Source organism: Pelobates fuscus, chromosome 5 (assembly GCF_036172605.1).
Source record: "Pelobates fuscus isolate aPelFus1 chromosome 5, aPelFus1.pri, whole genome shotgun sequence".
Classification (NCBI taxonomy): domain Eukaryota; kingdom Metazoa; phylum Chordata; class Amphibia; order Anura; family Pelobatidae; genus Pelobates; species Pelobates fuscus.
This window is the reverse complement of record NC_086321.1, coordinates 99,668,478-99,796,660: the sequence shown is the minus strand read 5'-3', so window position 1 is coordinate 99,796,660 and position 128,183 is coordinate 99,668,478. Positions and strand designations below refer to the sequence as shown.

Genomic DNA, 128,183 nt, shown 5'->3' with positions numbered 1-128,183 from the left:
GGGAGGCAATGAAAGGTACAGGAGGGGAGAGGAAGGAGACAATAAAAGGTACAGGAAGGGGGGCAATAAAAGAGACATGAGAGGAGGGGGGACAATAAAAGGTACAGGAGGGTAAGGGGACAATAAAAGGTACAGGAAGGGGGGACTATAAAAGGTTCAAAGGGGAAGACAATAAAAGGTACATGAGGGGTAACAATAATAAAAGGTAGAATAGTGGAGTGGGGGACAATAAAATATACAGGGGACAACAATAAAAGGTACAAGAGGGGCAATAAAATATACAGGACAGGAGGGGGGAAAGGGAATAGGAGGGTAGGGGTACAATAAAAGGTACAGGATGGGGGGACAAGAAAAGGGACAGGTAGGGAGGGGGGACTATGAAAGGTTCAGGAGGGGAGACAGTAAAAGGAACATTAGGGGGATTATGAAAGATACAGGAGGGGGACAATGAAAGGTACAGAAGAGGAAGGGGGGACAATAAATGGGACGGGAGGGGGACATTAAAAGGTACAGGGGGGCATTGAAAGACACAGGAGGAAAAGGTCAACTATGAAAGGTTACGGAGGGGAGGAGGTGAGACAATAAAAGGTACAGGAGGGACAATAAAATGTACAGGAGGGGAGGGGGCAATAAAAGGTATGGGAGAATATTAAAAGACACAGGAGGGCTGGGAGGCACAAAGAAACATACAGGAGGGTTGAGGGGGGACAAATACAAAGGGGCTGGGGGAGAAAGCATTGCACAGAAGGGTGAGGGGCTGGGGGAAAGATGCACAGTGGGGTTGTGGGGGAGAACGAAGCACAAAGGGGCTACGGGGAGAAAGAGATGCACAAAGGTACTGGGGTAAAAAGACGCACAAATATTTTGGGGAGAAATACCCACACAAAAGGGCAGGGGGGCGAAAGACACACAAAAGGGCTGGGGGGAAGAAAGAGGCAAAGGGGCTGGGGGAAGTAAAAAATACACAAGGAGGGTTGTAAGAGACACAGGAGAGATAAAATACAGCAAAGGGGACACACAACAGATAAAAGGGGGGCAAGTCATACAAAAATGGGATATAAATCACTAAAGGGGGGAAGTTAGTCAAAGGGGGGGGGGGTAAAAGACACACAGATGAAGATTCATTTTTTTTTTTTAACAGGGAGGGGGGTGGCAAAATGCATCTTCGCCTGTGTAGTCAAAAATCCTTGCACCGGCCCTGATCAAGAGGCAATGCAATAATGGTAATACATAATTAGATTTTAAGCTCACGGGCTATATACAGTTGTAATGAAAATTATTCAACCCCCATTGAAAATCAAGTTTATGGCCAAAATTTCAGCTGTTTACGATGAACAAATTAAACAAAAGCAATTGGAACAGCTCAACATAGTGGATTCCTCAATTGGTTTCCCCACATTCTACTGATAATACATCTTATAATGACTTCTCCAGTCTCAAAATTATTCAACCCACTGAATAACACACCTCACAACAGCACAAATATGCAAAACAGGACTTGTCTCAAGCACACCTGACGTAATCAAGGGCCTCATGGGAGAAAAATGTAATATTTATTTAAAAGTACATATATCTGTTTACCTACTCCCTTTGGTTACTTTTGGCCAAGAGAGGGGGGCATCATTCACTCTCCAGCGGTTGTTCCTGTGAGCATTGGCATTATTGAGTGAGAGCGTTGTCATGGTAACCCACTGCAATACTCTGTGACAGTAGTTCGTGAGAGCAAAGCAATTGGTCTGCACCAGGCAGATTTGTAGACCAGAGCGCCAGCCTGTATGGACAAGTCGGGGATATCCTCCACAGTCGATCTTGGCTGGCCCATAGCCATTGTAGTCCACCAGCATTAGGCTGATGGCCAGTCATGGCACGCTGTTGGAACTAAGCTGGAGGGGCCCATGCAGTTATGGCCAACCAATGGTCATGTCTGAACCTGTCTGACCGACAATGCTGGGAGCAAGTGAGTTCAAGTCCTTCCTCACAGCTTACAGAGCACACATGTGGAAGAAGAGAAGAAGTTAGTGAAAGGAGTATGGAGAGAGAAATAAGAGAGTGTGGACCAGACTCCTATCAGCCTCAGCCAGCAGACAGATTTCAGTGGACCCCAGAGAAGCCACCCTTTTGCAGCCAAAAAATATTGAAATTGGAGGGTGGCTATATATATATAAATTATGACTTGTATGTGTTAGTCACTGATGTATTTACCACGAGGCTAACAAGGCACTTGCCTTGGAAGGCACTCTCCAGGTGGCAGCAAAAAACGCTGCCCCCAAATGCCCAGGCAAATGCCTTGTTAGCCTCGTTGTTTTGCAGGTGGGCATCGAGGGAGCTGGCCAGGATGAGCTCACAGATCAACGGTGAGGGAGCTGAGCAAGAAGATCACTGCTCCCTCGCTGTTTACTTTGCACACCCACCTGCCTTCCTACCTGCCCACAAGCCTGCCAGCCCACCCAGCAGCCCCACTGGACCCCAGGTAAATAATTCACCCAGGTCTCCAAAAAGTAGGGAGCCTGGATTTGAATAATACAAAAAAGAATTTGTGAGTGTTGGGGAAAATGTGCGTGTGTGTGTGTCAGTGAATGTGTGTATATATCTTTCAGTGTGTCTGTGGGTGAGTATGGGTGTCTGTCAGTGAATGTATGTCTGTCTGTGTGTGTGTGTGTGTGTCGGTGAGTTTGTGTCTATCAGTAAATGTGTGTGTGTGTATATCTGTCAGTGTGTCTGAGTAGGTGTGTGTCTGTCAGTGAATGTGTTTGTATGCCTGTCAGTGAATGTCTGTGACTGTGTGTGTCTGTCAGTGAGTGTCTGTCAGTGCATATGTGCGTCTGTCAGTGTGTGTCTGAATGATTGTGTGTCTGTCAGATTATGTCAAATAGTGAGTGTGTGAATATCAATACATCAGAGAGTGTGTGCTTGTCTGTGAGTGTGTGTTGCAGTGTGTGTCTGTCAGTCAAAATGTGTAAGTATTTAACAGGAAGAGGTGTGGCCTTGGCAGGAAGGAGTGGGGGGCAAATTTAAATTAGGGGGTGCCCGAGTTCCATCATCTCTAGGGCAGCACAGATCTAAAAAACCACTGGTGTCAATGTGTATATGTGTGTTTGTCAGTGTAGGTATGTGTCAGTGTGTGCATTTCTGTGTGTCTATGTACACTGCGTGCAGAATTATTAGGCAAATTAGTATTTTGACCACATCATCCTCTTTATGCATGTTGTCTTACTCCAAGCTGTATAGGCTCGAAAGCCTACTACCAATTAAGCATATTAGGTGATGTGCATCTCTGTAATGAGAAGGGGTGTGGTCTAATGACATCAACACCCTATATCAGGTGTGCATAATTATTAGGCAACCTCCTTTCCTTTGGCAAAATGGGTCAAAAGAAGGACTTGACAGGCTCAGAAAAGTTAAAAATAGTGAGATATCTTGCAGAGGGATGCAGCACTCTTAAAATTGCAAAGCTTCTGAAGCGTGATCATCGAACAATCAAGCGTTTCATTCAAAATAGTCAACAGGGTCGCAAGAAGCGTGTGGAGAAACCAAGGCGCAAAATAACTGCCCATGAACTGAGAAAAGTCAAGCGTGCAGCTGCCAAGATGCCACTTGCCACCAGTCTGGCCATATTTCAGAGCTGTAACATCACTAGAGTGCCCGAAAGCACAAGGTGTGCAATACTCAGAGACATGGTCAAGGTAAGAAAGGCTGAAAGACGACCACCACTGAACAAGACACACAAGCTGAAACGTCAAGACTGGGCCAAGAAATATCTCAAGACTGATTTTTCTAAGGTTTTATGGACTGATGAAATGAGAGTGAGTCTTGATGGGCCAGATGGATGGATTGGTAAAGGGCAGAGAGCTCCAGTCTGACTCAGACGCCAGCAAGGTGGAGGTGGAGTACTGGTTTGGGCTGGTATCATCAAAGATGAGCTTGTGGGGCCTTTTCGGGTTGAGGATGGAGTCAAGCTCAACTCCCAGTTTCTGGAAGACACCTTCTTCAAGCAGTGGTACAGGAAGAAGTCTGCATCCTTCAAGAAAAACATGATTTTCATGCAGGACAATGCTCCATCACACGCGTCCAAGTACTCCACAGCGTGGCTGGCAAGAAAGGGTATAAAATAAGAAAATCTAATGACATGGCATCCTTGTTCACCTGATCTGAACCCCATTGAGAACCTGTGGTCCATCATCAAATGTGAGATTTACAAGGAGGGAAAACAGTACACCTCTCTGAACAGTGTCTGGGAGGCTGTGGTTGCTGCTGCACGCAATGTTGATGGTGAACAGATCAAAACACTGACAGAATCCATGGATGGCAGGCTTTTGAGTGTCCTTGCAAAGAAAGGTGGCTATATTGGTCACTGATTTGTTTTTGTTATGTTTTTGAATGTCAGAAATGTATATTTGTGAATGTTGAGATGTTATATTGGTTTCACTGGTAAAAATAAATAATTGAAATGGGTATATATTTGTTTTTTGTTAAGTTGCCTAATAATTATGCACAGTAATAGTCACCTGCACACACAGATATCCCCCTAAAATAGCTATAACTAAAAACAAACTAAAAACTACTTCCAAAAATATTCAGCTTTGATATTAATGAGTTTTTTGGGTTCATTGAGAACATGGTTGTTGTTCAATAATAAAATTAATCCTCAAAAATACAACTTGCCTAATAATTCTGCACTCCCTGTATGTGTGTCAGTGTTAATGTATATTCGTGTCAGTATGTATGCATACATCTCAACATTGAAACCCCAACACTACATACAAAAACACCTCTGCAATCAAATGCAAACATTACACACAAGTACACCACTGCTTTTAAATGGCAACAGTACATACAAATACAATCTCTACATTCACACACATACTTAATACAAAACATGCTTACATTAAAACACACAAACACTGCTCACAAACCTGCATACATGGGCAAATGGCAGATTTCCAGCTGGCAAAGCATTGTGGGAGTTGCATGATAGACGAGGATCTACATTTTGGCCACCTTTGCCCTTGACATATATATATGTGTGTATATATATTAATATCCCTGAAAGGGTTAATTCTGTGACATAATACAACAATCTATATGAGATTTTATGTTTGAGAGACGCTTAAATATTTCTCTGTTTTTAAAATGACTAGCTGATTCTATCTGTCTGTCTAGCTAATGATCAAGTGTTGGATTATAAACTGCATTTGATGTTCTGGCAAAAGCTTCTTGCCTGCAGTTATTGATTATGCTCGGAAACAAATGCCTTTCACAAACAATGACATTGAGCACTGAATACTCTTAAAGGCTCTGAAATGGCTCTCATGCTTCTAAGTTTAGAATTTCATTACAGTCCTGAGTGATAGGATGTCTGTGGCATCGACTTCCCGAGCAACAAGCGTTAGTAACCAAAAAGCAAACATAACGTAGACATATTGCATGGGGGTAAGCCTTATCCTTTGTGGTTTTAATTAAATGACAGTACATGACTTCTTAAGCTTTGGTCACAGCTGATATGTCAACTCAACATGTTCTGTGGGTTTAACTTACAGATGACAGTTTTCTTTTTTAAACTCGTCGCACCCTGAAAAAGTTAACTCTTTAGATTCATAAAATAATAATAGAATAATGACTTGTTTTGCAGAATAATAGTAATAATGACATGTTTTGCAGAATACAGACAGGCTATATATATATATATATCAATAAATAATTTGCCATAACATGTAAAGTCATTCTATGGTAGATGTGATATTGCACTTTAAATCACATTCATGTGTCAAGAATATCCCTGTTTCAAGTTGGATAATGTAAGCTATGTGTGTTTATTTTCATGCCGCACAGCTATTAGCAATGATAGCAGTAGTTCTAGGAAATCCTCTGCAGAGTTATGTATATACTGCTAGACACCAGGGCCTAAAATAACACACAGGGTTTTATTCCTTAAAGGAACACTATAAGGATACAAACGTGTATTCCTGACGTTTCAGTTGTAAAAACACAGTTTAGGCCTACTTGCCACCCTTTAAAAAGGGTATTAAACTTACCTTTTTTCCAGTGTCGCACAGGACTTGTCGTAGCTGGTCATGCCTTGCTTCGCCTCCATGGCTGAGATCAGCTAATGTGATTATCTCAGCCAATCCAGAGGCTATTGTGCATGCGTAGCAAAACGAGAATCAGCATCTCCTCGTAGAGCTGCATTGATTCAATGAATTTCTATGGGGAGGGTTCAGCAGCTCCATGCTGAACGTGAAGATGCTGAACGTCAGTGTGCAGCATTGAACCAAGAAGCACCTCTACTGTCCGACTGATTGACTGCCACAAGAGGTTACTAGGCATTAATGTAAACACTGCCTTTTCCCTACATTATTCCTAATGTCATTGGCGGTGTCTTTTGGGATACATTGGAATGGGTAATCACACAGCTTCTGAGAAAACTCCTTTTTGGGAGGTGATTGTAATACAGTAGTAGAGTAGTAGAGAGTTGGGCACACTTAGCCACCCTAAAGGTTTTATTTATTGGGGGTATTTATTACAAGGATGGACTACTGGCATTCCACCCTATTATTATAATGCCCATAGGTGGGAGAGTAGGGAGGGCAATTGGCATGTTCCTCCACCAAACCATATTATAAAAGCTATCACCCCTTCCATGGGTGTGGATGGTGAAACACCTGGCATGTACCCCCTCTTATTATTTTGCCCCTGCCTCTATCTATGGATGGGAAATGGAGAAGGACAAAGGCATGTCCACCTCCAGTTATTAGATTAGTACCCCATCCCACCTGAGGCTCATGGCGGTGGAGTACAGTAGGTCCAACCCCATTTTATCATTAAGAACCCCCACCGCCCTTTAATAGGAAAGTTAGAACAGGCGTGGTCTACAAACAGTAAATCACAAATGGGGGGACTAACTCATGTCCTCATCAGTGCCTTTGAAGGCACCCCACTACTCCTCCCCCCCCCCCCCCCCCACACCCATCACATCAATCTAGCCGAGGCTAAATGGGATAAGAACGAAATCAAAAACAATTCAAAAGAGAAAAATAAAAGTAAGGAAAACAAACAAACAAATTGTGTAAGATACATCAAAAGTGAATGCAAAAAGAAAAAACAAAGGAAAAGTAATAACTCATCAAATCTTCCCTTATGTCTGTTCCCTTATGTCTGTTATTCTAAGTATTTTATGTAGTAAATCGCACTTATATTCATAGATTTTGCCTTTTTCACTAGTGTTTTTTTATCGTTTAGTTTTGATATAGTGGATTTTAAGATGGTATAATAAAAAGTATATTTTGGCCTGGGGCTTCTTTATCTGTCTTTGATAAATGAATTCATTATGTTTACAGTAGTTTCATATTCAGTCTTCAAGTATTGTGGATTTTCCTAATAAAAGTCTGACACAGATGAAAATAACACCCTTTGACCTCCTCGCTGCATTAATACAAGCCTTCTCAAAATCCACTGAAACCTTTTGAGGTACTCGATTTGGAATTGATAGCTTCATTATTTCAAACATTCCATTATAGGTGTCCATGTTCTTTTGTTGTAGTAAAATGTAAATACAATGGTGGATATAAATTACCCACCTTGACATGTTACGTGTACAGTTGGTAAAATGTATCTAGCACTTTATCGAAGGTCACATCTCCATAGATGGTACCTTTGTTCAATTTGAGGATAAGATCTCTATCACCTAAAACCAGAATTCTGTTTGGACTGCCCACACCTGAATAATGAAATATCGGTTGATTTTACATTTCATGAATGTCCAAATGTATGGTTTTTGGGTTAGGCAAATTATCGGCAATTCTGTGATAGAGAAGACTTCTCATAAGGGATGATTGTCTGGGCATATGTGCCAATATGTCATCATTTAACCCTGACAACTTTTTTCCTAGCACATTGTGAAAGTCGCACTTACTGCTCTCATGTTTTTGACACATTTTGCTTCTGGCAACATGTGCTGCTGCTTTTTGAGGACATGAGTCCTAACAATGTTTTGTTGGTTCTTGAACTATGTTGCCATCTTTTGTTTTTATAATTGAATGACACTTTATGGAACGAGTCTGTCTGTATCTCCAAGTCACCACACCATTGAGTGCGAAAAGCGAGATAATTCAAACCCCAAGTCAATTATAACTTTGCTGTTTTCCTGGCTTCTTAAAAACTCAAATGTTTGCACTACAAAAAAAAAACTATAATATTTAATCCAAAAAAATTACATTTAATACAAAAAGCAATACAAATTGTTGCAATTAAAAAAAAAAAAGGTACTCATCGAAATAATTTTAACTGGTTGTAGCTAACCTCCTGTTTGCACCTTGGCCGTCTTTAATGGTTATGGGACCCAGTACAATCATCTACTTGTGGACCCCCATGGTAACATTCAATAGTACATTACGCACACAGAGTTTATTTTTTAAAATGTTTCGTAAGCCTTTAAAGTAATTCAGACCTTGAAATATGTCACAAAAACTCCAGTCTTATTCAAACCCCATTCTCTCTCACACAGAAGGTGACACCAATGGATACTGTCTACAATAAAGTAAAACTGAAATTCACATAACCCAACTGTGTCACGCAGACATTGCTCCTAACCCCATGCTCCCTAGTTCAATGTTCTGTGTAAACATTTGATCTGACCGTAAAGTATCACAATCTCATCTACTGCATGGTAATCTACCAAGGACCAGGTAACTTACAAATCCTTTACCTCAAACGCCAGCTACACCGCTCATTAGCCTGAAGTGTCACCACTTCCATCTTATGCATTGAACTCTGCCTATGCCATGCCCCGTAGCTCAAAACCAAATGCGCAGAAGAAAAATATCCCTGACCATGTGCAGGACTTTTTCATGAAAAGGGGAATTGCAGGGAATTTCAAACTAAATGCAAAAGCAGCTGAGTTTTACAAATTTTCCAATTAAACTAGTTTAAATTTTGCTATTTTGGCTTTAATTTTGCAATTCACTTCTCAATTCTGTTTTTCATGAATAAATCCTTAAGTTGGAATTTAAATTCTGTGTTTAAATTTAAACACAAAAATACACTCAATAATGGCTAAGAGTTAATGGTCAATAGGGTGAAGGAGAAATCATGGTAAGGGTACCTGGGCTTTATCATGATGCACAAGTGAGAATGTGAATTAAAATTGTGTTTTCGAAAAAAATAAAATAAAAATAAAATTCACTTTTACTTCCTCTATTTTCCCTTACAAACATTTAAGCTCAAGCTCATTAAAGCCCTCTTCTTACACAGCCCACTTTTGTTTAGGAAAGAATTAGTAAACCTATAACAAGCGTATTATTTGATTATACTTGATAAAAATAACAACTCAAATTGTTGCATATTAATATGAAATATTTTTATGATAAGACATCGATAATATAAAATATAGATATATTCATACTCAGAAATGGGCTCTTGTGCCACTTTACCCCAATCTCTTTAGAATGTAAGCTTGTTTGAGATGGGCCCTCAACACCCTCTGTTCCTGTGTGTTCAACTCATCTTGTTGCAATTCCATGTCTGTTAGTCCACCTATTGTACAGTGCTATGGAATTTTATGGTGCTTTAATAGCTATATATTACTTTAAACTGTGCATACATTTTCACCTTTATTTGAAAATTACTATATTTGCATATTATTCTGTGTGGGCATTTTTCATAGATTCGCATGTTCCTTACTAGAAGACAACTGTATTCTCTTGGAGCTCACTTGTGGGTTTTGCATCAACGTAGCTGATATCTGAACTATTAAATGGTTAATGCTTATACATCAGTGCTGCTATGTCTTGATCAGACAATAGTTGTACACTTACCAAAACGTTGTTTTTTTTTAATTTTGTCACATTTGGTAATAATGTGTTTTGTTGAGGGTTTCTTACACAAAAAAATAAATGGTCTAGCAACTAATTTTTCACATACATTAAATACATCCTACCCTTACCACTTGTTCCACTTCACCATACTCCCTCTAGAACGAAACCTTGTTTGAGCAGGGCCCTCAATATTCTCTGTTCCTGTGCATCCAGCTCATCTTGTTTCAAATGCATGTCTGCTAGTCTACCTATTGTACAGCGCTATGGAATTTGTTGGTGCTTTTAAAAGTATAATAATTCTACACGCAATTAAATAATTTTCAAGAGCTCAGGGTATCCTTTAACCCCTTAAGGACCAAACTTCTGGAATAAAAGGGAATCATGACATGTCAGACATCTATTATTTTAAAGTCTAGAAAGGTTAGTTGTTCTCTTCTAACAGTTTAACCATTTTAGATAAAAATATATTTTTATATCACAAATTGTGGTTGCTCTCCTGCAACTTGTGTAGAAGGGAATAAGAAATACATTCATTTTCCATTTTTCTTTTTACTTTTTTGTGCATGTCAAAAGCACCTTCCAGCACCCAAAATGCATCTTTAAAATGCACAAATCCCACCATGTTTTATTGCTAAAACAAGTAAAAAAAAAAAAAAAATGTTCATAGAAACCAACTTTTAGATCTGTTTATTTATTGGGCAATAAATTGCATGTAAAAAAAATAGTATAAATCACTACTATAGACCAATGTTTTATTTGGTTAAACAATATGTCTTTGTAATAAACTGCAGCTAACAGCACACATTCTGTAGTCAGTACTTGGCAATGAGGTGTAAGAAAAGCATGTGTGATGCAGGGTTTCATAAAAAATATTGCAACATGCAGATCCTGTGGAAGGGATTCAGCCACCAACCTACAGCTCTCCAACGGTTAAATTCTTGATCTCGTTTAGCGTTTAAATTCAACAGCTGAAGAACTACAGGTTGGCTAGCCTAGCTGTGAAGGTTTAAGTCTCATTAATAAATAATAAGAGCCAAAATGCAGACGTACAGGGCCAGACAAAAAAATCTAGTTTAACAATCTGAAAGAACAGGAGTGTTGCACTGGTTTCCATGACAACTTCAACACCTAGAACCTAATGCCAGAATGTCTCTTTACACATGCGCCTTAACTACCAGATTGCAATCATGGAATTAAAATACGATAGCAGAGAGCTCTCAGTAAACCATATTTAAGACAAAAACATTAAAAACACAAGTTGGATCTACACATCACATAAACTTTAAGAGTATCCTGTTACACTGAATCATACTTTATTCACAGCACAAATTTTGTTCACATTAATATTGGCACACCTTTTTATGTTGTTTTAATACAGTTTTCCATCTTACAAAGCTGCTCTACAGTTGCATCTCTTTGCTTCAGTGTAATGTTACCAATGTTTTAGTAAGTAATAAAATAAACAGATTGAATCTTTTATATTCCCATTTTGCACTGGGATGTCAATTCTCATCAATCAAGAATTTTACATTTTCTGCCTTTCATTAGATTAAGATTAAAAAAATAGATCACGGGTTATTTTCAATAACTCTTAAAGGGACACTACCACCAAAGGGTTTATATATATATATATATATATATATATATATATATATATTTTTTTTTTTAAACCGTGTTGACATTTTTTTATTTTATCAATTTTGTCCCTATTTTAGGATAACTCTACCACTCCACATAACAGCACTTCATTTTCACTGTCAGAGTTAGTCACTGAAATAAAAATTGAAAAAAGTCAGCTATGTTTTCATTACGGCTACTGTGGCTTTAAAACTGACCGTTATGACAATTCACGCTTCAATTAATAACCCTGTGTGTTTGCAGGATGGATAGCAGCAACTAATGAACTTGAGATGACTGGGTTGACAAGAGGGGGAAGGGTAAATAGAAACTCCAACAAGTGTTGGGAAGAAAAAGCAAGCAGAATGGAGAAGCAGCCGTAGCCCAACCCCCAGGATTACTTTGGTGGTTGGAGGGGAGTAATTCACTATAGATTGGCAGATTAGGTTAGCTGGGGGCTTCCACTTATGTACGAATTGATGCCGCTTATTTAGACTATAAAGTGGAAAATACAACAAAATTGCCAAGCATGTTCAAATAAGGATGGTTTAAAAATAAAATTTAAAAAAATACACAAACAATTGGCCATAGGGGAAGATGATGTAACTAATTAGTTTGTGATATTCTGTGTGATTATGCTAAAGGAAACCTCTATTTGTATGTTCGGTGCTTGTGTTCTGCAAACTAAATTGCACTATATCTTGATAAAGGCATTGAAGGTTATAGAAACTGTCATACTTCAACAACTCTGAACTCATCAGTGTACTGAGGATTATTTACTGAGCTTGCCAGTTGGAGTTTGGAAACAGAAATGTAATCTACCTGCACTTAATCAAATAAATTTGAACAGCGATTGCAATAGAGCGGATCAGCTGGCGATATGGACTCCATTTTATACCTCGCCTGACTAACCTCGTATGAGACATCTCCCAGTGTGGGAAAGCGTGTTTGTGAGTCACGGGTACATATACCGTTGCACTCACCACCATATCTAGTAAGCAGTTATCTGTTTACCAATCTTGTTTTATTTAATTATTGTGCACCTTATAACTTTTAATGATTTATGTGTAGATGTATTTGTTCTATGATTAAAATGATTAAGTGTATAAATGTGTTGAGTAGCACTGAATGAAAGGTGCCATTTATACATCATATATACAGATCTGCACTATTACTATCTTAATTCTCTTTTTTATACATGCAAACATATGAATTTGAACGTGTGGCTACTATCCATTGAAGAGTATAAGTATACCCATTCCTTCATTTTCTAAATCTTTGTTGCATGTGGGAAGGGGTTGATCACCTAAATGTCGCTCCACTTCTTGTAATATTTTTTGAATTATTTATATTGTGTGGTGAAGGGAACACATTGAAGTGTTGTAGCTGGAATATATAATAATTCTGTACATAGTACATCATCAATTTGTAATTAAGTACAGGCTATATTTAATTTTTGCCCTTATATATAAATTGTAAATTTTAGCGCTCCGAGAGTACTTAATTTTTTATATATATGCTGGTAGTGTCCCTTCTATTCTAGAAATCTCAGGTAGATAATGAATAGCTATCCACAAAGAACTAATGGGTTATAAGTAATGTCAACATACAAAACATTTTATTGAGGTACAAGGAGAAATGGCTGAAGGCTGCTGTACAGGGAAGTGACAAAAACACTTTGATCGAATGACTCCAGTACGAAAAAGCACACTTGGTTAATACATGGCTTTAAAAGTGAGGCTACAATTCTGCATCTCAATGCAATACTGCGGGAAGTCAGTCAAGTACAGACGTGCCGGTCATCTGAATTTTTTACATAGTCCTTTAATTTCCATGAGTTGTGGAGCTTCCGAAGATGTTTATATGTAGGAAGGCTTACATTCAGAGCTGGATGGACTTCTTTAATACCTGCTTCCCCCATCAAAGATAAGCCACAGATCCCAAAGTAGGCATGCAATGCATCTGAAAACATGTAGTTAAGGAAGATGACATTACAAATAAATTAAGGCTGGTATAGTTACAGTATATCTAGCATGCAAACAAATTACATTTAAAATTAAATTATATGTACATGCTGTGCTAGAAAATGGGTGTATGTATCAAATTTCAATATTAACATTTCACACTACAGCTAACCTGCGTTCTAGGCATGCCGGGATAAAAACAGCAGAACTAACTGTGAAAGAAATCTCATTGAACAGGTTCAGAAGCAATCTTCTGGTAACATAATGAAGCCGTATATTTCCAAACGACACATATGTAGATAAAAAGTTCTAACTAATTTAATCTATGAAAATACAAATAAAATTGTTTACATTTACCTAATGTAGACATGTTGCCTTAAATAAACTAACTCTTCATAATGTAAAGAGCATGATGTAATTTTAAAAAAAAGTTTATAATAATGCATTTCAGTCTACCCCCATTAGAGAACATTTTGAATTATGAGAACAATGTTAACCCATTAAGGACCAAACGTCTGGAAAAGAAGGGAATCATGACATGTCACACATGTCATGTGTCCTTAAGGAGTTAAGCAACTTGCAAAACCCAACTGGAATGTAAAGGGATACTATAGTCACCAAAACAACTTTAGCTTAAAGAGGCAATTTTGGTTTAAAGATCATGCCTCTGAAGTATCACTGTCCAATTCACTGCCATTTAAGAATTAGATCAGTTTTCTTCCTGTTTATGCAGCGCTAGCCACACATCCCCTGGCTGTGACTGACAGCCTACATGAAAACAAAATGGTTTCATTTTCAATTAGATGTAACTTATCTCCTGCTATGTAAATTGAACTTTAATAAAACACAGGAGGCTCAGAATTTGCAATAAAGGAAGTGGACTATTAGAGGACTATTTACAGGAAGTTTTTAGGAAGACTGTAAGTCACATGCAGGGAGGTGTGACTATGGCTGCATAAACAAAGTGATTTAACTCCTAAATAACAGAGAATTGAGCAGTGAGACTGCAAGGGCATGATCTACACACCAAAATGACTTAATTAAGCTAAAGTTGTTTTGGTGACTATAGTGTGCCTTAAAAAAAAAAAAAAAAAAAAAAAAAAAAAAAATCCATTTACCTGGGTGACTATCTGGCCATTTTGCAAAGCCTCCAACAAGACGATCTTGTGTAGACAAGATAAAATTTCTGTTTTTCTCTAGATGAGTATACTTGAAGATGTCTAGAAGCTGTAAATGAGAGAAGGAAACACAAACAGAAAAACTTTAAAGCAACTGTGTTTAATAATGAGAATCTCACCACATAATGTACGCAATGAGCAGAAGTAGCCAAGACCTCAAGCCAGTCAGTATAACCTAATCTTAATCCTCCCCACCCCCAATTACATGGTTTTATATATTTAAGTAATGTGGTTTTACCTCCACTCCTGCAGGTAAAATCACGGACCCTGAGGTCGGTCTAGCTGAACGCTGTAGCTTCAGTGGGTCTCCCTCAAGTGTTCCCAAGTGGGTGCTGCGGAGGAGCAGGCGCAGGAGACTGTGGCGGCGGCAGTCTGTTCCACACCTCCTTGGTCCCCACACCTGCTTCACTTCGACCCGACACCAGACAGGCAGGCAGGCGTGTGTGCTCCCGGCACAGCCTCTGGGTCTCAGAGGCCTATCACTCAGGTTTGGTGGGGATGTTCCTGAGTGGCTTGTGTGTTTAGGCACTACCGAGGGACTCCATCGAGAGGGCAGACAATGGCAGAGACATGGACTCTCAATCATTAGGAATCGGCTGACCAACTCATACCTCTTTGCCAGCAGATAGGTTGTATGTTCACGGCCACACTCTGAACCTAACTTGCAATGCTCTTGATATTTTGTTTTTAGTGATATCTCTACCATAGTTTAAATCTTTGGACCCAGTGGTTTATTTCTATCTTAATGTTTGCTCAAAGTTCTATGCCTCAGCGTGTTTTAATCACTCTCTTTACATAGAACTAAGTTCTTGATGCCTTTTCTATTACAAAAGTGCGTATCATCGACAATTCATATTACTAATTATTGTAATTTGTCATATTGTATTCTTGTTTTCTTGGTTTGTCATGGCAACGTACTACAAAAATAAAGTTTGACACACAAAAAAAATGTTCAATAGCTTGCTTGTAGGTATTGGTAAGGGTCCTGAAGGCATTAATAGCAGTACAGCTTACTTAAAATGTTGGCATTAAATGCACTTTAATCTTATATTTCTAAAATAAAGGTATTTAAAATGTGTTATTGTAATTTTTATCATTCTCTGGAATACTAACAGTAAAATGGTAGAGGTGTTTCACTCCTCGTTGACTGTAGAAATGGTATCACCCAATTAACCTCATTCATTGTTTGGAAGAAGAGGGTTAGTGGACATTTTCAACTCATTTGCAGGGTATAAAATGAGTGACTAGTGGCTTCTGCCCGAGAAATTTGTCCCTTTAGAGTTTTTCTGTTTTAAAACTACATATTCCACTATGCTTTGTCATGCTAAAGGCATGCAAAGCATCAAGGGAGTTGTAGCTCTACAACAACTCGGGATTCTACCCACTGGGCACCCTTGCTCCAGAGGCTGGTAATCATTCCTGGAGTATAAATGAGGATGAGTGAGGCTTAAAGAATGCATGCATGCGTACCAAATGTATCAGTAGAAGCATCAAGAAGAAGTGCTGTCACCCTTAATATGGAAACACAATGAAGGTAAGTGCTTTGGTTTCCTGTTAATTGCCTGCAGCTCCTTCTGTGAGTGACTTGAGTTTAATTAACCGAACAGGAAATAAAACTTCTAAAGCACAAACTTCACAATCTAAACCAGTTAGCAGGGTCATGCAAGGCCCAGGATAGCTCTGTAGAGTTAACTGGATTTTACTGCAGAAGCAAACTGGAATCAGGAAATGCAGCCATGAGTGCCTGGTCGGACCCAGGTAAATTGTCAAACTATACAATTTTTTTTGACTATTTACTGTGGGACGATGAAGGGGGGGGGAAAGTATATATTATACACTAGCAGACATAATTACCAATGGCCTTTAAATATTTTTTATTTATTTTTACATTTACATTCTGTGATTTACCGTTAAAGTTGCTCCAACCCAAAATGAGTAACACGTGTCAACAGGTTTGTTTGGTCTGCCTTGGAATCCATCTTGTTGCCTCATTATGCACCATCTTCTAATTCTGTTCAGCTCCTTCTCGGAGAACACTTCCTCCAGCTTTCCCATTAGACAAAGCGAAGCAATACCACAAAACGTAGAACCACCTGTTCCCCAGAAATAAAATTTAAAAAAAATAGCATTTTTAAAATAAGAATCCTGTTAAATGCATAGAATAAATAAAAAATTGCATGCACATCAGTAAATGTATTTTCCACTGTGCTGTAGGATAAGTCAAGTAAGTCGGAGCTTCATCACCGGCAGCAGCAATCATGCACTAGCAAAACTCAGGGTGGCTACTATGTAACGCCATGTATCTGTCTGTGGCGAGAATGTAGTCAAAGTAGTTTGATTCTATAAATAAAGTTGATTTATGCGGGGAGCTCATCCTCTATGCGGCCATTCAGCTTGGCGGTCAAGCCATATACAATACATGGATAAGATGTTATCTTGAGCATGAATCCTCAGAAACACAAAATAACCTCACAAAAAGCATAATTAAAATAAAAAAATAAAAATAAAACACATAAAAACAAACAAACCCAAAACCTGATTCATTCAATATCAATATTCAGAGCGCTAAAGGCTGGTTAACCCTGATTAGCCACGGTGTCTGAAGCATGTAAGGAGATCTTTTAATTGCTCTCCCCCCCTGTGTTCATTGCTGGTACCTTCAATATACACCTTTTTCCTTATCGTGGTGATCGCTTGTTTTTGCCGTTTTGAACAGAACTGCCTCATTTGACTATTTAGGATCGGAGCCACCTAACCTGGCGTCTTCCATGGATGGAGGTAAGTGGAGCATTGTCTCTCTTAATTTATGTGTTCTCTATTATTTATTATTTGCCCCCGTTTTGGACATATCCTTTAGCATTTGGTATGTTACACTCCCTGGCTGCCAGTTACATAACGGATCCTGATACTTCCTGGTTGGTTAGCTCAGTGAAACTAAACTCAAGAGCCAGACATTGCCTAGAGTACCTGCCTTATAAAGACTGCTCATTGGGCTGCATTGGGAAGTGTGTGATTGGACAGCCACAGAAACTGTGTTAGAAGAGAGTTGGCAAAGCTTCAGACAAGAAGTCTGCAGCTTTAAAAAAAACAACAACAAAAAAAAAACAGAATTAAATATATGCATGTTTTCATCTGGGATATATCTACTAAACTGTATCTTTTTACATGCATTTGGGCACTGGAGTGTCCCTTTAAATGACATTCAGGAGAAGGTAGGGAAAAAAAATACGAATCACACGGTCTGCCTATCCAGACCCTCTTTTCTTATATCACTTTCCAAACACAGGCTCAAAAAATGGAATCAGCTGTAACTTGAACTAATCTCAGGAAGTCTGTAACATTAATGTCCTGGGTGCTATCCTGATATTAGAGGCACCTAAGTTCATACAAACATGCATACTCATACTAAAAGTGTTAAAGGGTTACTCATGGCCACTTTAGTGTCAAAGTGGTAGTGATGCCTGGAGTCTGCGTGTGCAGTGTTTTGCACTGCACATACTGAGTTTAAACCACTCCCATGTCTGCATCAGGGGGCATCATTAGCCATAATGTCAATTCTGTGCATTTTTCTATCACAGAATTTAATTCATTAGTAGAAAGCGATCAGCTGATGCTCTCGACCAATGAATGAGCCTCAAGATTGGCATCTGCAGTTCTGCAAAAGCCAGATGTTGTAAACCTGAATTGAGAGGAGAGTCTGTGCATGGTGGGAGCTCAGGTAAGAGGACAAACCATTGCAAAATAGTTTGTTGCATTACTAGAGAATGACACAAGGGTATTTCTACTCTTACTGTGCTATAGTTCTTACAATGGTTGGAGTAAACCTTTAAGGTCTTGTTGGGTTCTTTTACAATTAAAAAAATAAATAATTCAAGAACAAAACAATTCACACCAAAAATAATGTACTATACAGTGAAACCCTAAAATATGCATCCTCTGCCCAAGTACAGTCAGTGAGAAAAATGAAAACAGGCATTTACAAAAAATAAAATAAAAAAAATTATATTCTACGAATAATTCTCACAAGACGATATTATTTTTAGTATAAAAGTTTGCCCTTTTGTACATTTTCAAGTGTGACAAACAACAAAGTTATGCTAAAATTAGGTAGATCCTTTGAAATAGTGGTACAGAGAAAGCCTGCCACTTCCAACTTTAGGCAGATTAAATTACTGGGGCTATTTGGCAGACAAAAAGATCACATTCCAGATTTCATCTACTTCACTGGGAAATTCATGGCCACAGACCAATAAAAACATTCCCAAAATTAAAATCATGAAAGCTAAACATGCAAAAAACAGGTCCAATACCATGGAAATCAGTACTAAAGGAATTAGAACACAACTTTCAAAGTATCCATCCTGAACTGAAAAGTCATCCTATTTGAGAACATTTAAGCCAGTTCCTAATTATTAAGGCTAAATGATGTGCTCTGTCTTTTGAAAATGCGTTCTACAATTAGTTTCCATATTGATACTAACCCAAGATGGTGAGATACATACATGCTACCTGGTTCCCGGTATATTTTACCTGGTTAGTCACTCCCACCCCATCACTGCCGCCTGAAATTGGATTGGCTAATGCAGGTTTTCACTTCAGCATTAGGCAAGTGGCAGGCAAAGTGGCTGGGCTGTAAGCTTAGTAAGGTTGTTTTGGTGTATAGATCATGCCCCTGCACAGTGGCATACACATGACCAATGGGGCCCCTGGTGCGAAAATTGATCCGTGCCCCCCCCACCCCAGCGCGCTTACTCTGCACGTGGACCGCAACACATGGCGGCGGGCACCTGGTCTCAGGAGTTGCAGGGCTGCGATCCCTGCGACCGCGGTATGTACGCCAGTGCATGCAGATGCACACACACTTAAAGGACCACTACAGACACCCAGATCACATCAGCTCAGTGAAGTGGTCTGGGTGCCAGGTCCCTATAGTTTTAACACTGCAGCTGAAAACATGTTTCACTGAGGGTTAATCCAGCCTCTAGTGGCGGTCTCATTGACAGCCGCTAAAGGAGCTTCCGCGATTCTAAGACACTGAACGTCCATAGGAAAGCATTGAGTATTACTTTCCTATGGGCGGTTTTAAAGCGCGCGTGGCTCTTGCCACGCATGCGCATTCGGAGCTGAGAGGCGGAGGGATCCCCAATGCCAAGGGAGTCCTGCGCTGGAGAAAGGTAATTGCTTAAGACACACACACACTCTCACGAACAGACGCATACACACTAGCTAACAGACACACATACATACACATTCACTTACAAAACATACACTCACTGACAAACACACACTCAGTAACAGACACACACAGTAACACACTCACTGACACTCACTAGCAGACACACACTCAATAACAGACACACACTAACACATTTTTTTTTTCTATTTAATCCCCCAGCCTCCTTACCTTTTGGGTCCAGGGAGCTGCTGGGCCCCTGGTCACTGGGCGGGCGCGAGGGTGCACTCTCCCCTGTGTGCTCCCTCTTCAGCTCCCTCACGCGCCGAACTGATACCGGAGCCGGAAGATGGCGTCCGCCAGCCAGCCCGGTGATACCAGGGCCAGTCTCAGGGGGCCCTGAAGTGGTCAACTCCTGGGCCCCCCAGGAGAAGAGGCTGGCCACAGTGGGTAGATACCGGGTCGCAGGGCGGCCGGGCACCCTGGTGGGCCGGGCCCAGTCACAGCCGCGACCCCTGCGACCCCGGTAGGTACGCCACTGCCCCTGCAGACTCACTATTCAATAATCTCCCTACATACTTCTGTAAAGAGAAATCTAATGATTGAATGTCCTTTATTGTGCGCGGGCGCACACACGCACGCGAGCTATGCACAATAAAGGACATTTAATTATTAAATTTCTCTTTACAGAAGTATGTAGGGAGATTATTGAATAGTGAACGGGGTCGCGGCTGTGACTGGGCCCGGCCCACCAGCCCTGCGACCCGGTATGTACGCCACTGCCCCTGCAGACTCACTATTCAATAATCTCCCTACATACTTCTGTAAAGAGAACTCTAATGATTAAACGTCCTTTATTGTGCGCGGGCGCACACACGCACGCGAGCTATGCATCAAAAAAGCTAAAACAAGTTAGCTGTGAGAATAGTGGCTATTTAGTGCAATTCTAAAAAATGCTTTAAAACTAAATTAACAAACAAAATTGTAATCTTACCGTGAGCTTCTAATCCAGCGCCCTGTCCCAGTGCATTCTCATAAGACTAAGAAATAAACCAAAAATATATAATTAGCCAATTATAATTATTTAAATCTTCAATTACTTCAAGTAATAAGAGTTATATTTGGTTTTGGGAAGAAAAAAAAAAAAAATCATATGACATTTGAAGGCACAATATTTCTTTCATTGTGTTTTAGACCCATTCATCGTCTTGAATAATATAATTTATGACTTTAACAGAATAAGCCCCACAAGTAAGTCTGTCTAGTGCTCTAAATGGTTAAAATAAATACAGTTAAATTACTTTTAGATTTTGGAATGCCACTTCATGAATTTGGGGGGGGGTGGGGAGGGAAAATCTGTTCCATTTGACACCGATAAAGATATCTTTAATGGGTTACTCCAAGTACAATAACCACTTCACTGATTTGAGTAACAAGTGATCGTGTTACTTGGAGTCTGTACATATTCAGTACAGTTTAAAATGCTCCACATACAGAGAAAATGCAATTTGTTGTCAGAGATATAACTCCAACTCCAGTAGCATCATTAACCCCTTAAAGGACTACTTCAGCTTAATGAAGTGGTCTGGGTGCCAGGTCCCTCTAGGATTAACCCTTTTTTGTTTTATAAACGAAACTGCTATGTTTATAATAGGGTTAATCCAGCCTCCAAATCCTCTAGTGGCTGTCTATTCGGGTTGCTCTGATCATGTTTATCAGTATTTATGTATTTACCATCCTCTTGGTTTAACCCCTTAAGGACACATGACATGTGTGACATGTCATGATTCCCTTTTATTCCAGAAGTTTGGTCCTTAAGGGGTTAAAGGGAAATTCTAAGCACCATAATCACTACAGTTTAATGCTTTTCTGCTGAGCTGACACCTGCTCCCACTTTAAAACATTTTGACAAAACTGGAGGGATTCGTATGACTAATATATCCAGCTTCAATGTGCTTATGCTGATGTGAGTGTCCCTTTAATGTCCAACATGTGATCCTTAACTTGCTTTTATTATTCACGCGAGTTCTTCATCTTCTACTTTGCATGTTTGTTGGCCAAATAAAGATGTAAATATCTTATTTAAAATATGTGCAATGTTACATTGTTTGATATTCAGCTATGGCAGCAGGACAATGTGCTTTTGTTGACAATTTTCATAAATGCGGCAAAATTTGCAAACCACCAAGCCCTTGGTATAAAGCAGAGAGGCTGTCATAATTTGCAACATTTCTTTTTATATGTCGATTTTTACATATATAAACAGGAAGTTAGTGTGACAGAGAATCTGTCACTTGGGGTGGGAGTCTCTGTATTTGTTTGTGAAGTCTCAACATGTCTCCTGGGTGCTGATACGTCGTGGAGAACATAAAAGGGAGATCTCCTTAACCCTTCTTTTTCACTTTTCTTCTATCACTTTTTTTTTTTAAATCTTTTCTCAAAAACCCTAATGATCAATATGGTAATTAGCTTGTATGAAATATCATGTTTAATTTGCATATGTATATTTTTATTTGATGCAAGGTATTTTAAAGAAGGGATGTGGCATTTAGTTCTGGGAGCTGGGCAGGCAATTTACTCTTGGTCTTTACTATGTGGGTGCCTTGGGGAGAGATGCTGGGCACGTGCTCGTGCATGGAGGGTGCGATCTGCATATGCAGACCACAGTAATTGGTCACTAATAACGTGCAGCTATCTGACTATGGGGGGAATGATTACTGTGGTCTGCACCCACAGGAAGAGCAGATCTTGTGCTCCTCCGCTGGATCACCAGGGAACCAGGACCTCCACTGGACCACTAGGGATCATAACAACCCTGCAGCCATTCATGCCTGCCGATCAGAGTCATTTTATTCTAAGTGTATTTTGATTTTTTTATATATATATATTCATTCTTTGTGTATATTTATGTATTTTTTGCATAATTATGTGATATTGGTGACCTGAATGACAACCCAGGCAGAAAGTCTAGGTCATTTCATTTCCAAGCCTTATATTTGACCCTGTAACTTTCCAAAACTCCATAAAACCTGTACTGTTGTACTCGTGTTGCATCTCTGAACACAAATATAAATGTTTTCGAACAGTAAACCATACGACAATGGTGTTATTGCTGATAATACAGGTTTTGTGTGAAAAATATGAACAGGAAGTTTGTCCAAGATTTGTGACAAAGTGGCTGCTAAAAAAGACTAGACATATCCCATTTTGAATACCCTGGGTTGTCTACTTTTGCAAATAGTATGTTTTATGAGGGTCAATTTCATTCCTGGGCTGCAATGCAGTCTCATAGGCAACATAGGCCCAGCAAACCAATCTGGCAAATTTCAATGTGTAAACAAACTGAAAGGGGAAAGCTCTTTATTTACTCCTGTAACTTTCCAAAACCCCCATAAAACCTGTACATGATGGGTACTGCTGTACTCGCGAGACATCGCTGAACACAAATATGTGTGTTTTATTGCAGTTACATGTCATGCAGAACTTGTAAAATAAAATTTCTCACTTTTTTAAAATGTTAGTCATATTAAATTAGGTTTCATATATAAACATGTTGACGTGAAATGAAAGCCCTATTTCTCCTGAACAAAATGATATATAATAAGTGTGGGTGCACTTAATATGAAAGAGGTGAATTATAGTTGAACAGACATATAGTTCAAATTCCAGGTTTTTGTTTTGGTCCTTAAAGGACCACTATAGTGCCAGGAAAACATTCTCGTTTTCCTGGCACTATAGTGCCCTGAGGGTGCCCCCACCCTCAGGGACCCCCTCCTGCCGGGCTTTGGGGAGAGGAAAGGGTTAAAACTTACCTTTATTCCAGCGCCGGGCGGGGAGCTCTCCTCCTCATCTCCGCCTCCGATCCTCCCTTTCGGCTGAATGCGCATGCGCGGCAAGAGCTGCGCGCGCATTCAGCCGGTCTCATAGGAAAGCATTTACAATGTTTTCCTATGGACGCTTGCGTGTTCTCACTGTGATTTTCACAGTGAGAATCACGCAAGCGCCTCTAGCTTTTCAGAATCCAAGAGTAGAATGGATTTTCAGTTTCAATCCAAGAGTAGAATGGATTTTCAGTTTCAATCCTCAGCCAGAACATACTTCCATACGAAGTAGAATGCAATGCCAAGTGCTAGTAGTTAAAGGGTGAATCTAGTTAATTTCATAGTAGCATGCACTGGCATCTCTATCAAGAAGTTTGGGATTTGAAGAAAGAAAAAAAAAGAAAAAAACAAAAAACTAAAATGTAAGTATTTGTGCTTTGTCATAATCCTTACCGTACTTCTTCTAATATAGTCAATAGACTTTTCCATGTCCATTCCTGACCAGTCATCCAGCAAATAACAAATGCAGGATGCACAGTACACAAACCGCATGTCATTCTCACTGCCCTCAGGCACAGCACAGAAACTAAAAGAGAAATATATTTAATTAAAGAGTGCATAAAAAATAATATCCTGCTTACACATCCATATTAGCAAAGAGAATATAAACATGAATAAGTGTACTTTGCAAATCAGACTCTTTTTATATTGTCTGCTTTACTAAACAGAAGATTGACCCCATTCATGGTTTACAGACAAATACTTTTACACTATGACAGTCTAAGAACATGATCGGTCATTGAAGAGTTAAACATAAAGCAAATTACATACACTTTAACAGCAAGGGCAGAAAAAAAAAAGGCATTATGTTTTTATCCTAAAATGAAATGAGGAGTAGATGAAGAACTATGAGATCTGAGAAATGCACATAATAAGTGAGGTGCTATGCTCTCCCTTCCTTCAATTAGCCAGCTCTACCAAATTTATATCCAAGTTTTGATTGCAGTTTTAGGGCCGACTCACTAGACAGTGCACCAAGGGAAACTATAAAGGTAACTTAAAATACGTTTTTATTGTATGCATTCACTTTATAATGCATTGCAGCGGCTCTGCCACCCCTCCCTTCAAAATTAGTATTTTATGAAATTTAATCTTTATGAACTACTCACATTGACAGTCACAACTTAAACAAAGACAAAGTATGGACTACTTCCTACATTTGACAAATTGGCAGGGTTACCGCCACCAAGTTGGCTTATTTATGGAGGCTCCCACAGCTTCACTGGATCCCTTTATAGATCTCAGTGTTGTACTCTACGCACATGCACGAGAGTAAAACACTGACATAGGTTCCTGGCAGATGAAGCAGAAGAAGCTGAAGAGAACTAATAGGAAGACCGTGGTAATAGCTATGAGGGACAGGTTCAGGTAAGTAAAACATCTTCCAGGGGGGCAGTCACCATTTTAGTTCCTTGTGAAATATCCAAAGACCCGAGATGATGACAGAGCCACTTTAATAATAGGAGGTAATTTTTATCCCAAAGTTTCTCCGAAAGGAGAATCCTAGTCTCTTACATAGACCCCAGTTATGTACCCACACACATGTGCACGTGTAGACCAGTATTGCTCAACTTCTGCCAGGAGCAAAAGATGGACTTGAACCTGAAGTTGACAAAGCATTGACACTATCCACTGTTGTCACTGCCATCCACTGCTTTGTGCCTATGGGCATCTGATATGTAATTCTAGTTCTGTGCAAATGTAAATGTCACTCAATTTTAACCCTTTAAAGTAACAACTCAACAGGAAAAATAAAAATGAAATACATAAATACATTGCAACTGTCCTCCCAAATGAATCCACTAACAGAAAACACGGTGTTGCCATAATTAAAATTATAAAATACTGTACATACATACCTGCCATCAGGAAGCTGGAGCGCTCGCAGACCTGCAAGGCAGGCTTGTTTATTTACTCGGCTAAAATCATCCCCCAGTATAAGCAAACTGGAGAGAGCAGTGTATGTCATTGCAATGTGACCACTGTCATAGGGGTGATACAAACCGTGTCCCTGCAAAGAGAAAAAAACATTTAAAGCTGTAAAGGTTATGTTGCTTGAAGTATTCGTTTAAATTATTTATTTACATGTACTCTGTTTGTTGTAGCTTTCTGCACAGGACCAGACCTTAGTGACCAGACCGTTTTTCAGTTTTCTTACCGTTAAAGGGACACTATAGTCACCCAGACCCCTTCAGCTTAATGAAGTGGTCTGGGTGCCATGGTCCCTCAGGTTTTAACCATTCAGATGCAAACATAGCAGTTTCAGAGAATTTGGGGTTTACATTTGGGGTTAATCCAGGCTCTAGTGGCTGTCTTCCAGACAGCCACTAGAGACGCATCTGCGAAGCTGGAGGCACATTTCGCCTCCATTGTGCAGAGTGTCCATTGGAAAGCATTGAGAAATGCTTTCCTATGGACACTATGAATGCACGCGCGCTGCGCATGCGGCTCCAGTGACATCAGACGGGGGAGCTGATGTCGGACGGGGAGGAGAGGTCACCAGCGCCAAGGGAGCCCGGCGCTGGATTAAGGTAAGTGGCTGAAGGGATTTTAACCATAACAATACTAAAGGTTAAAATATTGCCACATGGTGAGTGAAGATGTTTAAAGTGCAGGAGTGGGAAGGGAGGTCGGAGGGTGTAAAGGGCCCCGAGCATGGTGCCCACCAATACATCAGAGAATATACTTGAAATTACTTATTTCAAATGTAGTTGCTTCCTGTATCCTGTGGATATGTGGAGTTATTTCCTGCATCTCAGGTAGCTTAGTGAATAGTGATGTCCCGAACAGTTCGCCGGGAACCGTTCGCCGGCGAACATAGCTTGTTTGCGGCGAACGAACATATGCAATGGTCGGTCCACCCCCTATTCGTCATGGAGGTGGGAGGGAGGGTCTGCTGCTGATTGGCTGGAATGTGTCTGCTGACTGTGAGGTACAGGGTCGAAGTTTACTCAATGATGACGAATAGGGGGCGGACCGACCAAGCTATGTTCGCCAGCGAACGGTTCCCGGCGAACTGTTCGGGACATCACTATTAGTGAACTTCCACGCTCTTGCTATAGACAACTGTGCTGCTAGTAGAATGTATATACTCAATCTCCTCGCATCAACTTAGAGAATCTCAGGTATCATCAATAACAGATAGCACGCTACGAGCTGCGGCAAATCCAGATTTTAGACCTTTTTTTTTTAATTCTTTTTTTTTATTCTTATTCTTTATTTTTTTAGTGCTTTTAAGAGAACAACATGCTTGGGGTACCCTGACGGCATTCCCCATGATTTTTCAAAACATTTATAACAATCAGGAGTATGTTAGAGCTTGCACATTTTTTATATTTAGTATTCAGTTGATCAAGATAATTCACAAATTAACTTTTGTGGAGCGTAAACGCAATTTAGGTAGGTCAAATAAAAAAGGCAAAACATTGCTAGTAATAAGGTTGCTTAGGTAATAGTTAAGATTGAGTAACATGCTGGACAGGGCACAACTGCTATTACTTGTGTCGTGACTGGTTACATGCTAAGTAACGCGCAGTTGAGCTTGTTTAAGTGTTAGTTAGTCGATTACATGCAAGGTAAACGAGATTATTGTATTGAACCCTGGGGTCGAGCCAACTGCGTTTAGGGTAGGTAGATAATGCACGCAGGAGGCATGTAAAATAAAGAGGTATATGTTCCGGCAGTTGGTGATAAAATAAAATTATGAGTGATTATGAGTAGGCAGGCTTGTCTAGACTTTGACTAGAGTCTACGCTTGATCATAGAAAAATCTATCTAGACTAGAGAGGAACGATAGTAAAAAGCAGAGTAGCAAGATTGAACAGTTGTTTATTCCCCCTAGGAGGCCCCCCTTTTGGATATTAGCAGACACTCTAGACTCTTCGGTTCGATTATAGTGCCAGGACAGTCTGTTTCATGTATATGAGTTGATTAGGCAGGGCAAAGGCTTAACTAATAAACTAAATAATGAGCTGAATTACTAAACGAAATAATAAGTTATTGGGTGAAGAAAGAGTCAACAGTCCCGAGTCCCACCATGCAGCCTCACTCAGCCTGCACCCTCTGTGGGCAGAGTACAGTCCAGTGGTAAGGGAATGTGTTAATGCTGCCACGTGTGTTTCGATTGCCAGCAGTGAGTAGACCAATTAAGTCCCGCTCTGTCCCCCAGGCTGTGGGCGAGTAGATGATGGTATTTCTGCCAGTGTCCTCTGGCGCTTTCTACGTCTGTTATGAGTGTAGCCCTGTCCTGCTGCGTGTCTGCGGGCTGGGTGTTTCGTGGTTCCAGGGTTGCTGGGCAGGAGGCTCCTTACGGTGAGTTAAGGGAGGGTGCCTTTTGTTCTGAGCGTCAGCTCCATGGGTCTTTGTGCGAGCAGACAACTTCGGGTTGGTCGCTGGTGACGGGTGCTGTGGTGCCGCCGCTTACTTGGCGTTTCCCCTCCTCCATCTCCATCAATTATTCCGCACATGGTCTCCACCATCTTAGGTTTGGGCCCTGGGCCTGTGTGATGGCCGGGCGTCGTTGCCGGATCTCCGCTGCCACGCTGTGAGTGCGGCTATGGGGCGAGGACCGGGATCACCCACCCGGTCCAGAGGGGGAGGAAACAGGGACGGGTACGCAGTGAATCGAAGTGCCGTTCAGGCTCCGTTAGGCAGGATAGTGGGGTGGCGGCTAAGTTCCCGCTGTGAATCGCAGAGATCTCACCTCCGAGGGACTGAAACTACAGGAGCCAGCCTCTCCTCGGATCCGGTAGCCTTTGTGCGTCGTGGGTCGTAGTGGTAGGTAGTTGTAATCGCTGTAAAGCTTAAATTACTGGCTTAATCGTTTGTATTTTGCAGGAGCCGAGCTCTCCTGCGACCGTCCATCTTGGCGGACCCCCCCAGATTATAGACCTTCATTAAACTTCATATTTATGACCAAAACTGTTGCACCAAGGGGCAGGCCCACCATATATGCATTAAGGTACAAAGTCCAGAACCACAGCATCAACACTGTGAGGACAGGGATGGAAAGATTTTGCGGACTCTGGAAGGCGTCCTATACCATCTCATAACCAATTTGTGGTGCATTGAGGTTTGTACATTTAGTAATTTTTTGCACAGAGCATTAAGCACAAGGTGGCAATCCCTTAATGAAAATTGTATTTGCAAATCCTCTTCTCACTTCCACATGTAGTTATAGTAAGCTCATGGAAAGCTAAATGAAAACCATTATAAACGGATAAGAGTTTCCGCCTTCTCTGTGTACCCATACAATGCCCCAGTACCAGAATGGGAAAAGCATGGGCCTCCCCTCAATGGCAACTAAAAGTGGAGCCAAGTGCTGGATAATAATACATTTAAATTGAAATTAGGTGATACTGTAAGCAACCGCTAGTTCTGGTTTTGGAATCATGTGAGTGTTGCTGAGTAACAGATAATTGGGTGATACGATTTTCCTCCCATGACCCCAAGCGTATATAAGGGAACAGTGCCCACAGAGCACCCAGCGGCGCATGGAAAAGAATGTATTGCACTACTCCACACTCTTTAAGAAATGTATTCCACAGTTACCCTGATAATTTAGCAGTGAAATGAAGAATAGACTTGTGAAAAATTTGACAACATCCAATCTGCTAGGGTGCATGGGGAATGGGAATTAAATTCAATGTCTATCCACTGTGCTTCCCCACGTGGTGTGAGCAGCCCAATAGCCTGTGCCAGGATTCTAGCATTGTTCATTCTTTGACATTGATAGTGGATAATTTAGTAGCAATCAGTTTAGAATACAGCTTTACGTCACAATTCGAAAGATTTGGGTCTAAAGTTAGCACATTTAGTGGGATTCTTACGCACTTGGGTAAATGAATAATATGCGCTTTAAGCATTTCACCCGGCAATGACCCCCCCCCAGAGGTGCTAGAATTGAATACTTTTAGGAGGTAAGAACCATGCAAATGGAAAGATAAACGCCTCATAATCCATCCGGGCCTGGTGCCTTATGAGTCAGGAGGGCTGAAACCGCGGCCAGCAGTTCATCCATGGGGATGGCAGGGTACCCTGAATAATTGTGGTAGCTCTACGGATGACAAGGTATTAATCGTCTCCTCTGTGGGCTGAAACACTCCTTGTTGTTCCATTAGATTATGCAGTTTATAGGAAAATTTGCAAACTCATTTGCAATAAATCAAAGATTAAGAATTTGCCACCCTTTTTCATCCAGCAAGTAAGATTCTTGAACTTGCTATTTTTCCTCCAATTGGCAGTATGTGCATTTATGTTTTCTTTTTTAACCCCTTAAGGACACGACATGTGTGACATGTCATGATTCCATTTTATTCCAGAAGTTTGGTCCTTAAGGGGTTAATAAAAGTAAAGTAAAAAGTTGTGTTATGTACATCCTAATTTACCTTTGAAGGGTTAAAGGGCAATCCCAAACATGATGAGCCGCGAAAGCCACAGTGATCAAGATTTGATTCTGCAAAAGAAAAGTAGTTTATAAACTAAACTGATCAGGTCAAGATTATTTTTATACTTTTTGAAACAGCAATTACTAAATTTCCATGTCAAAAAAACAGTCATTCTTGCATTTTTAATAGATCTCATGTGTCCTTAAGGGGTTAAGGACAAAATAGCCAAATTGGAAAAATTCTTTAAGTCCGCTATGCTCTGGTGTTAAATTTCACTTTGCATTTTTACTTTATTAAATAAACCTATTAGTTTTATAAACAGTTAGACAAGGTTAAATGGTTACTCATACCCTTTTGAAGGGGGGCCCTTCTTCTGTGTAAAATGCCCTATTGGGCATGCTAAACTAGATCCCATCCCTCTGTCTGCCTTCCAACCTGCACAAAATGGTTTTTACTTACCTGGAAGCTCCCGGCGCTGATTTCCACGCCTCCTTCTGATGTCAGCCAGGAGCCTTGTACGGTTCAGACACAGGCTTCTAGTTGAGAAACCTGTGATTGGACCATTTTGCCGGCCTTAGAGGGCATGCACGGAATCTGAGCTGGTGAGGGGAGGTGGGGAGTGAGTGGGGAGTGAGTGGGGAGTGAGACGGGTGGGAGTTTAAAAACAAAACAAACAAAGCAATTTCTTGGGTGGGAGGGAGGGGAGGAAAAACACTTCCCATTACATGCAATGCCTACAAGGAGAAGCTCAATACATCCATTGCCAGCGTGCTGTGTGCACTAACAACAGAGGTATTTTTTGCTTAAAATAGATATTAGGCAGCCCGGAACAGAGTTTTGGGCTGCCCAAGTCACATGTGTAGGAGGTGTAACTAGCCCCTGGCACACAAATAAACCTTTGAAAGTGCAGTATTTCAAGCAAATACACTGCACATCTAGGCTTCAAAACACTGAAGTACTCATGGTGATTGGAGTAACCATTAACAAAACAAACCCCTAAAAATAAACTCTTTCAGGTGTAGGCAAAGTCACTGTTCTCTCTATAGTCCTGACACTGCATTGTTTGACATCATGCTTTCAAATTTATTCTCATCACCTCACTCGAATGTGCCAGAAATATGCATGAGTCTGCTGTATTACATGACTTGATTCGTTAGGGTTCAGTCAGCAACCCTTGAAAACTTAATTATTGGTTGCTCATTCCTTTAAAAGTTTGACAGCATTGTAGTAAGCACTGCTTCTGGTCTTGGGATAGAAACTATAAATTGCATGATAAAAAAAAGGAACTGTAAAAGGAAATTCAACTAAAACGGATTTGATTGACAGTACACCAATATCTGGCTAATAATCATATTTATTGGATTTAAATTAGATGCTAAACCTTAGCAAGTGCCTAAAGCAATTTATCAAAAGAGTTAGATTTATGCAGTTGGCAATAGTCACTTAGAAAAGCATATGCTGCCATCTAGTGATAGAACCATGCCTCCCAAAGGAGGCCAGATTTATTATAAAAATCAAAAATGTGTCTACCTAAAGGATTAACAAAAAACGTTAAGAGTTTAAAAACGCCAGACAGACATCAAAAGGAACAGGCAAACCATGCAGTTACATAACCCCCTCAGAAAACTGCAGTTCATTGTAGTGGCCATGGTGCTATAAGTGTATATACAATATTTTATATCAAACCATTACGGAGCAGTCTGACCTAAAGGAACCCATACCACAACGCATCTTCAACTTCAAAGACAATTCAGAAATTACAGTTCTGCATTAGAAGTTTATAGCTATTAGACAGCAATGAGGCTCTGGTCGAAAGCACACTTACTTATAAAACAAATCATATTATAAAGCTTGATAGAAGGAGATATATGACTGCCAGTTTGGGGTCAAGAAGGAATTTTCCCCTAGTTTGTTGCAAAATTGGAAGCGCTTTAGATTGGATTTTTTTTTGCCTTCTTTTGGATCAACAGCAAAAACCTATGCGAGAAAGGCTGAACTTGAAGGACGCAAGTCTCTTTCACACATGTAACTAGGTATGTATAAAGGGTAGTGCACCATAGATTGTATAAAAGTGTTTTTTTGTGTAAAGGAACCAGATCATACTAGGGCACAGTAGGCATTCAAAGACGTTGTGTGACATTTGGAGAGATCTTCAGATCTTCCTTCCCAATAAAATTAAGATATGTTGGCCTAGGTATGGGAGATAGGGCAAATTAAGAGTATATGTGTGGCACTCAAATGTTTAATAAAAATGTTACCTAGATCCCAACAACTAGAAGAAAGACATCAAACCCGGCTTCAAACAGTTTGATTTGGTGGGCACCTATTTAAAGGAACACTTAAGGCACCAAAACAACTTTCGCTTAATGAAGCAGTTTTGTGTATAGATCATGCCCTGCAGTCTCACTGACACCAGCAGATATCCATTGCCAGCATGTGTGCTGACGACAGATACATTATATGCACAGAATTCACATTAACACCATGAAAGTCTAGTTGCAGGCTGCTGCTAACAATGCTGCTGGAGTTACACCTTCAGCAGCAAAAGTAATTACCTCTGTATGCGCAGCGTTTCTTACTGAAGTGCTACACATGCAGACTCCTAGCACAATGACCATATCAAATCAGTAAAGCAGTCATTGTGCTTGGAGTAACCCTTTAATAAATTGAAAAATAATGATTTATCAAAAATTATAATGATTTAGAATTTACTCACGGTCTTCAGTGGGGAGAACTTGAAGTGAGTATATCCATTCGATTATTTCTGCCTTATTCACCACGTGCAAAGAGTCCAGCATATCAAGGCCAGAAAGTGCAAAAAATGCAATGGTCAATCTGAAAGTAAAATATGCATGGATTTGGTGTTTCTGTCTCTGTACACTAAACTGTACCAATATTATTGAGCATAAATATACATTTGTCCATTAGTGACTTCGGACTTTACAGTCATACCAGTATATGGAAAGTATGCTTATATAAATACACAGACACATACATACACTACTCCTGAAGTATTTCTAATAAACTGCTAACTGCAATTTTAAATGCATGTGGCACAATGAGAATTAATTTATATACTTTTCACAGCAAACTTAGCAAGCAATATAAAGAATTTTTTTAAACTTAACATAATACCTAACTTTTAGTTATTTGGTTGAGCTAAAAGTAGGGAAGTGAGAGTTACTCTTTAACCATCCTTACTTTAGGTGCTGCTTTCTTCTTTCTTCAGCTCCAGGCCCTACATAATCCAAGAGCTACGAAAGCACAACTCATATGTCCATGGAGGATCCTGCAAAATCACAGGAGACTCCATAGACCTATCTTTGCCAGATTCTCACAGACATCGCATGTGATGGCTGGCTGAATTGACAAAAATTGATAACGGAAGATCTCACTTTATGTTTTGTCAATTTCAGGCTTTACCATAAGGCAGAGTAGTCCCTGATAATATCTTTTGATTATGTTGAAAGTTAAACAGATTGAAGGTGACAAAGCTGTTTTAATAATGTTCCCTCTCCTGCTCACCTTTGTTGATAGAGAGAAATTAGAAAGCCTGTTAGTGAAGTAGAATGCTATCTCTGCATGGTGCAGTAGCAAAAACAGTTTTCCCCACTCTCCTTGCACACTGCATGTGTTAGTGTCTGAATATATGTGTTAGTGTCTATACTGTAGGAAGGTGATCTAGTAGCGATTTATGCATGTCTGTGTGCAAGAGATTTCTAATAATGTGCGTTTGGCTAGTTAAATATTTGTGCATGACAGTGGTTAATGTCATGAGATTATGATTATGTACGTGTAAGAGACAATGACTAACAGCAGTATTGTCCAGTGTGGGGCATGGGCATTTTTTTGGCAATGAAATACCATAGACATCCATTGCTTATCACACAAGACAATGCCTATCACAACATATGCTGTTGTGAGTGGCAGCTGATGGGAGAAGTTCCTACTTGAAGATTAGCAAGAACCTTTTTGGCAAAATGTACTCCCTACTTTCGTGAATAATTTATTTGATGTTGATTGATAAAAAATAAATAAAAATAAAAGTGTGAAATATCACTAAATATAAACAGGTCCCTAATCCTACCCTAATTTGAAACCTAACATTAACCCTAAATGTCCCATGTCCTAAGCTTAGTGAATGCACCAACTATAATGAAAGTGTAAAACTAGTTTTACTTACCTTCCAGGACCTTGGTGTGGAGGAGTAGCAGGAGTGCTAGCACACATGTGCAGCACAGGATCCAGCTGATTTCCCTCACCGGAAGTGACGTGAGTAGGGGATTTTCACAGGTAGGGAAATTTGATAGAACACAGGCACTAACCAGGGGCGGCAAAAAATGCCACCCCCAAATGTCCCCATATTTCACCTGTCATGGGGAGGCCACCTGGTGGACCCCCCCGGCGGGCGCCTTTCAGAGGCAGCGAGGGAGCCTTGTTCTCTCTGCTCTGCTCCCTCGCACGCCATTTGCTGATGCCTGGAGCCAGAATATGACATCATATTCCGGCTCCCGCGGCATCAGCAAACGGCGCGCGAGGGAGCAGAGCGGAACAATAATAGCTCCCTCGCCGCCTCTGATTAGAACAGCCGTCTGCCTCACTGCAGCCCCACTGGATCCCAAGGACCCATCCATGCCAGCTTTCCCAAAATGTAGGGAGGCTGGGTGGGAAATGTTAAATATGATAATATTATTAATTTGTTTGTATGTATGTCTGTTAGTGTATGTGTGTGTATATATGTATATATCTATCTATTAGTGTATGTGTGTGTATATATGTGCATATATGTGTTAGTGTTTGTATATATCTATATATGTCTACTAGTGTATGTGTGTGTGTGTGTGCGTATGAGTATTTACGTTTGTTAGCATATGTACGTGCATCTGTTAGTGGATGCATGTGTATGTTTGCGAGTGTCTGTCAGTGTTTGTGTGTCTCTCTGTCAATGAATGAGTGTGTGTCAGATCAATGACGTCTGTGTGTTTGTCATTGAGTGTGTGTTACTGTCAGTGTGTATCTGCCAGTGTGCGTCAGTGAATGTGTGTGCTTAAAGGGACACTATAGGCACCCAGACAACTTCACCTCATTGAAGTGGTCTGGGTGCAGTATCCCAGTCCCCTTAAACCTGCAAGTGTAATTATTGCAGTTTCTCAGAAACTTCAATAATTACTTTGAGGGGTAACTCCACCTCTAGTGGCTGTCTAGTAGACAGCCACTAGAGGGACTTTCGGATGGTTAGGTGACCAAAAGTCGCCTAACTGATGCTGGACGTCCTCACGCTGTGCATGAGGACATCCAGCATCTGCTAAATACCCATAGGATTTTAACCCCTTCAGTGTCGAGTGGGGGAGGAGAGGGGGGCACTATAGGGAATTATAGTGCCAGGAAAACAGCTTTGTTTTCCTGGCACTATAGTATTCCTTTAAAAAGGAGCAGGAAAAAGTGGAGTCTAAAGAGGAAGGGGTGGGTTCTTAATCAGGAAGAGGTGCACCCTTGACAGGAAGGGTTGGTAAATTTAGATTAGGGGTGTGCCCAGGTTTAGTCATGCCTAGGGCAGCACAAAACTAAAATACACCACTGTGTGAGTGTCTAATTTTGTGTATGCGCGTCTGTATGCACCATAATAATCCTGCATTACTGCAAAGTTTAAGACTACTATACACTGAGTCACAGGTCTGAGTTTATAAATGATGCGATTTGCAAATTAGTAGACTGTATAAAGTCGATCATCCTGGCAGCCTAACTTCAATGCCAAGGAAGCTCTCACTACCAGAAAACATAACCTGCAGTCTGTCACACAGGGAGTACAGCACTTCCTAACTCTCACAACTTGAAAGTGGACGAAAAGGATACTCAATGTATACATCTAGTGTACTCCAAAAATAAGGATACTCAGTGTATACATCTAATGTACTCCAACAATAAGGATACTCAGTGTATACATCTAATGTACTCCAACAATAAGGATACTCAGTGTATACATCTAGTGTACTCCAACAATAAGGTTACTGAATGTATACATCTAGTGTACTCCAACAATAAGGATACTGGATTTATACATCTAGTGTACTCCAACAATAAGGATACTGGATTTATACATCTAGTGTACTCCAACAATTGTTAACTGGAAACTCCCAACACTCCCACCCACACCTGTACCCAGCAATGTATTTACAGCACAGAGTGTACCATGGATATATGAATTCAGCACATTTTTAATAAAGAGCATATGTGGCATAACTTCCATCACTGTAATACTATACTAAATGTAGCAGAGACCGGCCAGGCTGGCATGCAGGGCTCCCATAGCACTACACACAGTGACTGGCTGGGACACACGCCGGGCATGGCCCTCCATGGGAGCCGGGTGTCAGTGACTGGCACACGGGGTGTCCATGTCCTGGGGCCGGGTGTCAGTGACTGGCACACGGGGTGTCCATGTCCTGGGGCCGGGTGTCAGTGACTGGCGCACGGGGTGTCCATGTTCCCGGGGCCGGGTGTCAGTGACTGGCGCACGGGGTGTCCATGTTCCCGGGGCCGGGTGTCAGTGACCGGCACACGGGGTGTCCATGTTCCCGGGGCCGGGTGTCAGTGACCGGCACACGGGGTGTCCATGTTCCCGGGGCCGGGTGTCAGTGACTGGCACACGGGGTGTCCATGTCCCGGGGCCGGGTGTCTCAGTGACCGGCACACGGGGTGTCCATGTTCCCGGGGCCGGGTGTCAGTGACTGGCACACGGGGTGTCCATGTCCCGGGGCCGGGTGTCTCAGTGACCGGCAAACGGGGTGTCCATGTTCCCGGGGCCGGGTGTCAGTGACCGGCACACGGGGTGTCCATGTCCCGGGTGTCTCAGTGACTGGCACACGGGGTGTCCATTCTATGTCTATGGTGTCCATGTTCCCGGGGCCGGACTCGGTACCTGCTGGTCTCCAGGGAGGCACACTGCTCGGGCAGGGCTTGCAGGCTGCGCTGGAAGTATCTCACATGGCGATCAGGGAGGAAAAGCAACCTCTCCTCGGGCAATCCATCCTCCTCCGCCGCCATGTCCCCGCAGCTCAGGGCCTCCTCTATCACTGGGTTTAGCAACAGCACTACTTCCGGGACAGGCGGAAGGCGATCTGCTGCCATGGTGACCGACCTGGAAGGATCTCTCTGCAGACACCAGTGTTCTATCAGTCTGGGCTGCCATCACCACCATCACTGCTCTCGGTGCCAGAGGGGAATAGGGGGCTGGGGGTGTAACTTTACTGCTCTCAGTGTCAGAGGGGAATAGGGGGCTGGGGTGTAGCTTTACTGCTCTCAGTGTCAGAGGGAAATAGGGGGCTGGGGGTGTAACATTACTGCTCTCAGTGCCAGAGGGGAAAAGGGGGCTGGGGGTGTAACTTTACTGCTCTCAGTGTCAGAGGGGAATAGGGGGCTGGGGGGGTAACTTTACTGCGCTCAGTGTCAGAGAGGAATAGGGGGCTGGGGGGTAACTTTACTGCTCTCAGTGTCAGAGGGGAGTAGGGGGCTGGGGGTGTAACGTTACTGCTCTCAGTGTCAGAGAGGAATAGGGGGCTGGGGGTGTAACTTTACTGCTCTAAGTGCCAGAGGGGAATAGGGGGCTGGGGGTGTAACATTACTGCTCTCAGTGCCAGAGGGGAAAAGGGGGCTGGGGGTGTAACTTTACTGCTCTCAGTGTCAGAGGGGAATAGGGGGCTGGGGGGGTAACTTTACTGCGCTCAGTGTCAGAGAGGAATAGGGGGCTGGGGGGTAACTTTACTGCTCTCAGTGTCAGAGGGGAGTAGGGGGCTGGGGGTGTAACGTTACTGCTCTCAGTGTCAGAGAGGAATAGGGGGCTGGGGGTGTAACTTTACTGCTCTCAGTGTCAGAGGGAAATAGGGGGCTGGGGGTGTAACATTACTGCTCTCAGTGCCAGAGGGGAAAAGGGGGCTGGGGGTGTAACTTTACTGCTCTCAGTGTCAGAGGGGAATAGGGGGCTGGGGGGGTAACTTTACTGCGCTCAGTGTCAGAGAGGAATAGGGGGCTGGGGGTAACTTTACTGCTCTCAGTGTCAGAGGGGAGTAGGGGGCTGGGGGTGTAACGTTACTGCTCTCAGTGTCAGAGAGGAATAGGGGGCTGGGGGTGTAACTTTACTGCTCTAAGTGCCAGAGGGGAATAGGGGGCTGGGGGTGTAACATTACTGCTCTCAGTGCCAGAGGGGAAAAGGGGGCTGGGGGTGTAACTTTACTGCTCTCAGTGTCAGAGGGGAATAGGGGGCTGGGGGGGTAACTTTACTGCGCTCAGTGTCAGAGAGGAATAGGGGGCTGGGGGGTAACTTTACTGCTCTCAGTGTCAGAGGGGAGTAGGGGGCTGGGGGTGTAACGTTACTGCTCTCAGTGTCAGAGAGGAATAGGGGGCTGGGGGTGTAACTTTACTGCTCTAAGTGCCAGAGGGGAATAGGGGGCTGGGGGTGTAACTTTACTGCTCTCAGTGTCAGAGGGAAATAGGGGGCTGGGGGTGTAACTTTACTGCTCTCAGTGTCAGAGAGGAATAGGGGGGCTTGGGGTGTAGCTTTACTGCTCTCAGTGTCAGAGAGGAATAGGGGGCTGGGGGTGTAGCTTTACTGCTCTCAGTGTCAGAGAGGAATAGGGGGCTGGGGGTGTAGCTTTACTGCTCTCAGTGTCAGAGGGAAATAGGGGGCTGGGGGAGTAACTTTACTGCTCTCAGTGTCAGAGAGGAATAGGGGGCTGGGGGAGTAACTTTACTGCTCTCAGTGCCAGAGAGGAATAGGTGGCTGGGGGTGTAACTTTACTGTTCTCAGTGTCAGAGAGGAATAAGGGGCTGGGGGGGGGGGGTAACTTTACTGCTCTCAGTGTCAGAGGGGAGTAGGGGGCTGGGGGTGTAACTTTACTGCTCTCAGTGTCAGAGAGGAATAGGGGGCTGGGGGTGTAACTTTACTGCTCTCAGTGTCAGAGAGGAATAGGGGGCTGGGGGAGTAACTTTACTGTTCTCAGTGTCAGAGGGGAGTAGGGGGCTGGGGGTGTAACTTTACTGCTCTCAGTGTCAGAGGGGAATAGGGGGCTGGGGGTGTAACTTTACTGCTCTCAGTGTCAGAGAGGAATAGGGGGCTGGGGGTGTAACTTTACTGCTCTCAGTGCCAGAGAGGAATAGGCGGCTGGGGGAGTAGCTTTACTGCTCTCAGTGTCAGAGAGGAATAGGGGGCTGGGGGTGTAACTTTACTGCTCTCAGTGTCAGAGAGGAATAGGGGGCTGGGGGAGTAACTTTACTGTTCTCAGTGTCAGAGAGGAATAGGGGACTGGGGGGGTAACTTTACTGCTCTCAGTGTCAGAGGGGAGTAGGGGGCTGGGGGTGTAACTTTACTGCTCTCAGTGCCAGAGGGGAATAGGGGGCTGGGGGTGTAACTTTACTGCTCTGTGTCAGAGGGGAATAGGGGGCTGGGGGTGTAACTTTACTGCTCTCAGTGTCAGAGGGGAATATGGGGCTGGGGGTGTAACTTTACTGCTCTCAGTGTCAGAGGGGAATAGGGGGCTGAGGGTGTAACTTTACTGCTCTCAGTGTCAGAGAGGAATAGGGGGCTGGGGGTGTAACTTTACTGCTCTGTGTCAGAGGGGAATAGGGGGCTGGGGTGTAACTTTACTGCTCTTAGTGTCAGAGAGGAATAGGGGGCTGGGGGTGTAGCTTTACTGCTCTCAGTGCCAGAGGGGAATAGGGGGCTGGGGGTGTAACTTTACTGCTCTCAGTGCCAGAGGGGAATAGGGGGCTGGGGGTGTAACTTTACTTCTCTCAGTGCCAGAGGGGAATAGGGGGCTGGGGGTGTAACTTTACTGCTCTCAGTGTCAGAGGGAAATAGGGGGCTGGGGGGGGGGTAACTTTACTGCTCTCAGTGTCAGAGAGGAATAGAGGGCTGGGGGTGTAGCTTTACTGCTCTCAGTGTCAGAGAGGAATAGGGGGCTGGGGGTGTAGCTTTACTGCTCTCAGTGTCAGAGGGAAATAGGGGGCTGGGGGTGTAACTTTACTGCTCTCAGTGTCAGAGAGGAATAGGGGGCTGGGGTGTAACTTTACTGTTCTCAGTGTCAGAGAGGAATAGGGGGCTGGGGGGGTAACTTTACTGCTCTCAGTGTCAGAGGGGAATAGGGGGCTGGGGTGTAGCTTTACTGCTCTCAGTGTCAGAGAGGAATAGGGGGCTGGGGTGTAGCTTTACTGCTCTCAGTGTCAGAGGGAAATAGGGGGCTGGGGGTGTAACATTACTGCTCTCAGTGCCAGAGGGGAAAAGGGGGCTGGGGGTGTAACTTTACTGCTCTCAGTGTCAGAGGGGAATAGGGGGCTGGGGGGGTAACTTTACTGCGCTCAGTGTCAGAGAGGAATAGGGGGCTGGGGGGTAACTTTACTGCTCTCAGTGTCAGAGGGGAGTAGGGGGCTGGGGGTGTAACGTTACTGCTCTCAGTGTCAGAGAGGAATAGGGGGCTGGGGGTGTAACTTTACTGCTCTAAGTGCCAGAGGGGAATAGGGGGCTGGGGGTGTAACATTACTGCTCTCAGTGCCAGAGGGGAAAAGGGGGCTGGGGGTGTAACTTTACTGCTCTCAGTGTCAGAGGGGAATAGGGGGCTGGGGGGTAACTTTACTGCGCTCAGTGTCAGAGAGGAATAGGGGGCTGGGGGGTAACTTTACTGCTCTCAGTGTCAGAGGGGAGTAGGGGGCTGGGGGTGTAACGTTACTGCTCTCAGTGTCAGAGAGGAATAGGGGGCTGGGGGTGTAACTTTACTGCTCTCAGTGTCAGAGGGAAATAGGGGGCTGGGGGTGTAACATTACTGCTCTCAGTGCCAGAGGGGAAAAGGGGGCTGGGGGTGTAACTTTACTGCTCTCAGTGTCAGAGGGGAATAGGGGGCTGGGGGGGTAACTTTACTGCGCTCAGTGTCAGAGAGGAATAGGGGGCTGGGGGGTAACTTTACTGCTCTCAGTGTCAGAGGGGAGTAGGGGGCTGGGGGTGTAACGTTACTGCTCTCAGTGTCAGAGAGGAATAGGGGGCTGGGGGTGTAACTTTACTGCTCTAAGTGCCAGAGGGGAATAGGGGGCTGGGGGTGTAACATTACTGCTCTCAGTGCCAGAGGGGAAAAGGGGGCTGGGGGTGTAACTTTACTGCTCTCAGTGTCAGAGGGGAATAGGGGGCTGGGGGGGTAACTTTACTGCGCTCAGTGTCAGAGAGGAATAGGGGGCTGGGGGGTAACTTTACTGCTCTCAGTGTCAGAGGGGAGTAGGGGGCTGGGGGTGTAACGTTACTGCTCTCAGTGTCAGAGAGGAATAGGGGGCTGGGGGTGTAACTTTACTGCTCTCAGTGTCAGAGGGAAATAGGGGGCTGGGGGTGTAACTTTACTGCTCTCAGTGTCAGAGAGGAATAGGGGGGCTTGGGGTGTAGCTTTACTGCTCTCAGTGTCAGAGAGGAATAGGGGGCTGGGGGTGTAGCTTTACTGCTCTCTGTGTCAGAGAGGAATAGGGGGCTGGGGGTGTAGCTTTACTGCTCTCAGTGTCAGAGGGAAATAGGGGGCTGGGGGAGTAACTTTACTGCTCTCAGTGTCAGAGAGGAATAGGGGGCTGGGGGAGTAACTTTACTGCTCTCAGTGCCAGAGAGGAATAGGTGGTTGGGGGTGTAACTTTACTGTTCTCAGTGTCAGAGAGGAATAAGGGGCTGGGGGGGGGGGGGTAACTTTACTGCTCTCAGTGTCAGAGGGGAGTAGGGGGCTGGGGGTGTAACTTTACTGCTCTCAGTGTCAGAGAGGAATAGGGGGCTGGGGGTGTAACTTTACTGCTCTCAGTGTCAGAGAGGAATAGGGGGCTGGGGGAGTAACTTTACTGTTCTCAGTGTCAGAGGGGAGTAGGGGGCTGGGGGTGTAACTTTACTGCTCTCAGTGTCAGAGGGGAATAGGGGGCTGGGGGTGTAACTTTACTGCTCTCAGTGTCAGAGAGGAATAGGGGGCTGGGGGTGTAACTTTACTGCTCTCAGTGCCAGAGAGGAATAGGCGGCTGGGGGAGTAGCTTTACTGCTCTCAGTGTCAGAGAGGAATAGGGGGCTGGGGGTGTAACTTTACTGCTCTCAGTGTCAGAGAGGAATAGGGGGCTGGGGGAGTAACTTTACTGTTCTCAGTGTCAGAGAGGAATAGGGGACTGGGGGGGTAACTTTACTGCTCTCAGTGTCAGAGGGGAGTAGGGGGCTGGGGGTGTAACTTTACTGCTCTCAGTGCCAGAGGGGAATAGGGGGCTGGGGGTGTAACTTTACTGCTCTGTGTCAGAGGGGAATAGGGGGCTGGGGGTGTAACTTTACTGCTCTCAGTGTCAGAGGGGAATATGGGGCTGGGGGTGTAACTTTACTGCTCTCAGTGTCAGAGGGGAATAGGGGGCTGAGGGTGTAACTTTACTGCTCTCAGTGTCAGAGAGGAATAGGGGGCTGGGGGTGTAACTTTACTGCTCTGTGTCAGAGGGGAATAGGGGGCTGGGGTGTAACTTTACTGCTCTTAGTGTCAGAGAGGAATAGGGGGCTGGGGGTGTAGCTTTACTGCTCTCAGTGCCAGAGGGGAATAGGGGGCTGGGGGTGTAACTTTACTGCTCTCAGTGCCAGAGGGGAATAGGGGGCTGGGGGTGTAACTTTACTTCTCTCAGTGCCAGAGGGGAATAGGGGGCTGGGGGTGTAACTTTACTGCTCTCAGTGTCAGAGGGAAATAGGGGGCTGGGGGGGGGTAACTTTACTGCTCTCAGTGTCAGAGAGGAATAGAGGGCTGGGGGTGTAGCTTTACTGCTCTCAGTGTCAGAGAGGAATAGGGGGCTGGGGGTGTAGCTTTACTGCTCTCAGTGTCAGAGGGAAATAGGGGGCTGGGGGTGTAACTTTACTGCTCTCAGTGTCAGAGAGGAATAGGGGGCTGGGGTGTAACTTTACTGTTCTCAGTGTAAGAGAGGAATAGGCGGCTGGGGGAGTAACTTTACTGCTCTCAGTGTCAGAGGGGAATAGGGGGCTGGGGGTGTAGCTTTACTGCTCTCAGTGTCAGAGGGGAATAGGGGGCTGGGGGGGGTAACTTTACTGCTCTCAGTGTCAGAGAGGAATAGGGGGCTGGGGTGTAACTTTACTGTTCTCAGTGTCAGAGAGGAATAGGGGGCTGGGGGTGTAGCTTTACTGCTCTCAGTGTCAGAGGGAAATAGGGGGCTGGGGGGTAACTTTACTGCTCTCAGTGTCAGAGAGGAATAGGGGGCTGGGGGGGTAACTTTACTGTTCTCAGTGTAAGAGAGGAATAGGGGGCTGGGGGAATAACTTTACTGCTCTCAGTGTCAGAGGGGAATAGGGGGCTGGGGGTGTAACTTTACTGCTCTCAGTGCCAGAGGGGAATAGGGGGCTGGGGGTGTAACTTTACTGCTCTCAGTGCCAGAGAGGAATAGGCGGCTGGGGGGGGTAACTTTACTGTTCTCAGTGTAAGAGAGGAATAGGGGGCTGGGGGAGTAACTTTACTGCTCTCAGTGTCAGAGGGGAATAGGGGGCTGGGGGTGTAACTTTACTGCTCTCAGTGCCAGAGGGGAATAGGGGGCTGGGGGTGTAACTTTACTGCTCTCAGTGTCAGAGGGGAATAGGGGGCTGGGGGAGTAACTTTACTGCTCTCAGTGTCAGAGGGGAGTAGGGGGCTGGGGGTGTAACTTTACTGCTCTCAGTGTCAGAGGGGAATAGGGGGCTGGGGGGGTAACTTTACTGCTCTCAGTGTCAGAGGGGAATATGGGGCTGGGGGTGTAACTACTGCTCTCAGTGTCAGAGGGGAATAGGGGGCTGGGGGAGTAACTTTACTGCTCTCAGTGTCAGAGGGGAATAGGGGGCTGGGGGTGTAACTTTACTGCTCTCAGTGTCAGAGGGGAATAGGGGGCTGGGGGTGTAGCTTTACTGCTCTCAGTGTCAGAGAGGAATAGGGGGCTGGGGGAGTAACTTTACTGCTCTCAGTGTCAGAGGGGAATAGGCGGCTGGGGGGGTAACTTTACTGCTCTCAGTGTCAGAGGGGAATAGGGGGCTGGGAGTGTAACTTTACTGCTCTCAGTGTCAGAGGGGAATAGGGGGCTGGGGGTGTAACTTTACTGCTCTCAGTGTCAGAGGGGAATAGGGGGCTGGGGGTGTAACTTTACTGCTCTCAGTGTCAGAGGGGAATAGGGGGCTGGGGGAGTAACTTTACTGCTCTCAGTGTCAGAGAGGAATAGGGGGCTGGGGGTGTAGCTTTACTGCTCTCAGTGCCAGAGAGGAATAGGGGGCTGGGGGGGTAACTTTACTGCTCTCAGTGTCAGAGGGGAATAGGGGGCTGGGGGAGTAACTTTACTGCTCTCAGTGTCAGAGAGGAATAGGGGGCTGGGGGGGTAACTTTACTGCTCTCAGTGTCAGAGGGGAATAGGGGGCTGGGGGTGTAGCTTTACTGCTCTCAGTGCCAGAGAGGAATAGGGGGCTGGGGGGGTAACTTTACTGCTCTCAGTGTCAGAGGGGAATAGGGGGCTGGGGGAGTAACTTTACTGCTCTCAGTGTCAGAGAGGAATAGGGGGCTGGGGGTGTAGCTTTACTGCTCTCTGTGCCAGAGAGGAATAGGGGGCTGGGGGTGTAACTTTACTGCTCTCAGTGTCATAGAGGAATAGGGGGCTGGGGGGGGTAACTTTACTGCTCTCAGTGTCATAGAGGAATAGGGGGCTGGGGGTTTAACTTTACTGCTCTCAGTGTCAGAGGGGAATAGCGGGCTGCGGGTGTAACTTTACTGCTCTCAGTGCCAGAGGGGAATAGGGGGCTGGGGGTGTAACATTACTGCTCTCAGTGTCAAAGGGGAAAAGGGGGCTGAGGGGGTGTAGCTTTACTGCTCTCAGTGTCAGATGAATAGGGGTCTTGGGTGTAACCTTACTGCTCTCAGTGTCATAAAGGAATAGGGGGCTGGGGGTGTAACTGTACTGCTCTCAGTGCCATTGGGGAATAGGGGGCTGGGGGGGGGGGATAACTCTACACTGAGTGTCCCCTAGCTGCAGCAATCACTAACACATTTTATTCACTTAAATGTCAACTCATAACAAGAGGAATGAGTCCAGGAAAACATGGTGTATCTGCTAACCTAATTCAATGACTCCCATACATCTCATAACATGAACACATATAGCCAACCCTGCATGCAACTTGGAGCTAGTGCTGTATTAAACTGCAATACATTGATACAATGCACAATGACTTCAGGGCTGTTATATACAGCAACCTGCACCTTTCTGTTATCTAATGCCAAATATAATATTTCATGCTTTATATAGAACTGAATGGCGCGTCAGATCTACGCTATATGGACAAAAGTATTGGGACGTCTGACCATTACACAAACAGGGACTTTTATGACACTGCATTATAAATACATAGACATTAATATGTAGTTGGACCCCCTTTTGCGGCTATAACAGCTTTCCTCAAGATTTTGTAATGTTTCTGTGCTGATTTTTGTCCATTCATCCAGAAGAGCATTTGTGCGTAGGGTGACCACATTTCCTTACTGCCATTCAGGGACACTTACTTTCACAAGTGCATTTCATCAAATTTATACTCGACATCACGTGACCCCGGCCACGTGACATGAGACGTCTAGTGTTCACACGGTCCGCTACTCGGCGGAGCATGGCAGAGGAGGAGCCACACACAATGCCATCTTAACAGAAATATGGGCCCCCGGGCAAAGCAGTGAACTGGGGCCCTGCCTACACAACAACTCAGAGGAATAAAAATGTAAATTATCTATAAAATGAAGCTTATATTTATTGGTACCGTCAGCAAATGCAATACATACACGGCAACAGGCTGCTGAATACATGCATAGACTGCTGAGTAAACACACAGACAGACAGCTGAATACATACACCTGAGTGGAGCCGAATGCGCATGCACGGCCAGAGCCACGCGCGCATACAAACTGCCCATAGGAAAGCATTACTCAATGCTTTCCTATGGACGTCCAACGTGAGTCAATGCGATTTTCACACTGAGAATCGCGGAAGCGGCCTCTAGTGCCTGTCAGGGAGACAGCCACTAGAGGCTGGATTAACCCTGCAATGTAAACATAGTAGTTTCAGCTGCAGGGTTAAAACTAGAGGGACCTGGAACCCAGACCACTTCATTGAGCGGAAGGTGTCTGGGTGCCTATAGTGGTCCTTTAAATAATCCTGGCTCATAACTTTTTTAGCTGGCTCCTACATTCAAAGCATAATTGTCAAGATCTGGCCAAAGCAGACTAAATGTTTCCTAGACAAATGACATCTGTGTCATTTGACAGCAATGTTCCTGACGTCATCTACACATGATTTTTCTCAAGCGAATGAAAGATAGTCAGTGTAGGTTGCTAGGAAACAGTCATGGTATACAGATAGTTTCATGGTCCATAAGCACCACAACAGGAATAACAAGATTGACTCTGAACTATAAAAATAGTGCAAGAAAATTAGGAGGGAAATATTGTAAATTGACGGGTAAATGTAAGAAACTGTTGCAATCTCGCAAAGAACTACTATCACTCACCTCATATGTCTCAGTCAGGCCATGCAATCAGGGCGCAGAGAAAGTTCCTCAAACTATAGCATTCACAGCCAATATTATTAAGATAGTTTATACATATAATAAAAAAAAAGGAATATTTGAGTTGTTTTTAGTGCTTTGGGGGGGAAATGGACACTAATGCTTGGAGTTTAATGTGAGGCCTCTAGATGAGATAGAATGAAAATATTTCAGATAGGTGTGTACTGCTGGGTGAAGGGGGTTAACCCCTTAAGAATGAAAATATTTCAGATAGGTGTGTACTGCTGGGTGAAGGGGGTTAACCCCTTAAGGACCAAACTTCTGGAATAAAAGGGAATCCTGACATGCCACACACGTCATGTGTCCTTAAGGGGTTAAAGTAAGAACAAGGGAGGGAGAAATAAACATTGTGTTATTTTATAATGGAAACCTTTGTCCAATAGCTTATTTGACACCAACAAATAATAATCACATTTACTGTAACACTAGTAGATTGCATATGCAGAATGCAATAGAAACTGCATGTACAGAAAGTAGCATTGAAAAAGTCACCCATTCCCCATATATAATATATAACCCGTATATTTTGAAGGAGCACTATAGTTTTAGGAATGCAAAGCTTTATTCCTAACACTATAGTGTCCCTCTGCCAAAGCAGCCCCCTACATCCGGCCATATAAAGGGTTAAAAAAAAAAAAAAAAACCCAACCTTTAAACACTTGATTCCAGCACCAATGTCCCTCAGCGCTGTATCTGGTTCCTCTTGCGATCAGGAAACCTAATGTGCATGCAGTAGGCTTTCCCAATAGGAAACCATTGAATCCATGACCACTACTTTTTTTTTTTTTTATTACATTGGGCGGAAACTGGCTACACACTGTTTAGTAGACATGCCCCTACTTGCAGCATGGCACGTGTGATCTATGACTCCCTTATCAATATATACTGTTTTTTTATTCTGGCTGGATTTAATGCCAGCTGAATTTCAAGGACATCAAGAAGCCTACTGGGATTGGGATAGAATATATCCCAATCCCAGTAGGCTTCTTGATGTCCTTGAAATTCAGCTGGCATTAAATCCAGCCAGAATAAAAATAAATAAATAAAAAAAAACAGTCGACAGAATAAAGTTAATAATTATCAACTGAAGGACCAGGCATATGGTGCCACATAAAAAATATAAAATGGCACGCAATAACAAATAAATATTAAATTATGCTGCCACATGTCACAGGCTTCATTCTGAAGACTATTTTCTGTGCTTACTTGATACCTTTCCAAACTCCATGAAAGCTTTACTAGAAAACAATTTTAACCTAATAATACAATTTTCACATTCATAGCCACTTGGTCCCATATACTCTGTCTAATTTTATCTCCAATTCTTACGTTGGCCACTAGGTGTGCAATTTCTGCAATGCTTTTCTAAGAGGTGTAACAATTTTGGTAAACTCAACTTCCTGTAGTCTTAGGATACATAATATGCAGAGTAATCAGCACATTTTCTGATTACAGTGAAAGATCCTATTTTTAATATAACCGGCACAGTTTTTCAATATACACAGCGTTTATGTGAATGTCCACAAGTTTAAAATGTTGGTTGGGTAACTAGGAATTCTGACTCTAGCTCTATTACTGTTTTGAGGCAACACTTTTTGTACAGATGAATTGTATATTTATGTACTGGTGCAGCACAATCTTTTCCCACTTATTAACCCTTGAGGATCTATCCATTGGTTTCAATGTCACAGTTTTTACCACATAGTATAAATTAAAGTCTTCTCACGTACTAATCAAGTTAACAGATTTATTTAACCAATCATTGAAAACAGGAGTAGTCCCAGAAGATTGGAAGTTAGCGAATGTTGTGCCCATTCACAAGAAAGGTAATAGGGAGGAGTCGGGCAACTATAGGCCAGTAAGCCTTACTTCAGTAGTGGGGAAAGTGATGGAAACCATGTTAAAGGATAGGATTGTTGAACATCTAAAAACACATGGATTTCAAGACCAGAGACAACATGGGTTTACTTCAGGGAGATCATGCCAAACTAATCTTATTGATTTTTTTGATTGGGTAACTAAAATTATAGATCAGGGTGGTGCAGTAGACATTGCTTACTTAGATTTCAGTAAGGCTTTTGACACTGTTGCACATAGAAGGCTTATCAATAAACTACAATCTTTGAGTTTGGATTCAAATATTGTTGAATGGGTAAGGCAGTGGCTGAGTGACAGGCAACAGAGGGTTGTAGTCAATGGAGTATATTCGAAGCTTGGGCTTGTCACCAGTGGGGTACCTCAGGGATCTGTACTTGGACCCATTCTCTTTAATATTTTTATTAGTGATATTGCAGAAGGTCTTGATGGTAAGGTGTGTCTTTTTGCGGATGATACTAAGATATGTAACAGGGTTGATGTTCCAGGAGGGATAAGCCAAATGGAAAATGATTTAGGTAAACTAGAAAAATGGTCAGAGTTGTGGCAACTGACATTTAATGTGGATAAGTGCAAGATAATGCATCTTGGACGTAAAAACCCAAGGGTAGAGTACAAAATATTTGATAGAGTCCTAACCTCAACATCTGAGGAAAGGGATTTAGGGGTGATTATTTCTGATGACTTAAAGGTAGGCAGACAATGTAATAGAGCAGCAGGAAATGCTAGCAGAATGCTTGGTTGTATAGGGAGAGGTATTAGCAGTAGAAAGAGGGAAGTGCTCATGCCATTGTACAGAACACTGGTGAGACCTCACTTGGAGTACTGTACACAGTACTGGAGACCCTATCTTCAGAAGGATATTGATACCTTAGAGAGAGTTCAAAGAAGGGCTACTAAACTGGTTCATGGATTGCAGGATAAAACTTACCAGGAAAGGTTGAAGGATCTTAACATGTATAGCTTGGAGGAAAGACGAGACAGGGGGGATATGATAGAAACATTTAAATACATAAAGGGAATCAACACAGTAAAGGAGGAGACTATATTTAAAAGAAGAAAAACTACCACAACAAGAGGACATAGTCTTAAATTAGAGGGACAAAGGTTTAAAAATAATACCAGGAAGTATTACTTTACTGAGAGGGTAGTGGATGCATGGAATAGCCTTCCAGCTGAAGTGGTAGAGGTTAACACAGTAAAGGAGTTTAAGCATGCGTGGGATAGGCATAAGGCTATCCTAACTATAAGATAAGGCCAGGGACTAATGAAAGTATTTAGAAAACTGGGCAGACTAGATGGGCCGAATGGTTCTTATCTGCCGTCACATTCTATGTTTCTATGTTTCTAAGTTATTGTGTTTTCCAAGTATTGTAAAACAGAACATCATCACTACCAAACGTCATGACATTTTATTGGTGTCTTTATTTGTTGCATATTTACATCCCTACAAACAAACACTTGTACTTTTGGCGCAACTACAATCTTGTTCTCGCAAGTCTATAAATCTTGTCTCCACGTTGGCACAGCCCTGGAAGACAAAACAAATTACAATAGTTTGCCTGAATGAAAATATACAAACAAAAACTGAGCAATGTATCAGTGTAGTGTATGGCAACATTTATATTTGGTCTCACCTGTGTGGAATATGTAATGAAGGACCAGTCGCTCCTGTTGGCCCACTCTCTCTACAACGTGCTTCCCAGCCTTTTGTAAGTTTACAAAGTCTAGCAGGATCTCTGTCAACGTGAACTTGGACCTATTAATAAGACGACAAAAAGTGGTTATAGTCGAATTATTTAATTATTTCCAAGACATTCTATGGCTTGCTTCAGAACATTTATAAATCTGAACTTTTTTCTATATAAAGACTGGGCAACAGTAAAGTGATGCTGGACTCTAAAATAAAGTAATGAAAAAAAATATATGTCAGTTTTCTGCTCTATAAAATGGCCATTTTGTCTTAATGCCAATGAAAGATAAAGCTTGGAAGTATGTGACCAGCAAGAGTGTGCCTCTATCAGCAGTACATCTCCAACCAATTAGCAGAAACTGTCAGTTGATAAATTTCACTGGCTGTTACAGCAATAAAAGAGGGTTGTTTTTTTTGTTTTGTTTTTTACAAGCAATCAATACACAGTAACCAGATAGTAAGTGTCATAGATCAACCTGCATACTTCTGTTTGAAGCATCCAGTAGGGGAAAATTGCATGGTGAAAACACAAAACAAACCTCTATTATGGGGATCAAAATGTGCAATTGGGGTTCATTGGGACCTGCAGGTATTTAACCCCTGCTGGTACTTTTACTGCATGATGGTCTATGCCATCACTGGGCATTAAAGCCTGTACTGCATTACGGCGTAGACCGCCATGTGGTCCTTATGTGGTTAAAGACATGGAAAACAGAAAATCTTGGAAATATCTGCTCCTTTATAGCGCAATGGTGACGTCAATAGCATGTCAATAACTTTCAAACAACAGATTGTAATTTACTAGGGGATTACTAGGGGATTAAGGTTTGAAATAAAACATAGAAACATAGAATGTGACGGCAGATAAGAACCATTCGGCTCATCTAGTCTGCCCAGTTTTCTAAATACTTTCATTAGTCCCTGGCCTTATCTTATAGTTAGGATAGCCTTATGCCTATCCCACACATGCTTAAACTCCTTTACTGTGTTAATCTCTACCACTACTTCAGCTGGAAGGCTATTCCATGCATCCACTACCCTCTCAGTAAAGTAATACTTCCTGATATTATGTTTAAACCTTTGCCCCTCTAATTTTAGACTATGTCCTCTTGTTGTGGTAATTTTTCTTCTTTTAAATATAGTCTCCCCCTTTACTGTGTTGATTCCCTTTATGTATTTAAATGTTTCTATCATATCCCCCCTGTCCCGTCTTTCCTCCAAGCTTTACATGTTAAGATCCTTTAACCTTTCCTTGTAAGTTTTATCCTGGAGTCCATGAAAAGATTGGCCTCTAATGAAAAAAATTGAGTGTAATGGTATTTGAGATAATAAAAAAAAAAAAAATCAGAGTACCTTTTCTTTTAACTTTGCCAGCCTCCTCTCCTTTTCTGCTTCTAATTCTTCTCGTGCTTTGTTTTTCTGTGCTCTTTCCTCAAGTTTCCTTTGGTCCTAGCAAAGAGATTTTATCAAAATGTATGCATTTCTCTTTAGACTTTAAAAAAAACTTTCTTTAAAAAATAGATGATAAGTAGTCACGTTACTACAGAATAAGTGGAACAAGAGTCAACACATATGAAATTTACAACATTTTTTTCTTTTTTTTTTTAAATCTAAGCAGTTATTTGTATACGAAAACTAAACAAGCTCAGCTAGTGACAAAAAAACAATAACAACTAATATCAAAGTCTTAACTGAAGTCTTAAGATAACAACATAAAATATGAATAAAATATATTCTAGGCACACAAATGAGCAGGAGAGGGAGAGACAGAGGGGTTGGAGGGAAGTAAGAAACACACAAAGGTACTAGGAACCATAAGAGACACACAACGGGGTGCAAGACACACAAATGGGGAAAATGGGGGATAAAATACACTAAAGGGGTTAGACATTAAAAAGGGAGGTTTCAAAAAACCAAAAAACACAAAGGGGGTAAGAAATTAAAGAGAGGAGTTATGTGACACACAGGTGAAGATGCATTTTTTTGAGGGTGTGGGAGGCAAAATGCATCTTCGTATGTGTAGCCAATCATCCTTGCACTGATCCTAACTAGACCTGTAGCTGAGCACTTGAAAATCAATCACACAACAAATAAAATAAAACAAAATCAAATATGAACACTCTATAAAGTCTTATGCAAACCCTTGAGAAGATACTCACCATATCTTGAAATCGTTGTATCTGAAAACAGGCCATCCTCCTCTTCTCTTCTCTTTCCGCTTCTTCTCTCATCTCTTTTTCCAATCTTAGAAACGCCTCCTGCTCCTTTTTCTTTCGTGCATGTTGTTCCACTAAGAGCTTCACTTCCAGCTGACGTTGGTACTCCTTCCTCTGTTTCCTTTGTTGCTCCTCCTCTTCTTTTATTTTCATCTCATGTTTGGTTATTTCCTCTATCTCTTTCTTTCTTTTCCAGGCTTCTAATTCCTGCTGTCGTTTCCTCCTTTCCATTTCCTGTTTCTGTCTCAGAGCTTCTTCTTGCTGATGGCGATCAAACTCAGACAATTCCTGCTTGACGTGCAGCTTCGACATTTCCGCTTTTTCCAAATGTTTCTTAGCTTTCCATTTTTGAATAGCCTGAAATGCCAAACAAAAAACACAATGAAAGGATTGTTGTAAACACATATAATGTACAGTAAATAAACTTAAAGGAACACTATAGGGTCTCGAACAATAACATGTATTCCTGACCCTATAGTGTTTACCCACCACTTAGGTGGCTTGCCCCTCCCCTCCCCCCTTATTTCCAGCGTCGCAATGGTCCACCGATGCTGGCTCTGCCCCCGATCTACCTCCTCTGTGACAATCAGAATTGTCGATTTTTAGCCAATCCAATGCTTTCCCATAAATAATAAAATATTAAGTAAGTTTTATTTGTTAATTCAAGCGTTCTGTTGCATTTACGAACAGCTGTTCTCTAAAAGGGGAAGTATATGTCCAGCATATACTTTGAGGAAGGAACAGAAAACATTCTGCAAGTTGATCAAATATATTAAGAAACAATGTCTACAATTAAAGGAAAGATGTACAATTATATTTTAAGAAAGTAGTTATCTGCCAAATTATTAAATGATGTCTACCTTTGGCCAAGACCTCACTACCATATGACCATGAACTAATTTTTCTTTCAATGATCCAAAATATCTGCTGAATTGCTGACTCTGTGTAATATAATGTAATGCTAAGTAATCGTGTTCTGTTTTTTTATATAAACCGTAATTGAAGCCAATACATTTTAAGATCTGGTTTGAGACTGTGCGTTGTATATCGGTAATATCTTGTGTTTGTGCTGGTTGGAGTTCCAAGGACGGTCTTCAGACGTGAATAATCCCTGGGGAAGAATTTCTGCCCAAACAGAGACCTATTCAGTTTTGATTAGACATCACAGTGATTTTCTGAATTAAACTATATCGTTGTATCATAGGAAATATAATGAAAACAACTCAAATAGATATATGTTTTCCCATACAATGTTTCTCACCTCTCTTTTTTTCCCCTCTAATAAGAGGAACTCCTTGTACCAGGTTTCATGTTGCTGGACATCCTCTCTTGTCCGGCTAGGAAGATACTCCATTGCTTCTTTTAAATAAGTAGGCTTGCCTTTGTGTTTGGTCCAGATTTTGAGAAAGCTTTGATGGTCAAAATCATCCCATCCTCCTCCACGGCCACCAGACTGTTGTAAAAAAATTTCAAATATTTCTACCTCTTCTGGAAGCTGACTTGAGATTTTGCTGCATGACACCACTTTCCCAGAGGGTGCTTTGAAAACCTCTGGGGCGGTGTTCTGGGATGCCTCTATTTTCCGTTCCAAGGCACTCAGTTCAGCAATGGTTGACTTTTCATCCTTTAATAATTCCTCATAACTGAAATAACAATAATGTTATATCAATTTCATGCAGCCCATTAATTTGTCATTATGCAAACGTGATTCACTTTGTACTCTGGATCAAAAAGCTCATTCAACTGCTGTTCAGGTTTTATGATTATATTAAAAACTTGGAGAAGTGAATATAATATCAAAAGGCACACGTCAGTTATCTTGTGAGCTTTAATAATGCAGACAGAAAAATCAACAGATGCTTCCCAAGCTTCGGATACAAAAATTATGGTTTGGCTTTTTTCTACCAAGAGGTGGTTAATGGTGCAATGCTGATCTGGTTCAGTGCCCATATACATCTAATTATTATTATCTCATGCCTACTTTAAACCACAAGTGGTACAAATTCTGATAATAAAAAGGGTCAGACTTAAACCATACTGAGAAGACTAATCTGCATTTTCATTTTGCACTTACTGAAATAAACAAAATGATTAACCTTTAATAGTTTGCAATACTTAATAAAAAAAATAAAAAAATTAAATCTATATAATTCGACTTTCAGTCACCTCCCACTTTTATTCACCGTACAGTTATGTTACATCAACTTTTTATATACATACATTATATATATATACTTATGCAATGTATGATCATATAGTGTAACTAAACCCCCATTATTTTTTGCCTAGATTAGGTGTTTTTAATAAAACTAGTCAAATTTGTCAGCATCAAAGTAGCTGTTTAGTTAATAAGTGAGTGCGCTGGATTTCTATTTTTACTGTACTTTTTGGCCCCCAGCAGTACCCCATTTAAGCATGTTTAGGTGAGTGCAGCCAGCCCCTTGTTTTCCCATATATATTTAGGAGTCTAGCCAGCTCTTTGGTTTTGCACCGCCCCCTGTCACAGGTGTCTCATCTCAGGACCCTATTTAAGCCTTGTACTGCAGAGAACTCGAGATGGAAGGATTTCCCCAAGTGAGTAGCTCATTTAGTAGACAGTTGGCAGTGAGAGTAGGACCTGCCAAAGATGGGGTACATTGACGTTTGTGGCAGGCTTATGCAATATATGATCATATAGTGTAACTAAACCCCCATTATTTTTTGCCTAGATTAGGTGTTTTTAATAAAACTAGTCAAATTTGTCAGCATCAAAATAGCTGTTTAGTTGATAAGTGAGTGCGCTGGATTTCTATTTTTACTATATATATATATATATATATATATATATATATATATATACACACACACACACACACACACACACACACACACATACATGCATACATATACACACCAATTAATAGTTATACCCCAAATGAAATCATGCATGCATTTTGAGGGGGGGGGGGGGGGGGGTTATTATCTAAAAACAATTTGCAAAAGCTGCACTTCTCTTGTCTGGAGCCCTCCCCTTCTAAGCCAGCCCAGGCTTCTGTGACTGCCCAATCACAGACTTGCCAATGCAGCTCAACAAGAGGTCTTTTCAAGGGTTGTTTTGGTGCTTAGAGTATCCCTTTAAGCACTCCTAACTTGGTACCCCAGAAATTCCGATATTCATACCATAAAGCCCAGATACATTTCTATTTTAATTTCTACTGAAATATGCACTTTCATAAATTGTCAAAAAATTTAACTCCAGACACACAAAGCAAGGATCTTTTAGCCATGCAGATGGTGCAGCTAGATATTAGCTTCCAGGAAAAGCATTTTGCATTTTAAAGCATACAAGAGAACGTCTAAATATTTTCGGTTTATCTATGTGACAATGTAACATTGGTACTGACCTCTTTCAGCATTGCATGACTATGAACTTAAAATTAAGTTAGTAAGCTATTCAGCTAAAAGTTATCATATCTGTGTAAAGGTTTTTAAAGGAACCTAGCAATCTCCAGTTCACATGTAAAACAAATAATTATATATATATATATATATATATACCTACATGATTCTCTGTTCTTCTTTAAAGGCAATGATAGCACTGTCAACTTCTTCCACCATTACTCTGAGCTTCTCAACAACTGTAAGATAAAATACAATAAAATACTTTTTACATTACATTGAAGAAAAAAAACCACACTGTACAAGTGCAAAAAAATATAGCATTGACTTCACTTTTGTATTGCAATCATATGTATGGTAATTCAGTTGTGCAATGGTTTTCTATACAAAATGTTTTTCTGTAGGACCACTTTATGTTCCAGTTTGAATTATGTAAAATAATAGATACTTCATTGGGTGATTTCCAGCCTGAGCTATCCATTCAGTATACATTTATACAAAATAAAACAACTTTTCTGGTTATCTCCCATTCTATTACAAGACTTCTTTTGATTTACATGTATCTTAATCATATTTTTGAATCTCATTTGTTTTACCTGATAGGAAGCATTGTTTTTTTTTTTATCAAGTGTATATTTTTTTAAAATATCTAAACTGCACTGCCTACCAACACACTGTTGCTGCACCATCCTATACGCCCATATCAGGATGCAGTCACTTTAAACAGTGAGATGGCGCCTGGACATTGCTCACACCCAGTTTTCAATAAGCTGTTATAGAGGGTGGAAGGGTTCTATTAAAGTCAAACGTAATCATGTGTTTCAAACTGACAATCTGTAATATATAGAGCCCTCTTCAATAAATCAGAAAAGATTGGACACACCGTGCCAAAAAGGTAACAAAGTGCAATTAGTGCAGTCGTACACACATGAACCAGTAGAAGTACTATACGTTAATTAACCTCAAAAGAGGAAAAAAAACAACAACAAAAAACCTTAAATAATAGCGCAGTATATATTTTTTTCCATTTTAATTTTTTTTTTTTTTTTTTATATGAAAGGTAGGGATAGGGGTACAGAAACAGAAAGGGGGGGGGGAAGGCGGGTCATTCATGGTACAAGGCATTGCAAATTCGTTCAGATACAGTTGGGCACAACTGGGTACAAGTAGATACAATTATAAGGGGTTGTTACCATATGATACTATAGCTTCTCATCCGTTTAACGTCGATATGGTTCTCAGACGGCAAAGGGAGGAGGTATAGTAGACCCCCTTCCGGTACCCAACCAGCGAGGTCGGAGGTTGGCTTACACTATTCACACGAATTACATTGAAATTACAGTGTTCACAAGGTGCCTGATCTCCATGTGCTCCAGAGTTCCCAAGCTTTTTCATAAAGTGTCGGGGGGGGGGGGGGGAAGAGCGATGTATAGGCAGTCTCGTAAATCCATTGTTTATGCAGGTCTCCGAGTAGGTCCTCTTTTTTTGGGGAGAAATAGGGCACTTCCATTTTCTGGCTATTAATTGTTGTGCCTTTAGAATATGTACAATCATTTTCTGTTTGTATTGGGGTAACTCTGCTGGCAGGTCCAACAGCAAGTATGTTTTTGGGTTAAAGGGAAGAACACTTTTTGTTATGCGTTGAGTTAGGCCATGAACTTCTGTCCAGTATTGGCCAAGCTTCGCACACTGCCACCAGATATGGTACATCGTGCCCTCGGTTCTACTGCATCTCCAAGTGCAGTATATTACAACAATATGCAGGTTTTAGTGAAATTTATATAGAGAGCTATATGAATCTATACAAATTTAACCAAAACCTGCATATTGTCAAAATATACTGCACTATTATTTAAGTTTTTTTTTATCCTCCAAATTACTTTGGAGTATTTCTACTGGTTCATGTATATACAACTGCACTGATTGTGCTTTAGGTTTACTTTTTAGGCATGGTGTGTCTAATCGATATACAAGGTTTGGGAATCCTCGAGTGAATAGAATAGTGAGCGCTATAATATACTTTTCTTTTGTAACCTCTTTAATAAATATCTGTGCAGCGTTAGCTAATATTGCTTAAAATGCAATATATATATATATATATATATATATATATATATATGAAACATGGGGGATGGTTGTGTATTGTTTATTATATATATATATATATATATATTTTTTTTTTACTATACAACCCTACCTTTGCTTTGAAATTCAATTAGATAAATAGGTTGGTGTCATAAAAATATACTCTGCTCTGACAGCAATATCCGCAGGCACCAACTTATTACTGACATAGGCTTCAACTTAATATTTTTGGATAAACTTTCCATATACTTTGTCTACAGAAGTCACTATTAAAGTCTATGGTGATTAATCATTTGAAAAGTTTGTCCAAAAATAATAAATTGAGGCCACAATATGTAAACCCTGACATCATAACAAGAGCACTACATTTATCCCACCATTATATACTTAAATACATTCTGCAAAACATAAAAGTCATCAAAAATATATATAAACAAGACAAAAATGTTCTTACATTCTGGAGTAGGTTTCACATCTTTTAGCTGTCGCTGAAGTCTCTTGACATTATTGCCTATTTTTGTAAGCTGCTGCCTGGTTTTTGTTTCTATAGAACAAAGGAGTAAAAGAGTTAATATACCAGCATTTATCAAAGTGTTTAACAGTGCACCACTCCATACAAAAAAATAGGACTATAACAACAAATGTTCAAACACACAGTAGCACATATATATGATTGCTGGTAAGACCCATTGTCATTCTTCTGAAAACCATCGTAATATGTCCACATCCATGCTACACCCATCAATGAACCTCACATAATCCACATCATCCAGTCATTCCATCAGACATTTTACCCTCTTACTTTCCAGCTAAAGATACCATTAACCAGTTATGACAAATAGACGTACTGTAGTGTAACATAAAATAGTGGCTTAATCCAGCATTAAGATTAAGATGGCTGGTTCTGCTGATACATTTATTAGAAGATATTCAAACGTTCTTGAAAAATGTGTTTTAATATGGAAAGTAGTGCAAAGCTGTAGACTTGGTATGTGTCTGTTGGTTTCCTTAATTGTCCCACTTTTGGACCTTTGCACAACTTTTTCAGATCATTACACTTCATCTCAGTGATTATGGAGCCTAAAGTCACCTGGCACTTGCCTATGTTTCAGTGTTAAACCATTTTAAACAGTCTATTAGTGAATGAGGGTGTCTCTATCCAGCCCCTACTGGAGGCATTGCTACAGTGGAACTAAACTCCGTCTTAGCCATACCAATTCATTTCAGCAATGGTATAGGATTGAGAGCCGTCTGCTGATTGGCCAGGGAACCTCAGAGTAAAATTGTTCAAAAATGGTTTAACATTGAACTGGGGCCATGAAACTTTGGGTACAATAATCAGTTTAATGAGAATAAATGGCTATGTTACACTGCGTGTGTCTTTAACAAGCAAATATGCATGTTGAACTTTTCATCTTATGGTAATGTGGCAAAATAAAATGTTTATTAATAATTGCAAATACAAATTATATTTTCAAATTTGAACATCAGGTGAAGTTGGTCTATAACTTAAAACAGCATTCCACCAGCAAGCATTACAACTTTTCCTTATTAATATTCTAAACATGTTGACGAGGAAGTGAGAACAAAATGCTGACTTACTTTCTGCTTTTCTGACATTTGCCTGCTTTTGCTCATATTCTTCAAGCGCACTATATTCAATCCTGAATTCATTTTTCTTGTTATAGAGATGGTCATTCTTGTCTTTTTCAAAGTTTGCAATTCTAGAAAGAAAAATAAACAGTTCGCAATGGAAGTAGAGGAAGTAAAGCAACAGTCAAACCCAATTTATTTACAAGACTAAATACAACAGAGAATGCTTTTTGAGTAAGTTCACACTAGGTCTAGATGTTTACTTTGCTCACCATCTCACAGAACTTAATTACTGTAGAGGTGCAAAAATAGAGTCTACATGTTGCATGACCTTTTCTTTTGAACACATATACCTATTAAAGGGACACTCCAGTCACCATAACAACCTCATCTAAGTAACTCTGATGGTGTAACCCCCAAATGTTGCCTCCAGTGGCAATTTCCAGGTCCCCCAGTCTGCATCCGACTTCTACATTTCAATTACAGAAAGCGCGGAGTGCTGCTGGACAGGGTCGCTGCCAATTGACTAGTGCGGTCGGCTGATTCTTTATGCCAATCAGAGCTACCGATCAATCAGCAGTTCCCCTGCCCAGTGGCACACCACGCTTCCTGTAACTGAGATTCAGAAGCAGGATTCTACCTGGGGGACCTGGAGATTGTCGATGGAGGCAACTTTTGGAGTTTATGTAAGAGTGCGCCAGGGCCCTCTTAGTACCATAACTTACCAGGAAAGGTTAAAGGATCTTAACATGTATAGCGTGGAGGAAAGAGGAGACAAGTGGGTGTGATAGAAACATTTAAATACATAAAGGGAATCCACACAGTAAACACAGTATATTTAAAAGAAGAAAAACTACCACAACAAGAGGACATAGTCTTAAAGGGACACTGTAAGCACCCAGACCACTTCAGCTCATTGAAGTGGTCTGGGTGGCAATTCCCATCACCCTTAACCCTTCAAGTGTAATTATTGCCGTTTTTATAAACTGCAATAATTATCTTGCAGGGTTAAGTCCTCCTCTGGTGGCTGTCTACCAGACAGCCACTAGAGGGACTTTTGGCTTCTTAGATGACTTTTGGTCGACTAAACGACGCTGGACGTCCTCACGCTATGCATAAGGACCTCCAGCGTCGCCGGAATCCCTATAGAAAAGCATTGAATAATGCTTTACAATGAGGAATTCTAATGTATGTGCGGCCATTGCCACATTAGGTCTCCCTCTAGTGCCAGGCAAACGGGTTTGTTTTCCTGGCACTGGAGAATCACTTTAAATTAGAGGGGCAAAGGTTTAAAAATAATATCAGGAAGTATTACTTTACTAACAGGGTTGTGGATGCATGGAATAGCCTTCCAGCTGAAGTGGTAGAGGTTAACACAGCGAGGGAGTTTAAGCATGAGTGGGATAGGCATAAGGCTAGGGACTAATTAAAATATTTAGGAAATTGGGCAGACCAGATGGGCTGAATGGTTCTTATTTGGCGTCACATTCTATGTTGCTATAACCACTTCATTTAGATTAAGTTGCTATGGTGACCGGAGTGTCCCTTTAAATAATAATCTCTATTGCTTAGCAGAGATTTATCAGCATGCAGCAAATGGAAATCATGATGTATTAAGTGCTGATCGGGAAATAATGGCACATGTAGCTGCATTTTACTACATAACATATAAAACATAACATCCCCAGAATTACTAGATGATCTCGAAGTACAGTGCCCTCCACTAATATTGGCAATCTTGGTAATAAGATCAGCCAGAACGATAATGGGTCGATCCCTAGATAAACTTTTGTTAAAACATTTTTTTTTTTTTTTTTTTAAATACTCTGCTCTCATGGATATTGCAATTGCAAAACACAACACAGGTTTAAATATATTTAAAACTAATACTCTTTTTTTAATATGTATAAAGCACAAACACCATGGGACATGGGGTACCTGAGCCAGATCCTCTTTATTGGATTACAGATTGGGCAGCAATAGTGGACCAACCACTTGTCTTTCTATGTTTTTTCGTTCAGTAAAAATGCCCCTACTCACGGTACAGTAGGAAGCGGCAGGAGGAAGGATTTAACCTCCCTTGTACTAATATGGGTGTTATATTTACCCCATAGACCAAAAGTGTAGATGGTGGCAGATCATACCTGGAGCATTTTTAAATGTATTTAGCATTGAGCAGTGTTTGCATTTTTTTTTTATGTATTTAGCACTGAGCAGTGTTTGTGTGTTTAAATGTAAGCATGTTTTTGTATGAAGTATGTGTGAGTGAATGTAGGGGCGTGTTTGCATGTAGTGTTGGCATTTGAATGCAGGCGGGCATTTTTGTATAGTGTGTTTTTATGTAATGCTCATATTTGGATGCAAGGGTGTTTTTGTGTGCAGTGTTGGCGAAATGCTGAGATGTATGCACATATACACACACTGGCACACATGCAGATACATAGACACACAGATGCGCACACACTGGCACATACAGATACACAGACACATAGGTATACATATGCAGATACATAGAAACACAGTCATGAACAGATACACACAAACACTGACACACAGAGACAAACACACACACTTACAGAGACACATAGGCACAGACACACATACAGATACACACACACACACACAAGTATAAGTGTGTGTGTTTATTGTATGCAGTGTGTGTTTCTATACTGTATGTGTACTGTATGTAGTGTGTGTGTATAGTGTATACAGTGTGTGTATAGTGAGGTGTAGGTGTGTGTGTGTGTGTATATATATATATATATATAGTGAGGTATAGGTATGTGTGTATAGTGTGTATAGTGAGGTGTGTGTGTGTCGTCATCGTCACTACATTCCCTGGTGGTCCAGTGGCACAGTATGGTTGCCCAGTGAAGAGGGGCCCAGGAGTCTCCACATCCAGTGGCAGCATGTCCTCTGTTCTCGCGATCCGTGAGAGCGTTGCCACGGGTTGTCATAGCAACGCGCAGCAACGCTTTCGTGGATTGTGAGAACAAAGGACATGCTGCTACTGGATGTGGAGACTCCTGCAAGCGGCAGGAAAATGCGCCCCGGACATCCCCCTAGTGAGTGGCACCCGTAGTGGACCACCCTCCCCTTAGTATGCCACTGGACGGGGGTATTGCTCCTGCTTCTGTTTTAAATTTTACAAGGGTGGAGTCGTTAGCTTCTTCCTTGTAATATAAAAAGAACTAAATAAATGTCATCCAACAAGCAATTCATTCTTTCATTGTAATTTGTTTTCATTACTTATACAAATGCCCAAGTCTACTAAGTAGGTACAAATAACCAAAGCTCCTGAAAAACTGCATAAACATAACACTTTATATAAATACCCCCTGCAATGTCTCATTTTACATTATAGGGTACAGCTGAAAAGCACGACAAACTATTTAAAATAAAGATATTAAAAGTAATTACATATGCAGTATGGTTGAGATTGACAAAAGGGTTTCAATGCCTGACTCACTAGAAATAGACTTTATCCTTGTGTTACTCAGTGAGTGGGAGAAAAAGTCGAATTAACACTTACTGATTTTTTAATTTTTCAGTTTCACGAAAAAACTCTGCTTTCTTTGCTTGATCAGCCTTAGTCTTCCAGTTATTAACATGAATTTCCCTTTCACTTTCACTAAACCAGCTTTCATCCTGTAACAAAACAATGACACATCAGTTAAAATGTAATGGCGAAAAAACAAAAAAAACAACCCAGTACAACATAAAGTGCAAAAAGGACTCTTTTTCTTTCTGTTTATACTCGTGTTTCTCAATAAAAAGTAGCTGTACCCACACTATACCCTCTCAAATCTGAAGCCGGAAGCAAATTTGGGTTACCTAAAATGTACCGACTCTTGATTAAATCTACCATATATGCCAATGTAAAATTAGATGTGTTATATGTGTATATTCGCTAGATGTGTATATTCGCTAGAAAAGTCGAACCTCAAAATAAGACTGCGGACTTGCACACTTACAATCTGGGCCTAGGCAAGGCAGCAGAAGTCAAGAAAAAGTCCAGTTTCATGTAAAATTTATAAATGCTGTTTTACTAACTGTAATTTTGTGTATGATAGAAACATAATAATCCCATTCTGTTTGTAAGTCCAACTCCGCTCATTCAAACCGAATATTTAATTTAAGCACAATTATTTAATATGTTGGAGCATTTCATTATTTTAGATCAAATGAAATCAAGAACAGGCAGTAACAGAGGACACGTGGCAGCAACATTTCCAAACTTTATTTAGGCATATATCCCAGTATAAGACAACTGTGTTATTTTATATTGGAATATATGCCTGAATAAAGACTGAAAATGTATCAGGAGGAAGATCTGCCGCAGGGGGCTCCCTGGGAGTCCCCCCAACCGCGATCGCCGGCGTGGGACCACCGGTGACCGGGTAAGTAAGGAAAGACCAGAGGGCGTACTATTACGCCCTGCGGCGTTTAGAGCCACTTTAAAAAGGACGTAATAGTACGCCCTCCGGTCTTAAGGGGTTAAACTTAGCTCCCGACTGATTCCTCTCTTGCAACTGTCATTAGTCTAATATTATCCTTATCTTTTGTGTCACTTTACCCCACTCCCTCTAGCATGTAAACTCATTGAGCAGGGCCCTCAACCCCTCTGTTCCTGTGTGTCCAACGTGTCTGGTTACAATTACATGTCTGTTCGTCCACCCACTGTAAAGCGCTGCAGAATTTGTTGGTGCTATATAAATAACATAATAATAATCTAGTGAATAACCTAAACATACTTTTTGTGACATTATAAGGCTAAGATTCAAGTATAATCTATTCTGTAATATATTACACTTATATACCATAATAGGTATAAATACACACAGTTTACCATTTTAGAAGAAGGCACCATGATGTACTGGTACAATGTATACACAGTTATCACAATAAAAATAAAGATAATATAAGCACACACAGCCTGCTATGCTATATATAAATATATATGGGCACTTTGTGGCTACACGTAGATTGGCCATTTATTATGTTCTCCCCATAGACAAACATACTCTACCTGCTCCCCACCAGCCTCCTTGGTCTCGGATACGGGAGACACGGTTGCTAAGGAAGCCATTTTACTGCTATAACCTGCAGGGACGTCCAACGGCATCTGGGAGGGACTGGGGGAAGAGCCTGAAAGACAAAACGCAGCGGGCCAATGGGGAGGGCAGCCAGAAGCAGGTGTGGCCGGACATGGCGAGTTATGGAGGGAGGGTGCCGAGCATAGTGAATTAGCTCCCTCCGACCATAACAACCACTCCTCCCGCCCAACATCACTCGCCCTCACTCTCCAAGTATACCATGTTGTGCACTCACTCTGCATAACTCGCCCTCATATACTATAGTCATACTAAATGCTATATTTATATATTTATAGTATTTAGATTTAGTGTGTTGCACCCAGTACCCGTTTTCCTTAATAATGCTCCCATGGTGGCTTACAGATGTTTAAAGATGGAGTTAGGTCCAGTTATGGGTTGTGGTTGGATTGTACTTGTAGATAAAGAACATTAGGCTTCCAATATCGAATGTCACTAGAATGTAGAATGTCTAATGCGTACACCATTTAAATACTTAAAGTGTGTACTTCAGTTTCAACACTTTTCCTGTCAAACCGTGTATTTAAAACATAGGGTAGACTTATTTGATTTTTAGCCTGTAAAAAGTTTTTAATATAGAGCCTCTAATGTTTGCATGCAAGACTTACAGGGTTAAAAGTGAAAATTCAAATTGAATTTCACATTTAAAGGGACACTAAAGGAACCTAGATCACTTTATCTCATTGAAGTGATCTGGGTGCACAGTCCCTGCTTTTCTTTTTTTAAACCTGCAGCTGCAAACATTAAATTCAGATATAGAAATAAAGAAACTGTAATGTTTATATTGCAGGGTTAACACTGTCTATAATGGATGTCTACCTGAGAGCCATTATAGGCGCTTCCTGCTGTTTCGTTGAGTTTGAGTGTACATGAGGACATCCAGCATCTTCAAATGCTTTCCTATGGAGAAGACCTAATGCACCCTCACCGTGCACAGCAATGTATTTAACGCTAGGCTAACAAGGCATTTGCCTTGGGCGGTACTTTCCAGGGGGCGGCAAAACATGCTGCCCCCAAATGCCCAGGTAAATGCCTTGTTAGCCTCGTTTTAAGGGGGAAAAGCTGAAAAGAGACTTGCATCCATCAAGTTCAGCCTTCCTCACATATGTTTTTGCTGTTGATCCAAAAGAAGGCAAAAATCCCAGTCTCAAGTGCTTCCTATTTTATAACAAACTCGGAAAAAAATCCTTCTTGGTCCCAAAATAGCAGTCAGTTATCTCCTTGGATCAAGCAGCTATTACCCCACTAATTAAAAATGATATCCCTGTATGTTATGTTTTGTGAACTATTTATCCAATTGCTGTTTAAACATCTGTATGGACTCTGATAAAACCACCTATTCAGGCAGAGAATTTCATATCCTTATAGTTCTTACTGTAAAAAAACATTTTCGTTGCCTTAAATTAATTCTCCTTTCTTCCAGCCTAGATGCGTGACCTTGTGTCCAATGTATAGCCCTGTTTATGAATAGATTTCCAGCTAATGGTTTGTACTGGCCCCGAATATATTTGTATAATGTTATCATATCCCCTCTGAGGCGCTGTGTTTTCAAACTAAAGAGATTTAATTTTTTAACCTTTCTTCATAACTAAAATGCTCCATTCCTTTTATCAATTTTGTAGCTCGTCTCTGCACTTTTTCTAGTGCCATGATATCCTCCTTTAGAACAGGTGCCCCAAATTGCACAGCATATTCAAGGTGTGGTCTTACCAGCAATTTATAAAGAAGCAAAATTATCTTTTCATCCCAAAAATGTATGCCCCTATTTATACATGACAAAACCTTACTGGCCTTAGCAACTGCAGATTGACATTTCATATTGCTGCCTAATGTATTGTCTATAACAATTCCCAAATCCTCATGTGTGGTTATCCCTAATTCACTACCATTTAGGGTGTAAGTTGCTTGTGCATTCTTGACCCCGAAGTGCATAACTTTGCATTTCTTTACATTACATTTCATCTGCCATTTTAGTGCCCAGTCCCCCAATCTATATAAATCCCTCTGCAGCAAAGCAATATCCTGCTCACAGTGATGCCGGTATCCGAAATATGACATCACTCCGGCCCTGGCATCTCTAAACAGTGCGCAAGGAGCAGACGAAGAAGATTACAGTCAGTTACAGCATCCACACTGGACCCCAGGAGATGGGTCCACTTCAGCTCTCCCAAAGGTAGGAAGATTGTGTGGACTTAAAAAATAAATAAGAAAAAAAAAGAATAATTTGTGAGTGTGTGAGAGAGTGTAAATGTGTGTGTCTGTCAGTGAATGTGTGTGTGACAGTCAGTGTATGTTAGTGTGTCCAGTGGCGGAACTTCCACTGGTGCTGCCGGTGCGACTGCACCTGAGTTCGGGCCGATTGGGTGGTCCATGCAGTTAGAGTCACCCGATGGGTATTTCTGAAATACACTTTAAGAGCCTGACCAGGCCCCTTTCACATCGGCATGCTGGGAGGATGGGAGGATGTGAGATCAGATCACTTCCTCCCAGCTACAGGAAGAGCCATGTGGGAGCGAGAGTAACCCCTGCAGTAGTGGGAGGAGGCACCACAAAAGGAGGGGGAGAGGCCCAGCTCCAAACCCACACTCCCATCAGACTGAGCCAGCAGCAAGACTCCAGGTAAGCCTAAAAATTCTGGATGCGTGTATGTATTTGTGTCAGTGAGTGTATGTGTGTGCCAGTCTGTGTGTCAGTGTGTTTGTATGTGTCAGTGTATCAGGGTGTTTGTATGTGTCATTGTGTGTGTATGTCTCTGTGTGGTTGTGTCAGTGTGTGTACCTGTGTGTCAGTGAGTGTAGCTGTGTATCAGGGTGTTTATATGTGTCAGTGTGTGTATCTGTTCCTGTGAATGCCTGTCTGTGTGTCAAATCAGTGAGAGTCTGTGTCTGTCAATGACGTGCGTGTTTGTCATTGAGTGTGTGTGACTGTCAGTGTGTGTGTGTCTGTCAGTGATTGTGTGTTTTTTATTAAGTGTGTCTGTGAGTGTGTGTCTGTCAGTGAATGAGTGTGTGGATATCTGTGAGTGTGTTTGAATCAGTGAGAGTGTCTGTCTGTCAATGTCTGTGAGTGTGTAATTGAATGTGTGGTGTGTCTCTCAAAGTGTGTCAAATCAGTAAGGGAGGTTATCTGTCAGTGTATGTATATCTGAGAGTGTGTGTCTGTCAGTGAGTGGATATGTCATTGTGTGTCTGTCAGTAAAGCTATAGGTTGGTTAAACAGTATGTGAGCCAATGACTGTGTGTCTCTCAGTGAGTGCATGTATATCAGCGAGGGTGTCTGAAAGTATGTGTTTGTTAAACAGTGTGTGTGCCCATGAGTGTTTGTATGGGTCAGTAAGATTGTGTGTGCTTAAAAGGATGAGCTTGAAAGAGGTGGGGCTTTAAAAGGGAAAGGTGGAGCCTAAAGCGGACGGGGTGGTATTTTCCAAAAAAGGTGGTTCTAAAACAGGAAGAGGTGCTTCCCTCACAGGAAGGGATGGGGAATCTTTAGATTAGGGTGTAGTTTTGACAAGAGAGGCACAATACCACTAACATGGGGGTGAGGTGATCATATGGACATTAAAATGTTAGGAATACAGTTTTGTATTCTACATGGTATAGTGCTCCTTTAAGGTCAAAATAGTCATACTGGAAAAATTCTCCAAATCAGATGTGCTTTGAGTTTGACTATTTTGGCCTGAAATTTGAAATATACTTTGAATTCTTACTTTGGTCAATTTGACACAAACTTTAGTGAGTTTGACTGAAATAAAACAGTTTAGAGAGTCCGGTTCCTGCATCTTTTTTGCCATTTTGCAATCTAAAAACTAAAAAGAACAAAATATGTGATGCACAAGGTATAGATAAGAACTGGGAAATTGCTGAGCCGAAGAAAGAGGGGTGGGCCAGTGGTACAAACATCCCTACTGCTGCACAGAGAGTGGGCCTGCTAGAAGAATTGGCAGGTAGGTTTCATGTGAATGCACACCAGGCTGCTTGCCAATCAAGCAGGCCAGCCCACCGAGGGTGGTCCATACAGGTAGCGGTGTGTCTCCTTGCAGGGTCCTAATGCTCTGAGAATATTGCAAGGACATCTAATGAAGTGCCTTTGTCCTGAGGACAAAGTTGGGATGGCAAGACAGCACCCTAAAATCAGATCTGTCCCACCAAAATTGGGATTGGTTGGAGAGCCTGGGAATATCATAGGACAAAACAGAGAAAATGTATTGCCCAGAAGATTGTACATATAGAATCGTGAGAGCTGAAGTTAGAGGGAACATTGCAAAGGCTGGATAGTGTCTGAGTTGAAATGGTACTGAGTTCCATAGATAACAGCTACTGGATGCATACTTGCAAAAACAGAATATTCAAGGATATAATCTTTCAATGTAGGGTAATAACGGCTTGATCCAAGGATAAATCTGACTGCCATTCTGGGGTCAAGAAAGAATTGTGCTTCAAACTGGTTTTTTTTTTGCCTTCTTTTGGATCAACAGCAAAAAACAAATGTGAGGAAGGCTGAACTTGATGAACGCAAGTCTCTTTTCAGCTATGTAACTATGTAACTATATGTAACTATGATAGTGGTCAATTTACTAGAGCCTGATGCTTGCTTTTTTACTTTTTGTTTTGCCAAATATTACTAACAACAATGCTGTTAGCTGCTAGATGGCGTTGTGGTTATGCCTAGCAAGACCAAGCAACAGAATGAAGAGCTGATATTGTGTTTTTGATAATGTGGGAAGTTAGTTAACGATTATACACGGTGCAGCAGCAAAAGAGGAATAATGGATCAACATCAGGAACACAGCAGAATTATGTATAGATTAAAGTCAGTTACATTTTATGCTGACCTATATGCAGACAGTTGCAGTAGTCAAGACGGAACATGGTATTGAGACATTTTGCAAGCTATAGAACAATGCTGTAGCAGCAAAGCATAAACGTGATGAATTCAATTCAGAAATAGTTGTTTAGGACAGGGACAATATTTTTATGCACATGAATGTACAGCACATTTTATTTGGGTGTGCATCCAGGAAACCTTTAAATTGTGTATAAGGTGCTTTTAAAAAAAAAAAAAAAAACGTCAAGAAGCACTCCCACCCCAATAACAGCTTTAGCTCTATAATACACTTTGCTGTCGGGCTTATTCGCTTAATTCAAAACTGTAGCAAATTGAAACTGAATTGACAATTTAAGGCAAACATAGTTGACTTGGAGAATTCTTCCTTTTCCAGTATAGCCACCGCTTGGATATTTTAGCCTTAATTTTGTAGGTTTTTCCTCAGTTTTTTAGTTTATAATCATGTGCTTGTTTAGTGAATTCAGAGTTTAGTGAATCATGTGTACATTATATTTTTGTGGGGCTCATTAATGTAATATTCTCTAGTTTTTCGCCATACCACCCTCTCCCCCTGCTCACCTCTTGTCATGCCTGTCTTGTGCCCTTCTCTCCATAATCTGTTCCTCTTCTCATATTCTCCCCCTATATCTTTAGCTTTCTCTACGTTCCCCTATCTCCTCCTACCTTCTGTTCCTCACTCATTATTCTCCCCCACCTTCTGTCTCTCTCTTTATATCCAACCCCTCAAGACTCTCTATCCCTCTTTCCATTTTCTTCCCCTACCATCAGCTTTCTTCGTATTACCTCTTCCTCTTACTTCATGTACTTTCATGTACTTACTTTATGTACTTTAATACATGGGACTCAAACATGGACTGATTGTCATGATCTGTGATGCACGTTGAGGACTGATTGCCGCTGTTTGAGATACTTTTATTGGCATTCCCGCCTGCCCTCCCCCCCCCCCCCCCCCCTTCCAGCAACAAGGGAATAATTTATGAAGAAAAACAAAACAAAAATTACTTTCGATCCTGCACCCAAGCCAACTTCTCCCATCAGCTTGCTCCTCTGCCAGTGACATCACTATACTTTACTGGAGGGGGAGGGATGTTCCTGGACGAACTGAGGGGAGAATTTGGATGCTATTGGTCGTCTGTTACCAGAATTCTATGGGCTTGCTTATGACGCTGCCATAGATGGAGTTACACCTCAAAGCAATGGTCTTTAGCTCTGTATGTGCCACGTTTTAAACTGACTCCTAGCACCATAATAACTTCAACAAATAACAATAACAAATTACTGAAGTAGCACCATAATAACTTCAAATTACTGAAGTGATCATGGTGGTTGAAGTAAACCTTTAAGCAATACATTTATAATTTACTATAGAGATACATGGTATAGTTAATCGTTTTGGGGGATATTATAATAAATATTTAGTCTTGTCACTACCATCAGTGTGTGCCGCACATTAATGTATATGTCACCCCAGAGCATGCAGTGTAGTGGCTGTGATGAACAGGATAGCCTTCTGTAAAAACATAGAAACATAGAATGTGATGGCAGATAAGAACCATTCGGCCCATCTAGTCTGCCCAATTTTCTAAATACTTTTATTAGTCCCTGGCCTTATCGTATAGCTAGGATAGCCTTATGCCTATCTCACGCATGCTTAAACTCCTTTACTGTGTTAACCTCTACCACTTCAGCTGGAAGGCTATTCCATGCATCCACTACCCTCTCAGTAAAGTAATACTTCCTGAAACTATTTTTAAACCTTTGCCCCTCTAATTTAAGACTATGTCCTCGTGTTGTGGTAGTTTTTCTTCTTTTAAATATACTCTCCTCCGTTACTGTATTGATTCCCTTTATGTATTTAAATGAACCAGTTTAGTAGCACTTCTCTGAACTCTCTCTAATGTATTAATATACGGTCTCCAGTACTGCGTACAATACTCCAAGTAAGGTCTCACCAGTGTTCTGTACAATGGCATGAGCACTTCCCTCTTTCTACTGCTAATACCTCTCCCTATACAACCAAGCATTCTGATAGCATTCACTGCTGCTCTATTACATTGTCTGCCTACCTTTAAGTCATCTGAAATAATTATCCCTAAATAGTCATGTCCTGAACGGTTCGCCGGCGAATAGTTCCTGGCGAACATCGCGTGTTCGCGTTCGCCACGGACGGCAAACATATGCGATGTTCGGTCCGCCCCCTCTTCATCATCATTGAGTGAACTTTGACCCTGTACCTCACAGTCAGCAGACACATTCCAGCCAATCAGCAGCAGACCCTCCCTCCCACCTCCTAGACAGCATACAATTTAGATTAATTCTGAAGCTGCTTTCTTTTTTTTTTTTTGCATTTTTTTTTTGTGTGTTTGTGTTTATTATACATTATCCTCCATAGCCAGTAACCTGTGTTTATTATACATTATCCCCCCATAGCCAGTAACCTGTGTTTATTATACATTATCCCCCCATAGCCAGTAACCTGTGTTTATTATACATTATCCCCCCCATAGCCAGTAACCTGTGTTTATTATACATTATCCCCCATAGTCATTTATCGTTGGACCTAAGAAGCATGATGTCTTAGGCCGGCCCAGAGAGTGAGTGAGTGAATAATATAATATATATGTTCAGAAACATATTAGTAATATATGTAAATCGGGTTCATGCAAAGAGGGTGAAAAGGTATTAAAGAAAAACACACTTATTGCATCAAATTTACAAAGCCAAACTTTTAAAAGCTTTCCTCATTTCTTTCTCGGGATGAGGAATATATCGGTTGTAGACTGAGGATTTTCATCTGCCCAATCTTTTAATAATATGCACTGGAGTGTCAGTGTTGAAGGAGACCGAAGCTGCCCCTATTCTAAATGAAAGACCCAAGACATGGATACAACCCAATCTTAGCAGTAGTGTTCTGATGTAGAAGAGGAATTTAGCCGTAGTCAGAGGGATTCAGTGAGAGTAGTGGTAAAATGTGTGTGACATGACTGAGTGTGGGTAAGTAAGAGTCAAGTATTTTAACTGGGCACTAGTTCTAGGTGGGATAAAGTGGTATAGCGGATGGATGAGTAGTTTGGTTAGTTTTAGAGATTTGTAGAGAAAGTATATAGTGATCATGATTTTTAGCGATATCCAATATTTTTAAGGTGGTCCCAGTGCCACCACTCATATCTGGTGTCACAATAGCTTGCATTTAAAAAAACAAAAACTTTTTTGACTGTAATATAATAGCAGTCAGTTTCCTTCACACGTGTGCGTTTCAGGGCCTACCAGGGCACAGTGTCACACCAGTGCAACTCATATCTGGTGTAACAGTAGTGTACATTAAAAAAAAAACCTAGAAATTTGACTGTGAAATAATAGCAGTCAGTTTCCTTCACACGTGTGCGTTTCAGGGCCTGCCAGGGCACAGTGTCACACCAGTGCAACTCATATCTGGTGTAACAGTGGTGTACATTTAAAAAAAAAATACAGGAGGCTTGTTGTCACCTTTCGGGGACCCTTGGTGTTGTACGTGGCTGGGTGGAGGAAGAGACCTTCAATGACATCAGTGAAGACAAGGAACGGGACATGGCTAGCTTGGTATCCAACCTTGTGCAAATGGGGAGTTTGCGGTTGTGAAAATGGACTGTTTGCGGTTGTTTGCGGTGCGTTAAACGGGGAGTTTGGTCTGTCACTGTGAAGCGGGCGTAACCCTTACACTACCTGATCGATACAACATCATACCTGATGTTTTAAAGCACGTTATTCCAAACAATTTAGGAATGTTAGCTGATTTATGCCCTTTATGGATTAAAACCAGACTCTGCATCAACTATGTAATTTTCCATGGGAGTTTTGCCATTGATCCCCCTCCGGCATGCCACAGTCCAGGTGTTAATCCCCTTGAAACAACTTTTCCATCACTATTGTGGCCAGAAAGAGTCCCTGTGGGTTTTAAAATTCGCCTGCCTATTGAAGTCTATGGCGGTTCGCCCGTTCGCGAACATTTGCGGGAGTTCGCGTTCGCCGTTCGCGAACAGAACATTTAATGTTCGCGACATCACTACCCCTAAATCCCTTTCCTCCGATGTTGAGGTTAGGACTCTATCAAATATTCTGTATTCTGCCATTGGGTTTTTACGTCCAAGATGCATGTTCTTGCACTTATCCACATTAAATGTCAGTTGCCACAACTCTGACCATTTTTCTAGTTTACCTAAATTATTTGCCATTTGGCTTATCCCTCCTGGAACATCAACCCTGTTACATATGTTAGTATCATCAGCAAAAAGACATATCTTAACATCAAGACCTTCTGCAATATCACTAATACAAATATTAAAGAGAATTAGTCCAAGAACAGATCCCTGATCTACCCTACTGGCGACAAGGCCATGCTTCGAATATACTCCATTGACTACAGCCCTCTGTTGCCTGTAACTCAGCCACTGCCTTACCCATTCAACAATATTGTAATCCAAACTTAAAGATTGCAATTTGTTGATAAGCCTTCTATGTGCGACAGTGTCAATAGCCTTAATGAAATCTAGGTAAGCAATGTCTACTGCACCACCCTGATCTATTATTTTAGTTACCCAATCAAAAAAATCAATAAGATTAGTTTGGCATGATCTCCCTGAAGTAAACCCATGTTGTCTCTGATCTTGAAATCCATGTGATTTTAGATGTTCAACAATCCTATCCTTTAACATGGTTACTTTCCCCACTACTGAAGTAAGGCTTATTGGCCTATAGTAGGCATGTGCATGGGGAAAGTATTTGTTTCAGTTCGGCATTCCGAAATTCGGGACTTCATCAATTCGGGACTTCATCAATTCGGGACTTCGGCAATTCGGCACTTCGGCAACTTCGGAACTTCGGCACTTGAACACTTCGGAACTTCGGCAACTTCGGCACTTCGGATCTTAGACACTTCGGAACTTCGGCACTTCGGAACTTTGGCAACTTCGGAACTCCGGCATTTCGGGACTTTTGTTGTAGCCGCTTGGTTTAGGAAGATTTAGGAAGATTTTTTCAGGCTTAGATGTAAAGAAGGTATTCTCTCTTGCGATAGATTTTATAAAACTCAAGGGGGTCCCGGATATACCTAATGCTCTAAATAAATAGGAAGAAGACTTGGGTATCTCCATTCCCTATAATAACTGGTGTAAAGCATTTCTGTTGACAAGGAAACATATACATAACCTGAATATCCTTGAGACTTTCACAAAAAACTCCTGTACTCGATCCCATGTCTCTTTAGCAGCATCTGGGCGAGTGGGGCTTAGTATCAGGGATTACTTTGAGGCTGCCTTGAAGCAGCAGGCAGTGTTTCACAGTCCCCTGACTTTAAGGGTGACAGTCAGCTATCGTAGGGCTACTTAGGGTGAGGGATGGACATGTCCTTCAGGTCCACTTGACAGCAAGCTATCAGTTCATGCTCAGTGGGGCATGCATATACTGTCAGAACTAGCCATTTGTTTTTGTCCGTCCTCTCACACCAGTATCTGTAGCCCTCTTTAGTGACTACTCTGCTCTCCCTTCAAGGGTACCTTACCTACCTGGGCTTATCTATTATCCCAATACACCCAAGCCACTAGCCCTGCTGGCCAGCCTTTGGGCTACTACATGTTGCTAAAATACTAGGTGCATAATTACCAGGGACCAGTGTTTCCTACTGACCCTTAAGCACTTTTCTACGGCATGAGCTTTGAACAGTGAGCATTACAGAATGCCGATGCACTCCGGTTTTGATTTAACTTTTTGATATTTTTTCTTTGATTATTACTCCTCCTCCTTTTGTTTACTTGGTTCTGGCTCTAGCTAATTTGAAGTATACCTCATTCTTTAGGAACACCTGGGCGAGTGGGGCTGAGTAACAGGGACAACCTTGAGGCTGCCTTGAAGCAGCAGGTAGTGTGTCACAGTCCCCTAGGTTCAGGGGAGACAGCTATTTATCCTAGGGCTATTAAGGGTGAGTGATGGTCATATCCTTTGGGTCCATCTGACAACAAGCTACTATTTCACGCTCTGTGGGGCATGTATACACAGTCAGAATTGGCCATTGGTTTCCTCTGCCCGTCCTCCCACACCAGTGCCTATAGCCCACTTTAGTGACCACTCTGTTCCCCTTCCAAGGGTACCTTACCCACCTAGGCTTACTCACTATCCCCACATACTCTAGCCCATACCCCTCTTGGCCAGTCCTCTGGCCACTATACGATGGTACAAACTGATATACTATACGCATAATCATTAGGGACCTGTGTTTCCTACTGATTTCTAGGTACTCATATACTGCATGAGCTTGGACCAGTATTTGTGAGTACGTATCTCACCCACGAATTTACCCTACCAGGGAAAATTCCACCCTCCTGGCCATAAGTAGAGCCAGTTTTATACCTCACTACTACGAGTATAAGTTGTCTTATTAAAGGTTGAATACCCACGTCTTCTCCCATAACAAACATCAAAAGGTTTTGTTTTAAAAGTTACGTTTTTTTTTTTTTTTTTTTTTTTTTTTTTCTTTTCCCTACAAATACCATTACCAAAGGGGTACAGATCATTGAATGAGCAATCTCCCACCTTTATAGCTTTATGTGTGGTGGCCATTTTGCCCATTCTCTCATTCCTCCTGTTCTTGCCTCCGGGGTTAAGCCCCCTGTACCCCTTGTAACCACTTCAGAGCTGGGGCACCTGGTTTTCGCCAGCACCCTATATTCTCTGTCTCCTTCTCTCTAATCTTCACAAAAATCTTGTTTAGATGGTATTTGGTCCCTGTAAGACTTTCTAAAATATCCATCTCTAACCCCCCAAATTGTTGGCGGTGCTTCCATCCTGAAGGGACCTTACTCCATATTTGGTGGACTTGTCCCAGAATTAAACCTCTATGGAATATCATATTTGATCTTATTTTTAGAATTGGAGGTATACGTCCTGAGTTTAAAGCGGATTTTGCACTACTCCATCTTTTTGGCTTAGAAATACAAGGTAATTTAGAATTGATGATGGTCCATTGCTTAATGGCAACTAAAATTCTAATTGCTAGATTTTGGAAAAATACGGAGATCCCAAATAAAGTCCAACTTAAAGCACAACTATTATACCAACTTGATATGGAGAAGGGCTTACTCTTGAGTAATAACTTCCCTAATGAGGGACTTTGTGAGTTTTATTCTAAATTTATTGTTGACATTACAGACTGGTAACGGCTGGAATTCGGGTAATATGTATGTCCATTTCTGCCAAGCTGGGATGAAAGATTAGGATAGTTTCTTATGATCTCTCTGATCCTTTCAATTGCAGGTAGGAGACTGGTTTCAATTGCAGGTAGGAGACTGCACCCGATAGGCCTCCCGCCGTTTTCCGCTTCTGGGCCCGCTTGTATCTGCCTAGTCGGGCGGCCATTTTGGAGCCTCGTGGTGTTTGTCTGTAGTAGCTCCGTAGTGCTGCGGGCCGTATCCACGAGGTCACCATTCTCTCTGCTTGCCGATATGTAGCACCCCTCTTCTGCAGGGCATGCCTGAAGCTTGCACAGAGGTAATCAAAGGTCTCCAGAGGTGATATGGGTGGCTGGGTGTGTGTTCCATGTTTGCGCCGAGCCGCCATTATGGGTTCATTCTGTGGGGCAGCTTCCCCGGTTAGGCTCGTGTCTGGGTCGCCTGCCTGCTGCCAGTGTGGACCGGGATTTCCCCCGCCGGTCCAAAGGGGGGGGGGGTAGTCTGCAGAGACGTCGTTTAGTGGCTTTGGTGCCGGAGAGAACGGCCTCCTCTCCCCGGTTTCAGCCTCAGTAGGCCGCATTTGTTTCTCCGCATTACCGGCCTTTACGGGTCCCGGAGTGGTCTCGCTGGGTTCTGGAGGGCACCCTCGATGTGGATGGCGCACCCCCGAGTGGTTTTGAGTGAAGTGGTCGCCGTTTTGGCCCCGGATCGTGCTCGCTCGGCCGGAGCCCATGTCAGTTGCGACTGTCCGGCTCGGCGGTCAAGCTCCGCCCCCCTATTTATGGGTAATTTGACTCTTCTTTTTTTTTTATCCTATGTAAGACCAATTGTGTGTGTCCTGTTTGTAAGCTATAGCCCACCTTTGTCTCTCTGTGTAGATGTGGTTATGCTTATTTTTTTTTTTTTAATTCTTTATTTTGTTGTGCTTAGGTTTCAAACAAGCACTTTGCTGCCATTTCAGTGGTAACAAGCTTATACATATGTATACAGATAATGTTAAACGAAATAAAACATGGCATAAGGTTAAAAGCACATTTTCAGATAAGGCGTAACAGGAATGGGTAACAGTGAAAATTAGCCACAGTGGGGTTGGTCTAGCTGTGTGTGGTAGTCGGTTAAGTAGTCTGTGTGATACGTTGTAGTCTACTATGGGACTAGCTGTTTGTGGTACGGCTTGCATGCTGGGCAGTCTGTGTGGGTTACAGGCCCTACAGTAGCTTCTGTCAGCAGTGTAAGAAATGTGATAGGTTCTAGCGTGTTAGGGCTTGGATGGTGTCGTGGTGGTGCGCTCTGCCTCGGCATGGGGACAAGACACCCCTGACCATGGGGGGGTGGTGGGGGGGGGGAGGGGGTTGTGTTTGTTGGACTATGTGTCCAGTTGGGTGCTTTTAAGGCAACCAGTCTTAGTGGTAGTATAACTCAAGTAGCGTCAGCAGAGTAATCCGTCCTACAGGTAACGATATAGTAACTTAAAATAAAAGGCATAATAAACATAATAAAACATAAAGTCCATCGTAATTAAATCTTGTGTTTTATCAACCGGTTAGTGTTCATGTGCCCAGTGCCCCCAGTTCACTTGTTCCCGGGGTATCAGGAGAAGCGGTCATGCGTTCCGTGCGTTCTCCTTGGTGTTTCGGGGTCTGGTGCTGCAAGCCGAGGGTTTTCAAAAATTTGGAGGCTTCCTCAGGCGATGAGAGGACGTGTGTTGTCCCTGCGCGGGTGACTTCCATAGACCCTCCTGCTCCCCACTTGTAGGCTATGCCTGCGGCACGTAGCTGTGTTGCTGTTGGGACGTATGTTTTGCGCCACAGTAGTGTGGCCCTAGATAAGTCCTGATAGAAGGTTAGCTCTGTGCCTTCAAAGGGCAGTGGCGTTCGGTCTTTAAGCGCTGCCATAATATGGAGCTTGTCCTGAACCGTGACGCACCTTAAGATGACGTCTCGTGCTGCCGGTGTTTTCAGATGAGTGTATGTCGGGAGCCGGTAGATGCCGTCTATGGCGATTTTCTTTGCAGCTGCGTGGGGGAGTATGCTGGCTAGAAGACGCCTTACGTAATGAGGCAGTTCTTCTGCAGTGATTGCATTTGGAATTCCCCTGATTTTGATGTGCATTCTCCTTTGCCTGTCTTCTATGGTCGCCATTTTAAGTGCCATAAGTTTTTGGTGATGCTGTATAGTGAGGACTTGTTCGTCTAGTGTTGTCAGGTGTGTTTTAACCTCCCCTACTTCTTGCTCTGTGGTAGTTACCCTATCTGTAACCAGTTGTACCTCTGTCTTGAGGAGGGCAGTGTCAGCTGCTAAAATCTTGTGGATGTCAGCAAGCAGGAGTTTAAGGTCCCCCTTAGTGGCTGGTGCTGCATCTTCAGGGGATTCAGGCTGCTGTACCTGCGCTGGCCGTGTGGCCTGGGGGGGGTCTCCTGTCCCCTCCGCTCCTGGTGGTGAGCGTGAGCTGGCTCCTGTTCTCCGCCCGCAGGTATGGGAGCGGGGCGCGGTGGCGCCAGGCGTTGCAGCAGCGCGCCGATATCCCCTCCATCAGGTGCTGGTTTTTGGGATCTGCGTCCCATTGCAGGTATGAGCGCTGGCGTTTCAGTGGGTGAGGGGGGTGGTGGAGGTCCTACCCTCTCTGCTCGCGGCCGGAACAGAAATTCCTCCAGGTCCCGGATCACCGGCGAGGTGTAGGCCCCGGTTTTGCGTTTCCGCTTGGGGAGCTTGTGGGGCTGCAAAAAAGGCATCTGCCGGTGCCTCTTGCCTTGCTGGTTCCGATTATGTGGGTTGTGGGGCTGGATGGGTGCCCGTTTCGCGGATTTTGCATGGATTAAGTTGTAGGTTAGGGAGAGATGAAAATGATGTCTGGTGCCGTGTGCTAGCAGGCTCCGCCCCCCACGGTTATGCTTATTTTATGCTAATATTGAATCCAATATTGTAAACTGATACTTTTTGTCTTCGCTGCTGTTTGTAAGGTATTGTATGTTATTTCCGGGTTAAGATGCCTTTTTTTTCTGTGGCATCTTGCTCGGTTATGTGATATGTTTGTCTTTTTACAATCTACCGTATTTTTCGCTCCATAAGACGCACTTTTTTTCCCCTCAAAAGTGAGGGGAAATGTCTGTGCGTCTTATGGAGCGAATATGAAGCTTTATTTACCTGTCTTGCAGCGTTGGCCGGCAGCACAGGGCGCACCGCGATAGTGGAACTTGAATTTCATGTTCCGGTTTCCGGCGGGACTGAAAGGAAGTGTGCACAAGCTGAGTGCGCACTTCCTTTCAGTCCCGCCGGAAACCGGAACATGAAATTCAAGTTCCACTACCGCGGTGCGCCCTGTGCTGCCGGCCAACGCTGCAAGACAGGTAAGTAATTATGGGACAAGGGGAGGGGGACAGTATGGGAGAGAAGAATATGGGGAGGGGGTTGAAGTCTATGGGGAGGGGGGGGATGAAGTCTATGGGGAGGGGGTGGATGAAGTCTATGGGGAGGGGGTGGATGAAGTCTATGGGGAGGTGTTGGATGAAGTCTATGGGGAGGGGGATGAAGTCTATGGGGAGGGGGTGGATGAAGACTATGGGGAGGGGGGAGATGAAGTCTATGGGGAGGGGGGGAGATGAAGTCTATGGGGAGGGGGGGAGATGAAGTCTATGAGGAGGGGGGGAGATGAAGTCTATGAGGAGGGGGGGAGATGAAGTCTATGAGGAGGGGGGGAGATGAAGTCTATGAGGAGGGGGGGAGATGAAGTCTATGAGGAGGGGGGGAGATGAAGTCTATGAGGAGGGGGGGAGATGAAGTCTATGAGGAGGGGGGAGATGAAGTCTATGGGGAGGGGGGGAGATGAAGTCTATGGGGAGGGGGGAGATGAAGTCTATGGGGAGGGGGGGAGATGAAGTCTATGGGGGGGGGGAGATGAAGTCTATGGGGGGGGGGGAGATGAAGTCTATGGGGAGGGGGGGGAGATGAAGTCTATGGGGAGGGGGGGGAGATGAAGTCTATGGGGAGGGGGGGGAGATGAAGTCTATGGGGAGGGGGGGGAGATGAAGTCTATGGGGAGGGGGGAGATGAAGTCTATGGGGAGGGGGTGGATGAAGTCTATGGGGAGGGGGTGGATGAAGACTATGGGGAGGGGGTGGATGAAGACTATGGGAGAGAGGAGAAGACTATGGGAGGGGGGGACACTATGGGACAGGGGAGAAAAAAAAATATTCTGTACAAACTGTCCCATAGTAAGAAACACTATGGGACAGTTTGTTCACAATATTTTTTTTCTGGGTTTCTTCCTCTAAAAACTAGGTGCGTCTTATGGTGAGGTGCGTCTTATGGAGCGAAAAATACGGTATTTAAAAAAATTCAATACATATTAAATAAAAAAAATAAAAAGAAATCTAGGTAATCAATGTCTACTGCATCACCCTGATCTATTATTTTACTTACCCAATCAAAAAAATCAATAAGATTAGTTTGGCATGATCTCCCTGGAGTAAACCCATGTTGTCTCTGATCTTGAAATCCATGTGATTTTAGATGTTTAACAATTATATCCTTTAACATGGTTACTTTCCCCACTACTGAAGTAAGGCTTATTGGCCTATAGTAGGCATGTGCATGGGGAAAATATCTGTTTCGGTTCGGCATTACGAAATTCGGGACTTCATCAATTCGGGATTTCGGCAATTCGGCACTTCGACACTTCGGCAACTTCGGAACTTCGGCACTTCGGATCTTAGACACTTCGGAACTTCGGCACTTCGGTATTTCGGAACTTCGGCATTTCGGGACTTTTGTTGTAGTCGCTTGGTAGATAACTCCCTAATTCCCACGGTATTAGGGAGCTATCTACCAAAAGGCTGAAAGACCTAAATTGGTCTTTGTAACGAGTATATACCCCTACACGCAGGATCCAGCCTAACAGAAGACAGTACAGAGGAGAGATACGTCTACCGGACCTTAGAGTGGCCGGACTCGACGTAATAGGATAAGACAGAGTCAGGAACGATCCGAGGTCAAGGGCACAAAGAGACAGCGAAAACGAAAACTAGCCGGGGACTGGTACACAGGAATCAACAAGCCGGCAAACAGTACAGAATAGGATAAAGCGAAAACGAAGTCAGAATACAAAGCCAAGGTCAAATACGGAGAAACACAACTGAACACAACAAGCACTAAAGGGAACTGTAGCAGAAACCACGATAGGGCAAGGAACTAAGGGAAAAGGGTAAGTATAAGTAGCCTTCAAACTAATGTGATTGGCTCCTGTCACTTCCACTCCCCCAACAGGTAAGTGTATGGGGTGATTGGCATGACAGGAGCCAATGGGAGCCTTTTTGCAATTTAGGCTCCCACTGTCTCTTTAAGAGCGCGCCCGAGATTCGCGGCGCGCTCTTAGCTGCAGGCGGGACACGTGACCGCTTCTCGCGGTCACTGCCCGCCTTCCTGTCTGAACAGTCGGACGAGCCGCGCGCGGCTCGTGCAGCCGCAGGACCGCGCGCGGCTTGAAGAGAGGACCGCGTCCGGCCCCCGGATAAGGTAAGTACCGCTACAGTACCCCCCCCTGAGGACACGCCCTCCGGGCGGGCAGGACCAGGCCTGGCAGGAAAACGCGAATGGAAAGAACGTACAAGGCGGGGAGCATGAACAGCATCCGCAGAAATCCAACTGCGCTCCTCAGGCCCATAACCCTTCCAATGTACCAAGTACTGAAGCCGACCCCTAAGAAAACGAGAGTCAATAACAGCAGATACTTCGAACTCCTCATGACCCTCCACAGAGACAGGAGGGGGAGGGGGAGTATGCCGGGTATAGCGGTTGCGTACGTAAGGCTTCAACAAAGAGGTGTGAAATACATTGGGTATACGCAGATTCTTAGGCAGACCCAAGGCATAAGAAACGGGATTAACCTTATGTATAATGCGATAAGGACCAATGAAGCGGGGAGCCAATTTCATAGAAGGCACCCGGAGGCGAATATTCCGTGTGGAAAGCAAAACCCTGTCCCCCACAACATAGGAAGGAGCCGCTCTGCGATGCTTGTCAGCCTGAGCCTTCTGGCGGGCAGCAGAGTCCACCAAAGAACGCTGAACCTGTTCCCAAGTATTACGCAAACCAGCCAAATGCTCATCCAGAACTGGCATGCCCTGTGAGGAGAATGCAGCCGGAAGAACAACGGGATGCTGGCCATAGACAACGTAAAAAGGGCTTTTGCCGGAAGAATCATGAGTGGCATTATTCCGAGCAAATTCAGCCCAAGGAAGCAGGTCAGACCAATTGTCCTGATGGTGAGACACAAAACAACGGAGGTACTGCTCAAGAGACTGGTTGGCACGTTCAGCAGCTCCATTAGACTGGGGATGGTAAGCGGAAGAAAATGAGAGGGAAATACCCATCTCCGAACAAAAGGCTTTCCAGAACCTGGAAACAAATTGGCTACCCCTATCGGATACAATAGATAAGGGAATACCATGTAATCGAAACACTTCTCTAGCGAAGATAAGAGCCAATTCCTTGGAAGTGGGCAACTTGCGAAGAGACACAAAGTGAGCCATTTTGGAAAACCGATCTACTATCATTAGGATGACTGTGTTACCATTCGAAGGGGGTAATTCAACAATAAAATCCATTGATAGATTAGACCAAGGTCTCTCGGGAACGGGCAACGGATGCAACAGCCCACAAGGAACTCTACGAGAAGTTTTCATACATGCACAAGTAGTACAAGCACTTATATAGTCAGTAACATCCTTACGTAAGGTATCCCACCAGAAATACCGAGAAACGGCTGATACTGTTTTGGAAATACCAGGATGTCCATGTTTTCAACTATACAACTCTCTCCCATATGTAAAGAAACAGGGAGAAGCAGTCGGTTAGGAGGCAATGTAGGAGACTTAGAAATCACACCCAAGGCCAGTCCCCTATAAGGTCTTAGGTGCGAGAGTTTTCCGGGAGCAGAGGACACTCCTTTACCATATGGTCTCTCTTACCACAATATAGGCAGAGTCCCTCCCTTCTCCTATGTAATTTCTCAGTATCTGAGAGTTTGGCAACCCCTAATTGCATAGGTTCCTCTTCAGATACTTTAACACTCTCCGGTATATTAACTCTGGGTTGAATAGGTGTAACAAAACGTCTATTCCTGTTCTTAGTATAGAGCCTGTCACGAATCCTATTATCTATATCGATGAGGTAGTCAATAAGGTCCTCTAAGGCAATAGGAAGCTCCTTAGCTGCTACCTCATCCAATATAGAGTCTGATAAACCTTCCATGAAGGCCGTAGTTAACCCATTATTGGTCCAATCGACCTGTGAGGCAAGGGTACGAAACTGTATAGCGTAATCAGCCACAGACCTAGAACCCTGTTTAACCCTCATTAATGCTCTAGCGGCATTCTTAGACCTTTTCATAGTATCAAAAGTTCTGCGAAAAGCTGTTAGGAAACTGTGAAAGTTATGCACCATAGGTCCATTAGCCTCCCAAATAGGGTTTGCCCATTCAAGTGCTTTGTCGGTAAGTTGGTGCATAAAGAACCCAACTTTAGACCTCTCTGTGGGAAATGAACATGGATACATTTCAAAATGAAACTCTATTTGGTTAATGAACCCTCTGCATGTCTTAGAATCCCCTCCATACCTAGGAGGAGGCGTTAAATGTGCTGTAGCGTTAGGCATAGTCGATACTTCAGGAAGCAGGGGTGCAGGAGGGTTAGGTGCGGTTGCTGGAATGGTTCTAGCTAAGAGCGTCTGGAGAGCCTGAGCTATTTGATCCATACGGTGATCCTGCTCTACAAATCTAGCCTCATGGGTCGCCATCTGTTGAGCTAAATCTGCGGGGTCCATGGCCCTATCGTAATGTAACGAGTATATACCCCTACACGCAGGATCCAGCCTAACAGAAGACAGTACAGAGGAGAGATACGTCTACCGGACCTTAGAGTGGCCGGACTCGACGTAATAGGATAAGACAGAGTCAGGAACGATCCGAGGTCAAGGGCACAAAGAGACAGCGAAAACGAAAACTAGCCGGGGACTGGTACACAGGAATCAGCAAGCCGGCAAACAGTACAGAATAGGATAAAGCGAAAACGAAGTCAGAATACAAAGCCAAGGTCAAATACGGAGAAACACAACTGAACACAACAAGCACTAAAGGGAACTGTAGCAGAAACCACGATAGGGCAAGGAACTAAGGGAAAAGGGTAAGTATAAGTAGCCTTCAAACTAATGTGATTGGCTCCTGTCACTTCCACTCCCCCAACAGGTAAGTGTATGGGGTGATTGGCATGACAGGAGCCAATGGGAGCCTTTTTGCAATTTAGGCTCCCACTGTCTCTTTAAGAGCGCGCCCGAGATTCGCGGCGCGCTCTTAGCTGCAGGCGGGAGTTTTCCGGGAGCAGAGGACACTCCTTTACCATATGGTCTCTCTTACCACAATATAGGCAGAGTCCCTCCCTTCTCCTATGTAATTTCTCAGTATCTGAGAGTTTGGCAACCCCTAATTGCATAGGTTCCTCTTCAGATACTTTAACACTCTCCGGTATATTAACTCTGGGTTGAATAGGTGTAACAAAACGTCTATTCCTGTTCTTAGTATAGAGCCTGTCACGAATCCTATTATCTATATCGATGAGGTAGTCAATAAGGTCCTCTAAGGCAATAGGAAGCTCCTTAGCTGCTACCTCATCCAATATAGAGTCTGATAAACCTTCCATGAAGGCCGTAGTTAACCCATTATTGGTCCAATCGACCTGTGAGGCAAGGGTACGAAACTGTATAGCGTAATCAGCCACAGACCTAGAACCCTGTTTAACCCTCATTAATGCTCTAGCGGCATTCTTAGACCTTTTCATAGTATCAAAAGTTCTGCGAAAAGCTGTTAGGAAACTGTGAAAGTTATGCACCATAGGTCCATTAGCCTCCCAAATAGGGTTTGCCCATTCAAGTGCTTTGTCGGTAAGTTGGTGCATAAAGAACCCAACTTTAGACCTCTCTGTGGGAAATGAACATGGATACATTTCAAAATGAAACTCTATTTGGTTAATGAACCCTCTGCATGTCTTAGAATCCCCTCCATACCTAGGAGGAGGCGTTAAATGTGCTGTAGCGTTAGGCATAGTCGATACTTCAGGAAGCAGGGGTGCAGGAGGGTTAGGTGCGGTTGCTGGAATGGTTCTAGCTAAGAGCGTCTGGAGAGCCTGAGCTATTTGATCCATACGGTGATCCTGCTCTACAAATCTAGCCTCATGGGTCGCCATCTGTTGAGCTAAATCTGCGGGGTCCATGGCCCTATCGTAATGTAACGAGTATATACCCCTACACGCAGGATCCAGCCTAACAGAAGACAGTACAGAGGAGAGATACGTCTACCGGACCTTAGAGTGGCCGGACTCGACGTAATAGGATAAGACAGAGTCAGGAACGATCCGAGGTCAAGGGCACAAAGAGACAGCGAAAACGAAAACTAGCCGGGGACTGGTACACAGGAATCAGCAAGCCGGCAAACAGTACAGAATAGGATAAAGCGAAAACGAAGTCAGAATACAAAGCCAAGGTCAAATACGGAGAAACACAACTGAACACAACAAGCACTAAAGGGAACTGTAGCAGAAACCACGATAGGGCAAGGAACTAAGGGAAAAGGGTAAGTATAAGTAGCCTTCAAACTAATGTGATTGGCTCCTGTCACTTCCACTCCCCCAACAGGTAAGTGTATGGGGTGATTGGCATGACAGGAGCCAATGGGAGCCTTTTTGCAATTTAGGCTCCCACTGTCTCTTTAAGAGCGCGCCCGAGATTCGCGGCGCGCTCTTAGCTGCAGGCGGGACACGTGACCGCTTCTCGCGGTCACTGCCCGCCTTCCTGTCTGAACAGTCGGACGAGCCGCGCGCGGCTCGTGCAGCCGCAGGACCGCGCGCGGCTTGAAGAGAGGACCGCGTCCGGCCCCCGGATAAGGTAAGTACCGCTACAGTCTTTCAGCCAAATTTACTAATACTAAGTAAAGATTACTTAGTATTAGTAAATTATGCCCCTACTCGCTATACCGCGAGTAGGGGCATGTCTAGTAAACAGTGAGCAGCCTGCTGCGGGTGGGGCCCCTAAATACAAACTTGGGGGGGACCTATTGTCCTCCCCCCTGGCCCCCACCCCTGAGCGGTGGGTGGGGGCCCTAAACAAGAATAAGGGGGGGGACCTATTGTCCTCCCCCCTGGCCCCCACCCCTGAGCGGTGGGTGGGGGCCCTAAATACAAATGGGGGGACCTAATGCCCTCCCCCTGGCCCCCACCCCTGAGCGGCAGGTGGGCGCCCTAAATACAAATTGGGGGAGGACCTATTGTACTCCCCCCTGGCCCCCACCCCTGAGCGGTGGGTGCGGGCCCTAAACAAGAATAAGGGGGGAGATCTAATGTCCTCCCCCCTGGCCCCCACCCCTGAGCGGTGGGTGGGGGCCCTAAATGAAAATTTAACCCCCCACCCCCCCAGGTGACTAGGGGTCCCCATTCCCCTAGTCACCCCCTCCCCCAAAAAATAAACTCCTACCTACCCCCCTCACCCTAAAAATAATGAGGGGGGACCATTTAACTAAGTACCTGTAAAAATAAACTTACCATTCAATGTTTTTTTTCTTCTAAAATCTTATTTTTTAGCCCCAAAAAAGGCCAAATAAAAATCCATAATAACCGACGCAATAAAAAAAAAAAAAAAAAAAAACGAGCGCAAAAAAATAATAATCCATCTTCACCCATGGAGGACTCCGCGCAGACTGAGCTCTGCAGGGCAGGGGAAGGCTTATAAAGCCTTGCCCCGCCCTGCAATTAGGTTCCGAGCACTCTGATTGGTGAGTTTAAGCCATCCAATCAGAGTGCTCTGACAGGTAAATGAAGAGACTGACAGGTAAGTCCCTACATTTACCTGTCACAGCACTCTGATTGGTTGGTTTGAAATCCACCAATCAGAGTGCTCTGTGTCATTTTACACAGCGTGGGAAAATTATTTGGAATTTTCCCACGCTTTGTAATTTGACTCATAACTCCCTGATTGGTGGATTAAGTAACCAATCAGAGAGTTATGAGTCAAATTAACAATGATTGGTTAGATAAATCTAACCAATTTTTTTTGCTAGTTTTGCTAGTACACCACTAAGCACTTTTAATAAAATTGGGTGTCTTCCATCAGGCCCCATTTACTTATTTGTCTTTACTGTAAACTCAAGTGTTACAAATGACTCATTTGTCATTTTTCCTAACTGAGGCCCCTTTCCTTCATTTTCATCTGTAAATATTAATTGAGGCAGTCAGCTAGACCTGTATTCTCTTCTACATACCCTCCTTCTTTTGTTTTTAAATCTAACTAATCCTAGTTTTACTTTCCTTTTCTCATTTATGTATCTGTAGGAAGATTCTTTTACTCTTACTCAGTTCTTGACATAAAGAACTATGGCCATCACTATCAGCTGCCTCGTCGTATTTACCTAACTCTCATCGATGGTCTGAAATGTCTTCCCTTTCAAATGTGATTTTAGTTTTGGGAAAAGACAGAGGTTGCAGGGGGCAAATATTGGCTCTAGGAGGGCTGAGTCTCCATGGTGATTTTATTTGTGCTTGTTTAGCGCAAAATTTGATACACATTTGTTGCTCTACTCGTTCAGTCATTTTTAATTCGATGGCCACACAGTACACATGGTCACTCAACGGCATCTAGCACCCCCACTGACTTTTACAGTAAAGTTGTCTTAGTTCACACATGCGCATTCCAGTCTACTCTACTTGGGTGCAAGTTACATCAATGTCGCGCAAACTGTCCTCATTATATTAACAATAGCTGGATACTTTGCAGACAGACCTCGTACATTCATATTGAAACTTTGAAAGTCAGGTATATATCACTGCTACTGTCATTACATTTAAGATACCGTATATAGTATGTGTTTACCAAGCAATAACCAGTCCCATTTGGACAGTATCTTTACAGGTAAACAATAAATGTAATTTATTTCACATAACTTATATATTAGATGTTTGTTGGCATGACAACAATCCAGGAATTAGATCTTCTAAAATCTGTTTCAGTGGGGATACAGGCAAAATCTGGACCATTGGTGTATTATGAGGACTGGGCTAAGAAACAATGCATTAGATTTAGGCTCTTATCATCTCTTTTATGTTAGTCTGGCATGGAGAATGTCTAGAATGGAGATCTACTGAGGGGGGTGCAGGTTGTGGTATTTCAACCATGTGCCTTTTGTTGCTACTTGCTGTATTCTTGTGTTGGCATCTGGGTTTGTGAATTTTAGGGTCATGGTGCCATATACTGCTTGTAGGTCCACTATTTAGTGCCTAATGTGGCTGAAACACAGATTCTAGTGTAGTCAGGGGACATTTGATATCTTTCTTATGTGGTGCTGACCTATCCTGTGCAGTTGTAATGAGAACTGCAAATAAAACGGGCAACATGCAATAGATAAATATGATACAGCAAGAATACATTTGTGAAAACATTGGAATTTATGTGTACTAGTCTATGGCTCTTGAACGCTTTTGACAGATGGCTTTAAAAGGCCCCGAATGTTCCTCAAGATTTAAATTTCTTAAATTGGCAACATTGGAGTTGACCGCCTTATAGGTTCAGTCGGGGCCGCCATCAGGGAGTGACAACCATAACGGTTGTTACGTGCCCGGCGGCCCTGGGGGGCCTGGCCACCCGGGCCCCACGTGTAGCGCACGCTGATGGGGCCCATCGGGTGGCCCACTCACTTGATGGGCTCTGTATCTTCATGGGCCCGGTCAGCACTGCGGCCGTGCAATAGCGCGACCGGGCCCCTTTAAAAAATATCTCAGCCGAAAAGTACTGCTGGGAGGAAGTGACCGTCACTTCCTCCCAGCTCCCTCCCCTCAGAGCCGCGCGGGAGGGAAGAAAGACAGGCCGCTGGAGCCACGCCGACTCCCATCAACCACAGCCTTCCACCTGCAAAAAAGTAAGAAAAATTAGCTGTATGTTAGTATGTATCTATGTCAGAATGTCTGTGTGTATGTCAGAATGTCTGTGTGTATGTCAGAATGTCTGTGTGCATGTCAGAATGTCTGTGTGTATGTCAGTATGTCTGTATGTATGTCAGAATGTCTGTATGTATGCCACTATGTCTGTATGTATGTCAGAATGTCTGTATGTATGTCAGTATGTCTGTATGTATGTCAGAATGCCTATGTGTATGTCAGAATGTCTGTATGTCAGTATGTCTGTGAGTATGTCAGAATGTCAGTTTGTATGTCAGAATGTCTGTGTGTATGTCAGAATGTCTGTGTGTATGTCAGAATGTCTGTGTGCATGTCAGAATGTCTGTGTGCATGTCAGAATGTCTGTGTGTATGTCAGAATGTCTTTGTGCATGTCAGTATGTCTGTGTGTATGTCAGTATGTCTGTATGTATGTCAGAATGTCTGTGTGTATGTCAGTATGTCTGTGTGTATGTCAGTATGTCTGTATGTATGTCAGTATGTATGTGTGTGTCAGTATGTCTGTATGTATGTCAGTCAGTATGTCTGTATGCATGTCAGAATGTCTGTGTGTATGTCAGTATGTCTGTGTGTATGTCAGAATGTCTATATGTATGTCAGTATGTCTGTATGTATGCCAGTATGTCTGTGTGTATGTCAGTATGTCTGTATGTATGTCAGAATGTCTGTATGTATGCCACTATGTCTTTATGTATGTCAGAATGTCTGTATGTATGTCAGTATGTCTGTATGTATGTCAGAATGCCTATGTGTATGTCAGAATGTCTGTATGTCAGTATGTCTGTGTGTATGTCAGAATGTATGTGTGTGTGTCAGTATGTTGGTGTGTATGTCAGTATGTCTGTGTCTATGTTAGTATGTCTGTATGTATGTATGTTAGTATGTCTGTGTGTATGTCAGTATGTCTGTATGTATGTCAGTATGTCTGTATATATGTCAGTATGTCTGCATATATGTCTGTATGTATGCCAGAATGTATGTGTGTATGCCAGAATGTCTGTATGTATGTCAGTTTGTCTGTGTGTATGTCAGTATATCTCAGAATGTCTGTATGTCAAAATGTCTGTATGTATGTCAGAATGTCTGTATGTATGCCAGTATGTCTGTATGCATGTCAGTATGTCTGTGTGTATGTCAGAATGTCTGTATGTATGTCAGTATGTCTGTATGTATGTCTGTATGTATGTTAGAATGTCTGTGTGTATGTCAGTATGTCTGTATGTATGTATGTGTGTCAGTATGTATGTATGTATGTATGTATGTGTGTCTGTATGTGTGTCTGTGTGTATGGATGTCAGTATATATGAATGTATGTATGTATGTATGTATGTATGTCAGTATGTCTGTATATATGCGTGTATGTCAATATGAATGTATGCCATTATGAATGTATGTCTGTGTATGTATGTGTGTATGGATGTCAGTGTCTGTATGAATGTATGTTTTTCAGTATGTATGTATGTATATGTATGTATGCCAGTATGAATGAATGTATGTCTGTGTGTATGTATGTAATGTAGGTGTGTGTATGTGTAAGTCCTCATGCATGTGTGTCTGTATGTATGTTAATATGTGTCTATCTGTCACTATGTATGCCTGTGTGTCTGTATATGTGTGTATGTCTCAGTATGTGTGTGTCAGTACGTATGCCTATATGCGTGTATGTCTGTTTCAGTATGTGTGTCTGTTAGTATGTATCTTTGTGTGTGTGTGTGTGTGTGTCTGTGTCCTTTTGTATCAGTGTGTGTTTTTGTGTCTGTGTGTGTATTCCTGTGGGCGGAATTGGAGGCGGGCCCCAGGGGGCCCAGACCCTGAGCTGAGAACATTTCTGGTGGCGGCCCTGGGTTCAGTTTTGGCAATTTTGAGATGACGAAACCCACTTTCCAAAACTAACTGATCTACCGTTTGTGGATGGGTATTTGTTTGTATATAAGTATATTGTTTCACAGTGCACATGGGCTATTTACTGGTGCCTAAAAACCAAGTGTACTTTGACAACAATTGATAACAAGTACAAAAAATAGTACTTTATTTTCAAGAGGTGCACAATTAGGGCGGAGCCAGCACCCGAGCAAGCTAGACGAGTCCTGCAGCAGCTCCTCCGGGAAATCCAACCAAGCACTGCATAAAGACGAAAACGGCACCTCTAACAAGCCGCAAAACGCCTCCGGTGTGCCTTACAGCATGGGCAAGAAGGCGAAAAAATATAAAGCTGATCCCGGCTCGGGCTCCCGAGATATCAGAGCTTTTATGCGCATGACCATGCGGCCGGACCCGATCAAGATGGCGCTGGCCGGGGCCTATACCTCGCCTTCGTCGGATGATGAGAGCCAGACGGCCTCCCACTTACCTCCACCTAAGGTACCGGCGAAGCCCGCGACTCACACGGAGCTAGGTGACTCAGCTCCAGCCACGAAGGCCGACATTAAGGCTTTAGTGAGGGAAATCCAAGCAATGTTCCATGCCGACATGGCCCTGATTAGGGAGGAAATATCCACGCTCACAGGGAGGATGAAAATGGCGGAAGAGGACGTTAAAAGTGTTGGGGTAGCCCAGGCTGCTACAGATGCAGCCCTGGGATCACTGCAACAGCAATGCAGCACCCTGACTATACAATTAGCCACTTTGGAAGATAAGGCAAAGGCACGGAACGTTGACTCTTGTTTTCGGCTCTAAAGAGATTCTAAAGAGATTATTTAGATGCATAGAGTCTTTCCTTATTCTGTTAGTGTTTATATGCAATTGACACTGATTATCCTTATTGTGCTGCGAAATACTTAAGTATACATGTGCAAAATGTAACTAGAAATCGAATAATGTTTCTGATTTCTAGATGTTACCATGGGAACTCTCACTTGGATCGAGTGTCTTTATTTTTGGACAGCTTTCTTCAACTAAAATATCATTAAAACTGGATTGAAGGAATTGCATTTTTTGTGATTTTGATCATTTAATGACAATGAGTAGTGAATTGAACAGCTGCCTCAATTGGCACTTTTTACATTGTGTTCAGAATATATTGTGTTCTTCTGAACTGCAAATATGGTGTGCTACTCTGCAGCATATGAGATTCATAAAGCAATAAGTTGCATATAAAGGAAACTTAATATAGTCAAATATAAAAATAAATATGACACAATATCCAGGACGGTGCACGCGCGCTCGTATGTGTGTGGTTGTGGACGAAAGCCGTTGAATTACTTTTAGGTATAGGTAACAGTTGGCTGTGGTGGGCCAGAACCACAGTAAAGATAAAACAGTAGAAAACAGGGCAGAAATAATTTTTTTTTTTTTATAACACATTTTTACGAAGGATTTTTCCATTGTATCAAGAGAATTAATAGACATGTAACAATACAAAAATTTAATCGATTAGTATAATAAAGACAAACATTTGATACCAAACATTTGATAAAGAATCTTGCTATTTGTACAAAATAAATCGAATACATGGACAAAGACTAGAACAAGACAAAAAAGATAGGCCACCACCTATACAGAGCAGAAAGGATTTCCTAATAATATATCAAAACCTAATAGATACAAGGCTTATTACCCTATAACCGTACAAAAATCGCCCAGTTGAAACCATTTTTGTTATTATATATTTTTATGTATTTAGAAACGAATAACCCACATAGGATTGTCAATAACTAAAATCCTGTTAAAAAAAAAAAAAAAAGAAAACACTATACCAGAAATATATTACAATTAACAATTAAATATTGGAAAGTTTTTGAAGCCAGTTAGAATACCATTCTCTTTTTTTGGTAGTCCCATCTGTTTCCAGATTCCAGGTTTACTGTTTGGGGAGTGTCACCCTACAATTTGACACTAGACCTTTCAACCTCAGAGACAGAGATTTATGGGACTGATCTTAATCACATCATCTTACATATGTCTTCCTTGCTTTGATTCATTGCCCTATTATCGCTCCTCTGTTTCTCTGCTTTCTTGAAGCAAAGTGTGGTGCTGCCTAAAAAGCACAACCGTGTGAATATTGAGCCATATATTAAGGCTCTTACCCATGTGAGCGGATCCAAATAAACCCTTCTGCATTTGCTTTGTTACCGTCTGCACAATATATAACTGTTTTCTGTTTCATATATCTTATGGTACTATATTGAACTGTCTACTCATCCACACAGAATAAGGGATGAAACAATCCCCATACCTTATATCAAGTGTTCCACTAGTGTTTTATAGGTTTTCACTTATAACACATTTTCTTAAATAGGGTAATTCTCCAGTTACCACAATTTAACATATACTATAATAAATAGGATAACTGTGGGTTACCAGAAAATGTATGGAGATACATAAAGTGATGTCTGCAGTAATATATTGGGGGCTTTGGTAATGCCCACAATGGAATTTATAACAGGTAACAGAATCCATCTCTGCATATATATAGATATATATTGAGTATATCTGTTTGTATGTAAAACAAGCCCAGCTGCTTGGAAAGTCTGCTCTCACACACAGCCTGTCTGGGCATGAGTCACGTATCAAACTGTAAACTGGAAGCTCTGACTGTAAAGTCTATACATTTATGAAACACTGGCCAAAAATAGCTCTTTATACTTGGCCTAAACTAAGTTACACGTATATACAGGAGAAGCATAAATAAATGAATAGAATAAATTGTCATGAAAATACACATGGCAAACTATGTAAATGTTTTAGTTGGATATACATATAAGACAAACACCCAGGAACATTCCCAGTCTTTGTTAAAGGCTATTTTATTGCTGCACATGTTTTATTTTATCCTTCCGCTTATGATGTATTAAGTCAGCTAGTACTAAACGATTGGCGTAGTACTGTCATGGTGGCCGCCCAGAACGTGTATTGAAGGTATGTCTCTAGGTGCTCGCTGCTTTCATCTTTACTCTATGTGAACACTCCTTCTTCTGGAGTTCTGTCCAATGCCGGTCACTGTAAATCAGAGTTTTTAAAACCTCCACTTTCTCAGGCCAGGTTGATGATGTGGACATGCATGTGTCATCACACAAATGACGTGTAATTAACCAATTCCAGCCCAGAGAAAATGCAATGTTTTCATTGCAGTGTTAAGGCTGCGTCTAGAGGCACTTACTGTAGTTTCACTGAGTTTAACTCCGTGAAACAATGCTGGATGTCCTTATACTTTCCTAAATTCTCATAGGAATGCATTGATTCAATGCTTTCTTATGGGGAAGGCGTAATGCAGTCCTCGCCATGCATGTGAATTAGGTTCCCACTCGCAATCATGTCGGAGGATGCGTAAATGGAGCCAGCGCTAAGGAACTTCATCACTGGAATAAGGTGAGTGTTTACAGGATTTTTAGCTCTTTAATTGTAGCTGGGAGAGGCGGGGGCAGAGGGACAATATAGTGTTAGCTATACAACTTTGCATTCCTAAGACCTTAGTGTTCATTCAAGAAAAGTCTTGATATCAGTATGTCGTCCGACCAGATATTCTGATATCTTTTCAGATATTCATGTGTGTATATAACAATATCAAAATGATGACACTGTGAGATCTGAAAGTCTATTAACAAGTCATGTGGAAACGTGCTATAAAAAGAAAGGCTATGAATCTAAATTTCATTGGGATGCAACCCTCTTTTGACATCTGCACAGAACGCACACTTTAATCACAGTCATCAATCTAGTGCCTTACAATTGACAGCAATCATGCGCACATGTTCTGTGTACTAATTTCTGCCATTGTAAAAAAAAATATAACTGAAATATCCTTGTACATTTTGATGTACAATAAATAAACAAAATAGCTGGACATGTACAGAATGGAAACATTTATGTAGTTGCGTATAAAAAGTAAAAATCTAAAAAAAAAAAAAAAAGTAAAAATATGCATTCCATTTTTGTAACCATGAACAACTGATTTATTGCAATACATAAAGGACGAAAACATTGTTCGGGATGTACTGTGGCCTAGGTTAAAATTAAAGCGTGTCCTGTTACATACTAAACTCATTATAAAAGCTAAGCGTATGTATTCAAGTGAAAACTGTGACGCTTGGCAAATTTGTATAGAACAGAGTTAGATCATTTTTCAAAGATGACATGCAAATAACTGTTCGAAAAAAAGTTATACTTACTATCACAAGTCTTCTTTCTTCAAATTCTTGTATTCTTCAGCCCCAAAAATCGCCAAATAAAATTCATCAGAACCAACACCACTTAAAAAGGCCTGATTGAAAAAACAAAAAATGCCGTAAACATTAAAAATACACCACAATAAAAAAAAAAATCCATCTTCACTCACAGAATGCTCACTGCAGAATTAGCTTAGATAGTAAGGAAAGCCCTTATAAAGGCTTTTCTACGATATGTCTGCCATCGCAAAGCGTGGGTAACTTCCATGCTTTGCAGTGTGACAAAAAGCGCTCGGATTGGTTGGCTGCCTAGTAAGCTAACCAATCAGAGTGCTCTGACAGCCAAGTCTCGATAGAAATATAAATAAATAAAGTGTCTCTCTCGCCCTTTATTATTAATATTAGGGCACCCAACCATTGCCCATGGGTGGGAGCTTGAGGGCAAAACTAGGCCCTCCCATGACCTATAATGAATACTTAAAGTAGCCTCCACCTGGTGCCCATGGGAAGGACTATGCCGCCCCCATTATTTCACTCGCGCAATTAGCTGACTGCTAATATTGGATTTGAAAGGTAAGTTTGCAGGGGACCCTTCCTAGTGTCAACGCTTTTATTAACACAATGAGTATTATATTTTTCTTTACTAGTTTTACTTAAAAATATAATGGCCTACTTTACAATTGGAAACCAACCAATAATGTTTTCTGACTTTTAGCACACAGTATTTGTCAAAGAGATCGCAATTTAAATTTCCCAAACTGTTCACCTTTCAGTATCGCCATCGAAGCCGACCCAATCAATCAATGTTAATTAAAAAAAAAACAATTGAAAAGCTGCTACTCATGCAAAAATAAATAAATCAACTTTATTTTACAAAATATTAAAAAAAAGACAATACAGGAAATTATAAACATTACGTCAGACAAAGAAATAAAAAATACTCTGAAAAAAACCCAACCACATTTCATGCTAGTGTGCACTTAATCTTAGGAATTAAAGGAACACTTCAGATCCTTTAAGCACTTTAGCTTGCTGAAAAGCTTTATGTGTGAAGAATGTGTTCTCTTTTTTTGTTTTTGCAAAAAGTGCAGATTTCAATAAAAATTTACACTTTTATAAATTAAAATGGTTACACCTCCTTGGCTTTCAGGCAGATAACAGGTCATGTTACTTCCTGGTTTGGTTAGCTCAGTGGAACTGAACTCAAGAGGCAGCAATTGCTCAGAGCACCGGCCTTTCAAAGGATTCTCAATGAGCTGAATCGGGAAGTCTGTGATTGGGCAGCCACAGAAAGACGCTGAACAGTGATTTTTATTTATTTTGTATTTGGGCAGTGAAGTGTCTATCTACGAACCTAACAATTGCCAGGAAATTTAAGTCAGAAATGTAAGCTATTAAACTGGTAATAGAGTTACTTTTCTTAGATTAAAACGTTTTTTATTATCCCATCTTATAAGTTCTAAAAATCGGACTATAGCAAATTTGACGACATTATTAAACACTAACGGTACAGTAAGACGTATTTCGAGAGCCCTTGCTCTGATTAGATCACTTATAAAAGACATAAAACCCACAGCTTTATCAGTATGGGAAAAGGAGCTAAATATAAGAATAGACTAGAAAGAATGGGGTACCTCAACTAGAACTGTATCTAAAAATATGAATTCTCTTAATCTAATTGAATTCCATTTTAAGGTGCTTAACAGGTGGCATTTAGTTCCGGAGATTATGAATAGAATGTTTCCCAATAAAGACCACTTAGGTTGTAGATGCAGATTTACCACTGGTACCTATTTGCATATGTGGTGGAATTGTGCTAAGATAAAGACTCTTATGTAGGGAAACTACATACAAATTTCTTAATACTATCTTTAATTATAAAATAGCGAAATCTCCAGGGGTAGTTTTACTCCCCTTGAAGTGGCCCTCTATGTCTACATTGAACAAATCAATAACAATCCATATATTGTTAGCAACAAAGATAGTTATTGCAAGACAACGGAAGAGCGAAAACGGCATTTCTTGGTCATTAGTCAAAAATCAAAACATATTTCAAATTAAAATGGAACAATTGTTCAATGATTCAAATGTAAATAGGACCAGAGATAATTCCTTATAGGATGTATGCCTGGAAAAAATTCTTAACAGTTTTATTGTGTTCAACTATAGAGATATTAAATAATTATTATCTATTTATCATCTCTGTTTATGGTCTTAAGTACAGAAACACTGAAAAGTTAGGGGACAACTATCACAGCATTGTGTCCACCCCCGAGAACCGAAAACCTGACACCAGAGTCTTGTCCCTTAATTTTTCCTCACCTCTTTCTTTGGCACATTAGAGTAGGACACGCAAGTTATTGCCTTGTGTTGCAGTATGTATTTGTTAAGTCGGTTGGTAAGAATCATTACAAGATTTAAATGAGTCATAAGAAATTAAAAACGTTGTCTATTGTATAGATGTTTGTCTTTGTCTCTGTCATAAAATTGAAATTTTTCAACAAATAATAAAGTAAAAAAAATAATATTAATTGCCAATAGATTCATTTAACCTTCATACAGAAGTTCGTAACACTTAACTATTATTGAAACATATAGATGACAACAAAGTATCTTTTGCTCATTGGCTGATAACATCAGCTGATTGCTCTCAGCAAATGAGATAAGCTCTAAACGGCCAGGCTCATGTCAATGTAGAGAGCTTCTGGGTCTGACAAAAAAGGTGACTGGTGCTTGGCGGACCCCAGGTAAGGAGCTAAACTGTTTGCAAACTGTCTGTCTACCTACACTGGGGGCATGGTGGAATTACGGCATTTCTGGTACCATAACTACTACAGCTGTATGTAGTGGTTATGGTGCTTGACATATTCATATAAGGAGTGTAGCGGACCACGGGAAACCCGATTGGTTACCTCCACTAATTCCTTCTTTCAGCCACTCTGGAACCAATAAAACAAGTAGACATCCATTCCCCCAGCAACCAGACGAAACATAGCTCTGGGAGTCAACAGAGTTTATTCAGGCGACACACGGCTTTTATGCCCAGACCCCTACATGGGTTTTACAATACAATAAAACAGGGGTTTCAATCTCAAGATCCTTTGTACCTGAGATAATTGCGTGAGAAAAAACTTGAATCCAATTATCTCTCAGGTACGGAAAATCCATACAAAATATACAGTACCCCAAAAGTGTCCCCACCATACTCAGGAACCCCACAAAAAGTACATCCCCGTGTAGCCCTGATCCGAGTGTATCACATATCCAAAGATCACTCAGATCTATAATCTGTTCGGTGAAACAGGAATGCCATTGAGGTCAAGTTTTGACTGGCCAGACATGAGGCGCTAGCCCAAAATAGTTCTGGGAAAATAGGTGGCCTGGCCGGTCTCGGTTCATGGGGTTCCTGTGTGAACACCGAGCGAAGGGAACCTCTTCGTTTCAGGATAAGAATGCTCCCCCTGTTCGGTAGTTCATATCTCCCAAACATCGTTCGTATAGGTGGCTGGGAAATAGAATGGGCAGCGGTCTAAGTTTTACTGACTTTCATGCAAGTGCCTAGCCGAAAAGAGTTCCAGGCACTTGACAACAAAGTACCGCTGCCCACGTTCGGGAGACAAGATGGCCACCATTCTTTTGTCTGCCACGTGTGTTCGGTTATACAAAATGGCGGCAACTCAGGGGAAGCATTCATTAATTACTTCCCTTGCAGTTTTGCACTTAAGTTGCTGGTGTGGACATTCTAATTGGGTACAGGGGTGGTCCTCATTCAGGAGACGAAGGTAAAACAAACAAAATAAGGGAAAAACACACAAATAGGTAGTACGTTCTACCACAAGGAGAGTACATTCAAGCAATACATTTAAATAAACAAATGTACTAAAAGCCATATCTATATATAAACCAGAGACAGATAAGAGGGCTAGTTTTTGTCTCCTCTCCTCATCAACCTTTACTATTACCGTTACCATAGTGTAGATACAGATCAGGATATCCAGGACTGCCAACGTTTGGCTTAAACCAATACGCTCAGCTGTTTAATTGCAGTACTAAACCAATGGAGCACATTACAAAATCAGGATTCAGTTATTTCTGATCTTTATAGATATGTGTCTGGTTGTGGTCCAGTTGTGTCCCCTTTAAATTAATAAAGGTAAGCTGTGTATCACACTCAGTGTTTGCTTTGCATTTAAAATATAGCACCATGTTTTACGTAAAATAAACAAGTAAGATATGAAATATTATTTAATGTTGACCTGTTTGACACACTGGCGCTATATCATACACATGCCCTACATGCTTTGTAAGTAAGATGAAACTCACAGACAGATCTGTAACACAGCTGTGTCACAGCACACCAACTCCTTCACATAGCATATCTACCTTATTATATTACTGGCATGAGAGCCCTGCATGAAAGTGCACTATAAGACAGGATTCTGTTACTGCTGGTATATATATCACCTCTTCAAATTCTGCAATACACAGTAATATACATTTTTATCATAAATATGCACACAGAATTTACCCCCCAAAAATATTATGTATTTACAATTGTTACAATAGGGTACAATATATTATTACAAAAAAATAAATTAAAAATAATAATATATTTACACATACACCCATATATACATTTAACACATAACAGGTAATAAATATAATCAACCATGACAGGTGCATTCTGTATTGAGGTATGTTCACATCTTATCTCGATTTAGCATGCTACCTGTACAGTGCTAGAGTGCACCATGGTGTTAAAACACATGCTATAGAAGTAATCTGGAATAAATCTAGTAAATCTAATAAATAAAATCTTAAATTATACATGTTAATTGTCTCTGCCACATTTGGAGGTCTTTGCACATTTTAATGGTGACATCCCCGCTTGGGCTGCGGAGGCCCAGAATTGCTGTGGAATTTGAAGTAATTATAATTATTTAAAGGTGTCCTCAACAGGTGCCACCATATTCTGTCCTCAGCTCCTGGCGCTTCATCTAAGGGGAACCTCCGGTAAAACACCGATGTTTATGGAGGATCCCGGAAGGCTACGGTATTGTTCATAGAATAAGTGGACTGGAAAAGGATACCTAAAATAACTCCCCCAGAGGGAAAATCTAATAGGAGGAGTCACTCACCTCTCTATCCCAGAGCGGGTCTATCCCATAAAAGACAGAGACATCGAGTGTGAACTAATCTAGATCCAGCAAGCACTGGTCCAGAAAGAACAAATGTGGGAATAAAATATCTGAATAACTTTATTAAGTAATCATGTTATTAATGAGACCAGCAAAGAAAAATAAATGTGAGTGTGAATGTGTAAGGTATATAAAAAAAAGGCTATCGAGTGACTTGGAGTAGTGCCAACATAAGGATATCTAATGTGAAATAGGAGATTATAAAGTAGAGAAAGGAACCACCTAGATACTCCTAAAAAATCCCTTAAAAATTAAACCCTGATACTGCAGGCAGGGAGAGTCAAGTTATAGAGTTGAAAGCAAAATATAGAGGTAGTAAAGTAGGTACAGAGGTGTTAATCCCACTGGCCTAGCTAGTGCTAATTAAAGGGACACTATAGTCACCAGAACAACTACAGCTTAATGTGGTTGTTCTGGTGTCTACAGCCTGATCTGCAGGCCTGTTTAATGTAAACACCGCCTTTTCAGAGAAAAAATAATGTTTACATTGCTGCCTAGGAACACCTCTAGTGGCAGTCACTCTCTTAAAGCTACTAGAGGTGCTTTCTGGGTCAGTGCTGCTCAGTGGCAGTGTGTGGCATTCAATGTTTCCCATAGAGATGCATTGATTCAATGCATCTCTATGAGGAGATGCTGATTGGTGCAGTGAAGCATTTTGCCACGCATGCGCAATATCCTCCCAATGCTTTCCTGTAAGAATGCATTTGATTGACAGAGATCGTCGAATTTGAAGGCAGAGCGGGGCAGAGCAAGCCACATCGAGACTGGCAGAAAACTGGAAATAAAGGGAGTATATACCACAGGACAAAGAAAACAAAGACAGATCAGGGAGGTACAAAAGAAGACACAGAAAGAGGTAAAAAAAAAAACTTCAGCGCCCTATTATCTACTGCTAAGTAGCCAAAAAAGATGCACTGGCTCTCAAGGTCCCTTTATGAGGAGGCTGATAGTACAGTGCTATACCAATGTGCTACGCAGAGAGACTAATGGTGTGCCTATCATACCCAGAGTGAAACTAAGCCTCAAATGCGCTAAGCCTATATTAAACTGCTAGGCTAAGAGTATATCTTAGCACACATACAAAATGTGCCTACGTACCACCAGCTCTCACTAAAAGTCATAAAATTAAGAAAACAAAATGATATACAAAAACCTGTGGTACCCGTAGTGCTATGGTGATACACACACAGAACATATAAAATGAAATGTCCAACTGCTCCATCTAGCACCTCCGTCAGGGGGAAATGAAAAGAGCTGGTCCTCAGTACAACGATTTAAGGTTCCCGCGAGCATAGGTGGGTCGCTGATTCGCCAATCAAAGATTGTCACATAACCTGGTGGGCATGGACATCATTAAACATATGACTAAGTCAATGTGTCTGCTTTAAGCTAAAAGCTATACGTCGTAGTCTGCTGAGCGTGACGATGACCATGTGAGTTGGACCAATTCAGAGCCAGAGGAGGGGCTTATAGCAAGTGTGGTATGAAATAAAGAAAACAATGAAGCGAAAGAAACCTGGACAGTATAGCTGGGGTTAACCCATAGAAAACTGAAGAAACTCGAGAGAGGAGACTGGACTGTCCAGTGACCACTGTGTATTAATTAAAATATAACTTTTAATAACTGCAAAATATAAAAAGAGCTAGAGATATATCTAGCTCTAAACACAAACAGACATACAGTGGAAAAAAGTTCCACAATAGGAAAGTAATAGAAGTCACTAAGTACTGAATATAGTCTCTCCAAAATGTGGATTAGCAAATAATGAAAAAAACCTTGAATCACTTTAGATCTGTAACTATGTAGTCAGAGGGAGAAAGCCCTAGTAATAATGTAGCAAATATTGATAATACTTCTACAGTGTGACAGAAGCTAGTTACATTTAGCAGAAAATAAGACAGGGAAATAAATCCTAAAACAGAAATAGTGAAAGGAAAAAACCCAGGACGAGAAAAAACAGGGTTAACCTGGGTATAGAAATAACGAAGAACGTGTAGCTGGGTAAGCGAACAATCCCTGCTATAGCCAGAAAAAAGGATTCGCTAAGAGAGCAAGTAGCTAAGGCTAGTGACCCTAGAACTGCCTATGATTCACACAATAGCTGTGTAGTGGCGTTTAACTGCAGTAAAACGTCAGGTCTAAAGCTAACAGTTTTGCCCAAAATTCGGCTTTGTAAAAACTTAGCAGACCCACAGATTCCCACAAATCTCAGCTATTATCAAAGATTTCTGGCGTCTAACTGCAGATCAAAAGATTTCTGGCGTCTAACTGTAGTGTAACATCAAGTCTAAAGCTAACAGTTTCGTCCAAAACTCGGCTTTTTAAAGACTTAGCAGACCCACAGATTCCCACAAATCTCAGCTATTATCAAAGATTTCTGGCGTCTAACTGCAGATCAAAAATTTCTGGCGTCTAACTGTAGTGTAACGTCAAGTCTAAAGCTAATAGTTTCGTCCAAAACTCGGCTTTTTAAAGACTTAGCAGACCCACAGATTCCCACAAATCACAGCTATAATAAAAGATTAACAACTAGCTAAAGTACAAGCTAAACTTGCGGACTATCAGAGCGAAAAAACTACACGTGCAAAAGCCCCGACACGCGTTTCGCCAGTGAGCGGCTTTTCAAGGGGTGAATGCTGTCCTCGTCGGTTCGATTTAAATATAGCACCCAAACATCTGATTGGTCGGTGGGAGGGGCTAGCAGGAAGTATCAGCTAACCCCTTGACTGCATAGTAGGTAGTAGATGGCAGAAAAGAATAATTATAGATGAAAACTAAATCAAGGAGTAAAAATTGACGAAAAAAGCTATGGCAGTCAATTTTACACATAGTTATAACAGACAGAAAGTGCTAAAGAGGATTATACGATTTAGCAAAGACTGATAATAGTGTGAACATATAAAGCAAGAAGATTGGCATGCTTGATTAATAACTCCTAGAGATTGTAATATCTACTTGAGTCATGAAGGATATATACCATAAATCATTAGATTATAATGTGTAAATCATCTCAGTAATTCTTCAACATGGACCCTAGATCAGAAAAAACATCATAAATTGTATATAGGGTCCATATGCCACCAGATGTTGGGACTTGAAATAACAATACTAAAGTTATTTCAAAAGGAGATTATTTAATAAGAAATAAAAAATAAATACAGGGTCAATAATGTATAAAAAGTGAGTAGTAATATAATGTGATACAGAGCCACCCGAGTCACATATAACTTTATTTGTGGATAAAGGGGGTATAGTTATATATAGTTATATTCCTCATTCAAACCACAAGGTGTCAGTGTCCTGAATTTATAAATCCATTTTGACTCTTTTTGTAGGAGGAGTCTGTTAATGTTGCCTTTTCTAGGGTTCAGGAAGAGCTTTTCAATTGCTTGAAATTTCAAGCAGTTCGTCAAACCTCCATGAAAATTCTGTATGTGCCTAGCAATTGGCGTAGGGCTGATGGTATTTTTAGTAGAGCCGATATGTTGCAGAATTCTGCGCCTAAATTGTTGGAACGTTTTCCCTATATATTGCAGTCCACACTCACAAGTTATCAAATAAATGATATTGGTGGTACTGCAATTGATCAGGGCATTTGTATGAACCTTCAATTTCGAGCAATTAGATTGCGTGAATTTAGATGGACAGATGTGTTTGCAAGCTTTGCAATGCCCACATCTGTACGTGCCTTTAGTTTGAGAAAGCCAATTCTGTGTAACCTGGGGGGATGACAGATGGCTATGGACGAGCATATCTTGTAAATTCCTAGCTCGCCTGGCTGTCAGTTCAGCTTCATTATTTCTATACCCAGGTTAACCCTGTTTTTTCTCGTCCTGGGTTTTTTCCTTTCACTATTTCTGTCTTAGGATTTATTTCCCTGTCTTATTTTCTGCTAAATGTAACTACCTTCTGTCACACTGTAGAAGTATTATCAATATTTGCTACATTATTACTAGGGCTTTCTCCCTCTGACTACATAGTTACAGATCTAAAGTGATTCAAGGTTTTTTTCATTATTTGCTAATCCACATTTTGGAGAGACTATATTCAGTACTTAGTGACTTCTATTACTTTCCTATTGTGGAACTTTTTTCCACTGTATGTCTGTTTGTGTTTAGAGCTAGATATATCTCTAGCTCTTTTTATATTTTGCAGTTATTAAAAGTTATATTTTAATTAATACACAGTGGCCACTGGACAGTCCAGTCTCCTCTCTCGAGTTTCTTAAGTGTGGTATGAACTCATAAGGATACAGTGGATTGTCTAATAGAAGGCATGTCTGAAGGAATGATGGCACATATCAGGAAGGGGACTTATCAATCAATCAAATGCCTGAGGCTATTGTAACTAGAAATAGAGACCGCTAAAGGCACGTCCACCGGTATATATAAATATTGTGGAAGTAAATAAATGAATTAAAGTAAAAACCTATGTTGCAGATTTAAACAGGGATATACTGCTAGGATTTGCTGTAGGTGAGTATGAAAAAACAACTTGCAAACCCAGACTTGATGTCCTGGATGCCGCTTGGATAGTCGCCCTCTTCATAGAAACAATAAAATCTCCTCTGAAAACATAACTCACCCACCTCTTTTCCAGCTCCAATGTAGATAAACCCTCAGCTGGTGTTTGAATGTTCAAGTTTCATTTATTGAGAGTTATATAATTGACAAAATAGGAGTAGGCAAAATGAGTGTATACAATATAATAATAATAATAAACTGGGTCTCATAATAGGCAGAGTAGTATAATGATGTCCTGACAAAAATAGAAAACATGTAAAATAGTTATAATAAAATATATAAAATAGGTATAAACTTAAAATAGGCACAACGTAGTCAGTATACCTGTAACATAATTTACCATACTGCTTAACCCTTATAATACACTTATAACAACGAAAGCCCCCAGTTAATCAATACTATTGAATTCAAGTTATGATAGATATATGCAGCTTGCTTAATGGGGACCAAATCATAATAAGCAAATCTCGTGATCTGCGAGAATCAGCCTGAATTAACAGGACTTTACGGAGATAACTTCTCCTTTTGTCAAGTTTTGTCATCCTCTGGCTTTGTCAGACGTTGACAAAATATCTCAGCAACTGATTGATTCTTATTTTCAACCTTTAGTTGTATATTTGTATACTTATTTGAGAGACACCCTTTTCTCTTGGGTTTGACTTGCTGTGTAGCATTAGAAGATGTCTCGCTATATTCTTGTATTCCACATAAAAAATGCATGTTGGCTATTTATTACCATTTGGATAGGTACTTGGATTTGATTTTGGTTTGGGATTGTTCTGGCTAGACATATTATTTGCTTACTGTAATGACGACAATGACAATTTAAAATTTACAGTGGAGCACCATTAGAGTTGAATTCATTTTTTTAGACTTAACTGTTACAATTAAACATTCATTAGTTGTGACTTCCATGTTCATAAAAAATGTGCTGGCAACAATTTGTTATTTGGTTATTTTTTTTAAAATTCTTTATTTTTAGAATTTTAATTGTTAAAAGTAACAGGGAAATACACTCATAGTCCATCTGAATGAGCAAAATGTGGATCAGTGCTCAAGTTGGTGAGGAGGGGTTCTTGATGGTAACAGGTCTTTCACACCTTTCCAGTCCCAGTAACGGGGTGGGTGCTGGGTCCATTAGCTAAGGCTCCTTCAGTGGGCGAAGCGGCTGACCCTGGCCGTGGGCCGAATATCTTGGTTTATCGGTTTATTTTTACCATCAAATTAAGACTATACTAGTGAATCAATAATTGCATGTGCAATACAACTGTTCTGCTTTTGATGATATTGAACATCAATCACATGCTTTGAGAGACAGATTCCTGCAAAGGAACTATTCAGTGCGGGTCCTTGATACAGCCTGTAACAGAGCTTTGTTAATCGATCATTATTATCTCTTGCAAGAGCCATTTCCTCATCTCCAAGATGATAATGATTTTTCTTCCGCTCCTTTGTTTGTTACAGGTATCCCATATTAGTAGTTTAGTTTCATCATAGATAGGACAGTCACCTTCTTGACTTAAATATTGTGGAATATTTAAACATGGAGCCATGAGATATAAAACATGTACTGTTTTGCAAATAAGGGATCTTGTTGTTTCTTCCTTTACCCACTAATCATAAAGAATTAAACAGTATATCAATTGCAATAGGTCTCTTGTTGTTTATGTGTTACCATGCACAAAATGTTCTTGTCAGTATGAGAGATAAACTTCAATGTCTTTGAGAGAATCAGGGAACACATCAATGACATTGAACTTAAGAATCCCAACTCTCCAGCTGCTCAACATTTTTGCTCCTGTGTTGGACAAGATATTATTATTATTATTAGCAGTACAGGGTATCGTAAGAGTTCTTAAATCAGGAAGATGGAGTGATTGACATGATAAGCTTAATTTTGTGAAGCAAAATGGATATTCTTTAAGGGTACTCGTAGACCTCTTGGATGGAGCTCTGAGTTTAATATCCCTAATTATTTATTTAAGTTTTTTTAAAATCTTCTTTTCTTCAGCCCCCCAATTTAAAACAAAATTTAGCCCCACATTGCCGCAACTGGTTGGTTCCTGGAAGTGGACATTAGGTTCCCCCAGTTATTGTTATTAGAGCCTCCACCTGCCACCTATGGGTGGGGAGGACACTATGTCTCTCCTGTGTAATTTAATTATAGGCCCCATCCAACACTCATGAGTGCGAGAGGGGGATACTAGGTCCCTTGGTTATTTTAATTATAGCCACCACCTGCTGACCACAGTCTCCCCGGGTTTTTTTTTTATAAATGTTATAGAGCCGCCACTGCTGGCCATGAGAGGTGAACAGTGATTTGTCCACCCCCCATTATTTAATTTTCATCTGATGCCCATGGGTCCGGAGCCCGTTTTATGTTAATAGCCACTGGGCTGCAATATATGTCTTTTATGGCTAGTCGTATCACTATTCTTTTATGACAGTGAGCAGGCACTGTCTGCTCACTGTGTAGTAGACATGTCTTCACCAGTGACATGGCGATTGGGGGGCATAAGAGAGATTTAAAACAGCCCTTATACTAATTGAAGGTGGTTATATTGACCCCCATAGGCTTTTTTCATTGGGCAACTATTTTTAGGTGTCAAATTTGACAAAAATGTATTAGGTATATGTGTCCATGATAAATGGAATTGTAATTATCACATTTTATATTTCCAATGTAAAATATAGGTATCGGACTCAAACCTGTAATTGTTGTCTCTAAACCATTAAATTGCTTATCAGAAGCCAACACACTCCTGTTGAATGTGATCAGCTCAAATTAAATCTAGACTATGGTATCAAAAGTAACAAAACACAGCATTATAGCTGTAAGAGCAAAGCAGCTTTAGGACTTGGGATTTTAGAGTCTGAGGAAAAGAGTGTTTTCTAAGTTTATGGCCACTGTTCAGATAGCAAACAGTGATTTTCCAACTTTATGACCACTGTTAAGATAGCTTCCAGCAATGGACTTACCAACATTTCAAATGGACAAAGAGAACACTTTAATTTTATGGGAGTGCAGGGTTTTGACCAGGGTCAGGCTGGTCTAATTAAATTTAGGTTACATGTATGTATGTAACTAAATGGTTAGTAGTAAGTCACTTAAAATTTATTAGAACAGAATAATGTATTTTATTTACCTTTTTCCTTTTGCATCCAGAAGCATGACAATTGTTAACAAAAACAGGATGGTAGAACAGAACACCATTTTCATGGTAGTCCCTCCAGATTCAGAACATTTGTGATGTTTTGCTTAAAACATTCCTCCCCTGAGTGGGTGAAGAGGGGGGATAGGAGTAGCAAATTTGGCTATTTGGACGAGCAAATTGCAAAACAGAAATGTAAAATTACTCTCTAGCTAGGTTGACCAGAGATGTGCACCAGTTAAAACTGCATCTATGAAGAGAGTAAAGTGACGCGTTACGCAAAATAAAGTGTTGGCATCATTTTCAGTATAATCACGACCTCACATTGGAGCAACAGGAAATTGTTACAGCCATCTTAGATGCCTTAGAAGCTTATATTAAACCTTCAAAAAATGGCATGTGTTTCAGTGCTGCAAATAAAAAGAGGGAGAATTACTTGATAAATTTGTAACAAGCCTGGCAGAACGAATGGCAACTTGTTAGTATGGCATTTTGTGGGATGAGTTAATAATACAATATTAATGGAGGAAATGAGAGCGTTGAAATATGCATATATGAAATATGGAGCACAAGGGCTCATGTGCATTTCAGTGACCTTCACCATCACTGATGCAGATAGAGTGGAGATGTCACCACCTAAGAACATGAGTCTTGATGGCATCATACCTGCTGTGTGCACATCTGGTGCTCTGTCTGATGATTGACAGTGGTGTCAAAACTGTACTGTCTAGTGTTAGAATTGATGCGGACACTATGGCAACAATGCTCAGTGTCATTATGGTCCCTAAGAAATCTTTGCACTTTACTTCTTACTACTACATACTGAGTATCAGGTGATGGAATCTCTTGGAATATTCCAGACAGAATGTATTGTAGGAGGACAAGTTACAAATTGAATTTTGGAATTGTGCAAGCCACTGTTGTATAAAGATGTGTTTAGTGAACCGGTCAAGTCTGTGCTATCTGAGGTCACTTTAACCTTGATGAAAGTGTCTCTCCAGTTTAATGAGCACCACTCCATAAGTTGTTGGCTAGTAAACAGACCATTGGTACACACCTAGACAAATAAGAGGCAGAAGAAAAAAAAGGCACTAGGGAGTAATGTTAGCATTTGGATAAGCAACATGATCATTATCAAAAAGCCTGATCTGCGTAGATCCAGGGCCGGCGCGTCCATAAGGCGGCACAGGCGGCCGCCTTAGGGCGCACCGGCTCTGAGGGCGCAAAATTCCAGTGACCGACAGGAGGGAAGCTCCCTCCTGCCTGGTCACCTCCTGGATCCCCGGAGCTGCTGCGCGGCGTGCGGCTGAAGTTGATTAGGAGGCGGCGAGGGAGCTCTCTTTTTTTTTTTAATTCTTTATTTTCTGTTGTGCAAGGTATAACAATAGGCTTACTCAGCCACGATAGCAGTCGTAAGCGGTAACAGACAATAATCAAAACATGGCATATGAATAGACAGCACAATTTTTAGGTTTTGTTGAGAGAAAACGTAGACAGTAGATTGACATCTCAATTAACATGTGAGTTTTCCTGTCTGTCATGCACAATTTTAAGGAGTTAATATAACAAGAGTTAAATATAACAAGAGTTAACCGTTGCTAGGGTTAAGTTAAGTAGGTACTAGCTGGGGAGGCTATACATATTAAGCTTTGATATAGCAAAATCTAGTAGTACGGTTTGCAGTAGCTTAAAAAAAACAAAAAACACTATGTATACTTGTTAGAGAGACAAATAGTAAGTTTACAGAGTAGGTAGCCTTAGTGAGTTGTCTTTAAAGCTTGGAGCGTAGACATGCAAAAAATAAAATAAAAATATATTATGTTAGTTAACGCAAGGGCGAGGTTTACTCAATGTAGCGTAAGTTTAACAGCTTATTATAAACTATAAAGCTTGTACTATATATGCAGTGTGATTAGCTATGCTATCTTGCTTAGTATACATGCAGGATTAACAGAGCACATTATGCCTTATAGTGCTACAGCAGCAGGTGGGAGTCTAAAGAGCGAGACAGAAGGAGAGCAATATTCTGACATGTTAAAGTCTAACCCCCATTTAAGTTTTCCAAAGGGTTCAATCTGGGTAAGAAATCAGCTTAGCAATTGCATCCTTTTATGGCCCTGGAGTTACATAGCTGCACATTCATCCCATACCAGTGCGGGGCTTGAGTCCCAGGCTGTTATTCAGGCTGTTGTTCAGGCCGGCAGAGTGGAGCCCAGATGAGAAGACGTGCCTGCTCCAGCTTTGCCTGTTAGCAGACACCGACCTCTCAAAGATTTGGCCTCTGGCTGTGTTCAGGTTCAACCACAGTGGGGTAAGCTGTTGGGATTTGTGGGTCAGTCGTGTGGGTCTTATGCTGTGCTTTGCCTCCCATCGTTTGCGTGCTTGGCGCCGTCTGTGTGCCGTGCTCGACTTCAGTGGTTCCCTCCACTTTGCTGCCATGTGTGGGGGTGAGACTTGCTTGTCCCTCCGCCGCCATCTCACAGCTCTGTTCCCGGCTGGGGCTGCAAACTGTTGCTGTGGGTCGAGTGGCAGCTGTCGAGGTGAGTGGCTGTCCAGGAGTGTTGGGGCACTCTGTAGCATTTTTTGCTCGAGCTGTAGCCAGAAGTTATTGAATATTCGGTCCAGGTTGGACACGTAGTCGTGTTTCACCTCGTAGCTGTTTGAGGTCTGCGTGGTCTCCGCCATTTTAGGTGGGCCTCTCGGCTCTCCGGCTAACTTCCCAGTTGTTTCCGCCATGCCAGGGAGGCTCCCCATAGGTGGACCGGGATCACCCCCACCGGTCCAAGGGGGGGGGGGGTTGCGGGGTGCCCGCTTGTAGCAGACGGTTACCGGGCACCTCCAGGCTGGGAGGTCGGCCGCCTCTCCCGCCCGACGTATGCTAGGCCGCATGCTCTCGCGGGCATGACCGTCTGTCTGTTGTCCGCTCATGGGCCGCTTCACCGGTTTCCCGTGAGGACTGAGGGTTAGTAAATCTCTTGTTGTCCTATTTTGGAGCTGTTTGTGGTCAGTAAATGCCTTAATAGCCAAGATTAGTGAGGAGCTCCAGCAAGGCACGTCTACCCTCCATGACAGTCAGGCCCCGCCCCGCGAGGGAGCTCTCTTATCTCTCTGACCGGCTCCCTCGCGCGCCTTTTGCTGATGCCGTGGGAGACGGAATATGACGTCATATTCCGGCTCCCGCGGCATCAGAAAACAGCCTGCGAGGGAGCCGGTCAGAGAGATCAGAGAGCTCCCTCGCCGCCTCCTAATCAACTTCAGCCGCACGCTGTGCAGCAGCCTCACTGGACCACCAATGAGAGACCCACGCCAGCACTCCAGGTAGGGAGGCTGGGTGGGACATTTAAATTTAATTTATTAGTAATTACTTTATTAATTACTGTGTGTGTGCATGTGAGTGTGAGTGTCTGTCAGTGTGTGTGTTTGTGTGTGAGTGTGTATGTCAGTGTGTATGTGTGTTGAGTGAGTGTGTGTGTGTCTGTCAGTGTGTGTGTGTCTGTCAGTGTGTGTGTAAGTGTGTCTATGAGTTTGTGTGTGAGTGAGTGTGTCTGTCGGTGTGTGTGAGTGTGTATGTCAGTGTGTATGTGTGTCTGTGAGTTTGTGTGTGTCTGTCAGTGAGTGTGTGTGTGTCTGTCAGTATGTGTGTCTGTCAGTGTGTGTGTAAGTGTGTCTATGAGTTTGTGTGTGAGTGAGTGTGTCTGTCGGTGTGTGTGAGTATGTCAGTGTGTGTGTGCGCATGTGAGTATGTGTGTGTGTGTGTGTTCGAGTATGTGTCTGTGAGTTTGTGTGCGTGTGTGTGTGTGTGTGAGTGAGTATGTATTTTTCTGTATGCCTGTCTGTCTGTATGTATGTATCTGTATGATGGTATGCCTCTGTATGTATGTATGTGTCTGTATGCCTGTATGTCTTGTACGTATGTTTCTGTATGTCTCTGTATGCATGTATGTAACTGGATGTATGTTTGTCTCTGAATGTCTGTATATATGTCTCTGTATGCATGTATGTAACTGTATGCCTTTATGTCTCTGTATGTACGTATGTGTGTGTCTGTGTGTCTCTGTATGCCTGTATGTCTTTGTATGCATGTTTCTGTATGTATGTATGTGTCTGTATGACGGTATGCCTCTGTATGTATGTATGTGTCTGTATGACGGTATGCCTCTGTATGTATGTATGTGTCTGTATGCCTGTCTATATGAATGTGTCTGTATGACGTTATGTCTCTGTATGCATGCATGTATCTGTATGTGTGTATGTCTTTGTATGCCTGTATGTATGTATGTATGTATGTGTCTGCATGCCTGTATGTCTCTGTATGTATGTTTCTTTATGCCTGTATGTCTGTATGTATGTGCCTGAATGTCTTTGTATGTATGTTTCTGTATGCCTGTCTGTATGTATGTGTCTGTATGACGGTATGCATGTATGCATGTATGTCTCTGCTTGTATGTCTCTGACTGTATGTGTCTGTATGTCTCTGTATGATTATTGCTGTCTTTGTCTGACAGTGTACCTGTATGACTTTGACTGTGTGACTGAAAAATGATGCCTGTATGCCTGTGGCTTGGAAGGAAAGAAGATGCATTTTTTTTTTTTAATGAGGGTTGGGGGCGCCAAAATGCATCTTCGCCTGTGTAACTAAAAATCCTAGCACCGGCCCTGCGTAGATCCCATATTTTTGCACCAGGCACCGAGGCAGCCTCACCCAACATCATAACAAAGACACCATTGCATAGGTTCTCTAAGACAAACATGTTACCTCCTGTTGACGTACATGATGCATTTGTCAGTGTAAATTGGATGATGAGAGCAGTTACATAACAACTGTCTGGATCCCTTGGGAAATTAAATATACGGTGCAAATTACCTTTTACTATTCAATGTGATCCAAGCAAAACTGGATTTGGATGTTGCCTACAAGCAAGCACACCTGTATCATTTACAGCTAGCTTGCTGACCATTATTGAGCAAAGCTATGTACAAACCAAAAGCAAAGGATTGGGTATAGATTTTAGTGTAGAACTCTTTCATCCTTGCCGTAATATTTTCACAGCAGAAACTGATATCTCTTTTTTAAAAGGACCCTTCTTCTTCCCCTTACAATTGCATTCATAGCATGTTGAATGTGTGGGAGTAACACCAAAAGATGGTCTCGCTCTCTCTTTCCCTCTCTCTTTCTCTCTCTCTTTCTTTCCCACTGGTAACAAAGCACAAATACTATCACACTTGAACACCTGGAAAACTTAATTCCACAAATGAAACAGTAATCACCTATTATGTTCAAACTAATACCTCTAGTACCTTATACTACGCTGTATGTAATTCTGCTTTCATTAAAATCTAATTATATGATATAGTTATGGTAAAACTACCACTTAAATCCTGGTGATAATTCTAAAGCAAAAGAGTTGACAGCTACCTTGAATGCATAACGTACATTGCAAGATGAAAGTTTTTCATTATGGATAGCATTTTCCGCAGAACAATTATCTCTGTTGACTCATAGTTCTTTATTGTCTAATGGGAACGAAACTGTTGTATTTTGCATCTGTTGAGACAAAACAAAAACCTCCAGCTTCACGCAGACACCGTATTAACTGTGTCTGTTTTATAGTGAATGGCGATGACTAAGGTACTTATTAAATATTTCCAAGTGATTAAAGTAGTTAAATTTAAAAAAAAAAATGTTAAGCAAGTGTCTGTTCTGTTTTTAGGATAACACGTGCACTTAAGAACATAAGAACATTATGCCACCTCCACACCTTGCTGGATAGAGATAGCTAGCTGGGAATACACCTGCTGAAATACTGATGGGAGTTGCTCCAGTTTTCTGTTCTTCTTTTAGACTCAGTGGAGTTGATTAATTAGCTAGTTGATGCCATCTGGACCAACCAAAAGAAACATTTCCCATATGTGATCATAAACGAGTAGAAAAAAAAGCATTATTACAATGGAATGGAATGATTCTAGAATATTCGACTCATATTCCCGTTTTTACTAATTTAGTTTTTCTGTTTACACCAATGAAATTAAAGAAACTGGAAATTGAATGTAAGGTCTGTTAAATAACTGTTTTCTATTAGGGACAGTGTGCATGTAAAAGATTGCTGCAAACTGTGGACTATTATTACATTAAATTTTTTTCTGAAGCTCTGCCATAGAACACGGACTGTAGATAACTTCCTGCTTATTCCATGCCTAATGGACCCAGATCAATCCAAGTGTTACTCCAAGCACCATAACAACATTAGTGATTTAAATTAGTCATCGTGTGTACAGTCTGTATGTGCAGCATTTTAGTTAATTACTTACAGAGTTTGTGCACTTTGCTGCTGGAGGTGGAACTCTACCTCTACCTCCCGAGACCAGAGGTCCAGATTGCCTAATGTTAAATCCGTGCATAAAAGGCATCTGTCATCAGCAAGTGTAGCACGCTGGTGACAGATGACCAATGGTGGCATGACTACCCCTCCATGCCACCAAAGCCCCTTATCTCAGCCAGTCCTCTGGGACATCCCTCCGCAGCAGTGAGAAGGAGTGATGCCATTTTAAGAAGGAGTGATGTCATCAGGCTACAGGGAGAACTTGGCTTCAGAGTGTAATCGCGGGTAAGTTTATGCTTTATTTTTTTTTTTTTTATGGGGAGGTTCATAGCAGCAATGCTTTCTTCATCCAAAAACAGTGGTTTATTAAAATGCTGTTTTGGGTTGGAGTAACCCTTTAAAGCAGCCCTGTTTTGTTTAAGATGATTGAATACTGTCAGTTGACTGGATACTCTGTTTAATCAATGCTTTCCTAAGGGGGCTTTTTGTAATTCTAAAGCATTTTTACCACTGTTGGATACACAATGCAGTCCTAAATATAGGAGTTATAATAGGAGAGAAAATATATATAATTAACAGAAATAAAGCACAAACATCCCTGACATTGTACACATAGAAACAAGATCTGACATGCACAAACACTGACATTGCACACACAGAAACATGTACAGGATTCAAGGAAATCCTGAAAGGAAGCACTGAAATAATCTAACATTGTAAGAGAAGATTAATGATTTACAGTTGCAGTAGAATAAAGGTTAGCGAAAATAATGACTCTATCAATATGATGTCATGTACTGGTTCAGATAATATCAGTGGATAAACTTTATGTTGCTGTTAAAGGAGAACTGCAACGTATCTGAAATTTACACCGTTGAACAGAACATTGAAAATTAGCCTTAACTTGTGTTAACATTTGTTTAATTTGTTTCATGTTTCAAGGCACAGTTTTATCTGTTAATTTACAATGAATGTATATTAACGATTTATTAAATTACATCATAATCCAGTTCAGACAGGGCAATGCATGGGCAAAGGTTACAAATGAAGAGGTTGTTTTGTTTCTCCTCTTCTCTGTAAGCGTTCTTAAACATTACTGCCAGGCGCAAAGGACAGACACCTCGATTCAATATTATTGGCAAAGTCCAGTCTAAAATTATCAGCTGAATTCAGCTAATATAATTATTACATTTCAGCTGAATTTAATGCTAGCAGAGATTCTAGCAGCTGAACCTTACAAATGGGAGAGCTGCTTGAGGAAAATCCTTCAATACATGTACTTCAGAAGCACATTTATCAACATTTTAAAATGACTTACCCTGTTAGTCATTCAAAATGAAATGGATAAAAGCCTACGAGTGTCATCACATTCGTACAAGGGAGGTTATACACTTTTGCCATTCCTCCACTTATCATGACATGAATGGGCCAGTACATTCATGTTAGCATGTCTGCTAAACACTGGCTGCTCACTTTATTAAAATACTGGCGAACACTACTACTACTAAAAAAAACTTCTCCCGGGTTGCTTTTAACATACAAGGGGGGCGTCGTACCAATGTGGACATTTGATAGGTGCTTCAAATTAAAGAACAGAGTTGGACAGGTCACTGTTCACCCCTTGTGCCCCCCACGCATGGACAGTTGTTGGGATTCCATTTTTTTTTTTTTTTTTTAAAAGCCCCTGTTTCCCCACTCATTCCCACTCAAGTCCCACCAGTTTATTAATAATATTAGAGTTGGGTAAGGACATAAGGTCCCACTTGTATTTTAATTAGTGTTAAAATGGAGGCACCTATTTACAGAATAATGAGGTGTGTATGGATATGTTGAATTTAATTTTTTTTATTCTTTATTTTTGTAGTGTAATTAGGTTCACACTTGCACACAGTGCCATATCAAGTTTAACAAGCAGTTATATTGTATGACAGGTAGAGTGTGGTCTTGACACAGAGATATTGCACAATTTTTAAGAAATCAATAAAAAGAAACAAGTTAGAAACACACATCTTCGTAAATGAATAGGACTAGCTAAGCATATATAGTATGGTGGTGAGTGAAAGCCTGTAGTCTGGCTATAGAATTGTCTGGCTGTTAAGACTGTGTGATTAAAAGGTAGATACTTCTGTTTGACAGGCTGGTGTCGCTAATGCTAGTCGGACGGGGTTTGTGTTGAGTGCTCCAACTTCAGGGTTACATGCTATAATGTGCTATTTTTTGCTCTTTCAAAAACATATATAGCATTTAAGATGAAGTGCACACTCAGTATTGGAAATTAATAATAAAAAACACCACTGGTGTGCATGTGGAGCGCTTACAAATTTGTTGACTCACCCATATGGGTTAACATACATATGTATGGAAAACGTAACTCATGGCGATATATCTGAAACAAATGTAAATGCAAGAAATAGTGCAGATAACGTTTTCAATAAGTGCAGTGAGGGAATATTCTATATGGTCTCACTCACATGTAGCAGAGCCCTATAGGATAGGCGTAGGATAGGATAGGATAGGTGACACAGTACCCAATCGGTCCTCTAGGCGTCTGGAGATCCTTATGCATACATGAGAGAGAGAGAGAAAACAAGGGGAAGAGGAGAACCCCTAGTGCGGTCAATCCCAATGTACAATGTCAAATAGTGCAGAAAAAGTGGCTTCTCACCTGATGTGGAGCCCTATACCTGGCTCCTGGTGTGTAGGTGTCTGTGCCTTTATTTATATATAGCATTTAGTACGTGGCTTAGATTGTGTGTAGATCTCTGTGAGCTTACAAGATATTTAAGAGGTGAGTATCATGTACATGGCGGTTGGAGTTTCTGCAGCTGTTTTTTTGGGTGAATGAGTTTACCCCGTCGGGACCTGTGCATTGGGAGTGGATACCCCTAACCAAGGAGGCTGCGGAGGGTGAGGGGTTGATTAAGACGCCTTGTAGGAAGACTTACAAGCGGTGTGGGGCCCTAGGGCCTTGCAATATGTAGGTTATTTACTAGTGTGTGAAGATGGTCAGAGAGGGGGTCGTATGCAGTAACATGTAAACAAACTTTTTAATTAACAGAAATTAAACTTTGTGTGGTCTGTTTTCATCCATGATCATGGCACTGGAGGCTGCATTCCTCCTGTTTTAGGGGCAGGGGTGTAGCGGTGGTGGGGTCCTGGTTCTCTCTGGAGACTGTTGCTGGCATTGCCATTTCTAGGTTTGACAGTCCAAGAGTTCCCAGGAAGGTTGGGGCTTCCTCCATTGAGGTTAGGACTTGAGTAGACCCTGCATGTGTTACTTCCAGTGAGCTGCCCGCTCCCCATCGGTATGCTATTCCTGCTTTGCGTAGCTGCAAGGTAACTGGACCGTAGGACTTGCGCCAGTGTAGTGTGGCTCTCAACAGGTCTTGATAGAAGGTGAGGGACGAATCCTCAAAGGAAAGAGGCGTATTGCCCTTTAGTGCAGCCATGATGTGTAGCTTATCTTGGACTGAGACACAGCGTAAGATCACGTCTCGTACCGCAGGGGACCTCAGGCGTGTGTATGTCGGGAGACGGAATACTCCATCTATGGCAATTCTCTTTGCCACAGCATGGCGGAGTAAGGTGGCTTGAAGCCATCTGACATAATGTGGCAGCTCTTCTGACAAGATTGCGGCAGGTTCTCCTCTGATTTTAATGCACGTGCGTCGCTGATGGTTTTCTATGGTTGCTATATTGAGTGCCATCATTTTTTGTTGATATTGGAGCTGGTGCACTGTGTCATCTAGTGTTGTCAGGTGGGTTTGGGCATCCACCATGTCTTGTTCTGTGGCTAGCACCCTGTCAGTGACAGCCCGCCCTTCTGTTTTGAGGAGGGCTTAGTCAGATGCTAGGGGCGTATGTATTTCTACTAGTAGGAGTTTGAGATCCTTCCTGGTAGTAGGAGCCGAGTCATCCAGTGCCTCGGGTGATTGTTGCTGCGGTGCCCGTGTGGTTGGAGGGGTCTCCGTTCTTCTTTTTTCCGGGCTGGAAGCGCGGCTGGCTGCCTGTCAGTCTTCCGCGGGTGCGGGTACTGTTTTGGGCTGCGCAGGTCTCTCTCTGCAGCCTCGACCCAATGTCTCTCCCCTCAGGTTTTTAGGATCAACGCCCCATATCCGGCATGTACGTTGTGAGGTCAGGCGGTGAAGGGGAGGGAGGAAGGTCCGTGCAGGAACTGCATGAGGCTCAGGATCGAGGGTGTAAGGTATGCCCCGGATTTACGTTTCCGTTTGGGCAGCTTTTGGACTTGGAAGAAAGGCATTTATCGATGCAGCTTTTCTTGACGGTTGCGATGCGGTAGGTTAGAGGGCTAGGTGGGCGTCAGGATCATTGATATTGTGAGGATTGTCACATTTTGTTCAGGAGCTATTGGAAATGTTATCTGGCTCAGTGTGTTTGCAAGCTCCACCCCCTGAATTACATTTTTAACACCTCAGAAATACATATTTAGTTATTAGGGATATCTAAAAACCCTGGAAAAAGATAGTTGCCCTTTAAAAGAAATGACAGTGGTAGTGTTTTAGCAATCCCAGGCAATTATAGTATTTTAAAGTAGGTGGAGAATATAATCCATGTGGAACAGGTGAGACCATACTTGTAGAAGAATATGGAGTTTGGAAAGGCACACTCAAAAATGGTACTTCAATATGGATAATTAACACAATAATAGATTGTTGAAAAGAGAAAGGAGTAGTAGAGTGAGAACTGTAATTACTCAGATGGAGAACCATGATTTGTTCGTGAATCAGGAGATTGTAGGCTTGAGGATAAGAGCACACTATACTTGAACATATTCTGCTGCTGTGAGAACAGGCCTTGTGGGAACCTTGCAGCTTTTGTAAAAAAGAAAACAATAGCAAGCAGAAACCAAGGATACAGCTTTTTCACATATAATAAGAGGATGTTTTAACATGTGAATCCAGTATCAGTTAAAATCTCAGAGTTTGTTTATTGTGACAGCTTGCAGGGAAACAAGCTAATGTTTTTTTTGTAGTTTACAATTAACAAGCAAGGCAGTGTACAGGAATAGCTAGCAATGTTAGGGTCTGCCAATTCACTATAAACCGCATATAAAAAATATGGTTTGTGAAGTGTTACCTAAAGTTAAGCTGCGTTATGCTGTGAGTCATATGAAAACAAAGACAAATCCTGTCTGGGAAAAAAGAGGGGTGGGAAGTGTCAGGACTAGACAACCCTAACACACAACCTAAGGTGCAAAAGCATGTACGGTTCATCGGTCCATAGAGTGGCCAGGCTAGAGCCCAAGATAAACAGAATGTCTATAAGTAGACAAAGAAAAAAACAGAAACAGGGTATCAGTGGTTCATGAGATGAATGAGATGAAATAGTGCACCTGTGAAATACAATGTGACATATGGTAAGGAAATAATGTATCTGGAAATAAATATGAAATATAAACCTGTTATTATTAGCTGTTATTTGTTATTATTATCGAAGTGGTCCCCCACCCAAACGGTCACCCCTTTTTTGTCCCCACCATGTGAAGACTGGCATGGAGGCGGGCTGCAGATGTCCATGGGCCACTAGAGCACAAGGATTGTGGACTGCAGCTTTAGATAATTCTTCTGCATGTTAAAATAATAGGGACAGAGAGAGGCAGCAATTGGGTGGTACTTTATGGATGGCACTGATAGCTACGTATGATATTAGTGGAGGTGATTACTAATGACAGCAGAGTGAGAGGAGACAGTGCTCATGACATTTAAAATACATGTTGGATTTCACCGGTGGCAATGGAATTTTATTAAGACACGGAGGCTCCTATTATGCTGCACTCTTTCTTTATTTACCTCAGCAGCAAAGAAAAATAACATTAAATCAGTATAAAAGAAACCAGTAAATAACATGAGGTATATCTTCCTAGCAACAGGAACAGCCAATCAGCATCCTCTTTGTAGCATAATAGGCAGTGTCCAGTATACAACTTCCTCTTTCTTTGCTGCTACCTCAGTTAAGTGACACTTGGTCCCATGGTTCTTAACTGTGGGATCTTTTACTTTACTTTATTCATATCATTACTGTGGTTAATATAGTTATTATAGTTATTACATTTTAATTATAATATTTTCATGTTTATAAATATATTTAGTTTCTTCATTTTAACTCAATTTGATGTATTTACTTCATTTGTTTCAGTTATATGCTTTATTGTATATCCTTTGATAATTTCTTTCCCCTCTGACCTCCCTGGCCCCAAAATTACCATCAATTGGAGCTCAGGGGCGTCTTTGAGGATCTTTATCCCCTGTAAAGTGCTATTGTGCTGTTTTTTTTGTTTTTTTGTTTTTTTTTTTTTCCCTTCATTTATCTGTGTGGCTGCTGCTCTGCCACCAACTGCCAGAAATCCAAGTTGGGGTTTAGGTATAGTGGCAGCTCCTGTGTTTTTATATTACAATTGCTATTTGGTTTTTTTTTCACTATTGTGAGTACTTTCATTTCTTTATCCTGTTTAGTTATTTATTTTTTACTTGAGGGTTACTCAACCCTTTCCTTTTGGTATTATTTTACTTTATTCATCCCCTTAGGTTTGTTTGTATATTTATGATGCAGTCTGACAGGATCTTTCTGGGTCTACAGCAAACATGCAGATTAATGTAGAAGCCTCTCCAGGTATCTCTGGAGATGAGGCTGAATTTCTGCTTTACTGATCCTGCTGACATGCAGGCTTTAATTGACACTTGCATGGCAAAAGCCATGACAGGGCCCTGGTGTCAGGCTGCAATGCCTCATATAAGGCTAAACACTCCTCCAAAACAATAGAGATGGACAGTACCATACCTGTCACAGATGGCGCGATTAATTTATCACCGCGCAAAAGAGCTACTAGTCGGGCAAAATCGACTAGACTTTGGAAAAGGGCAAAAGCCCAATTGAACTCTGAATCCAAGCTCAGTGATATTGAGGAGGAGTTCCCCACGTTCTGTATTGAGGTGTACCTGTACTCACACCTGCTCTGCTTCAGCCTGGCCGCAAGGCCTCATATAAGGCTAAACACTCCTCCAAAACAATAGAGATGGACAGTACCATACCTGTCACGGATGGCGCGATTAATTTACCACCGCGCAAAAGAGCTACTAGTCGGGCAAAATCGACTAGACTTTGAAAAAGGGCAAAAGCCCAATTGAACTCTAAATCTGAGCTATGGGATATTGAGGAGGAGTTTCCTGAGTACTATATGGAGGTGTATCTGTACTCACACTGGCTCTGCTTCAGACTGCCCGCAAGGCCTCATATAAGGCTAAACACTCCTCCAAAACAATAGAGATGGACAGTACCATACCTGTCACAGATGGCTCGATTAGTTTACCACCGCGCAAAAGAGCTACTAGTCGGGCAAAATCGACTAGACTTTGGAAAAGGGAAAAAGCCCAACTAAACTCTGAAACTGAGCTCAGTGATATTGAGGATGAGTTCCCTGAGTCCTATATGGAGGATTCAGTGGATATTTCTGATCCTGATTATGAAATTACTGATGAAGAGGATGCTAATCCCGTTTGGGATACATGTCCTGTTAAACCTACCTAGATTTAAGTAGATTATGTGGACTCAGGTACACCAATAGGATCTTGGACACTCAATGTGAACCCCTATTCGAACCTGATGACCTATGTCACCCACTGGTCTCCTCAGACCATGTAGCCAAGTATATTGCATCCAGAGTACGCAAGCCTTTTGAGAAGGCAAAGTGAAATAAATGGCGGGCTGAATGGCCATGCCGAACAGTCCCTGATGACTCATGTAAAACGCTATCAGTCGATCCTAAGAACATTCAAATCCTGAGTAAGACAGGATGGAAGCCATCTAAAGGCTTAGATTCTCATTGCAAAACGGTCGGGATAAAATCCTGGGCATCTTGAGCTCAGCAGCCAAGATCTATGAAGCAGTAGAGGATGATCTAGAATTAGATTGCGCCATCTTAAGTGGTTAGATCCAGAGAGTGATTTAAGTTGGCAACGCCAACAATGCGGTTGTCACAGAACGCCACAAATCGATCTTGCTCAAGATTGAGCCCAAACGTTTAACTATGGCTCTGAACAAGCCAGATAACACAGGCAAAAGGTTTTCTCTTTGGGGACAACTTTGTAAAAGAATTGGGCTCCTTTGTCTGGCTAAACAAACAGAAGTTCTTTTAGACAGAACCAAGGCTCTTATATTTGCCGAGCCGATTTCTTTGAACAATGCACTATACCAACCTCCTTCCTACAAAGTGGTAGACCCTGAGTTGTTAGTGGCCTAAGAGGTGCTCCTAAGAAGTCTTCACAATTGCCATTCTTCCTTACTGATAGTGGGGGGCAGGCTCACACATTTTTCCCATGTATGATCCCTCATTTCATCAGATGCTTAGGTTCTTCACACTGTGAAAGGGTATTGCATAGACTTCCTTTCTCTACCTGTTCAATGTTCCCCATCAAGGGAAATTGTTTTTTCCCAATGAGACGCAGACTCAGTGGACAATCAATCGTAGAGATTCCGGCACATACCCTGGGTTACGTAAGCAACCTTTTCTTGTTTCCCAAAAAAGGCAAAGGTATCCATCCAGTGATAAATTTGAGACAGCTCAATAGTTATGAGCATATCAGCACTTACAAGATGGAAGAAGGGCATTGTTTACGGGATCTTCTCCAACCAGCAGATTCGATGGCCAAATTGGATCTGCAGGATGCATATCTCACAGTGCCTATCCCAGTACAACATCAAGATCGGGAACTTCCTGCAATTTACATGGTAGGGCAGTAAATAGAGGTTCAGGTGCCTCCCATGTGGACTGTCTTCGGCTCCATGGTGCTTCACCAAGCTCACGTCTTATAATATATTTAGACGGCATTTTCATTCTGGCTCAGTCTATTCAATTAATCTGGACATACCTTGCATGGACTTTGACTCTGTTAGAGAACCTAGAAATCCATTATCGTTCCCACGCAACAAATCAAATTTCTGGGTTATATTGGATTATTGTAGATTCTACCCTTCAAACTCTACACCTTCCGGTGGCAAAATTAGCCAATATCGAGAAGGAGATAGGTGAACACTAGCAACCTCTCAACTCTCTCTCAAACAACTGTTGAGAATGTTAGGCCTTCTACCGGCATCTATACAGGCTATTTTTCCAGGTCTTCTTGGCTATCGAGCCCTACAACGATTACAAACTTTATCTCAAGGGCAGCGCATCATACACAGATATGGTAACTCTGGACTCAGAAGCGGAGGGTGAACACCAATGGTGGCTTCTTCACATAGAAGCTTGGAATAAGCGCACCATATTTTGAACAGCTCCAGATTTGATAATCAAATCCGACGCAAGTTTGCACGGTTAGGGTGCTCAATGCGGAAATATTTCCACCAAGGACAGATAATCAAACCTGGAATCGACACTCCACATCAATTGTTTGGAACATCTGGCTGGTTCCTTTGCAGTCCACAGTTTCTCCCCAACTCAAGCCCAATGCGCTATCATTCTGAAGATGGACAACGTGTCAGCAGTCCGCTACATCAATCACTTGGAGGCACAAAATACAAAATTCTGACCTACATGCCTCGTGATTGCTGGCAATTTTGCCTGAGACACAGCATTTCAGTCACGGCAGAATATATTCAAGGTCTCTCCAACACTACGGCGAACTGGTATTCACGCCAACTCAGAGATTCCAGCGACTGGCACTTGGATTCCATGGTCTTCCAAGACATCTGGAACCTATGTGGTCTATTGCAAATAGATCTTTTCGCTTCTCGTTTGAATGCTCAACTTTCCAGTTTTTTCAGTTGGAGACCAGATCCGATAACACTGGCTATGAATGTTTTCTCCAAGGAATTACGATTTTTTGCCCTTTGCACTGATTCCCTGTTGCCTTTCCATCTATATCACCAGTCCGACACCTGGTGATCGTGGCTCCTCTATCGCCGTCCCAACCATAGTTCTCTCCTCTTACGAAGAGCGTTATCGACCTTCCATCTCTCAAGTGCCTTCTTCAGGATCGGGACGGTGTACCTCATCCCCTCATCTCCAAGGTCTCTTGCATCTCATAGTGTAGTCTATTTTAGGGAACCTTGGTCGGTCAAGGGAGTTTCACAATCAACTCCCCAACTTATCAAGGGTGCACCCAACACGAGACGGGCTTATAAATCTGCTTGGAGCAGATGGCATAGTTGGTGCATGAAATTAAATTTAAATCCCATATCGGCTCCTTTTATGTCTGTCCTCCATTTTTCTGACTTCTATGATGAAGGTAAAGCCTATCGCACTGTGGACCTTACCGATCATCCATTTCTGCTGGCCATCAAAGTTTCAATTGGACGCCTGTCGGTTGACATCCTGTCATATATTGACTTCTCTGAGGAATATGGTTTGCTCATCCACCCTTACCACGATACTCTGTCTTGTGGGACGTCTCTATTGTCTTGAATTTTTTTTCTTGAATTGTTTTTCTGACGTACGAACTCTTGAGGTGGTTGCTCGTTCCTTTACTCCAGAGGGTGTCCTCTTTGACATTTCACGGAGGACAAAAACGTCCTCTAAAATAAATTTTACCCAGTTTTCCCTAATAGATCTCTCCTTTGCCCTGTTGCATACTAATGGGTGTGTGAACATTGTTCCACTACGTTACGGAATCCTTTGAAACAGGAACTCTTCATCTCCTTCTAAAAGTCGCATCGTCCGGTGTCTTCTCTAGCCTGGTGGGTCAAATACGTTATGTCTCTAGCAGGTATTGATACCTATGTGTCTGTGCCTCATTCGGTTCGATGGGCAATGGCTTCTAAGGCTTCCTCGATTGGTTGTCGCTTGGAGGATATTATGAGAGCGGCTGGTCTTCGGAGTCTACATTCCATGATTTCTACTTTAGACCTATTCAACACTTCACTGGAGACATAATTTCACAGCTTTGAACTAGCATAATAGGAGCCTCCGTGTCTTAATAAAATTTACAGATTTTACTATTAACATGACGTAAAGTCATGATTTTATTAATGACACGGAGGCGAGTATTATCAATCCCTCCCATCCCTGGAGGTTGGGTCTTCTCTGGGTAAGTTGACTTCACGGTAAGTCTTTTTTGATTACTGGGTTTTATCCTTGTTAATGACAGTCAATAGCTTAAGGTTTGACTAAACTGAATTTCATGTTATGTATATATATATGATATTCCATGTAATGCGAATTTATGCATAAATCCAGTTTTATACTTGGATATTACCATATTCTCCTTTCTCTTCCAGCTTGACTTCGAGATCCAGTTTAATTGGAGTCCACTTTTTATTTGGATTTGTTGTCCTTGTTCGGGATCGCAAGAAAGAGGAAGTTGTATACTGGACACTGGCTATTATGCTACAAAGAGGATGCTGATTGGCTGTTCCTGTTGCTAGGAAGATATACCTCATGTTATTTATTGGTTTCTTTTATACTGATTTAATGTTATTTTTCTTTGCTGCTGAGGTAAATAAAGAAAGAGTGCAGCATAATAGGAGCCTCCGTGTCATTAATAAAATCATGACTTTACGTCATGTTAATAGTAAAATCTGTAAATTGTAGGAAGTACAAGCTATGTCTGTTTAACAATCTTAACAATGTCACATCGTCCACCTCAATGAATCAAATCCATCTATTTTATTCTCTGTGTGTACTGTGTAGGGACTCTCACAAAGTGATTTGTTTTGGGAAAAAAAAAAAAAAGGCTAAAAGTTGCCAGTTTCCCCCTGTCAACAGATAGTTCAAGGAAAGTCATCAAAGAAAGGTCATATCAGTTGTCCTCCTTCTTCAACCTGTGTATAGGGGGGTTTAATATAATCGATTGCAGCCACACTCTTACCTCCCATTTCCTTGTGCCATAGTATTGGAGGGTGCTATACTCCATCAGCACAGGGATCATCAAATGCACTGTCACATATTACTCTCACAGAATAAAATACCAAGTAGTTCCCAAACCCTGAGTAATTTGCGCTCCTCATTTAATAAGCAGGGTGATGTGATCCAACCCCTAAGATCCAAGGGTTGCTAATTCCTTCACTCCTCAGTGTATAGTCCAAAAAGACTCTTGCCAGTGAGGGGTAAATTCCCCTACCCCTCACTAGACTATCCACATTTTTTTGAATAAAATATGAATACAAATATTATGTCTCTACATACTCTCCAATTGCCTGATTTTATATTATATATATATATATATATATATATATATATATATATATATATATATATATATATATATATATATATATACATATATATATAGTAGACAGTTCAGATAGCACTCCCAGGACTTGTAGTGTAGATAAAACTTACCGGTAGCTTTTAATTAGCTTTAAAAATCGATCAACGTTTCAGTCTGTTACACACAGACTTAAATCAGGACTAACAAGTACAGTCTTGAAAAAGACCCTTAGGGGTCGAAACGTCGATTGATTAGATGCGTTACACTTTGTTGTAAACTTTTTTTACCACATTAAAATCACCGGAAAAAGTCCTTTTGAGTGCTCCTACTTCATCTTTGACTATATATATATATATATATACATGCGGCGTGTGTTTGTGCTTTACGGTGCACACCCTAATGCAATAGGCTGCGCACGCCTATGGTGAGCAAGCTCAGTGAGTTAGGGGTGTGCCTTTATGGGGATACAAATCCCACACACGTGCAATTAATGAACACTCCCCCCAATCAATCAATCAAGCAACAGCACAAAAGAGGGGGAAAAACCAGAACAAAAAAAAAAATGTAAAAAACAAAACTTTTTTTTTTAAACTTTACCAACTGAACCAATTAAACAAAAATTAAATACAAACCACTCTCCACAGAGTGTGAGATTTGAAATCATTGTTTAGCGGAAATTTTGTAGGTTGTATGTATATATATATATATATATATATATATATATATATATATATATATTTGTGTTAAGGGCTCATGATTGTACAGAAGATACAAACACTGATAAGTGTAGGATGGTATTAAAAGAGCAAGTCGGTTGTGGTGTGCCGGAACCGACGATGAGGTAGGCCTGTAAATAAAGAGGGCCCACCAAGAAGAAATGTAAAGAGAAAAGGAGTTAATAATGAGGAGTGGGTGGGAGGGTGATGCAGCGCTGACCTCGAACGATATGGAGCCAGGTAAGGGGTATCCCTTAAGTAGGGAAGAGGTGTGTCATACGCCCCTCCCACAATTACAGGCCAAAAGGCCTTAATACTTGTGTTAAGGGCTCATGATAGTACAGAAGATACAAACACTGATAAGTGTAGGATGGTATTAAAAGAGCAAGTCGGTTGTGGTGTGCCGGAACCG

At 41.8% G+C, this 128,183-nt stretch overlaps 2 protein-coding genes across 2 annotated transcripts; both read right to left on the bottom strand.

Annotated features, from left to right (window-relative positions):
- Positions 1-11,465: 11,465 nt before the first annotated feature.
- PGGT1B (protein geranylgeranyltransferase type I subunit beta) lies at positions 11,466-37,178 on the bottom strand. The gene is made up of 9 exons (XM_063454104.1): positions 36,928-37,178; positions 32,725-32,843; positions 30,009-30,076; positions 25,482-25,633; positions 24,016-24,148; positions 20,736-20,781; positions 16,477-16,661; positions 14,509-14,617; positions 11,466-13,388 (listed from the first exon to the last, which is right to left on the bottom strand). The coding sequence occupies exons 1-9, from the start codon at positions 37,134-37,136 to the stop codon at positions 13,207-13,209; spliced, it is 1,203 nt and encodes a 400-aa protein (XP_063310174.1). The 5' UTR covers positions 37,137-37,178; the 3' UTR covers positions 11,466-13,206.
- Positions 37,179-49,913: 12,735 nt separating this feature from the next.
- On the bottom strand, positions 49,914-64,642 carry CCDC112 (coiled-coil domain containing 112). The gene is made up of 10 exons (XM_063456927.1): positions 64,478-64,642; positions 62,981-63,096; positions 59,458-59,579; positions 58,310-58,399; positions 55,934-56,009; positions 53,654-54,035; positions 52,336-52,749; positions 51,530-51,625; positions 50,121-50,242; positions 49,914-50,014 (listed from the first exon to the last, which is right to left on the bottom strand). Exons 1-10 carry the CDS (start codon positions 64,571-64,573, stop codon positions 49,984-49,986), a joined length of 1,545 nt encoding a protein of 514 aa, XP_063312997.1. The 5' UTR covers positions 64,574-64,642; the 3' UTR covers positions 49,914-49,983.
- Positions 64,643-128,183: the final 63,541 nt, after the last annotated feature.

What these genes read in the sequence shown, in the direction of transcription:
- PGGT1B (XM_063454104.1), bottom strand. Translation starts at nt 37,136, where the DNA reads ATGGCAGCAGATCGCCTTCCGCCTGTCCCGGAAGTAGTGCTGTTGCTA. An exon ending in CTCCAGCTTCCTGATGGCAG is followed by an intron (nt 24,149 to 25,481) that starts GTATGTATGTAC and finishes TTTCTCTTTTAG; the next exon opens with TTTCTGTGCTGTGCCTGAGG. An exon ending in CGCTGGATTAGAAGCTCACG is followed by an intron (nt 16,662 to 20,735) that starts GTAAGATTACAA and finishes TCTGGGGAACAG; the next exon opens with GTGGTTCTACGTTTTGTGGT.
- CCDC112 (XM_063456927.1), bottom strand. Translation starts at nt 64,573, where the DNA reads ATGCCGTTGGACGTCCCTGCAGGTTATAGCAGTAAAATGGCTTCCTTA. An exon ending in ACTGAAAAATTAAAAAATCA is followed by an intron (nt 59,580 to 62,980) that starts GTAAGTGTTAAT and finishes TTTTCTTTCTAG; the next exon opens with AATTGCAAACTTTGAAAAAG. An exon ending in TAGAGGGGAAAAAAAGAGAG is followed by an intron (nt 52,750 to 53,653) that starts GTGAGAAACATT and finishes TTGGCATTTCAG; the next exon opens with GCTATTCAAAAATGGAAAGC.